We start from the raw sequence: 144,179 nt of genomic DNA, 5'->3' as shown, positions 1-144,179 counted from the left end.
CAATAGAAACTCTTGTTTGCAACTGTTGGACTAATGATTACACCCTAGATCAGCTAGATGCAGGCAAGAGTTGTGCAATGTGATATTGAATGTGTCACTGTCTGCCACCTTGATTACTCACATTTTTCTCTCGACCTGTTTACGTTGTACGTTGTAAACTTTCATTCATCGGCTAAGCTGTAGCAACCTCATGATAGGAATGTGGAGAATTTGAGTATCATGTGGTAGCCTAAACCTATCGATGTTACATTGAACTGGATGAATTAAATATGAATGACAGTCATCCTAACATCCTCCCTCATATTAAACGTCCCTGACCACCACTGGTAGTGGGGGAGTGTTGGAAAGATTTTTCGCATTGAGAGAGGAACTGTTGTCATTCACAATGGATGTAAAAAAAAATAATATTAAAAACGGACTTGGTTGACTTTCTGTGTAATGAAAAGAAAATGTGCATCCTTGCTTATGTAACAGACATATTTGGGAAACTGAACAAACTAAACGCAAGCAGACAGGTGAGTGACCAAATCCAGTGGAGTCAGAAACTATGCCCCCTTCCCTTGGCTGTGCATGTTTCTAGCAGAAAACAGCATCAGTAAGTGTCCCACACTAGTGATGACTGCTCACCTCCAACACTTGGAAGAGCACTTTGGGACCTACTTCCCACTCTGTTTGACAGCTGATCAAGCTGTCATGTGACCGAATACATTAACGTGTCACTACGTTGGAGTTTTAAATAAATACCCTGTCATCTTCCTCTGAGCATTAATGCCACGTTCGAAACAACTGACAACACGGACATCTCAGACTTCCGACCTCAGTGCGTTCAAGACAACTGGGAACTTAGAAAAATACGAGCTTCGACTGGGAAAAATCGTTTTGAACGGTCATCCAACTAGGAATTGAAACTCTGGAACCTCGGACCTCTTTCTAGAGCTCCAACTATTCTATCTGAGGACCCATGACTTCATGATTTGACCTCGTATTTTTGCTCTCGTCTGCATTAAAACCAAATAGTGATCCAGGTTGGATGTGACAGCAGAGATGAGGTGCACACTTTCGACCACACCCCCTGACTTTGAGACGCTTGGATGCATCATGCAGTAAGCACACCCATCTCCCCACATTAAAGGACTGTATGTTATGGTGAGTTGCGACGACTGTCACGCCCTGATCTGTTACACCTGTCCTTGTGCTTGTCTCCACCCCCCTCCAGGTGTCATCCATCTTCCCCACTTATCCCCTGGGTATTTATACCTGTGTTTCCTGTCTGTCTGTGCCAGTTCGTCTTGTTTGTTCAAGTCAACCAGTGGTTTGTCTCAGCTCCTGCTTTTCCTCAGTCTCTCTTTTTCTTGGCCTCCTGGTTTTGACCCTTGCCTGTCCTGGGCCTGCCTGCCATCCTGTACCTTGGCCCCACTACTCTGGATTACCGACCTCTGCCTGACCTGACCCTGCCTGCCATCCTGTACCTTGGCCCCTACTCTGGAGTACCGACCTCTGGCTGACCTGACCCTGGGCCTGGCTGCCATCCTGTACCTTGGCCCCACTACTCTAGATTACCGACCTCTGCCTGACCTGGGCCTGCCTGCCATCCTGTACCTTGGCCCCTACTCTGGAGTACCGACCTCTGGCTGACCTGACCCTGGGCCTGCCTGCCATCCTGTACCTTGGCCCCTACTCTGGATACCGACCTCTGGCTGACCTGACCCTGGGCCTGCCTGCCATCCTGTACTTTGTCCCCACTACTCTGGATTACCGACCTCTGCCTGACCCTGGGCCTGCCTGTCATCCTGTACCTTGGCCCCACTATTCTAGATTATCGGCCCCTGCCTGTCTTGACCTGTCTTTTGCCTGCCCCTGTTGTTACAATAAACATTGTTACTTGACACAGTCTGCACTTGGGTCTTACCTGATAAAGACAATCAGAAATACTGTTAATGTTTTTCAATTGATTGCAGAAAATAAAAAGGTAAACATTGGACACATTTTTTTTCTCCACATGGTTGGGATTGGAAGAATTTTCAGATATCAAAATGCGGTCGTGGGCCAAAAGAGTTTGTGAAGCACGGGTGTAGGTCTACTTGGACACCGGCAATGGCACATGTAAGTGTACTGCCACCTTCTGGTTATAATACTGAACTGCTGAATTTGTGAAGTAAACAAATGGAATGTTCCTCAAATTCAAGCCACAGATTTACAATTGATGAAGTCATTATGACCAACAACGGGCAAAGTAAGCACACTGAAAATAAACTCAATAATTCCTTGTGTGCTGATTCAAGCCTTGAATTGAAGGTTTAACAGATAGGGCTTCAACCTGAAAGTCATTTCCAAGGAAAATACTACTCTTCCCACCGACTATATTTCATCCATTGCTTACCTAATTACAAACTTGAGTCTTACACAGCTGACTAAATTAAGTGACAGTGATAGGAAGAAATGAATGACAAACCAAACCCAGTTATAAAGTCACTTATTAACTGTCTCTTTAAGGCTACGAGTGGGGCAGACAATGACATTTCCTCCAACCTTTAGCACAACAAGTCTCCTTGCAGTCGGCTAAACAAGAGGACAAAAACACCTGCCGAGAAAACATCTCAAAGATATTAAGTCTATCAACGTCATTGTCTCTCAGGTATGTACAAGTCATTTGCCAAAATCAATATGAAGTGCGGACTACAGTATGTTGTTGACTAATGTCAGTTATAGGCATGTGGTGGTCATGTGACAACAGGGTGTTTTTGACATAGAAAAGTACACATTATGGGGGAAGCACGAGAGGTGGTTGAAGTGTCACCACCCTAGTGGTTGAAGTGTCACCACCCTAGTGGTTGAAGTGTCACCACCCTAGTGGTTGAAGTGGCACCACCCTAGTGGTTGAAGTGGCACCGCCCTAGTGGTTGAAGTAGCACCACCCTAGTGGTTGAAGTGGCACCACCCTAGTGGTTGAAGTGGCACCACCCTAGTGGTTGTGTCAACTGTGTTGAATATTACTTTAAATTTGTTTTATCAAGAGGTACAGTTTATCTTTTTTTAAATTATTTTTAATTTTTAATTTTATATATATATTTATTTATTTTTTATATGTTCAGAACTTTTGTGAAATAGCACAGTAACAAATATATGGCAAATAGAAGTAAAACGAGTCCTATATCGACATAACCTGAAAGGCCGCTCAGCAAGGAAGAAGCCACTGCTCCAAAACCGCCATAAAAAAGCCAGACTACGGTTTACAACTGCACATGGGGACAAAGATCGTACTTTTTGGAGAAATGTCCTCTGGTCTGATGAAACAAAAATAGAACTGTTTGGCCATAATGATCATCGTTATGTTTGGAGGAAAAAGGGGGAGGCTTGCAAGCCGAAGAACACCATCCCAACCGTGAAGCACAGGAGTGGCAGCATCATGTTGTGGGAGTGGTTTGCTTCAGGAGGGACTGGTGCACTTCACAAAATAGATGGCATCATGAGGGAGGACAATTAAGTGGATATATTGAAGCAACATCTCAAGACATCAGTCAGGAAGTTAAAGTTTGCTCGCAAATGGGTCTTCCAAATGGACAATGACCCCAAGCATACTTCCAAAGTTGTGGCAAAATGGCTTAAGTATATACATATATATGTGGGAATGTGTTTGTGTGTATATATATATATATAGAAATATATATATTCACCCCAAAAATTAATGGGGTATTGGAAATGATGCAGATAATTACATTGATGGAAGTGACAATCTATTTGCAATATTAAAGCTGACCCCCCCAAAAAAAAAAAAAGCTGGACCCTTTTCAGTTATATTCCAGGAAGGATTAGGAACAGGTAGAATGATTGGATTCTTTCATGCTCATCATATCACCCAAATCTTCCTGTTTCTGCAGGACAGTCATGGAACATCTGGGCTGCAGGGCCATCGTGGCCTTTTGTTTTGTGGGGGCACTTATTGCAGGTGCACATCCTCCTGGATCAGGGGAGACTCAAGCATTTCAAAGAAAACTCCTGATGGAATATGATAATAACCCTGCCTCACCAACCAGTACGTTTTTTTTATTATATATTTTTCGTCATTCACTGTCAACAGAAAAATGCAAACATTTAATTTGTGTCATCATTAAAGCACATTCACTAGTGTACCTAAATTACATTTAAATGTAACACCTTCACAGAGTGCAGTGCCTTCGGAAAAGTGTTCAGACCCATTGACTATTTCCACATTTAGTTACGTTACAGCCTTATTCTAAAATGGTTTAAATAAAACCATTTCCTCATCTATCTACACACAATACCCCATAATGACTGGCCAAATAGGCTGGCAACTCTAACATAAAGGCTTGATTGGTGGAGTGCTGCAGAGATGGTTGTCCTTCTGGAAGGTTCTCCCATCTCTGGAGCTCTGTCAGAGTGACCATCGGGTTCTTGGTCACCTCCCTGACCAAGGCCCTTCTCCCCCGATTGTTCGGTTTGGCCGGGCGACCAACTCTAGGAAGAGTCTTGGCGGTTCCAAACTTCTTCCATTTAAGAATGATGGAGGCCACTGTGTTCTTGGGGACCTTCGATGCTGCAGAAATGTTTTGGTACACTAGCACATATCCACACACACACACATATCCACACTAGCACATATCCACACTAGCACATATCCACACTAGCACATATCCACACACACACATATCCACACTAGCACATATCCACACTAGCACATATCCATACACACACATATCCACACTAGCACATATCCACACTAGCACATATCCACACTAGCACATATCCACACTAGCACATATCCACACCAGCACATATCCACACACACACATATCCACACTAGCACATATCCACACTAGCACATATCCACACTAGCACATATCCACACTAGCACATATCCACACACACACATATCCACACTAGCACATATCCACACTAGCACATATCCACACTAGCACATATCCACACTAGCACATATCCACACTAGCACATATCCACACTAGCACATATCCACACACACACATATCCACACTAGCACATATCCACACTAGCACATATCCACACTAGCACATATCCACACTAGCACATATCCACACTAGCACATATCCACACTAGCACATATCCACACTAGCACATATCCACACACACACATATCCACACTAGCACATATCCACACTAGCACATATCCACACACACACATATCCACACTAGCACATATCCACACACACACATATCCACACTAGCACATATCCACACTAGCACATATCCACACACACACATATCCACATCCACACTAGCACATATCCACACACACACATATCCACACTAGCACATATCCACACTAGCACATATCCACACTAGCACATATCCACACTAGCACATATCCACACTAGCACATATCCACACTAGCACATATCCACACACACACATATCCACACTAGCACATATCCACACTAGCACATATCCACACACACACATATCCACACTAGCACATATCCACACACACACATATCCACACTAGCACATATCCACACTAGCACATATCCACACTAGCACATATCCACACACACACATATCCACACTAGCACATATCCACACACACACATATCCACACTAGCACATATCCACACACACATATCCACACTAGCACATATCCACACACACACACATATCCACACTAGCACATATCCACACACACACACATATCCACACTAGCACATACCCACACTAGCACATATCCGCACTAGCACATATCCACACTAGCACATATCCACACTAGCACATATCCACACACACACACACTGGTGAATTCTCAATACATTGCTTCAATATACAGAGCCTTCAGAAAGTACTCACACCCCTTGACTTTTTCCACATTCTGTTGTGCTACAGCCTGAATTTAAAATGGATTAAATGTAGATTTTGTGTCACTGATCTACACACAATACTCCATAATGTCAAAGTGGAATTATATACAGTGCCTTGCGAAAGTATTCGCCCCCCTTGAACTTTGCGACCTTTTGCCACATTTCAGGCTTCAAACATAAAGATATAAAACTGTATTTTTTTGTGAAGAATCAACAACCAGTGGGACACAATCATGAAGTGGAACGACATTTATTGGATATTTCAAACTTTTTTAACAAATCAAGAACTGAAAAATTGGGCGTGCAAAATTATTCAGCCCCTTTACTTTCAGTGCAGCAAACTCTCTCCAGAAGTTCAGTGAGGATCTCTGAATGATCCAATGTTGACCTAAATGACTAATGATGATAAATACAATCCACCTGTGTGTAATCAAGTCTCCGTATAAATGCACCTGCACTGTGATAGTCTCAGAGGTCCGTTAAAAGCGCAGAGAGCATCATGAAGAACAAGGAACAATTTTTTATTTACCCAGTTTTCTCCCCAATTTTGTGGTATCCAATTGTTTTTAGTAGCTACTGTCTTGTCTCATCGCCACAACTCCCGTACGGGCTCGGGAGAGACGAAGGTTGAAAGTCATGCGTCCTCCGATACACAACCCAACCAAGCCGCACTGCTTCTTAACACAGCCCGCATCCAACCCGGAAGCCAGCCGCATGTGTCGGAGGAAACACCGTGTACCTGGCAACCTTGGCTAGCGCGCACTGCGCCTGGCCCGCCACAGGAGTCGCTGGTGCGCGATGAGGCAAGGATATCCCTACCGGCCAACCCCTCCCTAACCCGGACGACGCTAGGCCAATTGTGCGTCACCCCACACCCTCCCGGTCACGGCCGGTTACGACAGAGCCTAAGCGCGAACCCAGAGTCTCTGGTGGCACAGCTGGCACTGCAGTACAGCGCCCTTAACCACTGCACCACCCGGGAGGCCAAAAGGTGGCTATTTTGAAAAATCGCAAATATACTTTTGATTTGTTTAACACTTTTTTGGTTACTACATGATTCCATATGTGTTATTTCAGAGTTGTGATGTCTTCACTATTATTCTACAATGTAGAAAATAGTAAAAAAATAAAAAATGAGTAGGTTTGTCCAAACTTTTGACTGGTACTGTGTATATATATATATATATTTTTTTTTTCTTCCACATTGACATTACAGCGTATTTTGTATAGATCGTTGACAAAAAATATTCAATTAAATCCATTTTAGTCCCACTTTGTAACACAACAATATGTGGAATAAGTCAAAGGGGTGTGAATACTTCCTGAAGGCTCTGTATGTAGTAGCTTGTGTGGTGGATATTGGAACATTCTCTGGTTGTTCTCTGAATTTACCCCAGTCTCCTGTCCCCTGCACCCCACAGCTGCCCACCCCACCGTGGCTGGTTCCTCCACAGGCTCTACCTACCTGGCTGCAGCACTGGCCTCCGCCTTCACTGTTTCACTGTTCCTCGTGGTGGCCTTCAAGTGCCGCCTATTCCACCGCTACCTGGCCAGCAACCGCCACTCCCTGCTCCCCGAGGGGGACACAGCCAGCCAGTACAGCCCAGACGAGGTGACCTTCCCTGGGCACGGCATGGTAGGCCGAGGGGATGAAGGCAATAGGACCCATCGAGGGTTGGATACAGATGACGACGATGGCTTCATAGAGGATAATTACATCCAGGCTAGTGAGAGGGCGAGAGCGGAGAGTCACGTGGATGACGGGATGGAAGGAAAAGATAGTGATGATGATCTCCTGATTTGAGGTGATTTAGGACTGGTTGAAAGGAATAGTTAACAGTTGACTTGATGACAGTTGTGGGTTCACTTCATAGAGTCCAATGCTGTCCAGACCAGGCCTGGGTTCAAATAATATTGGATTTCTTTCAAATATTTCAGTTGTGCTTAATTGAGCTTGTGTGACACAGCTGAACCAAATGAATCGTCTCAAAAATGAAAAACCCCACCCAACAGGCACTCCAGGCAGGCTCAATAAAACACTCAAAGTATTTTAAAGAAAACAATTACTATTTGAACCCAGGTCAGGTGAGACTATGTTGAAAGATGCCAGAGATACTGAGAAAAGATCATGGTCCCACTTAACGACTTACTGTATAATTACTGTATACTTTAAAGGCTTTATAGAACATTCATCAAAAATACTTAATTAGACTGTTTGAGAAGGTTTGAATCTTAAGCAACCTGCACACACATGATTTGAAGTACAATAGACCAACATAGCTACTGTAGTAGGTCAAAGCTGTGCTAAACCTTGGTATTGCATGGGTGAGGTACGCATCGTGGCGCTCATGTGAATTTCCTTTATTTTTCGTCTGCATACCAATGCCTACTACTCACTCAAAACAGTTTTTTATTTTTAATACTACATATAGTGATTAACAATTCATTTGTAAGCAAATACTGTAAAACCATGATGATATAATAGGTCATACAATCTGATTCTTTGCCAAATGTGGCATAGTAACCCCTTTAAAAAGGGTTTATGAAGGCTTCATTTACAGTTAAATGTGTTTCCTGGGACATTTTTCAAGCTGGGGACTAAATGAGCCTGAGCCACATTGAAGATGAGTTGTTACTGTTTGATACGCAATGATTTTTATTTTCTGAAGGCCGCAATGCAAAATAAATATCCTTGATTCTTTTTGTATGTACAGTACCAGTCAAAAGTTTGGACACACCTACTCATTCAAGGGTTTATCTTTATTATTATTTTTAAAACTATTTTCTACATTGAAAAGCATTCCTCGTGAAGCTGGTTGAGAGAATGCCAAGAGTATGCAAAGCTGTCATCAAGGCAAAGGGTGGCTACTTTGAAGAATCTCAAATATAAAATGTATTTTGATTTATTTAATAGTTTTTTGGTTACTACATGATTCCATATGTGTTATTTCATAGTTTTGATGCCTGCACTATTATTCTTCAATGTAGAAAATAGTCCAAATAAAGAAAAACCCTGGAATGAGTCGGTGTGTCCAGACTTTTGACTGGTACTGTATATAGCCTATTGACACTATCATGTAAAATGTAATAATGTGAAAATGCAAGATCCATTCAACACTATGCTCAACAAGTGATGTTGTTTTGATAGTCCTTAAAAATGATGTATGTTACCATCGATATTGATTTGATAACTTTCTGATAATGCATGTAAATCAATTATTGAAACGTTGCTGTTGTAGATTTTCTTTTTTTTTTTTTTAAATCTTCAGTAATATTCTTAGCCACTTTAACATCACCGATGAAGAATTAAGACAATAAATCCTTCTTTACACCTGGCGCTAACATGCTTCCTTTGCCCTGATCTGGTCCACATTCTCATCATGCCCACATTTTCAGAAATATGTCTACACACATGGTATTGTAATGTGTCTGTTATCCATCCAATGTGTCCGCATTGTGACCAGATGTTCTGGTCCCTCCGTCCCTGATTGTAAATGATTTTATATCTGTTCTTTCAAAATAATCTAAATGTTTTTACTCAGTCATATTGATGCCATGAGTCAATGGTGGCACAACGGTACCAACTCTTAATGGCTTTAGAAAGCGGATAATTATGATTCGCTGAAGTGTTACAGATCGCACACAATGTTTACCGTGAATGCGGTCTCTGCTTATGCGGGAACATTGCCTTTAAATGTTAATCGCGCTGTAATGCTGAATTTCCGCTATACGGATTGAATAGAGCCCTAAACGGTTTCAACTGTCCAGATCCATCTACACTTGTAAGATTTCCAGGCACTAAGCGTGCCTGACTACCTTCCGAGGTGGTCAGGAAGATTCTATCACTATCAGATTACATTGTGTCTACAACTGACTGAATATGTAGGCACAATCAGAATGTGGACCAAGGATGCGTTCTAGAACCAGGTACAAACGGGGCTAAAGCTTCATGGAGAAAATATGAACCGTTGTTCATATTGTTTACAGTTCTCAGGTTTGTGCACATCCTGTCACTTTTTTCCCCTGCATTTAATTTTAAAAAGCAGAATACACAATCTATACAGACACAAATTGTGATATTAATCCAATACATACAAAATAACAAATCCTGTTTTACGGTGTCCATATTAGGACAGCTCAGAACAAGCCCTGCTGAGACTGAGGATGGTGGGGGGGTCCGCTCACCCACCACTCATCATTAACTCTATCCGGCTGCGAACGCAACTCATGTCCTGGATGGCAGAGTTTAGGAGCTGTTTGAGGAGGACAGCCGGCACTAGGAGGCAGAGCATGTTGCCGGGATCGGGGCACCACCAGTACAGAGCTGCTCAGGAAAGGCAGCAGGCAGGTGTGAGTGCATCTGAACGCACAGTGAGGCAAAGACTTTCGTAGGATGGCCTGGTGTCAAGAAGGGCAGCAAAGAAGCCACTTCCCTACAGGAAAAACATCAGGGGCAGACTGATATTCTGCAAAAGGTACAGGGATTGGACTGCTGAGGACTGAGGTAAAGTAATTTTCTCTCACGAATCACCTTTCCGATTGTTTTGGGCATCCGGAAAAAAAGGTCAGCGCTACCATCAGTCCTGTGTCATGCCAACAGTAAAGCATCCTGAGACCATTCATGTGTGGGGTTGCTTCTCAGCCAAGGGAGTGTGCTCACTCACAAGTTTGCCTAAGAACACAGTCATGAATAAAGAATGGTACCAACACATCCTCCGAGAGCAACTTCTCCCAACCATGCAGGAACAGTTTGGTGACGAACAATGCCTTTTCCAGCATGATGGAGCACTTTGAAATAAGGCAAAAGTGATAACTCAGTGGCTCGGGGAACAAAACATCGATGTTTTGGGTCCATGGCCAGGGAACTCCCCAGACCTTAATCCCATTGAGAACTTGTGGTCAATCCTCAAGAAACGGGCGGACAAACAAAAACCCACAAATTCTGACAAACTCCAAGAATTGATTATGCAAGAATGGGCTGCCATCAGTCAGGATGTGGCCCAGAAGTTAATTGCCAGCATGCCAGGGTGGATTGCAGAGGTCTTGAAAAAGAAGGGTCAACACTGCAAATATTGACTCTTTGCATCAACTTCATGTAATTTTCAATAAAAGCCCTTTGACACTTATGAAATGCTTGTAATTATACTACAGTATTCTATAGTAACATCTGACAAAAATATCTAAAGATACTGAAGCAGCAAACTCTGTGGAAATTCATATTCGTGTCATTCTCAAAACTTTTGACCACGACTGTAGAGTCAAATTGCAGGTTAGTCAAGGTAATGTGTACATGTAGGTAGAGTTAAAGTGACAATGAATAGATAATAACTAGAGAGTAGCAGCAGCGTAAAAGAGGGGTGGGGGAGTCTTATGGCTTGGGTGTAGAAGCTGTTAAGACTGTGGACCTAGACTTGGCGCTCCGGTACCGCTTTCTGTGCGGTAGCAGAAAGAACAGTCTATGACTAGGGTGGCTGGATTCTTTGACAATTATTAGGGCCTTCCTCTGACACCGCCTGGTATAGAGGTCCTGGATGGCCCCAGTGATGTACTGGGCCGTATGCACTACACTCTGTAGTGTCTTGCAGTTGGAGGCTGAGCAGTTGCCATACCAGGCAGTGATGCAACCAATGCTTTAATGGTGCAGCTGTATAAATCCTTTTGAGGATCTGAGGACCCATGCTAAATCTGTTCAGTCTCCTGACTGACTAGGCTTTGTTTTGCCCTCTTTACGACTGTCTTGGTGTGTTTTGACCATGATAGTTTATTGATGTGGACATAAAGGAAGTTGAAGCTCTCAATCTGCTCCACTACAGCCCCATCGATGAAGCATTGTGGAGGAGGTGCGATGGTGCTTTGTTGGTGACACTGCCTGTGATTTATGTGGAATTCAAGGCACACTTAACCAGCAGGGCTATCATCATTTTGCAGTGATACTCCATCCCATCTGGTTTACGCTTAGTGGGACTATCATTTGTTTTTCAACAGGACAATGACCCAACACACCTCCAGGTTGTGTAAGGGTTATTTGACCAAGGAGGAGAGTGATGGAGTGCTGCATCAGATGACCTGGCCTCCACAATCACCCGACCTCAACCGAATTGAGATGGTTTGGGATGAGTTGGACCACAGAGTGAAGGAAAAGCAGCCAACACATGCTCAGCATACTTTTTTGGTTACTACATAATTCCATATGTGTTATTTCATATTATTCTACAATGTAGAAAATAGTCAAAATAAAGAAAAACCCTTGAATGAGTAGGTGTGTCCAAACTTTTGACTGGTACTATATATATATATTACATTTATGGCCTTTTTATATATAGAGGCTATTTATATAGAACATTTGAATAAAACCCATCTAAACTCTATTATATTTATAAATATGATAATATTTTAGGTTGATTATAATTCCATTACACACTTTCTGATATAATCAAATGCCATACTTTTATTTTCCTGCATAAGTAAAAGCAGGAAATTCATCACCTCGGCCTACTGCCATTCATTCCAATTAGACTTGGTTGGATTTCTCCCTGACCAAGATGGCTGCCATTTTCAACTCATTCCGGAACTTTGAGGGTATATAGCCACTCTATTAAGTTAATAGGACTTCTATGGTTCTAACTTTGTAAAAATGTATGAATACAATCATATATGTTATTACTGGTAATCATGTTCTCTAGACTCACTTCAGACTGTATACACATACGACTACTACTACTACAAATAATAAGTCACTAATTTGTGTAGCACATTTCATACCCGTCTCATGAATTTACATTGAAGCGTATTTATTTATACTACCGACAAATACCCTTTCCTGATTTATTTGTGTATATTTTAGTGGTTAGAAGAAAAGTTGCAATTTATATTTCTTGAAATTTCAACACTTTTGTTCTTTGGGAAAGAAAGTATCCAAAATAACTAGGTGTTGTAATCATTAGATTATCAGTGGAACACTGAATACGTATTTGAGTTGTATTTGACTCTACAGTCAACTCTTGCTGTGCCCATACTCCACGACACATTTTTTAAAACCTTTATTTAACTAGGCAAGTCAGTTAAGAACAAATTCTTATTTTCAATGACAGCCTAGGAACAGTGGGTTAACTGCCTGTTCAGGGGCAGAACAGATTTTCACTTTGTCAGCTTGGGGATTCAATCTTGCAACCTCGCGTTAACAAATCCAACTCTCTAACCACTAGGCTACCTACCTCTCTAACCACTAGGCTACCTACCTCTCTAACCACTAGGCTACCTACCTCTCTAACCACTAGGCTACCTACCTCTCTAACCACTAGGCTACCTACCTCTCTAACCACTAGGCTACCTACCTCTCTAACCACTAGGCTACCTACCTCTCTAACCACTAGGCTACCTACCTCTCTAACCACTAGGCTACCTACCTCTCTAACCACTAGGCTACCTACCTTTCCACATTACGTGTTATACATCCAAACACATATTTCAGGAACATTTTAAAATCTTTATTTACATCACACATAACACAAATAGCTTCTTGTTGCCCAACTATATAATTTAAATACACTATGCTCATATTTGACTGTTGAAATGGTGTTTTCAATGCTTCACTCAGTGTGACTATGTGATAGATATTGTGGGCAGACACCTGATCAATCCCTGGCCCTGTGTTTCTGCAGGTGGCTTCTAGCTTGGTCCCAGATGTGCTGGTGCTGCATAGCCAACTCCTATGATCGTTGTCATGCAAATCAGCACAAACAGATCTGGGACCAGGCTAGATGCCCTCAGCTCGACTACCTCCATGTATAATCAGTACATGTGTCTCTACATGTATGTAGTTCATTGGGTATATACCAAATCTACTGCTCATGTCCACCAATGTCAGGTTCATTCCATTAAAACTGAGTTCCTTCAGGATCCTAATCAGACCTGGGTTCAAACAGTATTTATTTTCGCTCAGCGTTTGATTGAGCCAACCAGGAATGCTGGATTTGCACGTTTATGGTCTGTTCTACTCACTCCATTGTGCCAGGCAATCTCAATCAAACTCTGCTAAATGATTTCAAAGAAAAACAATAACTTTTAACCAATAACTCTTAACTCGTGTAACCATCACAACCCTCCTCCTCCTCCTCTCCTCCCCCAGGATCAAGTGGTGAGTACAGGCAGCTTGGTGCTGCTAGAGGGGGGTATTAGGGAGTGGCTCTGGCCCTGCATCTGCATCTTCAGCCTCTGGATCTCCACGCGCTGCAGCTGGATGATACGCTCCGCTTCCTCCTCGAAATTCAGCCTCGCCACCAAACCCCTCCCCTCCACAGAGGTCAGCGCTATGGGGATACAGAGGTCAGAGGTCAGTGCTATGGGATACAGAGGTCAGCGCTATAGGGATACAGAGGTCAGTGCTACGGGATACAGAGGTCAGCGCTATGGGCATACAGAGGTCAGAGGTCAGTGCTATGGGATACAGAGGTCAGCGCTATAGGGATACAGAGGTCAGTGCTACGGGATACAGAGGTCAGCGCTATGGGGATACAGAGTTCAGAGGTCAGTGCTATGGGATGCAGAGGTCAGCGCTATAGGGATACAGAGGTCAGTGCTACGGGATACAGAGGTCAGCGCTATGGGGATACAGAGGTCAGAGGTCAGTGCTATGGGATACAGAGGTCAGCGCTATAGGGATACAGAGGTCAGTGCTACGGGATACAGAGGTCAGCGCTATGGGGATACAGAGGTCAGAGGTCAGTGCTATGGGATACAGAGGTCAGCGCTATAGGGATACAGAGGTCAGTGCTACGGGATACAGAGGTCAGCGCTATGGGGATACAGAGGTCAGAGGTCAGTGCTATGGGATACAGAGGTCAGCGCTATAGGGATACAGAGGTCAGTGCTACGGGATACAGAGGTCAGCGCTATGGGGATACAGAGGTCAGAGGTCAGTGCTATGGGATACAGAGGTCAGCGCTATAGGGATACAGAGGTCAGTGCTACGGGATACAGAGGTCAGTGCTATGGGGATACAGAGGTCAGAGGTCAGTGCTATGGGATACAGAAGTCAGCGCTATAGGGATACAGAGGTCAGTGCTACGGGATACAGAGGTCAGCGCTATGGGGATACAGAGGTCAGAGGTCAGTGCTACGGGATACAGAGGTCAGCGCTATAGGGATACAGAGGTCAGTGCTACGGGATACAGAGGTCAGCGCTATGGGGATACAGAGGTCAGTGCTATGGGGATACAGAGGTCAGAGGTCAGTGCTATGGGATAGAGGTCAGCGCTATAGGGATACAGAGGTCAGTGCTACGGGATACAGAGGTCAGTGCTATGGGGATACAGAGGTCAGAGGTCAGTGCTATGGGATACAGAGGTCAGCGCTATGGGGATACAGAGGTCAGCGCTATGGGGATACAGAGGTCAGTGCTATGGGATACAGAGGTCAGCGCTATAGGGATACAGAGGTCAGTGCTACGGGATACAGAGGTCAGTGCTATGGGGATACAGAGGTCAGAGGTCAGTGCTACGGGATACAGAGGTCAGCGCTATGGGGATACAGAGGTCAGCGCTATGGGGATACAGAGGTCAGTGCTATGGGATACAGAGGTCAGCGCTATGGGGATACAGAGGTCAGCGCTATGGGGATACAGAGGTCAGTGCTATGGGATACAGAGGTCAGCGCTATGGGGATACAGAGGTCAGAGGTCAGTGCTACGGGATACAGAGGTCAGCGCTATGGGGATACAAGAGGTCAGAGGTCAGTGCTACGGGATACAGAGGTTAGCGCTATGGGGATACAGAGGTCAGAGCTATGGGATACAGAGGTCAGCGCTATGGGGACACAGATGTCAGAGGTCAGTGCTATGGGATACAGAGGTCAGCGCTATGGGGACACAGAGGTCAGTGCTATGGGGATACAGAGGTCAGCGCTATGGGGATACAGAGGTCAGAGGTCAGTGCTATGGGATACAGAGGTCAGCGCTATGGGGACACAGAGGTCAGTGCTATGGGGATACAGAGGTCAGCGCTATGGGGATACAGAGGTCAGAGGTCAGTGCTATGGGATACAGAGGTCAGCGCTATGGGGATACAGAGGTCAGCGCTATAGCGATACAGAGGTCAGAGGTCAGTGCTATGGGATACAGAGGTCAGCGCTATGGGGATACAGAGGTCAGAGCTATGGGGACACAGAGGTCAGAGGTTTACACTACGGTGATGCAGAGATCAGCACTATGGGGATACAGAGGTCAGAGGTTTACACTACGGTGATGCAGAGGTCAGAGCTATGGGGACACAGAGGTCAGAGGTTTACACTACGGTGATGCAGAGGTCAGCGCTATGGGGATACAGAGGTCAGCGCTATAGCGATACAGAGGTCAGAGGTCAGTGCTATGGGATACAGAGGTCAGCGCTATAGCGATACAGAGGTCAGAGGTCAGTGCTATGGGATACAGAGGTCAGCGCTATGGGGATACAGAGGTCAGAGCTATGGGGACACAGAGGTCAGAGGTTTACACTACGGTGATGCAGAGGTCAGCGCTATGGGGATACAGAGGTCAGAGGTTTACACTACGGTGATGCAGAGGTCAGAGCTATGGGGACACAGAGGTCAGAGGTTTACACTACGGTGATGCAGAGGTCAGCGCTATGGGGATACAGAGGTCAGAGCTATGGGATACAGAGGTCAGCGCTATGGGGACACAGAGTTCAGAGCTATAGGGACACAGACGTCAGAGGTTTACACTACGGTGATGCAGAGTGGTCAAGAGGGTCATATCATGCTTTTTCTTGCATTAATGTTCATTTATTAATTAATCTTTTTCATTTTAGAATGCACAGGAAGTTGTTCCATCACTACATAGAAACAAGAACGAATTCAAAACTATTGAAGATGAACAGGGGACTAATTTACTAGCTAAGTGCTTGCACCAAAGTTTGCAGAATGTTTTTTCCAAAAAGGATTCCATTATTGAAGACAGAACAAAAAAGTCAAATAAAGGTCAGAAGTGTGAACGCAGGATGAACCGATAAAACAAGTAGAAACAGATCAACTCTCAGGTCAAACTGTTATCTGGGTTATAGTGAATATCAGATATCGTTAGTGTGTGAGGGTCCAGTCACCAGTGAGGTCTGAGGAGCTCAGTTTCTTTTTGCTGATGCCTGATTGGCTCTTATTGTCGTGGACCTGAGTCCTCACCAGACGCAGCTCCCGCCTCAGATCATTGATCTCCTTTATCAGAGACACGTTCTCCTGGAAAAGAGACATGACACTGAACATCAGTGCTAAACTGAAATTAGGATTTTGAAATATAATTTAATTAGTGGAATATGGAATGTGAATAAACCACACTATATATCATGGAAGGTAAATTCCCAGCTCTCAAAATTGGGTTGTAGACATCATCATTTTCTGGTTGAAAAGTCATGTTCAGCAGGGGGGAAACGTTTTTAACTGGGTAGGTACAACCTGAATTTATCCAATAAGAACAGATTTTCATTTTCGGTTACAAAATGTTTTGCTACAGTGTGCCCTACTGAACACAACCTTGGTTTTTCACGTTGAAGCATTGTCTTCACAGGCTTTTCTCAACCCATTTTGCCCACGGGGCTTCGGTTGGTGTTAGCGAGCGTCTCTCCCTCCCACCTTCATGATCTTGACGTTTTCTGTCCGGTGGACCTCTGTGTCTTTGGCCAGCTTCCTCTTCAGAGACGCCACATTCCTCTCCAGGTGTTCCCTCTGACGACTGTACTCCCTCTGGATGTCTGCGTCCACACCCACTATGTCCACCTCAACACACACACACACATTATACAGACACATTACACCCACTATGTCCACCTCAACACACATTACACACATTACACACACATATTACACACACACATATTACACACACATTATACAGACACATTACACCCACTATGTCCACCTCAACACACACACACACACATTATACAGACACATTACACCCACTATGTCCACCTCAACACACATTACACACATTACACACACATATTACACACACACATATTACACACACATTACAGACACATACACATTACACACACACATACATTCCACACACACCACACACTCACATTACAGACACATTACAGACACATTACACACACACATTACACACACGTTACACACACACATTAGACACACAATACACACGTTACACACACACATTAGACACAACACACACATTACACACACACACATTAGACACAACACACACACATTACACACAAATTACACACACACACACACACATTACAGACACACACACACACACATATTCATTTTACTAGCATGTGTGTATTTGTGTTTCCTGAATATTTATTCCGGATGCTAACTGGTAATTCATTCCCTTAAAGTGGTACTTTATCAAAAACATTTTAGAAATGCATCCAACTAATCTGTGTTAAGTGTGTGTCTGTGAGCCAGCATGCAGAGCAGTACTTGAGTGTGTGTGTGTGCGCATGCACGCATCATCGTCCTGCCATAACCTTCCACACATAAATACTTTTTAGTGTGTGTGTGTGTGTGTGTGTGTGTGTGTGTGTGCGTTCACTGGCACGTAATCTCACCACATCACTCTGCTGGACGTAGTGCTCATAGAGCTCTCTGATACTATCCTTTAACCTCTTAGGCTCCTGGATGAAGCCTACACAGTTATGGAGGTCTGTCTTGAACCTGCGTACCAGGGCCTCCACGTCCCTCACCTGGGTGAAGAGAGCAAGAGTACACCATGACAGTTTCTGGAATTACCAGACATATATATTCATATACTTTGTTTATGTACAGCATCAAATCAAAAAGTTGATTGTTACATACATGTGTTTAACAGATGTTACTGCAGGGGTGTAGCAAAATGCTTGTGTTTCTAGCTCTGACAGTGGAAGTTCATTTTATCTTTATTTAACAAGGCAAGTCAGTTAAGAACAAATTCTTATTTTCAATGACGGCCTAGGAATAGTGGGTTAACTGCCTGTTCAGGGGCAGAACAACAGATTTGTACCTTGTCAGCTCGGGGATATGAACTTGCAACCTTTCGGTTACTAGCCCAACACTCTAACCACTAGGCTACCCTGCCGCCCCGTATTAAGTAATATCTAACAAATAATATCTAATAATTTCACAACAACACATAAATCTAAGTAAAGGAAGGAATTAAGAATATATAAATATTTGGACGAGCAATGTCAGAGTGGCATTGACTAAAATACAGTAGAATAGAATACAGTATATACATATGAGATGAGTAATGCAAAATATGTAAACATTGGGCTATGTCTTTGAACTAGGCCTATATACTTCAACTCAGCAGTCTCCAACCTTTTCCAGCATGAGAGCAACTTTTTTTTTTAAATTAAACTTTGCGAGCTACAATTTTTTTTAATGCTTTCAAATAGGCACATTATTTCCTTACCTACCCTGCAACTCTTCCCCGGGACCTTGGTGTACAATATACAGTTGAAGTCGGAAGTTTACATACACCTCAGCCAAATACATTTAAACTGAGTTTTTCACAATTCCTGACACTTAATCCTAGTAAAAATTCCCTGTGTTAGGTCAGTTAGGATCACCACTTTATTTTAAGAATGTGAAATGTCAGAATAATAGTAGAGAGAATTATTTATTTCAGCTTTCATCATATTCCCAGTGATGGGAATGGGGCCTGTCATGCCAAACGTTTCGGGTAGCCTTCCACAAGCTTCCCACAATAAGTTGGGTCAATTTTGGCCCATTCCTCCTGACAGAGCTGGTGTAACTGAGTCAGGTTTGTAGGCCTCCTTGCTCGCACACACTTTTTCAGTTCTGCCCACACATTTTCAATAGGATTGAGGTCAGGGCTTAGTGATGGCCACTCCAATACCTTGACTTTGTACTTAAGCCATTTTGCCACAACTTTGGAAGTATGCTTGGGGTCATTATCCATTTGGAAGACCCATTTGCGAGCAAACTTTAACTTCCTGACTGATGTCTTGAGATGTTGCTTCAATATATCCACTTAATTGTCCTCATGATGCCATCTATTTTGTGAAGTGCACCAGTCCCTCCTGCAGCAAAGCACCTACACAACATGATGCTGCCACCCCCGTGCTTCACGGTTGGGATGGTGTTCTTCGGCTTGCAAGTCTCCCCGTTTTTCCTCCAAACATAACGATGGTCATTATGGCCAAACAGTTCTATTTTTGTTTCATCAGACCAGAGGACATTTCTCCAAAAAGTACGATCTGTGTCTCCATGTGCAGTTGCAAACCGTAGTCTGGCTTTTTTATGGGGGTTTTGGAGCAGTGGCTTCTTCCTTGCTGAGCTGCCTTTTAGGTTATGCAGATATAGGACTCATTTGACTGTGGATATAGATACTTTTGTACCTGTTTCCTCCAGCATCTTCACATGCTGTTCACATGCCAGATTCTGTTGTTCTGGGATTGATTTGCACTTTTCGCACCAAAGTACGTTCAAAGTACATCATACCGCTCATACCTGCGTGGTCCCATGGTGTTTTTACTTGAGTACTATTGTTTGTACAGATGAAAGTTGTACCTTCAGGCATTTGGAAATTGCTCCCAAGGATGAACCAGACTTGTGGAGGTCCACAATTTTTTTCTGAGGTCTTGGTTTAATTTCTTTTGATTTTCCCATGATGTCAAGCAAAGAGACACTGAGTTTGAAGGTAGGCCTTGAAATACATCCACAGGTACACCTCCAATTGACTCAAATGGTGTCAATTAGCCTATCAGAAGCTTCTAAAGCCATGACATAATTTTCTAGAATTTTCTAGAAGGCACAGTCAACTTAGTGCATGTATACTTCTGACCAACTGGAATTGTGTTACAGTTAATTATCTTAAGTGAAATAATCTGTCTGTAAACAATTGTTGGAAAAATTACTTGTGTCATGCACAAAGTAGATGTCCTAACAGACTTGCCAAAACTATAGTTTGTTAACAAGAAATTTGTGGAGTGGTTGAAAAACTAGTTTTAATGACTCCAACCTAAGTGTATGTACACTAGTTTTAATGACTCCAACATAAGTGTATGTACACTAGTTTTAATGACTCCAACATAAGTGTATGTACACTAGTTTTAATGACTCCAACATAAGTGTATGTACACTAGTTTTAATGACTCCAACATAAGTGTATGTACACTAGTTTTAATGACTCCAACATAAGTGTATGTACACTAGTTTTAATGACTCCAACATAAGTGTATGTACACTAGTTTTAATGACTCCAACATAAGTGTATGTACACTAGTTTTAATGACTCCAACATAAGTGTATGTACACTAGTTTTAATGACTCCAACCTAAGTGTATGTACACTAGTTTTAATGACTCCAACATAAGTGTATGTACACTAGTTTTAATGACTCCAACATAAGTGTATGTACACTAGTTTTAATGACTCCAACATAAGTGTATGTACACTAGTTTTAATGACTCCAACATAAGTGTATGTACACTAGTTTTAATGACTCCAACATAAGTGTATGTACACTAGTTTTAATGACTCCAACATAAGTGTATGTACACTAGTTTTAATGACTCCAACATAAGTGTATGTACACTAGTTTTAATGACTCCAACCTAAGTGTATGTACACTAGTTTTAATGACTCCAACATAAGTGTATGTAAACTAGTTTTAATGACTCCAACATAAGTGTATGTACACTAGTTTTAATGACTCCAACATAAGTGTATGTACACTAGTTTTAATGACTCCAACATAAGTGTATGTACACTAGTTTTAATGACTCCAACATAAGTGTATGTACACTAGTTTTAATGACTCCAACATAAGTGTATGTACACTAGTTTTAATGACTCCAACATAAGTGTATGTACACTAGTTTTAATGACTCCAACATAAGTGTATGTACACTAGTTTTAATGACTCCAACATAAGTGTATGTACACTAGTTTTAATGACTCCAACATAAGTGTATGTACACTAGTTTTAATGACTCCAACCTAAGTGTATGTACACTAGTTTTAATGACTCCAACCTAAGTGTATGTACACTAGTTTTAATGACTCCAACCTAAGTGTATGTACACTAGTTTTAATGACTCCAACCTAAGTGTATGTAAACTTCCGACTTCAACTGTATGCATTGTCTGTCAATATACCTGGTAATATAATGGTTAATAAACAGTATTTGGCATGACAGGCCCCATAAAACTATCTTTTGTATTTTTCTGAATATCTGTTTTATTTGTCCTGGTTTGGGATGTTTTTACTCTCAATATTAAAAATGTTAATTGAAAACGAAAATGGATGTTCTGAGTCCATGTCAATGCTTAAATCACACCAGAAGACAATTTGTTGGGTCTAAAAAAATATATAGAATTTAGATTTGAGTGTAATTCCCCTTTAATTGCGCATCTAGCAAGAGAGGAACGTGTCGGTCTAGCGATGTTTCTGCTGTTAGGCCTACTGCTGCAACACATGTCATGGCAGAGTCAGCAAATCAATTGCCATCCAAATTATACAAATAATGATGATTTATTTCTGTCAGGTAAGTCTACTTTGCAGTGCACATTTAGCTGAGTAGGAGTTTGTAGCCTTTCTATCGACAAACAAGACACTGGTTATCATTAGCATCACTAACTGGCTACATAAGGCCTGACGCACGCATCAAACACAGACAGACGGGCAATATTGCTGTAAATTAATAGGCAGATATTGTGTTACGTATCTAACCAAGAGTGGGATAATGTCAACGCGGCTTCGATTGGATAGTAGTAGTGGGAGTTTTGTGTTTATGACAGTTTGTAATTGTTCCCGAGTGGCTCAGAGGTCTAAGGCCCTGCATTTCAGTGCAAGAGGTGTCACTAGACCCTGATTCGATCCCGGGCTGTATCACAACCGGCCGTGATTGGGAGTCACATTGGGCGGTGCACAATTGTCCCAACGCTGTCCGGGTTAGGGTTTGCCGGGGGTAGGCTGTCATTGTAAATAACAATGTGTTCTTTAACTGACTTGCCTAGTTAAAGAACATGTTAAATAATTACAGAACACATGAAAAAACTAATGTACTTTGACATTGGCGAGCTGCTCGTCGGTGGGCTGGTAGCTGGCGACCTGTCGGAGACGCCCTGCTCTAACTACATCTTCCATTAAACCTCATGATAGTATACAGTACATAGCAGTTAAAGACATGCATTGTGTATAAGTGCATATGACATAGGGGTCCCTTTCAGAATAGGTATTCCCTTTCCATGTCTTTAAGATTCTCTACTATGTACAGTGTTTTCATGAGGTGAAGTGAAATATTTAGTATGAGCCTTCTCTCGCTCTGCCCATAGTCCCCCCCCCCAAACCCTCTCTGATTCTCATCCATTCTCATGTAAAGCAGACAGGCGTCCTCCAGCCTCTCTCACCCTCTGCGTCTCCTTGTGCATCTCCTTATCGGTGGCTTTCAGTTTGAGTTTCAGCTCAGTGATGTTCAGCTCCAGCTGAGTGTTTCTCTTGTGGACCTGGTCCAGCTCGCCCTCCATCTAACAAAGAGAGCATCCATTGGCCAGTCAGTCAATCTCAATGAGAGCTACAATACATACACTGAGTATATAAAACATGATTTAGGAACACCTCTTTCCATGGCATAGACTGACCAGGTGAATCCAGGTGAAAACTATCTGGCTCTCCCTCCATCTGATCTGGCTCTCCCTCCCTCCATCTACTCTGGCTCTCCCTCCCTCCATCTACTCTGGCTCTCCCTCCAGTAGGGCTCTCCCTCCCTCCATCTGCTCTGGCCCTCCCTCCCTCCCTCCAACTGGACTCTGGCTAGTGGGATCTTCTGGCTCTCCCTCCCTCCATCTGCTCTGGCCCTTTCCCTCCAACTACTCTGGCTCTCCCTTCCCCCTCCCTCCAACTGGCTCTCCCTCCCTCCCTCCCTCCAACTACTCTGGCCCTCCCTCCATCTACTCTGGCCCTCCCTCCCTCCCTCCATCTAGGCCCTCCATCCCTCCAACTCAGTGCAAGAGGCTCTCCCTCCCTCCATCTACTCTGGCCCTCCCTCCCTCCCTCCACTAGGCCCTCCCTTCCATCTACTCTGGCTCCCTCCCTCCCTCCAACTACTCTGGCCCTCCCTCCCTCCATCTACTCTGGCTCTCCCTCCCTCCAGTCACATCTGGCCCTGGGCCCTCCCTCCCTCCATCTACTCTGGCTCTCCCTCCCTCCATCTACTCTGGCCCTCCCTCCTCCCCTCCATCTACTCTGGCCCTCCCTCCCTCCCTCCATCTACTCTGGCCCTCCCTCCCTCCCTCCAACTACTCTGGCCCTCCCTCCCTCCCTCCAACTACTCTGGCCCTCCCTCCCTCCATCTACTCTGGCTGGCTCTCCCTCCCTCCAACTCTACTCTGGCTCTGGGCCCTCCCTCCCTCCAACTACTCTGGCTCTCCCTGTCGGGGTCCAGGGTTTGCCGGGGGTAGGCTCCATCTACTCTGGCCCTCCTCCCTGACTTGCCTAGTTAAAGAACATGTTAAATAATTGGCAGAACCTCCATCCCCCTCCAAAAACTAATGTCTTTGACATCTACTCTGGCTCTCCCTCCCTGGGCTGGTAGCTGGCCCTCCCTCCCTCCAAGACTCTGGCCCTCCCTCCCTCCATCTAACTGGCTTCCCTCCCTCCATCTAAACCTCATGGCTCTCCCTCCCTCCATCTACAGGCCCTCCCCCTCCCAGTTAAAGACATGCTATTGGCTCTCCCTCCATCCATACTCTGGCTCTCCCTCCCTCTCCCTCCCTCCAACTACTCTGGCTCTCCCTCCCTCCATCTCTGGCCCTCCCTCCCCCTCCAACTACTCTGGCTCTCCCTCCCTCCATCTACTCTGGCCCTCCCTCCCTCCCTCCAACTCTGAACTCTGGCTCTCCCTCCCTCCATCTACTCTGGCTCTCCCTCCCTCCATCTGATCCATTACTCTGGCTCTCCCTCCCTCCATCTATCTGGCCTCCCTCCCTCCCTCCAACTACTCTGCCCATCCCTCCCTCCCTCCAAACCCCCTCCCTCTCCCTCCATTCTCATCCATTCCCTCATGGCCCTCCCTCCCTCCAAAGGCCCTCCCTCCCTCCAGACTAGGCGTCCTCCAGCCTCCCTCCCTCACCCTCTCCCTCCCTCCTCCCTCCCTCCCTCCCTCCCTCCCTCCCTCCCTCCCTCCCTCCCTTTGAGTTTCCCTCCCTCCATCTGATGGCTTCCCTCCCTCCAGCTACTCTGGCTGTTCCCTCCATCTTCTGGACCTCCCTCCAGCTCCCTCCCTCCCTCCCTCCCTCCCTCCCTCCCTCCTCCATCCCTCCCTCCCTCCAACTAGGCCCTCCCTCCCTCCAACTACTCTGGCCCTCCCTCCCTCCCTCCCTCCCTCCCTCCCTCCCTCCCTCCCTCCCTCCCTCCCTCCCTCCCTCCCTCCCAATCCCTCCCTCCCTCCATCTACTCTGGCTACATCTACACTGGCTCTCCCTCCCTCCATCTACTCTGGCTCTTATCTACTCTGGCTCACCTCCCTTCCATGGCATAGACTGACCAGGCTGAATCCCTCCAACTATCTGGCTCTCCCTCCATCTGATCTCCCTCCCTCCCTCCCTCCCTCTCCTCCCTCCCTCCCTCCCTCCCCCTCCCTCCCTCCCTCCATCTACTCTGGCTCTCCCTCCCTCCAACTACTCTGGCTCTCCCTCCCTCCATCTACTCTGGCTCTCCCTCCCTCCATCTACTCTGGCTCTCCCTCCCTCCCTCCCTCCCTCCCTCCCTCCCTCCCTCCAACTCTGGCCCTCCCTCCCTCCATCTACTCTGGCTCCCTCCCTCCCTCCCTCCATCCCTCCCTCCCTCCCTCCCTCCCTCCCTCCCTCCCTCCATCTACTCTGGCTCTCCCTCCCTCCATCTACTCTGGCTCTCCCTCCCTCCATCTACTCTGGCTCTCCCTCTCTCCATCTACTCTGGCTCTCCCTCTCTCCAACTACTCTGGCTCTCCCTCCCTCCAACTACTCTGGCCCTCCCTCCCTCCAACTACTCTGGCCCTCCCTCCCTCCCTCCAACTACTCTGGCCCTCCCTCCCTCCCTCCAACTACTCTGGCCCTCCCTCCCTCCCTCCAACTACTCTGGCCCTCCCTCCCTCCAACTACTCTGGCCCTCCCCCTCCAACTACTCTGGCTCTCCCTCCCTCCCTCCCTCCCTCCAACAACTCCTCTCCCTCCCTCCAACTACTCTGGCTCTCCCTCCCTCCAACTACTCTGGCTCTCCCTCCCTCCATCTACCAACGGAGAAGGTAACACTATACTTAAAGCCTACAGGTATGCTGCAATGAAGAGAGCACCGGGTACTCAACCTCAATGAACTCACAGTGTAGGCTATTGCAGTTTGCTGCAGAATCATATTCATGTCCACCTACATCTTACATGCATCCTCATGTGTTGACTGGAGGGCTACAGAGAGGGGTCAATGGAGGGCAGAGAGAGGGGTCAATGGAGGGCAGAGAGAGTGGTCAATGGAGGGCAGAGAGAGTGGTCAATGGAGGGCAGAGAGAGTGGTCAATGGAGGGCAGAGAGAGTATTCAATGGAGGGCAGAGAGAGTGGTCAATGGAGGGCAGAGAGAGGGGTCAATAGAGGGCAGAGAGAGGGGTCAATAGAGGGCAGAGAGAGGGGTCAATGGAGGGCAGAGAGAGGGGTCAATGGAGGGCAGAGAGAGGGGTCAATTGAGGGAAAAGAGAGGGGTCAATTGAGGGCTAGAGAGAGGGGTCAATGCAGGGCTAGAGAGAGGGGTCAATACAGGATGAGAGAGAGGGGTCAATACAGGGCTAGAGAGGGGTCAATACAGGGCGAGAGAGAGGGGTCAATACAGGGTAAGAGAGGGGTCAATACAGGCGATTCTGAGTGCTTTCGTGTGTAAATGCAACATGGCAAATGTACTGTATGTCATGGCATTTTGATCAGTTATATGAAACTGTGGATTTTTTTGTGGGCTTTTTTCCCCACATGTTAGATGTGCAAGTGCAATGAGTGAGAAAATGTAGCGGTCAATGCTGATGATTCAGGTGGGTAAAAACATAATGACATGAATGTCAGTAGTAGCATTTTGATCAGCAATAAGAATGTATTTCAGATTTGTCTGCTGCTCACCTGTATGATCATTTAAGATTATATACCATTTAGCAGACGCTTTTATCCAAAAACACTTAGTCATGCCTGCATACGTTTTACTTACTGCTGGCTCCGGGAATTGAAGCCCCTATCTTGGCATTGCATGCGCCATGCTCTTCCAACTGAGATACAGAGGCGAGAGAGAGGGGTCACTGAGACCATCTAAAAACAGATCTAGCTGTCTCTGACCTCTTGAATCTGCTCCTTCATCTCCTTGATGTCGTTCTCTCTGGGCTCGATCTGTTTCTTCAGTTCTTTGATCTTGTAGTCCAGGACAAACTTGAACTTCTCCAGCTCCTGGTTCTTCTTCTTCAGGTCGTAGATTCTCTTCTCCTGCAAAAAAGAGGAGAGGAGTTTTGTTACCTCTTTTATAACCCAAAACATGTCTCTGTTGAACTAATAGCTACTGTGATAGTTTGTGACCTGTGGTAGTTCTGACATTTTGGTCCAAAATGAGTTCTTCACATAGAGTTGCTCTTCAGGCTATGAGACATGTCAGATGTAAACAAAGGACGTTTACGATGAAAAACATGTCAAATCAGAAAGATCCATCTGCGCAAACACCTTTTAACTTGGTGCTATAAGGTCCTATCTGCAATCCAATCACACAACACTGGGTTGTCAATCAAAACAACTGTTTGTAAGAAAATATACTAATTGAGTCAAAAAGAGGAAGACATCACAAAACAGTTCCCAATACCCATTATCTCAGAACTATACAGTCTGCAAGATAGAACCATATAGTCCCAGGTCCTTGATTATTTATATCATAGGTTCTGGTCCTCTTTTTAAATGACTTAGATTTTTTTTATCACAACTTTTTCAGAAGACTGGCCATAACATAATGTAAGCTCTTTAAGGTAAAAAAACAACAAATAAATACGAGTTCCTTAGATCATGTTTTAGGCCATGTTTTTGTCTTGTTCTTTATCAATAGGAAAACCTCCATGGAAGGAGTATTTCACTAAAATTACAAACTTACCACATTTTATTGATAACTAGCAAGTAGTTTACTGACTTTGGTTGTCAGAGACTTGAAAAATATATCAGTTTAGTCATCCAGAGCTAAGCTTTAGCAATGTTGCTAGTTATCCATAAGATATACACTGAGTTTATCAAACATTAGGAACACATTCCTAATATTGAGTTGCCTTCTCCCCTCTCTGTCTTCTCCCCCCCAGAACAGCCTCAATTAATCGGGGCATGGATTCTACAAGATGTCAAAAGCGCTCCACAGGGATGCTGGCCCATGTTGACTCCAATGCTTCCCACAGTTGTGCCAAGTTGTCTGGATGTCCTTTGGGTGGTGGACCATTCTTGGTACACTGTTGAAACTGTTGAGCGTGAAAAACCCAGCAGCGCTGCAGTTCTTGACACAAACCGGTGCGCCTGGCATCTACCACCATACCCCGTTCAAAGGCACTTACATCTTTTATATTGCCCTTTCCCTCTCAGAATGGCACATACACACAATCCATGCCTCAATTGTCTCAACACTTAAAATCATTATTTAACCTGTCTTCTCTTCATCTACACTGATTGAAGTAGATTTAACAAGTGACATCAATGAGGGATCATAGCTTTCACCCGTTCAGTCTATGTCACGGAAAGAGCAGGTGTCCTTAATGTTTTGTCCACTCACTGTAGTGTATTTGTCATTGAAAGGAACTATTGCTTTAACAAATGTGTGATGAACATGAATTAATATTTTGGATGATGTGTTTAGAAAGAAGGGTATTTATCTTTATTGAATCATTAAATGTCTGTATTTTTCTATTGAAAGTGAAATAATTGTAACATTCTGTGCTAGATAGGTCCTTATGGCTGAACCCAGATAGGTCCTTATGGCTGAACCCAGATAGGACCTTATGGCTGAACCCAGATAGGTCCTTATGGCTGAACCCAGATAGGACCTTATGGCTGAACCCAGATAGGACCCTTATGGCTGAACCCAGAGAGGACCCTTATGGCTGAACCCAGAGAGGACCCTTATGGCTGAACCCAGAGAGGACCTTATGGCTGAACCCAGAGAGGACCTTATGGCTGAACCCAGAGAGGACCTTATGGCTGAACCCAGAGAGGACCTTATGGCTGAACCCAGAGAGGACCTTATGGCTGAACCCAGAGAGGACCTTATGGCTGAACCCAGAGAGGACCTTATGGCTGAACCCAGAGAGGACCTTATGGCTGAACCCAGAGAGGACCTTATGGCTGAACCCAGAGAGGACCTTATGGCTGAACCCAGATAGGAACCTTATGGCTGAACCCAGATAGGAACCTTATGGCTGAACCCAGATAGGAACCTTATGGCTGAACCCAGATAGGAACCTTATGGCTGAACCCAGAAAGGACCTTATGGCTGAACCCAGAAAGGACCTTATGGCTGAACCCAGATTGACATTTCCGAGCCATAAGGTTCTATCTGCGATTGCACCCCCCCCTACTCTGCACTTTAGGTACCTTTAAGGACCTTACTGTGTTATGAAAGAATGATGTACTACATATTCAGTTGTATCTAGGAAAGATGTTCCAGAAGAAGAAGCTAACATAATCAGTGTCTCGTCTCCCTACCAATAACTAGTGCTAGAAGGTGGATCCAATACATATGAGGTCAATAGCCCCCTTATACAGAACGTGTCCTACAGTAGGTCATGTTTCTGTTAAAGAACACAAAACAACATTTCTTGTTACATTTCTTTTTCTCCGTCTCAGTTCCTTTTCCCTTGTTTGATGCCTAATGAACAGGACCCTGTCCATCCCCACTTTGACTTGGATGGTCTCGTCTCTCTCCTGGATCTCCTTCTTCAGGCCCACAATGTGCGTCTCCAACCCTCCCCTAGCCTAGGTTCCTCCAGTACCTGTACCCACCCCATCCCCCTGCAGCCACCCACCACACACCTTATCCTGGATGGTCTCGTCTCTCTCTTGGATCTCTTTCTTCAGGCCCAGGATGTCCTTCTCCAGTGACTTGATGACCCCTCGTAGCTTCTGCTGCTCCACCCTCAGCTTCTCAATCTCCACATTGCGGTCGTCTATATCCTTCTGCAGGCTGCTGAACTGTCACGGGAGAAGACAGAGACGGGAGAAGACAGAGACGGGAGAAGCGAGAAAGGGGAGACAACAGAGAGGGGAGAAGACAGAGAGGGGAGACGACAGAGACGGGAGAAGACAGAGGAGGGGAGAAGACAGAGGAGGGGAGAAGACAGAGACGGGGAGAAGACAGAGACGGGGAGAAGACAGAGAGAAGACAGAGAGGGGAGAAGCCAGAGAGGGGAGAAGACAGAGGAGGGGAGAAGACAGAGGAGGGGAGAAGACAGAGGAGGGGAGAAGACAGAGAGAAGACAGAGAGAAGACAGAGAGAAGACAGAGAGGGGAGAAGCGAGAGAGGGGAGAAGCGAGAGAGGGGAGAAGCGAGAGAGGGGAGAAGACAGAGACGGGAGAAGACAGAGAGGGGGACCGGAGAGAGAATACATGTTTAAAAGGTGTGAATGAGAAGTGGAGATTAAATAGATTGTAGAATAAATATTTCATAGATATAATATATTGTAGCAGCCTATACTGTGTGTGGATGCTATAGCATACTGTATGTGGAAGCTATAGCATACTGTATGTGGAAGCTACAGCATAGTGTATGTGGAAGCTATAGCATAGTGTATGTGGAAGCTATAACATAGTGTATGTGGAAGCTATAACATAGTGTATGTGGAGGCTACAACATAGTGAATGTGGAAGCTATAGCATAGTGAATGTGGAAGCTACAGCATACTGTATGTGGAAGCTATAGCATAGTGAATGTGGAAGCTATAGCATAGTGTATGTGGAAGCTATAGCATACTGTATGTGGAAGCTACAGCATACTGTATGTGGAAGCTACAGCATACTGTATGTGGAAGCTACAGCATACTGTATGTGGAAGCTACAGCATAGTGTATGTGGAAGCTACAGCATAGTGTATGTGGAAGCTATAGCATAGTGTATGCGGAAGAGAAAAAAGCATTGCATCATGGAATAATGAATGTCATTATTAACCCATTGTTTCAAAGACATTTGAGGACTGGATATGAATAAGTCATTGTGTTCTGGTTTTCTGTGGTCTGGTTTTTACATGATCAGTGGATTTGGGTTATTATACGAGTGGGGAACGTAAGAGTGAAGATAACTGTTTATTTTCTATTCACCTTTTTCCTCATGACGCCCGTCTCTCCCTTCAGGCGCAGGTTGATCTCTTTCTCTACCCGTAGCTTCCTCTCGTACTTGATGCGGATGTCCTGGATCTCCCGGTCTCCGTCCTCCTCCATCTGCTTCTTGGACTCCTCAAACTCCCTCATCTGCTGCCTGGACTCGTCCTGACACTGAGAGAGACACACACACACACAATCAGAACTCAGATACACAAATATGATAAGCTTTAAAGAGGGGCTGAACTTGGCTTTTCCAATAAAAATGATGGTGATATCTTAAGTTTTAAAAAATATTAATAAATACAACCTTCCCATACACAGTTAAAAACTATTGACATTTTGCCATTAAGTAACATCATTAACAGACCAATATTTAAATATTTATTTCCTTCATTAAGAAATGTAAGAAGCCACGAGCAAGAGCTGTTTTGCAGGTGTGATTTGACTTTGGTGTGTTATATTCGCTACAGCCTACAGTTGTGTGTTCCTTTTAACCCGCCGTAGTTGAAATATCCAAACAACCACAGCATCAACCACGTGACGCAGCATGACAACGTGAATGTGATAGATCAAGAATTCCAAGCCCCAAGTTTCCTCTTTTCTAGAGTAGTATCTTTGATGACAGTTTGTGATGGAGCTGGGCCTCGTACAAGAGGGTGAGCTCTTCCAGGGTACATCCTAGCCCCATCCGCCCACCCCCAGACCCCCAGTCCCTACCCTGTACCCTTCCCTCACCTGGCCCAGCATGAGCATCTTCTCCTGGAGCTTGGCTTCATAGAAGAGGGTGAGCTCCTCCAGGGCACGACCCTTGCTGTCCTCCATGGCCTGCAGCTGCCGCTCATAGCCCTCCTGCATGAGCTGCGACTTGAGCTGCAGCTCCTGGTACTTCTCGTACTCCAGCATCAGCTTCTGGTTACTGGTCGACTCTGGGGAATGACGAAGATGATGACATGGCGGCAGGTGTTAAGAGCGTTGGGCCAGTAATCAAAAGGTTGCTAGATCGAATCCCCCGAGCTGCCATGGTAAACATCTGTCGTTCTGCCCCCTGAGAACAAGGCAGTTAACCCACTGTTCCTAGGCTGTCGTTGTAAATAAGAACTTTTTCTTAACTGACTTGCCAAGTTAAATAAAAAATATATAAAAAATGTTCCTCTAACAGATTCCTTTACCTTAAACAGTTTACACCGTACGGTGTGGCCCATGCAGGAATCAAACCCATGACTCGTGAAGGGTGTGCGTGTATGAGTGTGCAAATGTGGCAGTAAAATACGAGGCCCAGCAGGGTTATTGAATACAAAACTTGATCTGAATGTTCTGTTGTAAAGTATTAAGAGGTTACATTCAGCTAAGGTCATAAGGTTTCAGAATATTTTATTGATTCTTAAGAAATTGCATTCACGTGTGGTTACGTAGATTTTTAAAAATGTATTTCTCTCTTACCAAAATCCTGCTGCTCTCTGGAGTGTTTCTCCACGACCTCCCTCGTGACCTCCAGGTGGGACATTTCCTGCTTCTCTTTCTCCGTTTTCAGGACCTGCAACACAACAGATCAGCCCTGGGTTCAATTTCCTTCATCAATTAACATTTGCTTTAGCCTGCCTTGTCATTTAAAAAAAACTTTTTCTATTGGTTCTGTTGAAACAGGGGAGCTCAGTCAAGCCCAGATAAGAGTATTCGGAATGATTTCAAATAGTATTTGAAGCCAGGTCCGCATGTATATGTATATAAACATATAGGCTGTGAATATGCATGTCTATATAAGCACAACAGACGGACCACGACCCTGAATGAAGGGTTCTCTCAAAGGAAAATGTACTGAGTGTTGACATACAAACATCTGCACATTTGTCCCATACCAGGTGCTGCATAGAGTAAACAGTAATGATTGTGTGTGAGAAATAAGCAATAGTTGAGTGAATCTGTTTTTAGCAGGCTACTTGAAGAACAAACATCTGCTTTACTATAGGAGATTTAGTCGGCACAAAGCGCTCGTCTAGCTTCTTCACTCATTGGAAAACAGATATATGCTTTCCTATAAGAAAATCATAAATTGGCATTAATACGTGTCACATTTAAGTTTGCAAACATTGTAAAAAAATATATATATATTATATATATACGTATATCATTAGTAAAGCCGCATACAAACATGGTCTCTTTCTTGTTTTCTTGAGTAAGGTAGCTCCAAAATACAGGAGTTTCAGGCTAGCTCAGTGCTTTCTGTAATGGTGGGGTGAGCCAGCAGAAAATACAAAGCGTTGCACTGTGATTGGCTCAGTGTTCTGTCACTCATGGGGACACTACGTCACCGCCAAGTCTAAGGGTAGACTTAAAAAATTCTAGCCTCTTGGGTGCTGCCATAGAGTTACATTAGAAGTTCCAATCCAAGAAGGCTCAAGATGTTTGGCCAAAGATACAATTACGTCAAATCATGTTATATGTACAGTAGTTTTGATTAGACTGATCATGTCAACAACATACTTTCAAAATCTTAGCAAGTAGTCATCATCATGAATCAAGTTGACAATCTACTGGCAAATTTTTTTTAATTCTTGTCATGGAAAATAAATAATGAAGAGAAATTATAGATGAAACATATCGGTGCTCATCGGCCATTGGACATAAACATTAAACAACAAGTTGGAAATTCAACAATGAGTGGTTTGGTAGGAATCAGTGGCTAACTGCAAGCATTGCAAAAAAATCATTAGCCTGCTATTCAGTGGAGTGGCTGTGTGGTCCCAAGTCACAGATTAAGGGTCTCTTTTCCTAGGGTCTCTTTTCCTGCGCTCAAACAACTGTAAACTCGGAACTTCAAAATCTGGCTTTAGTGGGTTCAAGACAACTGGGAACTCAGGTAAAAACGAGCTACGACTGGGAAAATAAGTTTTTAACTTTCATCCGACTCGGAATTGTAAATCGGGAACTCAGGCATCGTTCAAGAGCTATGACCTGAAGATCACTGACGTCATCATGATTCAACATTTTTTTATTTTTCGGAGTTCCCGGTTGTCTTGAATGCACCATAAATCCAGAGAATGCCAGACTTTGATGACAAAATTTGCCCACGAAAGACCACCGCGTCACCTTCCTGTTCAAGTGAGCAGAGCACATCAAGGTGAGTCCAAAAATGTCCTGTATGCTGCTGCATAAATGATGTAATATTGGGGAGATATGTATAGTATAGCTAAGAAAGTAATACTAAGTGGGATGTTGTGTAGTAAGATGTTAGTAGCCCATGTGCCTCACCCTAATAATTTGGTCTATTTATCCCTCTTAATTTCACCTACTGTTCTGACTTGGTGGTGCATATGTAGCCTATAGAGAAATGTAGTCATTGAATATTGTAAGTGCTTTTATTGTTTGCTTATATACCCACTTTATTTATCCTACGGTTCTGACTTGGTGTACAGGGAGAACACTGTAAGAACAGACCATGTTCTGAATTCTGTCGCTGTACATTTCAAAAGTGCTGAACAAAGTTATATTAACTACGTCCGTCCTAACTCGCTCATGAATATCTTAATCGAAATTACGGATTGCCTCTTATCCGCTTGTTGTCCCCTTATGCCATAGTTTGTACATCTCAATTGTCAATAGAAACCACATTTGTTTAAGCAAGTCAGTCATATCAGCTATGTTTTTTTAAAGTCAGTAAATGAGGCTAAATGAACTGTTTCGCTGCCAGACAAGGCTCCGTTGATAGCCATGTGTAGCAGTGGTATAGTGCAATCAATGTATTGTTTAGTGTTATGTTGTGTAGTGGCTTTGCTGGCATGCACCCCACATCAATTTTTTTCCCCACCAAGGGGCATGCTAAAATACATGATAAAATCGCCACTGGTTGTACCTGGTTTTTGGTCTTGAGTGACTCGATCTCTTGGACAAACTTCTCTGAGAGGTCCTTGATTTTCTCGTTGTAGTTCATGTCCTTCAGACGCAGCTGGTACTCATTTTCCATCTTCAGCTCCTCCACACGGGTCTTCAGCTCCATCATGATCTGGTTCTGTCACAATAGAATAAAATACAATAGAGTAGAATAGAACAGAACAGATTAGAATAGAATAGAACAGAACAGAGTAGAGTAGAACAGAGTAGAGTAGAGTAGAGTAGAAGAGAGTAGAACAGAGTAGAATAGAACAGAGTAGAGTAGAACAGAGTAGAGTAGAGGAGAATAGAAGAGAGTAGAACAGAGTAGAGTAGAGTAGAACAGAGTAGAGTAGAACAGAGTAGAGTAGAATAGAGTAGAGGAGAATAGAAGAGAGTAGAATAGAACAGAACAGTAGAATAGAAGAGAGTAGAATAGAACAGTAGAATAGAAGAGAGTAGAATAGAACAGTAGAATAGAACAGTAGAATAGAATAGAAGAGAGTAGAATAGAACAGTAGAATAGAAGAGGGTAGAATAGAACAGTAGAATAGAACAGTAGAATAGAACAGTAGAATAGAAGAGAGTAGAATATAACAATAGAATAGAAGAGAGTATAGTTTTTTGGGGGACAGAGAGGAAGGCAATGCATGATCAAGAACAACAACCTAGACTACGATCCAGTTAACCATTTACATGCACCTACTAGAGGCATGGTACTCAAAGCATTAGTAGCAATGGGCAAACCAGAAGTAAATCAAAAGACATGCTAGTCTCTCATGTTTTAACTCTATTTTCTCTCTCCAGTATGTCGCCCTCTTTTTCTCCGTAGTCCGTCATGGCCAGTACCTTCTCCTCCAGGTCTGACTTGGTGATGAGGATCTCCTCAGCGTAGGTGATGTCCTTGTCTCTCTTCAGGCCGCGGCCCTCCTTGTCTATGATCTTCCAGATGAGCAGGCAGCAGTCCTCAGACACCGTCAGCAGGTACTGGTCGTCAAACGTGATCACCATCTGAGTGGGGACAGGGTAATAATAAGAACACCTTTTATTTAAGTGTTCTAGGTGGTACCTCCTTGTTTCATTCCATTATGAAACACTTTCTCCTTACTGAACAAGACCAACGTGATCATTATTTATATTTGTTCATTCAGTAGACTTTATTGTACAACGTACAAGTAACTACCAAAATAAAGGAAACACCAACATAGTGTCTTAAGGTGTTGGGCCACCAGGAGCCGTCAGAACAGCTTCAATGCACCCTGGCATAGATTCTACAAGTGTCTGGAACTCTATTGGAGGGATGTGACACCTTTGTTCCACAAGAAATTCCATCATTTGGTGTTTTATTGATGGTGGTGGAAGACGCTGTCTCAGACGCTGCTCCAGAATCTCCCATAAGTGTTTCATTGGGTGACTGAGACACACCCTTTAAACCCCCTATGCTCCTTTGAGACTCCTCTTTCAAAGTCACTGAGATCTCTTCTCCTAGCCATGGCATTCAATATAATGGGCATCTGGACATTTTTATACATGACCCTAAGCATGATGGGATGTACGTTGCTTAATTAACTCAGGAACTACACCTGTGTGGAAGCACCTGCTTTCAATATAGTATGTATCCCTCATTTACTGAAGTGTTTCCATTATTTTGGCAGTTACCTGTACATGCTGGGGTAAATCCACTGGAGAAATGGGAGCAGAAATGAGAGAGGGCTAAACGACCACACATGTACGCTCAAAAAAACACTTTACAGTTGTCTTGATTTGATTTGCTTTCACTTGAAATGGCAGAAAAGTCCTAGCCTGGCCCGAGATATCATAGATCAAGCATGAATTGATCTGCAAGATTTGGACATTCCTAGATCTGTTGGTGCTGTATGGTCAAATTTTACTGTAGTCGTTATTTTCATGGCAATGATCAAAAGAGTTGGCATGACAACACAAACAGATCTTTCAGGTACGCCACAATTGAATGTTCTGGGATTGGGCGAAACATCACACACCCACCTTGGTGACAGCCCCTGAGTGGGCCTGGTACTCGATCCAGTCTTTCTGTGTGGATAGAGGGTACTTGATGGCCCTGACAGTCCCGATGGAGGTCCCTGCGAAGAGCACCCGTCCCGACCGGGACATAGCGATGGTGGTGTAAGCCACGTCGTCCGCTGCCACCTCCCTAAGGATCTGAGAACAGTTTGTCACATTGGTACAAAGCACAAGCCCGGTCCCAGATCAGTTTGTGCTGTCTCGCCAACTCCTATGGTCATAGTTGGCAAGGCAGCACAAACAGATCTGGGATCAAGCTAATACACCATGTCATTCCCACTAGGGGCTTCTTCTCCTCACAGTGGCCAGGCAGAGGGAGAAGTGGGAGAAGGGGCTTCCTCTCCTCACAGTGGTGAGGCAGAGGAGGGAGAAGGGGCTTCCTCTCCTTACAGTGGCGAGGCAGAGGGAGAGGAGGGAGAAGGGGCTTCCTCTCCTCACAGTGGCGAGGCAGAGGGAGAGGAGGGAGAAGGGGCTTCCTCTCCTTACAGTGGCGAGGCAGAGGGAGAGGAGGGAGAAGGGGCTTCCTCTCCTCACAGTGGCGAGGCAGAGGGAGAGGAGGGAGAAGGGGCTTCCTCTCCTCACAGTGGCGAGGCAGAGGGAGAGGAGGGAGAAGGGGCTTCCTCTCCTCACAGTGGCGAGGCAGAGGGAGAAGTGGGAGAGGGGCTTCCTCTCCTCACAGTGGCGAGGCAGAGGGAGAAGTGGGAGAAGGGGCTTCCTCTCCTCACAGTGGCGAGGCAGAGGGAGAAGTGGGAGAAGGGGCTTCCTCTCCTCACAGTGGCGAGGCAGAGGGAGAAGTGGGAGAAGGGGCTTCCTCTCCTTACAGTGGCGAGGCAGAGGGAGAGGAGGGAGAAGGGGCTTCCTCTCCTCACAGTGGCGAGGCAGAGGGAGAAGGGACCTCCTCTCCCTACAGTGGCCAGGCAGAGGGAGAAGAGGGAGAGGAGGGAGAAGGGGCTTCCTCTCCTCACAGTGGCGAGGGAGAGGGAGAAGGGGCTTCCTCTCCTTACAGTGGCGAGGCAGAGGGAGAAGTGGGAGAATTGACTTCCTCTCCTCACAGTGGCGAGGCAGAGGGAGAAGTGGGAGAATTGTCTTCCTCTCCTCACAGTGGCGAGGGAGAAGTGGGAGAAAGATGAAACTGGGCCAACATTCTGCACATTTTCTCATTGTTGAAATCATAGAAATGGATCTCTGTGGATGAGACATTTAATCTAAATGCAGTTTTCTACTCCCAAAACTACAATTTGTTACAAACACAATTACCTAAACTAAGTTTTGTAGACTTGTTATCTAGGGAACCATCCTTAGCTGAGGGTATAACCTCCATCCCACCTGACAGTCTTGGATCTCCTTAAGGGTACAGTCTGTCCCCACGGCGAAGATAGTCTTGGCATCGGGCGAGATGGTGACGCCAGTGTAGCTGCATGACTTCAGAACGCTCTCCGACTCGCGCTTGCTGTTCAGCGTGTTCCACTCGTACACGGCCCCGTCCATCCCGCACGACACCAGGCGACTGTCGTCCGTGCTCCACACGATGGCCCGCACCTGACAAACATAATTTATACACAATAACAAGTCAGACAGTAGGGAGATGTAGTAGTGACAGACAGCTGGGTTTCATACATAGTCTCTGAGGGAAATGATGTTTGATGAGTATAGGACCATAGATTTTCCTGTTCTGGGAAAACACACCTTTCCATTGTGGCCCTTCAGATTTAAGAGGTTGTCAAATGTAGTGGAGGAGTAGATGTGGATGAGGTTTCCGTTGACAGCAGCAAACATGTGTCCCCCATGACTGAAAACACACTAGGAATGGAGAAACACAGACAAGCAACAAGACCTGGCTTATTATTCCATTGACCACAATACAATATTAATTCATTTAGTTCAACTGACAGTATCTATAGTGAAGTTTATTTTGACATGGAGTACCTGTAACCCACACATACAGTACCACACACACCCCACCCCCACCCCAACACCAACCCTTCCCCCACCTCTCTGCAGCCCCTGACAGTGAACTCCTTGAAGGTCCTAACATCGTCGATGAGCAGGTTCATGAGGCGCAGCTTGTCGGAGAAGCCCACCAGGATGAAGAGACCAGAGGGGTGCAGGGCCACGCTGAAGGCCTCTTCCTGGAACTCCTTATGCAGCTCCAGCACACTGACACAGACAGGAAGAGAAGACTCTCATGTAGAACACAGAGTTAGTAGAAACCTGTTGCTGATGGGCTATGCTCCAGGAGGAGTAAATTAGTACTTTTTTATATAAATCTATTTGGTGTTAATCATGCTTTGGAGCCAATAGGAGATTTGCACTAACGTTTGAATTGAGTTTAGGTTTCCCAAGAAGGGTGACCACATTTAAAATACTCAAATGAGGGACAACCAGAGTGTAGCCTACAGTAACAGTCAAACGTTTGGACACACCTACTCATTCAGTGGTTTTTCTTTATTTTTTACTATTTTCTACATTGTAGAATAATAGTGAAGATATCAAAACTATGAAATCACACATACGGAATCATGTAGTATCCAAAAAACTATTAAACAAATCTAAATATATTTTAGATTCTTCCAAGTAGCCACCCTTTTCCTTGATGACAGCTTTGCACACTCTTGGCATTCTCTCAACCAGCTTCATGAGGTACTCACCTGAAATCCATTTATATTAACAGGTGTGCCTTGTTAAAAGTTAATTTGTGGAATTTCTTTCCTTCTCAATGCGTTTCAGCCAATCAGTTGTGTTGTGACAAGGTAGGGGTGGTATACAGAAGATAACCCTATTTGGTAAAAGACCAAGTCCATTTTATGGCAAGAACAGCTCAAATAAACAAAGAGAAACGACAGTCCATTACTTTAAGACATGGAGGTCAGTCAATACGGAACATGTGCAGTCTCAAAAACCATCAAGCGCTATGATGAAACTGGCTCTCATGAGGACTGCCACAGGAAAGGAAGACCCAGAGTTACCTCTGCTGCAGAGGATAAATTCATAAGTGTTACCAGTCTCAGAAATTGCAGCCCAAATAAATGCTTCACCGAGTTCAAGTAACAGAGACATCTCAACATCAACTGTTCAGAGGAGACTGTGTGAAACAGGCCTTCCTGGTCGAATTGCTGCAAAGAAAACACTACTAAAGGACACCAATGAGAAGAAGAGACTTGCTTGGGCCAAGAAACATGAGCAATGGACATTAGACCGGTGGAAATCTGTCCTTTGGTCTGATGAGTACAAACTAGAAATTTTAAGGTTCCAACCACCATGTCTTTATGAGACGTAGAGTAGGTGAACGGATGATCTCCGCATGTGTGGTTCCACCGTGAAGCATGTAGGAGGTGTGATTGTGCTTTGCTGTTGACAATGTCAGTGATTTATTTAGAATTCAAGGTATACTTAACCAGCATGTCTACCTAAACATTCTGCAGCGATACGCCATCCCATCTGGTTTGCACTTAGTGGGACTATCATTTGTTTTTCAACATGACAATGACCCAACACACCTCCAGGCTGTGTAAGAGCTATTTGACCAAGGAGAGTGAAAGAGTGCTGCATCAGATGATCTGGCCTCCACAATCACCCAACCTCAACCCAATTGAGATGGTTTGGGATGAGTTGGACCGCAGAGTGAAGGAAAAGCAGCCAACAAGTGCTCAGCATATGTGGGAACTCCTTCAAGACTGTTGGAAAAGCATTCCAGGTTAAGCTGGTTGAGAGAATGCCAAGCTGTCATCAAGGCAAGGGGTGGCTATTTGAAGAATCTAAAATATATTTTGATTTGTTGAACACTTTTTTGTGTTATTCCATAGTTTTGATGTCTTCACTATTATTCTACAATGTAGAAAATAGTAGGAATAAAGAAAAACCTTTGAATGAGTAGGTGTGTCCAAACTTTTGACTGGTACTGTATATCTTTTTTGGTAAATTATTGGTGTTTTAATTTGTTGATAAAATGCGGGACATGACTGTTTGGTTGCGGGACGCAGAACAATGGGCCAAAACACGGGACTGTCACGTAAAATCTGGGACATATGGTCACCCTATTCTCAGGTTTTGTCCTACAGTATGAATAGAATGGAATGAAAACCGCTGAAATATATAATCTAGGGACAAGAGACGTACACTGATGGATAACACAGTCGGGGTCGATTCCATTTCAATTCAGTCAATTCAGGAAGTGAACTGAAAATTCCCATTTAAATTTTTCCCATTGAAAAGCAAAGAGATAATCTCTTACTTGGTCTCAAAGTTCCAGATGCGTACGGAGTGGTCCAGGGAGCATGTGGCGATAAGGGGCTTGCGGATGCAGATGGACAGACCTGTGATGATGTTGGAGTGAAACGAGTGGGACAGGAACTCAAAGTGGGCTTGCTCCCCCTGGTGGACAAGACAGAGAAATTGAGCTTAGTGCAAGAGGCACACAAGCCTTTCAACGTCCCAATTCTCTACTCTTCTGCTCAAAGTGTGCACTTGTTAACTTACTTTCATACACCAATCTAATTATTTGAAATGGAAAGGGGAGGAGTGTACAAGTGCCCATTACGGGTGAAAGGATTGTCTAAAGGGAGACCAATATGGTCAATATACCTCACCTACACATACCCACACTCAATCTCAGGCTCTCAACTATATTCCTCTGGATTGGAAGGAAGGAAGGAATGATAGTAGGTAGGATAGAAGAACAAAATAAAGAAAAGGAGCATTTGGACCTAACCTGGACCTAATCCAACCTGGACCTAATCTAACCTAACCTGGACCTAACCTGGACCTAATCTAACCTGGACCTAACCTAACCTAACCTGGACCTAATCCAACCTGGACCTAATCTAACCTAACCTGGACCTAACCTGGACCTAATCTAACCTGGACCTAACCTAACCTAACCTGGCCCTAACCTAACCTAACCTGGCCCTAACCTAACCTGGATTTAACCTAACCTGGACCTAATCCAACCTGGACCTAATCTAACCTAACCTGGACCTAACCTGGACCTAATCTAACCTGGACCTAACCTGGCCCTAACCTAACCTAACCTGGCCCTAACCTAACCTGGATTTAACCTAACCTGGACCTAATCCAACCTGGACCTAATCTAACCTAACCTGGACCTAACCTGGACCTAATCTAACCTGGACCTAACCTGGCCCCTAACCTAACCTAACCTGGCCCTAACCTAACCTGGATTTAACCTAACCTGGACCTAACCTAACCTGGACCTAATCCAACCTGGACCTAATCTAACCTAACCTGGACCTAACCTGGACCTAATCTAACCTGGACCTAACCTAACCTAACCTGGCCCTAACCTAACCTGGCCCTAACCTAACCTAACCTGGACCTGACCTAACCTGTATTTAACCTAACCTGGACCTAACCTAACCTGGACCTAATCTGGACCTAACCTAACCTGGACCTAATCTAACCTGGACCTAACTTAACCTAACCTGGACCTAACCTAACCTGGACCTGACCTAACCTGGACCTAATCTAACCTGGACCTAACCTAACCTGGACCTAACCTGGACCTGACCTGGACCTAATCTAACCTGGACCTAATCTAACCTGGACCTAACCTAACCTAACCTGGACCTAACATAACCTGGACCTGACCTAACCTGGACCTAATCTAACCTGGGCCTAACCTAACCTGGACCTAACCTGGACCTAACCTAACCTGGACCTAACCTAACCTAACCTGGACCTAACCTGGACCTAACCTGGACCTAACCTAACCTGGACCTAACCTAACCTAACCTGGACCTAACCTAACCTGGACCTAACCTAACCTGGACCTAACCTAACCTGGGGCTAATCCTTCTGACTGCGAGCCCAGCATGATTTAGCATAGAATGTCAAAGCAACTGTTCACCTTGCACACATCCATATGGTCTATATTATATACCAGGGGTTCTCAAAGTGGGGTCTGCATCCAGATCTCAACATAAAACAATAAAAAATAGGTCTGTTTGAGATTCAAGTTGGAGGCAGAGAAGGCTGGGGGGAGGAGCTTTAGGAGGTTGGGCTCATTATAATAGCTGGAATGGAATATTGGAACGGAGTTTCCATATGTTTGATACTGTTGCATTAATTTCCTTCCAGCCATTACTATGAACCTGCCCTCCTATAGCTCCTCCCACCAGCCTCCTTTCCCTCAAACTTGTATCTCAAACAGACCATTTAAAAAATGCTTGCTAGGATTTCATACTGCCTTGGCTGAGCTGGCCAATCAGCAGTCTACTCACATTAATATGTTTTTATGACCGGTATACCCAAACACCATTCTGTTGTTGAAGTACACCCACAACATTCTGTTGTTGAAGTACACCCACACCATTCTGTTGTTGAAGTACACCCACACCATTCTGTTGTTGAAGTACACCCACACCATTCTGTTGTTGAAGTACACCCACACCATTCTGTTGTTGGGGTACACCCACATCATTCTGTTGTTGAAGTACACCCACATCATTCTGTTGTTGAAGTACACCCACACCATTCTGTTGTTGAAGTACACCCACACCATTCTGTTATTGAAGTACACCCACACCATTCTGTTGTTGAAGTACACCCACACCATTCTGTTGTTGAAGTACACCCACACCATTCTGTTGTTGAAGTACACCCACACTATTCTGTTGTTGGGGTACACCCACACATTCTGTTGTTGAAGTACACCCACACCATTCTGTTGTTGAAGTACACCCACACCATTCTGTTGTTGAAGTACACCCACACCATTCTGTTGTTGAACACACCATTCTGTTGTTGGGGTACACCCACACCATTCTGTTGTTGAAGTACACCCACATCATTCTGTTGTTGAACACACCATTCTGTTGTTGGGGTACACCCACATCATTCTGTTGTTGAACACACCATTCTGTTGTTGGGGTACACCCACATCATTCTGTTGTTGAACACACCATTCTGTTGTTGGGGTACACCCACACCATTCTGTTGTTGAAGTACACCCACATCATTCTGTTGTTGAACACACCATTCTGTTGTTGGGGTACACCCACATCATTCTGTTGTTGAACACACCATTCTGTTGTTGGGGTACACCCACATCATTCTGTTGTTGAACACACCATTCTGTTGTTGAAGTACACCCACACCATTCTGTTGTTGAAGTACACCCACATCATTCTGTTGTTGAAGTACACCCACATCATTCTGTTGTTGAAGTACACCCACATCATTCTGTTGTTGAAGCACACCCACATCATTCTGTTGTTGAAGTACACCCACATCATTCCAACACAGAAAAGTAGCTTTTTAAAATACTTAATTACATTTTTTTTTGAAGAAAACTAACACTCATATTGTCATTAATTATAGGTCATATTTCACAGAAATCTGTAAACACTGGACAGTTACTTAAATACTTTTAAAAAATGTAAAACATAAATGCACTGTAATTTAAGCTTTAAAACGGCAGAGTTCTCTCTCTTCCCCATGACAAAATGTGCAGAATTACAGGAAATTATCCTGAAAACTGCTAAATGTTCTCTCTGATCCCAAGAGGAGGTCCTTTAAAATGTTCCTTCCCAGAGACGTGGTTCTTCCGGCGATGCACTGCCAAAGTCATAGTAAAACTCCTTGTATGCTATTTTGACCTCACTCGAGTTATGATTATGAGTTGGGTTCCTGATGAATTGGGTTCCTGATTAATTTTCTAAAACAAAAGGGGTCTCCAGCTCCCCTGTACTATACATTTAGGCCTATATTTTCACTATATCACTGCTCACCTTGCTCATCTCAGCAGAGGACAGGGTGATGCTGTAGAGCTGACCACGGTCTGTACTGGTGACCAGTGTCTCCTCTGACGGGCTGATACACAGTGTGACCATCTCCTGCTGCTCCGCATGGCTCGGCTCGTTGCTGCACGGGTCTGCCGGGATCTGACACACACACACACACACACATTTCAAATGAATGAGACCACCACCTCCTGTTCTGTTCATTATGAAGTCAAGTTATCATGTTCTCCAAACATTGACATTACCCTGATCTCCCTAGTCTTTCTGTAGTTGTCCTTCTCCTCTGTCTTCTCAAACAGACACACGGTCCCTGGGCCGGCAGAGCAGGCAAAGCCCTTAGAGTAGGACGTGATGGCTGTGATTCTGGGCATACGGGCTGGGGCTGCCCCCTCGCACTTGACCTCTGGCTTTCGCCTCTCTAGTTGTCTGTGCCGTGAAAGGACAGTCATTTGTTATCCATTTGAGAATTAAATCTGTTAATGATTAAGATCAGACAGTCCAATTGTCAATGGGGTAAGTGTGGTAGGATTCCCCCTGCAGGAAGCATTCCTACAGACAGGTAGCCTAGCAGTTAAGAGCGTTGCACCAGTAACAGAAAGGTTGCTGGTTCAAATCCCTGATCTGACTAGGTGAAAAAAATCTTGTCGATGTCCCTTTGAGCAAAGCACTTAACCCTAAGTCGTCTGCTAATAAGTGACAAAAAAAAGACATTATTCTAAATAGCTGCTAGTGCTGTAAAAAAAATAACTACGTTGTCATTGCATAACACTTTGATAAATCAGAATAGTCCAACCTTATGAATAGAATGGGCTTGGAAGCAATTTGACTAGTAAACTCATGGGTACACTCTCAATGGCTTCCTCTTATTGTGATGCAATAATTTCCATGGTATTTTGGAATGTTCATTCAACTGATGCTGGATTGCCATGGTAATGTAGAATGTTCATTCAACTGATGCTGGATTGCCATGGTAATGTAGAATGTCAATTCAAAATGATGCTAACTGATGTGGCTCATGTATTTTTTGTAATAGATGTGGTAAAGAGGTCAATGGAATGCAGACTGTGGAGGATAGAAGGACGAAAATGTTTGATTGATTGATCGACTGATTGATCCGTCATCCTGTCTGACCTGTCTGCCTCCTGTGTGGCAGGCTTGGTGGTGACGCTCATCTCCCAGCGCAGGTCACCTGACTCGAACACCAGCAGCCTGCCCGTCTCTGTCCCCGCTATGACACGCTCCTCGGACATCCAGGTGTGCGACAGGAAGTTATGGGACTCCAGCTTAAGGAAGTTGGACTGCTTCAGGGCGCCCTCAGCATAGCGGAAGAGCTTGAAGACCCCATTGCCGCTCACGCAGATCTGGGTGTTGTCCTGCGGGTTAAAGCTGACCTGGGGGTGATGAAGACGATGATGATAGGTCTTTTGTATTTATTTATTGGACCTTTATTTTAGACAAGTCAGTTAAGAACAAATTCTTATTTACAATGGCGGCCTAGGAACAGTGGGTTAACTGCCTTATTCAGCAGCAGAACGACAGATCTTTTACCTTGTCAGCTCGGGGGATTCAATCTAGCAACCTTTCAGTTACTGGCCCAACGCTCTAACCACTAGGCTGCTATATAGTTGTTCAGGGTGTGTGGTTGAGTACTGTATGCTCTGTGCTTGACTTGGACTGAAATAGGTGCCGGTACTGTTTATTTAGGTGGAGGAGCTCCACAACACTTGTGAGCTAATATTCTATGAGAGGAACAGGAGCTCAAGCAGTAGTAAATCGGAGATGCCGATACTCCGGTGAGCTCCTTGCCCATGTCAAGCAAGGTGTGTGTGTCAGTGTGTGTTCGCGTCCACAAGATATATACATCCACAACTCTACCTCAAAATGTCACACTTTTCTTTTGTTTTAATTTCACCAGGATAAAATACCATCATGAAGTAGAGGCCCACTTCTCCCCCCTCTTCTCTCCTCTGGTCTGCCTATATCTGTCACACCCACCTGGTTGATGGGGTTGGTGGACCCTGTCGTCTTCACTGAGGCCATGACCTTCTGCTTCTCCCACATCCAGTAGAACAGGGTCCAGTCGGGGGCTCCTGCCTGCCCTATCAGGTACTTGGAGTCGGGGGAGAAGGCCATGGAGACAAATTCCAGCACGGGGACCTCTCCCCCACTGAGCACCTTCCTCTTCCGGCTCTGCTCGTGCTGCAGGTCGTACACGGTGATGGTGCCCTTCTCACCACGCTCTGACACGGCCAGGTAGCGGCGGTTGGCGCTGATGGCCAGGGCCTGCATGCCCTGGCTTTTCTCTGTGCCTATGAGGAAAACTGGAGGGGTAGTGCACTACATAGGGAATAGGATGCCATTTGGGACAAACACCTAATGTTGTACATGAGGTTTCGGTCTTTGTCATTTTCATTTAATGAAGTATACCTTTACCTAACCCTCCTGCTGTGTTCCACTTTTCTCTCTGAAAAATGTACTTCATTTAATCTGATTGTCATAAGGTTCCATGACTTTGTCCACACTGGACATCTAAACACACAAAATTCATTTGGATGATTTTCATAAAATGTTGGGTGTTTTATTTAACTTTTGTACACCTGTGGTGTTCCCGGTCAAAAATGGCCGGTCTTTAGAAATGAATGGGTGAGACTACAATTAGTGTATAAAATGGATTCCCAGACCCCCACATGGATGTGTGTTTGAACACACACACACATTACTCCCCTTCTTGGCTTCCATGGCAACCCCCACAGGGACCTTTCCCTAATAGAATCTTTCCCCCAGGGGAACCACACCTGTTAGCATTCTCACAAACAATCGCAACATTGTTTCAATAATATATAGAACTTTTCTCTCTGCTCTGGTATATAAAGCTTTTTTGAGGCCTTGGGTGTTAATTTGCTAAATTGTAATTACTTCGCTACTATGGCCTATTTATTCCCTTACCTCCTCACGCCATTTGAACACACTGTATATAGACTTTTTTTTCTATTGTGTTATTGACTGTACGTTTGTTTATGTGTAACTCCGTGTTGTTGTTTGTGTCACACTGCTTTGCTTTATCTTGGCTCAACTGGCCTACCTGGTGAAATAAAAAAAAATAAAACGTGAGGCTCTTGATCATGACACTGGTGAGGAGAGAATCCTTGTTAAACTTTGACACAAAGTAGTCTGTGATAAATAACACAAAATGTTTTATCTGAGTATTTGATAGTCAAAATAATCCATACATTATGACTTTTTTCTTACTCAAAAACGAGTTGTATGAGCTCAGGTCAATTAGGGCTACAGGCCATTGTCACGCCCTGGTCAAAGTATTTTGTGTTTATCTTTATGTATTTGGTCAGGCCAGGGTGTGGCATAGGGTTTTTGTAATTGTGGTGTGTTTGTCTTGGGGTTTTGGTGGTGGTATTGGGATTGTAGCTTAGTGGGTTGTCTAGCAAGGTCTATGGCTGTCTGGAGTGGTTCTCAATCAGAGGCAGGTGCTTATCGTTGTCTCTGATTGGGAACCATATTTAGGCAGCCATATTCTTTGAGTTTGTCGTGGGTGATTGTCCTTAGTGTCCTATGTGTACTCTTTGTTAGTTTGCACCAGATAGGCTGTTTCGGTTTCGTTTATTGTTTTTTGTAAGTTCGTGTTTCTTTGTTATATTAAACATGGATCGCAATCGACACGCTGCAGTTTGGTCCGACTCTCCTTCATCACCACTAGAAAACCGTTACAGAATCACCCACCACCAACGGACCAAGCGGCGTGTCAACAGGCAGGAGCAGCCGAAAAAGGAGATGCTCAACAAGGATTTCTGGTCATGGGAGGAGATCTTCGACGGGAGAGGACCCTGGGCTAAACCAGGGGAGTGTAGCCGCCCAAAGGAGCAACAGGTGAAGAGGCAACAGAGGCAGCAGCAGCAGGAGCAGCATCAGCTACAGTGGGAGAGGTTGCACCACCTGGAGATATGGACATGGGAGGAGGAATTGGACGGTAAAGGACCCTGGAATGAGCCTGGAGATTATTGTCGCCCCAAAGCCGAGCTGGAGGCAGCAAAAGCAGAGAGGCGGCATTATGAGGAGCTAGCACGGCAGAGCGGATGGAAGCCCGAGAGTCAGCCCCAAAAATTTCTTGGGGGCTCACAGGGAGTATGGCTATGCCAGGTAGGAGACCTGCGCAAACTCCCTGTGCTTACCGGGGGCTGGAGAGACCGGGCAGGCACCGTGTTATGCTGTGGAGCGCACGGTGTCTCCAGTGCGGGTGCACAGCCCGGTTCGGTATATTCCAGCTCCTCGTATCGGCCGGGCTAGAGTGGGCATCGAGCCAGGTAAGGTTGGGCAGGCTCGGTGCTCAAGAGCTCCAGTGCGCCTGCACGGTCCGGTCTATCCAGTACCACCTCCACACCCCAGCCCTCCGGTAGCAGCTCCCCGCACCAGGCTTCCTGTGCGTGTCCTCGATCCAGTACCACCAGTTCCAGCACCACGCACCAGGCCTTCAGTGTGCCTCGCCTGTTCAGCGCAGCCAGCGCTTTTCTCCTCTCCTGCGCTGCTGGAGTCTCCCGCCTGTTTAGCGCAGCCAGAGCCTTTCTCCTCTACAGCGCTGCCGGAGCCTCCCGCCTGTTCAGCGCAGCCAGAGCCTTCCTCCTCTACAGCGCTGCCGGAGCCTCCCGCCTGTTTAGCGCAGCCAGAGCCTTTCTCGTCTCCTGCGCTGCCGGAGTCTCCCGCCTATCTAGCGCTGTTAGAGCTTTCCTCATCTCCAGCGCTGCCGGAGTCTCCCGCCTGTTCAGCGCAGCCAGAGCCTTCCTCCGACACAGCGCTGCAGGAGTCTCCCGCCTGTTCAGCGCAGCCAGAGCTGCCAGTCTGCATGAAGCAGCCAGAGCTGTCAGTCTGCATGGAGCAGTCAGAACTGTCAGTCTGCATGGAGCAGCCAGAGCTGTCAGTCTACATGAAGCAGCCCGAGCTGCCAGTCTGCATGAAGCAGCCAGTCTACATGGAGCAGCCAGAGCTGTCAGTCCGCATGGAGCAGCCAGAGCTGTCAGTCTGCATGGAGCAGCCAGAGCTGTCAGTCCGCATGGAGCAGCCAGAGCTGTCAGTCTACATGAAGCAGCCCGAGCTGCCAGTCTGCATGAAGCAGCCAGTCTACATGGAGCAGCCAGAGCTGTCAGTCTGCATGGAGCAGCCAGAGCTGTCAGTCTACATGAAGCAGCCCGAGCTGCCAGTCTGCATGAAGCAGTCAGTCCGCATGGAGCAGCCAGAGCTGTCAGTCCGCATGGAGCAGCGAGAGCTGTCAGTCTACATGAAGCAGCCCGAGCTGCCAGTCTGCATGAAGCAGCCAGTCTACATGGAGCAGCCAGAGCTGTCGGTCTGCATGAAGCAGCCAGAGCTGTCAGTCTGCACAGAGCAGCCAGTCTGCATGGAGCTGCCAGTCTGCATGAAGCAGCCAGTCTACATGGAGCAGCCAGAGCTGTCAGTCTGCATGAAGCAGCCAGAGCTGTCAGTCTGCATGGAGCTGCCAGTCTGCATGGAGCTGCCAGTCTGCAAGGAGCTGTCAGTCTGCACGGAGCTGTCAGTCTGCACGGAGCTGTCAGTCTGCAAGGAGCTGTCAGTCTGCAAGGAGCTGCCAGTCTGCAAGGAGCTGCCAGTCAGCACGGAGCCGCCAGAGCGGTCAGTCTGTAAGAAGCCGCCAGAGCTGTCAGCCTATATGGAGCAGCTAGTGCCGCCAGTCTGCCCAGCGCCGCCAGTGCCCCCAGTCTGCCCAGCGCCGCCAGTCTGCCCAGCGCCGTCAGTCTGCCCAGCATCGCCAGTCTGCCCAGCATCGCCAGTCTGCCCAGCATCGCCAGTCTGCCCAGCACCGCCAGTCTGCCCAGCGTCGTCAGTCTGCCCAGCGTCGTCAGTCTGCCCAGCACCGTCAGTCTGCCCAGCACCGCCAGTCTGCCCAGCGCCGCCAGTCTGCCCAGCGCCGCCAGTCTGCCCAGCATCGCCAGTCTGCCCAGCGCCGCCAGTCTGCCCAGCGCCGCCAGTCTGCCCAGCGCCGCCAGACTCTTCCAGATCTGCCAGTCAGCCAGACTCTTCCAGATCTGCCAGTCAGCCAGACTCTTCCAGATCTGCCAGTCAGCCAGACTCTTCCAGATCTGCCAGTCAGCCAGACTCTTCCAGATCTGCCAGTCAGCCAGACTCTTCCAGATCTGCCAGTCAGCCAGACTCTTCCAGATCTGCCAGTCAGCCAGACTCTTCCAGATCTGCCAGTCAGCCAGACTCTTCCAGATCTGCCAGTCAGCCAGACTCTTCCAGATCTGCCAGTCAACCAGACTCTTCCAGATCTGCCAGTCAGCCAGACTCTTCCAGATCTGCCAGTCAACCAGACGCTTCCAGATCTGCCAGTCAACCAGACTCTTCCAGATCTGCCAGTCAACCAGACTCTTCCAGATCTGCCAGTCAGCCAGGATCTGCCAGTCAGCCAGGATCTGCCAGTCAGCCAGGATCTGCTGAAACCACCAGCCAGCCAGGAGCTGGTAGATCTATCTACCTGCCTGAGCTTCCTCTCACTCCTGAGCTTCCTCTCACTCCTGAGCTTCCTCTCACTCCTGAGCTTCCTCTCACTCCTGAGCTTCCTCTCACTCCTGAGCTTTCTCTCACTCCCGAGCTTCCCCTCAGTCCCGAGCTGCCTCGGTCCCGAGCTGTCCTTCAGTCCCGATCTGCTCCTCAGTCCAGTGGGGTTCTGGGTGAGGACTACTAGGCCATGGTCGGCGGCGAGGGTGGACTATCCAGGGACGAAGGGAGAGGGGACTAAGACATTAAAGGAGTGGGGTCCACGTCCCGCGCCGGAGCCGCCACCATGGACAGACGCCCACCCGGACCCTCCCTATTGTTTTGAGGTGCGTTCGGGAGTCCGCACCTTAGGGGGTTCTGTCACGCCCTGGTCAAAGTATTTTGTGTTTATCTTTATGTATTTGGTCAGGCCAGGGTGTGGCATGGGGTTTTTGTAATTGTGGTGTGTTTGTCTTGGGGTTTTGGTGGTGGTATTGGGATTGTAGCTTAGTGGGTTGTCTAGCAAGGTCTATGGCTGTCTGGAGTGGTTCTCAATCAGAGGCAGGTGCTTATCGTTGTCTCTGATTGGGAACCATATTTAGGCAGCCATATTCTTTGAGTTTGTCGTGGGTGATTGTCCTTAGTGTCCTATGTGTACCCTTTGTTAGTTTGCACCAGATAGGCTGTTTCGGTTTCGTTTATTGTTTTTTGTAAGTTCGTGTTTCTTTGTTATATTAAACATGGATCGCAATCGACACGCTGCAGTTTGGTCCGACTCTCCTTCATCACCACTAGAAAACCGTTACAGCCATAAATAGCGAATAGAAGTTAAAAACGTGTAATGCTCACAAGAACTTAAGCTGATTAAAAAAAAGATCTAACAACATTAGGTGCTAATATATGTATTATTGTGGATTTATAATCAGCTATAATGGGAGCGGTCATTTTGGACCGGGAACACATAATTAATTTACATGAAACGAACACAACAGGAGGGTTAACCAGACAGGTTGATTGAGAACACATCATTTTTCAATAAACTTAGCTAGCTAACGAAACGCATATGTACACTGCAAGAGAAAATAAGTATAACTAGCTAAAAATGTACACTGTTATCATTTGGGAGCAAGTACCTGGAATGAACCTCTGCCATCTCTGGTCAATGTTGTAGCGTACACAGTTGTTTCCGCATGGGAAGATGACCGTCTGCTCATCGAAGTAGCAAATATTATTTATTACTCCTGTCCGCAAACCGAAGATGTAGTGACACTGGGCTACAACCGAAGCCATTGTTCAATCCGGTAACCCGTTATTAAAACCAACTGTTCTAATGTCTGTAAGACAAAGCACACAAATTTAGCTGCTAACCAGTCACGGATTGCAAACATACAGCCATGCTAAATTAGCTTGCTAATGTTAGCAGTTAGCGTTATAGCTGAGCAAGTTCTGTTTGCAATTCAAGTTAACTGTCTAGAAATACAGAGACAACACACTCTCGGGCATTGACACTAACCTGATCCGTAGTTGAAACTGTGCAAAGAAATTAATATTAGTTATCAAGTTTAGATATGTGAATCTGTCTTTCTATAAAAAAAAAGTTTTTGTGCATCATGTTTTGCAGAGCGGACGTGTTCCTCTAGTGTGTTTGGTTACCAAGGATACGTGAAGCCTGAGCGATACCATAGCAACCATGGAGAATGACGCGCAACGCTGGACCATTGGATGGCGCCAAATACTGAACCTTCTCCAGATGCGATTGGCTTTGGCATTTAAATCATATCCAAGTACTACTTATCATTTTAATATCAACATCAAGAGTCATTTTTCATTGCACATTATTGTAACACTGTAAGACAATTTTATGCTCAAAATTAATCCATTGATCTCTGGGGGTTTTTAAACTCCCAACACTCATCTGTGACACAAGACTATTAATATTCATGTATGCATAATGTCTGTTGTAAATTAGCTTATCCACCCACTGGCTGTTTGACGTCTGGAAAAAAATATAATGAATCAATACATTTTTTTGTGACTTCCTTATATTCAATATTCCCCGTGTGAAGGTTGGTGTAATGTAATGCTTGTCTGAATTTGGATCAACATTTAAGAAATACTGAGAGCAATAAGATCAGGCTAAAATTAAATTAACGCAATCTTAAAACTATAAGCTATTCCTTATGTACAAATGTGATATTAGCAATGACACTGTGTTCCTGTTTTTGCCATTCAACATTGAATCCATATAGATGTTCTCCTGGTCCAAGAGTCACTGTAATACAACATAAATTGGGACGTGTTGAGTTTGACTGGTCTGACAGTCAACTGAATCCCACGGAGCACCCAGAGAGGCTTCACAAAGAGAACACTACAGAAAACGGCATCAAATCACACAGGCCTTTTCCATGAAACCAGCTGTTTAGGAACACGTAATGACAACAGCATTGATTATTTTTTGTTATATATATTTTATTTCATGAACAACCGCAACATGGCTGTGAATATAATACAACTGAACTGACTAATTAACTGAATGAGGAAGAAAACATTGTTCCTGATAAAGACAAGAAATGACAAGGCAAATCTGTTTTTTTTTTAAACAAATATGAGATTATATTTGACTATCACAAACTGCTATAAATATGACTGTTAAAAATTATTAATTAAATAATTAAACAAAAATAGCTTCTGTAAAAAGTAAAAAAATGAATCACCCCCAGAAATGATAGCAGATTATTGTTGTGTTGTTGTTCTTTTATCCAATGGTTGTTATTGTGTGTACAATGAGAATTGAAACCCCTGTGCATAATGAACTACAAGGTGTAACAAGGTAAAAAATGTCAACAGTGACTTAGCTAAATCTTTGGTGCTGTATAATTGCACAACAGAAAGGGTAAATATGATTTTTCTCAAGTGGATATATGATGTTAGGATGCTAACCACATGACCTTCGCCCTCACACAGTGTTCTGGGAAGAGGAGGCATTTTCCAGTGAGCTGCTCTCTGACCCTTGGTTGCTATGGGGATGTCCACCTGTAGTAGGAGAAAGGAAACACAGGGCGACATTGTGAGCCAATCGAGTTGTCTACCTCAGTTAACACCAAGTGTGGTCAGAGAATGCATTTATTTAATTTTACTTTTATTTAAAATAGGCCAGGCAGTTTAAGAACACATTCTTATTTACAATGACGGGCTACCCCGTCCAAACCCGGACAACGCTGGGCCAATTGCGCGCTGCCCTATGAGAGCCCCAATCATGGCCGGTTGTAATACAGCCTGGAATTGAACCAATGTCTGTAGTGATGCCTCTAGCACTGAGATGCAGTGCTTTAGAGTGCTGTGCCACTCAGGAGCCGTCAGAGAATGTAGAAGTAGATGGTATGAACTAAGGTTGTGTTTGACTGTATATATATATATATATATATATATATTTATGCCAATAATATCTGTAAGAAAGTGAGAAATATAATACAATTTCGACCGGTCTCTTAATGTCCCACTGTTCTGACATTATCAGTTGTTACATCCTCTGCAGCATTGAGGCCTCAGTGGCAGAGCAAGTGGTCTCTATCAATTATACATTATCCACTAACACAATATGATTGCCGGCAACAGCCACAAAACACACGTACTTGTTCCATGTTCTCTGTCCTTAGGTAGAGAAGGCTGTGGTGACGGATGCGACCTCAGAACCAGCTCGTCCAGGTAACTTCCAGGACGAATTTCACTGCCAGGGGGGTGAGGGGCAAAGAATGGCACTCTGCCACCCTGGGTGCAAACCATACACATTCACATACAAGCAAACAGGCTTCCATCCATTTTGTCAGGGTTCATTTTCACCAAAATAGCTATACACTGTCATGGCATAGTATGGATCGCAAAAAATATATATTAATCTGTCATGTCATAGGTATAATGTAATGTCCTCAAAGTGTAAAGCACATTTACTTCATTATATATTTTTTAAATTCTAATGCTTTTTGGTCTTACGTTTATAGGACCTGCCTCAGGAGGGTAGTGCATCGGGCCAGGTGCTGGAAAGTGAGGGAAACCCATTGGACCATTTCCGACCTTGAAAGGCCCTGGTGGTGGCAGAGGCATGTTCACCAGAATGGCTGGGCAAGCTGCGTAGGCATTCGGGTAGCCTGAGAAGAACTTAAAGGGGAACTGCATGGCCACCATTTCTCCAGAGTACATGTCTCTCTGACCGCCAACCTCCGCTATAACATAGTCGCTGGGGAAATGTGGGCCGCCTTTGTGGATGCGAAGTAAAGAAAGAAAGAAAAAATGTAAATGCGAGTTTGTACATACAGCATTATGTGTAGGCTACATAATCACAAACACTGAAACTCATCCCAACAAGAGAACAAAAAGGCGCGAAATTAGAGCTCTGAAATTCAATAGCAACCTAACCATGTTAGCTACCCAGTTAACAAGGTTTATCAACAATATTAAAATATATATCGTTTTAAAAATTGTTTTTATTTATTATGTTTTTCAAGAATGTAACGTTAGCTAGCGCTACAAAAAAACACATGCATTTATTCAACAAAAGATTGATCCACTTACTTCGACTCATCGCTGAAGACGCATCCTGAATCCCACTCCAAGGCGCCCCGTAACCACCGTCTTCACCGCCATGATCACCACCTCCAGGGCTGGACTTTCTCTGCGGTTCATGGGTGATCCATGGGCCATGGCCATCTTTGGCAGACTTGTCGGGGACCTCCATCTCCGCATAGGTCCTACCGTATGCCTCTTCAACCCGTTGTGGTGGCATCTTGATGACTGTCTCTGTACGTGTTCCGGGGCCAGGAAACATCACTCCAGATGTGTCCGGCTGATGTGCGTTTTCCACCCGGCCGCTCAAAGTGCCATCAACCGGTGTATCACTGGGCCTTGACCAAGTCAAATTAAGTGCTGATTCTTCTTTGTTAGTTTTCTTGATCCGTCTTTGAAATGCCATTATTTTCGTTCTCTCTGCAATCAGAGAACATTTCCAACAATTGCATTTAAGAAATTGACACTGTCCTGAATGTCCCTTGAGTTGAACAATGAATCCATGATTTCTGCATCTGGCACACTTTGGGTTTCGTGGACTTTTTTGCGGTTTGTAAACATTTGACATGATTAATTCTACTTAGCTAGCTAGTTATCCGGCGATCAAGAAGGCCTGCAAGTCAAAACGAAAGTTAAACCCCCCCCCAAAAAATGGTTTAATTTTCCTACTGATTGTGTTGCTAGCTATGCTTGTCACGATCATGAGCTTTCAGTCAAGAGGGGTTTCACTCAGGAACAACACAATTTAATGCGGCGGTGCCACGTGACGTGAAACCTTGTATCTATTTGGGCGTGGGAATAGTTTACCAACGTTGTTCACAGGAGCTTCGTCAATTAATTGTGAAAAAAAAAAAAAATACCAAATGTAATTTAGAGTTTCAGAATGGGCTCATGCATGCTGGTTTTTGCACGCAATGTCTTATCAATGTGGAATTAAATGTACAACACTGTATTTAACACTATACTGTAAATAGCACTACTATTTGTAAGATGTATTCATAATTTATACATGTTTTAATTGTATTTGAAATACCAGCAGAAATGGCTATTTTTCTTCAAATAAATATAAACTATATAACATTTTAAAAATAAATCTGAGCACACAGAGTATAACATTCTTAAACTAAGGATATGAAAAGTTACACCACACATCCCATTTGTCAACCATAAAATAGACTACTAATTGCCTAATAATGAGGCGTCTTCAACATAAAACGTCAATCTTTATAAAGTATGCTTGCTAGTGTCTGGTTGTATGTGTTGCCAAGGTGATGGGGGAGAAGAGGTTGTGATTTATGAGGGTGTCACTCAGCTGCCATTAGGCTGTCTATGCTCGGCTGCACAGTGCACCACTGTGTCACGCTACATCAGTCAGTTCAGATGTACACCAGCCTCCTGGCTCTGAGGTTCTGGGCGGAGACAGCGTGAGACAATCCCAAAACCACTGAATAGTATCCAAGTGTGAGTGATTGAAAAGTACAGAACAGTGCTTGTAAGGTAGCAGCGACTGTGGCACGTACATGCAAACACTATACTTTATACATTACATGAATAGCCAACCGGGGCTCAAGTCTACATGTGGACTTGATGGTAAGATCAAATCAAATGTATTTATATAGCCCTTCGTACATCAGCTGATATCTCAAAGTGCTGTACAGAAACCCAGCCTAAAACCCCAAACAGCAAGCAATGCAGGTGTAGAAGCACGGTGGCTGGGAAAAACTCAATAGAAAGGCCAAAACCTAGATTATACTGCACTGTGTTGCAAGGATGCTGCTGCTACTGAATCATGACAATACAACATGACAATGTTCTGTAAAAACACAGGAGTATAATTACAATACTGCAGTGCATCCAAGCTCAAAACAACAGTTGTGTTAAAGGGGAATGATGAGGTTCAGGATACTTACTGTACACGGGGTCCTGTTCCAATAGTATTCTTTCCGTGACATACAGTAGCTTTCACCAGTTATCCAACGTCAGAACAGTGATCATTTAAAGGAAGGAAGGAAGGATGGATGCATCTCAGAGTATTCTAACAGGGTCCATGGTGTTCTCTGGAAATGACATCATTGACTGGATATAAAGTGACAGATGCAGATCAACCAGTTTTCAACTCAGCCGAGACAGCCCCACAGCATTGGTATAGGCTGTCGGAAGAGAGGCATTGGTATAGGCTGTGGAAAGGGACTGGCATTAGTATAGGCTGTCGGAGGAGAGGCATTAGTATAGGCTGTTGGAAGAGACTAGCATTGGTATAGGCTGTCGGAAGAGACTAGCATTGGTATAGGCTGTTGGAAGAGACTAGCATTGGTATAGGCTGTCGGAAGAGAGGCATTGGTATAGGCTGTCGGAAGAGAGGCATTGGTATAGGCTGTGGAAAGGGACTGGCACTAGTATAGGCTGTTGGAAGAGACTAGCATTGGTATAGGCTGTCGGAAGAGACTAGCATTGGTATAGGCTGTTGGAAGAGACTAGCATTGGTATAGGCTGTTGGAAGAGACTAGCATTGGTATAGGCTGTTGGAAGAGACTAGCATTGGTATAGGCTGTTGGAAGAGACTAGCATTAGTATAGGCTGTTGGAAGAGACTAGCATTGGTATAGGCTGTCGGAAGAGACTAGCATTGGTATAGGCTGTCGGAAGAGACTAGCATTGGTATAGGCTGTCGGAAGAGACTAGCATTGGTATAGGCTGTCGGAAGAGAGGCATTGGTATAGGCTGTCGGAAGAGACTAGCATTGGTATAGAGTGCGGGAAGATACAGGCGTTGGTATAGGCTGTGGGAAGAGACTGGTATTGGAAGAGACTAGCATTGGTATAGGCTGTGGGAAGAGACTAGCATTGGTATAGGCTGTGGGAAGAGACAGGCATTGGTATAGGCTGTGGGAAGAGACTGGTATTGGAAGAGACTAGCATTGGTATAGGCTGTGGGAAGAGACTAGCATTGGTATAGGCTGTGGGAAGAGACAGGCATTGGTATAGGCTGTGGGAAGAGACTGGTATTGGAAGAGACTAGCATTGGTATAGGCTGTCGGAAGAGACTAGCATTGGTATAGGCTGTGGGAAGAGACAGGCGTTGGTATAGGCTGTCGGAAGAGACTAGCATTGGTATAGGCTGTGGAAAGAGACTAGCATTGGTATAGGCTGTGGGAAGAGACAGGCATTGGTATAGGCTGTGGGAAGAGACAGGCATTGGTATAGGCTGTGGAAAGAGACAGGCGTTGGTATAGGCTGTGGGAAGAGACAGGCATTGGTATAGGCTGTGGGAAGAGACAGGCATTGGTATAGGCTGTGGAAAGAGACAGGCGTTGGTATAGGCTGTGGGAAGAGACAGGCATTGGTATAGGCTGTGGGAAGAGACTGGTATTGGAAGAGACTAGTGTTGTTATAGCTCTAGCCTCCCCAGTCATGAAGCTCCCAGAGTGTCTGTATGGCACTAGACAGATGTGTCATTTCAAGCAGTGGTGGAATAAGTACTCAATTGTCATACTTAAGAAAAAGTAAAGATACCTTAATAGAAAATGACTCAAGTAAAAGTCTCCCAGTAAAATACTACTTAAGTAAAAGTCTAAAAGTATTTGGGTTTAAATGTACTTATGTATTAAAGTAAAAATATAAACCATTTCAAATTCCTTATAATAAACAAACCAGACTGCACAACAAAAAAACTGACTTTTTCTTTTTATTGACAGATAGCCTTTGGCACACTCCATCACTCAGACATAATTTACAAACAAAACATGTGTGTTTATTGAGTCGTTTAGATCAGAGGCAGCAGGGATGACCAGGGATATTCTCTTGATAAGTGTGTGAATTGGACCATTTTCCTGTCAAAATGTAACGAGTACTTTTTGGGTATCGGGGAAAATGCATGGAGTTAAAAGTATATTATTTTCTTTAGGAATGTAGTGAAGTAAAACTAAAAGTTGGCAAAAATTTAAAATGTAAAGTACAGATACCCCCAAAAAACGTTTTAAGTAGTACTTTAAAGTATTTTTAGTTTTTAGTACTTTACACCACTGAAGTCTGAAAGGGATTTTTAGCAGGTAAGAGACTGTGCTCATAGGTAGTGGGTTTTAGTGGTATTAACATTACACATTTTACATTTGAGTCTTTAAGCCGATGCTCTTATCCAAAGCGACTTACAGTTAGTGCTTTCATCTTAAGATAGCTAGGTGGCACAACCACATATCACAGGCATAGGAAGTAACTTTTCCTCAAAGCAGCCATCAGCAAAGTCAGAGCTAGAAGGGGGAGGAGTCAAGTGTTGGTTCAGGAAAGTGTTATTATGTATTAACACACACTGCATTATTTTGGTTCATGTCCAGTGATTTGGTTCATGTCCAGTGATTTGGTTCAGGTCCAGTGATTTAGTTCAGGTCCAGGGATTTGGTTCATGTCCAGGGATTTGGTTCAGGTCCAGTGATTTGGTTCATGTCCAGTGATTTGGTTCAGGTCCAGTGATTTAGTTCAGGTCCAGGGATTTGGTTCATGTCCAGGGATTTGGTTCATGTCCAGTGATTTGGTTCATGTCCAGGGATTTGGTTCATGTCCAGGGATTTGGTTCATGTCCAGGGATTTGGTTCATGTCCAGGGATTTGGTTCAGGTCCAGTGATTTGGTTCAGGATCATCCATTTTAGAGATTTGCCTTTGTCACCACAGAAAACCACAGTGATCACATACTGTGTAGCTACAGACATACAGTGCATTCGGAAAGTATTCAGACCCCTTGACTTTTTCCACATTTTGTTAAGTTACAGACTTTTTTTGAAAATGTATTAAATAGTTTTCTTCCTCATCTATCTACACACAATACCCCATAATGACAAAGCAAAAACAGGTTTTTATAAATTTTAGCAAATTTATTTCAAATTAAAAACTGAAATATCACATTTACATAAGTATTCAGACCCTTTCCTCAGTACTTTGTTTAATAAGTACCTTTGGCAGCGATTACAACCTCAAGTCTTCTTGGGTATGACGCTACAAGTTTGGCACACCTGTATTTGGGGAGTTTCTCCCATTCTTCTCTGCAGATCCTCTCAAGCTCTGTCAGGTTAGATGGGGAGCATCGCTGCACAGCTATTTTCAGGTCTCTACAGAGATGTTCGATCGGGTTCAAGTCTGGGCTCTTGCTAGGCCACTCAAGGACATTCTGAGACTTGACCCGAAACCTCTCCTGTGTTGTCTTGGCTGTGTGCTTAGGGTTGTTGTGCTGTTGGAAGGTGAACCTTCACCCCCAGTCTGAGGTCCTGAGCTCTCTGGAGCAGGTTTTCGTCAAGGATCTCTCTGTACTTTGCTCCGTTCATCTTTTCCTCGATCCTGACTGGTCTCCCAGTCCCTGCCTCTGAAAAACATTCCCACAGCATGATGCTACCACCACCACGCTTCACCATAGGGATGGTGCCAGGTTTCCTCCAGACGTGATGCTTGGCATTCAAGCCAAAGAGTTCAATCTTGGTTTCATCAGACCAGAGAATCTTGTTTCTCATTTGCAAGCGGGCTGTCATGTACCTTTTACAAAGGAGTGGCTTCCATCTGGCCACTCTACCATAAAGGCCTCATTGGTGGAGTGCTGCAGAGATTGTTGTCCTTCTGGAAGGTTCTCATATCTCCACAGAGGAACTCTGGACCTCTGTCAGAGTGACCATTAGGTTCTTGGTCACCTCCCTGACCAATGCCCTTCTCTCCTGATTGCTCAGTTTGGCCGGGCGGCCAGCTCTAGGAAGGTTCTTGGTGGTTCCAAACTTCTTCCATTTAAGAATGATGGAGGCCTCTGTAACGGCCGTAGGTGGAAGAAGTTGAGGACCAAAGTGCAGCGTGGTGAGTGTTCATGATTATTTAATAGAACAGAACACTGAATGACAAAAACGCCAAGAGAACGAAATGAAACCAAAACAGTTCTGTCTGGTGCAGACACAAAACAGAAAACAACTACCCACAAAACCCATGTGGGCAAGAGCTACCTAAGTATGGTTCTCAATCACAGACAACGATAGACAGCTGTCCCTGATTTAAAACCCGGCCAAAAACAAAGAAATACAAAAACATAAAAAAAGGAACATAGAATGCCCACCCTAGTTACACCCTGGCCTAACCAAAATGCCACTGTGCTCTTGGGGACCTGCAAAAATGTTTTGGTACCCTTCCCCAGATCTGTGCTTCGACACAATCCTGTCTTGGAGCTCTACAGATAATTCCTTTCACCTCATGGCTTGGTTTTTGCTCTGACATGCACTATAGAGTCTCTTCTGTCAGTATGCAGTTCTGTCTCATTTGATTAACATTTAAATGAATTTTGTAGAACCATTTTGTAAATGTTCCGCCCTGGGATTTATACATTGCTGCAATCGATTGACAAACATCTCTCTCTCTCTCTCTCTCTCTCTCTCTGTCAATCAATCTCTGCCTCTGTCAATCAATCTGTCTCTGTCAATCAATCTCTGTCTCTCTGTCAATCAATCTCTGTCTCTCTGTCAATCAATCTCTGTCTCTCTATCTCCCTGTCAATCAATCTCTGTCAATCTCTCTCTGTCAATCTTTCTCTCTGTCAATCTCTCTCTCTCTCTCTCTCTCTGTCAATCAATCACTGTCTCTCTGTCAATCAATCACTGTCTCTCTGTCAATCAGTCTCTGTCTCTCTGTCAATCAATTCAATTCAAGCGGCTTTATTGGCATGGGAAACATGTGTTAACATTGCCAAAGCAAGTGAGGTAGATAATATACAATCAATCTCTGTCTCTCTCTCTCTCTCTCTCTCTCTCTCTCTCTCTCTCTCTCTCTCGCTCTCTGTCAATCTCTGTCAATCTCTGTCAATCTCTGTCAATCTCTCTCTCTCTCTCTCTCTCTCTCTCTCTCTCTCTTCTCACACAGGATGTTGTAATGAACACGAGGGGAGACAGAGAGCTGGTTTCAAGCGCAGGGCACAGCAGGTGTTTATTGCAAAGGACCACGGGAGGAGGCAGGTAGCTGGGTCCAGGGGCAGGCAGAAGGTCATACACAGGGGGTCCAAAAGGTCAACAGTACAGGCAGGGAAAAGGCTAGTAACACCGTCCGGGAGATCAGGCTATAGGTAGGTAACAGGAAATCCGCTAAAGTACAGGCAGGACATAGGCAAAAGACGTCGTTAGTGAGGCAGGCAGAAACTATCATACACAGGAGGAGTAAATCATTGGAAAAACAGCACCCCGAAAGACGTGTGTCACAAAACAAACAATACCTCACAATGATGGAGTGCAAAGAACTGAACTAAACCGTGTGTGATAATGACCTACAGGTGTGTGAACAGGTGATTAGAATTCAGGTGATTGGGCTCTGGAGAGTGAGCTGCGTTCAGGGGATCTGTGTGTTTGAGGGTGTGAGCTGGAAGCAGACGTTACAGATGTACTGTAGTTTGCCTCTTAATCCTCAGTGTGTCAAATGCATTTTCCTTCAGTCCTCATTCACTCTCTGGCTGCAAACTGGCTGAAAACTAAATTCCTTCTGCGTCATCGTCAACAGGTGAGATTCCAATTTGATCCAATTCATTTCTGCCACTTAAAGATTTCATGTCATTTCAGAACATTGTGCTATCATTCTCGGTTGTGCTGTGGGCTTACTGGGCTTGGGTCTAGTCTGAAATATGACATGTATATTTTAGTATACATATTAGCATATTTTCACATTGTCTGTGGTGTCCCCATATGCTTATTACATAGGCATTCAAATGATACCTATATCTGAGAGATTTTTTGTTGTTCTTTATTTGTACTTTATTTATGGATTTTCAATTATATTTATTTATTTAAGGTTTATTTTGAATTGTACATATTTGCATCTAAAAGCTGAATTGTAGCTTACATAGGCCTATGTAAGTAAATACAACATATATACAGTATATATAGGCTGTAGTATACAATGTTACTGTTAAGCAGCATTAAGCAGTCTCACAAGAGTAAGGCATAGGACTGTTGTTGTACCTGTCAGTCCGAGTAGGGGGAAGGATCAGTTTGTGACTGGATCAGGTAGTAGGGGAAGGATCAGTTTGTGACTGGATCAGGTAGTAGGGGAAGGATCAGTTTGTGACTGGATCAGGTAGTAGGGGGAAGGATCAGTTTGTGACTGGATCGGGTAGTAGGGGAAGGATCAGTTTGTGACTGGATCAGGTAGTAGGGGAAGGATCAGTTTGTGACTGGATCAGATAGTAGGGGGAAGGATCAGTTTGTGACTGGATCGGGTAGAAGGTGGAAGGATCAGTTTGTGACTGGATCGGGTAGTAGGGGAAGGATCAGTTTGTGACTGGATCGGGTAGTAGTGGGAAGGATCAGTTTGTGACTGGATCAGGTAGTAGAGGAAGGATCAGTTTGTGACTGGATCAGGTAGTAGGGGAAGGATCAGTTTGTGACTGGATTGGGTAGTAGGGGGAAGGATCAGTTTGTGAAAGGATCGGGTAGTAGGGGAAGGATCAGTTTGTGACTGGATCGGGTAGTAGGGGAAGGATCAGTTTGTGACTGGATCGGGTAGTAGGAGGAAGGATAAGTTTGTGACTGGATCGGGTAGTAGGGGGAAGGATCAGTTTGTGACTGGATCAGGTAGTAGGAGGAAGGATCAGTTTGTGACTGGATCGGGTAGTAGGGGAAGGATCAGTTTGTGACTGGATCGGGTAGAAGGTGGAAGGATCAGTTTGTGACTGGATCGGGTAGAAGGTGGAAGGATCAGTTTGTGACTGGATCTGGTAGTAGGAGGAAGGATCAGTTTGTGACTGGATCGGGTAGTAGGGGGAAGGATCAGTTTGTGACTGGATCAGGTACAAGGTGGAAGGATCAGTTTGTGACTGGATCGGGTAGTAGGAGGAAGGATCAGTTTGTGACTGGATCGGGTAGTAGGGGGAAGGATCAGTTTGTAACTGGATCAGGTAGTAGGAGGAAGGATCAGTTTGTGACTGGATCGGGTAGTAGGGAAAAGGATCAGTTTGTGACTGGATCAGGTAGATCTGCCGCTGACAGGGCCTCTCGTCTGAGGCAGCCACTTGTTGTAAATCCTGGGAAATTGCAAGCAAAATGAGAACAGAGAGACGGTTACAACAAGTGTAACATCATCTTTGTCTGAGAGTGATTATATCCTTTCACTTATCCTTACATTGAAGATCATGTAACTTTCAAGAGGTGTCTAGTTCAGTTCTTCAGTATTTCTCATCTGGCAAGGGAACAGATGCCTCTTGCCCCCTATCCCTGTGGAGAATGAGACAGCCATAATCAGTGACATTCAGGCCCCCAATTTCTGCTGTTGCTCACTGGGGCAAGAGGAGGTTTCCACAGTGGGCTGAAAGTCAGTTATTGTATTTTTCTTTGCACAGCACTCAAGACATTGACTCATAGACAGTAATGCCTGAAAATGTATTTGATCACGTCAGAGCACAACAATGGCCTCCAAAATGTATTTTTCACTCATCAATGCATCCATGATAACAGGCATAACAACATGTTTCCCTGTTTGGTTCAACGCTCTGATTGGCTAAGGATATTATTGTTGTGTGTGTGTGTGTGTGTGTGTGTGTGTGTGTGTGTGTGTGGGTGTGTGTGTGTTGGAAGAAGGGGGTGGTGGTGGGATTAAGTTCCACTTCAGCTTAAATCTCCATTAAATGACAGATTTTTTTGCTGTCAGCAGTGGACGTGGCCTAGATTTGATTTACGGCACCATTTGTTTTGGCGAGGAGATCGTCGTCACTGTAAATACCCATTGTTGTGCTCCCCCCCCTCACCACAGTGCAGAAACCTCACTATGTTAAGCACAACCAGTTAAACAGTTGTATGGTGGGTAATGAGGGGGAAGTAGTAATGTTGTGCTGCCACCACAGGGAGCTAGCCGGAGACTCTTGCTCACCTTACCATTTGCATATTAGACGAGGGGTGTTTTTGTCTTCATAATTGTTTGGTGTGTTGTCTATTAAGATTAGGGTTGTTAAAAATATATGGCAGTGTCAAGGGGGGAGCTCCTACTGTAACTTTGCGTGCTGGTGCAGATAGAGAAAAGCCACAGAGGGACTCTCAGACCCTTTTTTAAAAGATGCACACGTTGAGCATCTGCTGGCAAACAAGTCCAGACCTGTTTTAAACACCTGCAGGTGCAGAATCGTTTGACCTCCTTAACCCCATTTATATTTGCCTCTGCCCAGTTCCCCACTCTGTCTGTCTGTCTGTCTGTCTGTCTGTCTGTCTGTCTGTCTGTCTGTCTGTCTGTCTGTCTGTCTGTCTGTCTGTCTGTCTGTCTGTCTGTCTGTCTGTCTGTCTGTCTGTCTGTCTGTCTGTCTGTCTGTCTGTCTGTCTGTCTGTGTCTCTGTCTCTGTCTCTGTCTCTGTCTCTGTCTCTGTCTGATTGTAGAGCCAGGTGGGTAGAAGTGTTCTGGCCAGGTTCCCCTCTCTCCACTGGGATTCTCTGCCTCTAACCCTATTACAGAGGCTGAGTCACTGGCTTACTGGTGCTCTTCCATGCCATCCCTAGGAGGGGTGCGTCACTTGAGTGGGTTGAGTCTCTGACGTGATCTTCCTGCCCAGGCTGGCGCACCCCTCGGGTTCGGGCCGTGGGGGAGGTCTTTGTGGGCTATACTCGGCCTTGTCTCAGGATGGTAAGTTGGGGGTTGAAGATATCCTTCTGGTGGTGTGGGGGCTATGCTTTGGCAAAGTGGGTGGGGTTATATCCTGCCTGGTTGGCCCTGTCCGGGGGTATAGTTGAACTTCTTTGCCATGTACTGTTATAATCTCCACCCGGCACAGCCAGAAGAGGACTGGCCACCACTGAGAGCCTGGTTCCTCTCTAGGTTTCTTCCTAGGTTCCTGCCTTTCTAGGGAGTTTTTCCTAGCCACCGTGCTTCTACATCTGCATTGCTTGCTGTTTGGGGTTTTAGGCTGGGTTTCTGTACAGCCCTGTAAAAAGGGATTTACAAATACATTTGATTGATTGATTGTGTATCTCTCTCTTGCTCTGTCTGTCTCTGTGTATGTGTGCGTGTGCGTGTGCGTGTGTGTGTGTGTGTCTGTCTGTGTGTGTGTCTGTGTGTGTCTGTGTCTGTGTCGGTGTCTGTGTGTCGCTCTCTCTTCAATATTTATGTGATACAAACAATTATTTTGCAGAAATTTTTTAATTAGATATTAAATTAATAAAACATGGTTTATTGTGTATTATTGTGGTAGGACAAACCTTCGTTTTGGTCCTTGTTTCCAGTGGACCCTAATTAGTGGGGAACATTATAAAACGAATACAATTAAATCTGTTCAGGTAAGAGCTTTGTCCTGAAGGTCCACTGTAGAGTTGTTATTTTAAACCTTTGTTATATATTGTTTTCATCTATAGACTCGGATACTGTAATAAGTTATTATATGCGTTGTTGGTCTATGCATCCTCATGCATTCCTGCCTATCCATCACGAGTGAAGAACAAAAGTTAATTCTTAGTTTTGGGAATTCCCGACAGTGTTTTGTCCTTTCTGTAGAACATTGTAAAAATTATAGACTACAGTAGACTACACACATTCACGTCATCGGCAGTAAAGAATGGGGGGCGTTAATTAAAAAGACTGCTTTATTTTTTTGGCACAATCCCCGCCCATACACGCCGTCGTCACCGATTCAAATTGCCAGTGAGGCTGAGGCAAGGCAAGGGGGGTTTCGGCCGGTAAAGTAGGCTAACACCGTCGCATCGCTAGAAGAACTGATTTTCGGACAGGCTTTGTTTGTGTATGAGCTCCATCACCTCCTCCAGAAATGTGGACGGATATAAGGAAACTACTGATCTTTCATTTGTTTGTCCTAAAACACTGCTCAAAAGGTTGGTCCTATTTTCCTTGATCACTAAAATGATGGTAATCGGTTAAAATTATACCCGTAATACGCTAAACAGAGAGAGCGGTCCAGATGCGGTCTCCTCCGGATGATAGCGCTACAGCAATGTGGGACAACCCCTCATTGTTTCTGAAAGCTCAATGAAAATAGCACACAATACAAAAATTGGGGGCGTTTAAACTGTATTTTCGATGTAAACATTTATGGACAATTTGTTCGTCTACTTGGCATGTGTTCCTCCTTGGATGTGAGGCAGCATCCATATAATTGCAACATGGGATGTGGGGCAGTAGGCTGGCAACATTAATCTTTGTCTCATTGTAACGATGTGGTTTATTAAATTGTAGCCTATAATGATCAATTAGGTCTACAGAATCGGTCCGTTACAATTGTGTCTCCAGTTGCCTTTAACAAAACAGCCTCTAAGTGACGCTCATAAACAGAATCCTCAGTCAATACTTACTGACTGGATGAATATGCTGAATATCAAGTAGGCATTCATTTGCAAATGACAGTTTGAGTGCGTGCCTTTTGAGGATGCATATTAATGTGTGCCCACCCCAACACACACACACATTGCAGGAACAGAGGCAGAAGAGTGTGAGGAAGGCCAGTTTCAGTGCAATAACAGAAGGTGTATACCGACCATATGGAGGTGCGATGACGATGACGACTGCTCAGACAACAGCGACGAGGAAAACTGTGGTAGGTGGAAAAACAAAAATGTCTTTTAAGTTATCTTTTTAAAGTTTGTCTCCCGTTTTCAATTGCTTTTAGCCTACAAACACACCTGACACTGGATAAACAGACCATGACTAGTGTAACAGTGACTATTTGGCACATTTGGTAGATTATGGTGGTTTGCTGTCTTTGCATCACAGAAACGTTTGTCAGATAATGTTAAAAGAGATTAACTTTTATTTGACTGGCAGAATCTCTTGGTAGTTATTTTGAACCGGGTGACTACTGCCTTGCAAGTAAAGCTTTCCCACTAGTGATTGAAAGACCAAGAGGATAGGAACCAGGAGGATAGGAACCTGGAGGATAGGCACCAGGAGGATAGGCACCAGGAGGATAGGCACCAGGAGGATAGGCACCAGGAGGATAGGCACCAGGAGGATAGGCACCAGGAGGATAGGCACCAGGAGGATAGAGTTAGGGGAATTGACAGGTGTAACCTCACACCTGAGTTGGGAAGCTCTAGGGCAGGGATGGACAACTTTTAACAGGGGTCGGGGCCATCCCTGCTCTAGGGCCCGATGGTGTAGCAGGTGATGTAACTCCTGTTGTCTAGAGTTCCAGGCTATTTTGGGGTCTGGCGTGAGGCGTGAAAGAGGCGTGAAAGATGATTGGACAGCACATCTTTCCCATTTCTTCCCACCCACACAGTGCAATCGGCTGACAGCTAGTATACAGTATAGAAGCCTATGCATAGAGTTTTGATAGGTAGCCAAAATGCTGCCAGACTCATGTCCAGCCCGTGTCCTATGTTTTCAGTGGAGAGGCCCAGCCCGTGTCCTATGTTTTCAGTGGAGAGGCCCAGCCCGTGTTCTATGTTTTCAGTGGAGAGGCCCAGCCCGTGTCCTATGTTTTCAGTGGAGAGGCCCAGCCCGTGTCCTATGTTTTCAGTGGAGAGGCCCAGCCCGTGTCCTATGTTTTCAGTGGAGAGGCCCAGCCCGTGTCCTATGTTTTCAGTGGAGAGGCCCAGCCCGTGTCCTATGTTTTCAGTGGAGAGGCCCAGGCCGTGTCCTATGTTTTCAGTGGAGAGGCCCAGCCCCTATGTTTTCAGTCCTATGTTTTCAGTGGAGAGGCCCAGCCCGTGTCCTATGTTTTCAGGAGCAGCACAAACAAAGACGTTGGTAAAGTGGAGCCAGAAGTGAAAACCGTTGATCTTTTGTCTCTTTGGGTTTATTGTGGCTCAAGAGGAATTCCTGCAACTCCCTCTGTACACACACACATCCCCACACACACACCCCACCCCCCACCCCCCGCACACCCCCACACACACACCCCCACACCCCACCCCCACCCCCACGCACACCCCCACGCACACCCACACACACCCACACACACCTCCACACACACCCCCACGCATCCCCCCCCACACACACACACCCCCCCACACACACCTCCACACACACACCCACACACGCCCACACACACACTTTCTCTCTCTCTCTCTTTCAAATCAAATCAAAGTTAATTTGTCACGTGCACCGAATACAACAGGTGTAGACCTTACAGTGAAATGCTTATTTACAGGCTCTAACTAACAGTGCAAAAAAGGTATTAGGTGAATAATAGGTAAGTAAGGAAATAAAACAACAGTAAAAAGACAGTGAAAACTAACAGTAGAGAGGCTATAAAAGTAGCGAGGGTACATACAGACACCGGTTAGTCAGGCTGATCGAGGTAGTATGTACATGTAGATATGGCCAAAGTGATTATGCATATATGATGAACAGAGAGTAGCAGTAGCGTAAAGGGGGGTTGATGGGTGACGGGACACAATGCAGATAGATCTCTTTCTCTCTCACACCCACAACGACTTCGTACAGCATTTAGATGTATTATGGCGATAAAGCCTGAGCCCCTTGGTATCCTAGCCCCTTGGCATCCTAGCCCCTTGACATCCTAGCCTCTTTGGCATCCTAGTCTCCTTGACATCCTAGCCCCTTGACACCCTAGCCTCTTTGGCATCCTAGCCCCTTGGCATCCTAGCCCCTTGGCATCCTAGCCCCTTGACATCCTAGACTCTTTGACATCCTAGCCTCCTTGGCATCCTAGCCCCTTGGTATCCTAGCCCCTTGGTATCCTAGCCCTTTGTTATCCTAGCCCCTTGGCATGCTATCCTCTGGGCATCCTAGCCCCTTGGCATCCTAGTCTCCTTGACATCCTAGTCTCCTTGACATCCTAGTCCCTTGGCATCCTAGTCCCTTGGCATCCTAGCCCCTTTGCATCCTAAGCCCCTTGGCATCCTAAGCCCCTTGGCATCCTAGCCCCTTGGCATCCTAGCCCCTTGACATCCTAGCCCCTTGGCATCCTAGTCTCCTTGGCATCCTAGTTTCCTTGACATCCTAGCCCCTTTGCATCCTAGCCCCTTTGCATCCTAGCCCCTTTGCATCCTAGCCCCTTGGCATCCTAGTCTCCTTGGCATCCTAGTCTCCATGACATCCTAGCCTCTTTGACATCCTAGCCTCTTGGCATCCTAGTCTCCTTGGCATCTTAGCCCCTTGACATCCTAGACCCTTGGCATCCTAGCCTCTTTGACATCCTTGCCCCTTGACATCCTAGCCCCTTGACATCCTAGCCTCTGGCATCCTAGCCCCTTGGTCCTAGCACCTTGGCATCCTATCCTCTTGGCATCGTAGCCCCTTGGCATCCTAGTCCCCTTGGCATCCTAGCCTCCCTGGCATCCTAGCCCCCTTGGCATCCTAGCCTTCTTGACATCCTAGCCTCCTTGACATCCTAGCCCCCTTAACATCCTAGCCCCCTTGTCTCTGACAGTGACACCAGCAGGATGAGTCGTCATGCCTCACTGTGAAAGCACGTCATTTGGAGCATCGATCTCAGACTCCCTAAAAGATTAATGTGTCACTGTTCCACACCCCAGGATACTGTCTGGGACATTTGTTATGTTGTAGATGTAAGGTATTGGTCTGCTGGACCTGTTTGCTCATTATTAATGTCCAACAGGGTTAGTGGGTCCAATTACATTTCAATCCAGGAAGTAAACCATATTTTTCTCACAGAGAAGAAATGTGGAGAATTTGATTTTTTGTTTACTTTCTGGATTGACTGAATAAAAAGGTAATTGACTCCAAGCAGCCCTGCTGTCCAACCGAATGTTAAGTTTTCAGTAAGTGGGTTGCATGTTGGAAATGTCATCTGTAGAAATGCTTTTGGAATGGCCAAAAATATCAGCAAGCTAAACAGTTACGCTGCTAAAAAATGATTTTAGCAGGAGCCAACTTCTATTTGATGATTGCACTATTTCAACCTGCCATTAGGTTCTGAGCAAACGGACGACTAGAGAAAAGCTCAAACCAAGTTTATTCAACCCACTGGGTGCCTCAGCTGCAAGAACACTCTGCACATGATCAAACAACTATTTATTTGTCAGCATGAGAGTAGGGTTGCAACACTATGGGTGCATTGCCTTATTCTGAACCAGATTGTCGCCAGCCAGCATCCTCCTCTCCTCACACAGTTGACCTGCTGTCAATGGGCCAAGACCCTTGCCATATTGGAGAATTTCCCCCATTTTCATATAGACTAGATTTTAATATATCAGCTGGATAGTTCTTGTACTAGTAGTACTGTATGTTAAAGAGGAATGAGAAAATGTCCACAGGCTATTGTATAATTAACTTAGTTTCCAATCGTGTGACAGAGAAGGCAAGAACACATGTAAAAGGACTATACTGGTTAGATAGTGCACAGTTTATTTTTCTATATTAAAGATTCGAATGTAGAAAGTGTTTTTGAGGCTGAACATAAGCAGAGTTTACTGTATCATGTGATGAAGGACAAGACAGAGGGAGATGTTCTGTGTGACGGTGGAGTGTGATGGAGAAGGACAAGACACAGGGAGATGTACTGTGTGATGGAGAAAGACAAGACACGGAGATGTACTGTGTGGTGGAGAAGGACAAGACACGGAGATGTACTGTGTGATGGAGAAGGACAAGACACAGGGAGATGTACTGTGTGACGGAGTGTGATACAGAAGGACAAGACACAGGGAGATGTACTGTGTGACGGTGGAGTGTGATGCAGAAGGACAAGACACGGAGATGTACTGTGTGACGGTGGAGTGTGATGCAGAAGAACAAGACACAGGGAGATGTACTGTGTGACGGTGGAGTGTGATGGAGAAGGACAAGACACAGGGAGATGTACTGTGTGACGGTGGAGTGTGATGCAGAAGGACAAGACACAGGGAGATGTACTGTGTGACGGTGGAGTGTGATGCAGAAGGACAAGACACAGGGAGATGTACTGTGTGACGGTGGAGTGTGATGCAGAAGGACAAGACACAGGGAGATGTACTGTGTGACGGTGGAGTGTGATGCAGAAGGACAAGACACAGGGAGATGTACTGTGTGACGGTGGAGTGTGATGCAGAAGGACAAGACACAGGGAGATGTACTGTGTGACGGTGGAGTGTGATGCAGAAGGACAAGACACAGGGAGATGTACTGTGTGACAGTGGAGTTTGAACATGTCCAACAGATGTTGTGCAGGAGGAGAGAATGGGGAGGATCTAGATGGTTCAGAAAGCCAGTACAACCCAGTGATTTGGTCTGACGGGTCTGAAGAGATTGTTACTGTGTTTCTCTAGTTAAACAATTACTGTATTGGGTTTCTGAACAATTGCTGTCCTGGTCAGTACACACTTCACAATACCGTGTAGAATAATGGTCGGGAGATGTACTGTGTGATGGAGAAAGACAAGACACGGAGATGTACTGTGTGGTGGAGAAGGACAAGACACGGAGATGTACTGTGTGATGGAGAAGGACAAGACACAGGGAGATGTACTGTGTGACGGAGTGTGATACAGAAGGACAAGACACAGGGAGATGTACTGTGTGACGGTGGAGTGTGATGCAGAAGGACAAGACACGGAGATGTACTGTGTGACGGTGGAGTGTGATGCAGAAGGACAAGACACAGGGAGATGTACTGTGTGACGGTGGAGTGTGATGCAGAAGGACAAGACACACGGAGATGTACTGTGTGACGGTGGAGTGTGATGGAGAAGGACAAGACACAGGGAGATGTACTGTGTGACGGTGGAGTGTGATGGAGAAGGACAAGACACAGGGAGATGTACTGTGTGACGGTGGAGTGTGATGCAGAAGGCCAAGACACAGGGAGATGTACTGTGTGATGGTGGAGTGTGATGCAGAAGGACAAGACACAGGGAGATGTACTGTGTGACGGTGGAGTGTGATGCCGAAGGCCAAGACACAGGGAGATGTACTGTGTGATGGTGGAGTGTGATGCAGAAGGACAAGACACAGGGAGATGTACTGTGTGACGGTGGAGTGTGATGCAGAAGGACAAGGCACAGGGAGATGTACTGTGTGACGGTGGAGTGTGATGCAGAAGGACAAGACACAGGGAGATGTACTGTGTGACGGTGGAGTGTGATGCAGAAGGACAAGACACAGGGAGATGTACTGTGTGACGGTGGAGTGTGATGCAGAAGGACAAGACACAGGGAGATGTACTGTGTGACAGTGGAGTGTGATGCAGAAGGACAAGACACAGGGAGATGTACTGTGTGACGGTGGAGTGTGATGCAGAAGGACAAGACACAGGGAGATGTACTGTGTGACGGTGGAGTGTGATGCAGAAGGACAAGACACAGGGAGATGTACTGTGTGACGGTGGAGTGTGATGCAGAAGGACAAGACACAGGGAGATGATGTGTGACGGTGGAGTGTGATGCAGAAGGACAAGACACAGGGAGATGTACTGTGTGACGGTGGAGTGATGCAGAAGGACAAGACACAGGGAGATGTACTGTGTGACAGTGGAGTTTGAACATGTCCAACAGATGTTGTGCAGGAGGAGAGAATGGGGAGGATCTAGATGGTTCAGAAAGCCAGTACAACCCAGTGATTTGGTCTGACGGGTCTGAAGAGATTGTTACTGTGTTTCTCTAGTTAAACAATTACTGTATTGGGTTTCTGAACAATTGCTGTCCTGGTCAGTACACACTTCACAATACCGTGTAGAATAATGGTCGAAAAATATGTGTGTGTGTGTGTGTGTGTGTGTGTGTAAAGTGTGTGTGTTTGTAGATTGAGTCAAACGGTATGAAGCCTTTGAAGGAATCTTCTGTGTTCCTCTTGCTTGAATATGGCATTGATTGTCTGAATAATATGGCCATTCTCTTGTGTAGTTAGACCGCTCATCTTAAACCACTGTCACACAGTGCATCTCCCTCAGTACATCTCCACATACAACACCCGTTCTGCCAGTCACATTCTGTTAAAAGTTCCCCAAAGCACACACATCCCTGGATCGCTCCTCTTTTCAGTTCGCTGCAGCTAGCGACTGGAACGAGCTGCAACAAACACTCAGACTGGACAGTTTAATCTCAATCTCTTCATTCAAAGACTCAATCATGGACAGTCTTACTAACAGTTGTGGCTGCTTCGCTTGATGTATTGTTGTCTCTACCTTCTTGCCCTTTGTGCTGTTTTCTGTGCCCAATAATGTTTGTACTATGTTTTGTGCTGCTACCATGTTGTGTTGTTGTCATGTTATGTTGCTAATTTGCTATCATGCTGTGTTGTCATGTGTTTCTGCCATGCTATGTTGTTATCTTAGGTCTCTCTTTATGTAGTGTGGTGTTGTGTGTTTTCTCCTATATTTATATATATTTTTTATTTTAATCCCAGCACCCGTCCCTGCAGGAGGCCTTTGCCTTTTGGTAGGCCGTCATTGTAAAGAAGTTAAATAAAAAAACAACACAACCAGTTGATAGTGGTACTGATGCTGGGTGCTGATGCGGGGTGCTGATGCGGGGTACCAATGCGGGGTGCTGATGCTGGGTGCTGATGCTGGGTGCTGATGCTGGGTGCTGATGTTGGGTGCTGATGCTGGGTCCTGATGCTGGGTCCTGATGCTGGGTACTGATGCTGGGTACTGATCATGGGTACTGATGCTGGGTACTGATGCGGGGTACTGATGCGGGGTACTGATGCTAGTCTGTGGCTGTTCTACAGTAGGTCTCCATCCCCCTCCCCTCTGCCCTCCCTAAGCACCCCACTGTCTCTCCAGCCCATCCCTCCAATCATCCCAGCCCTGTAGTCCCCATTGACCGACCCCCTCACACACCTTCACACACGGACGAAGACGCTAGCACACAGACACGCATGCATAATCTAACACATTCAGGCATATGTACACACACACACACACACACACACACACACACACACACACACACACACACAGTGGCATATTTTACACTCAGCTTATTTTTCTGCTTATGAATTATGCATATTATGTATTGTATTAAATATGAAAACATTAATCAATTGAGTTCCTATGCAACACAGAATACCATAACACCATTGTGACACTCTCCTTGTTGTTACGTAGCTTTTAGAATGCGGAGACACTCTTCTTCTCTTGTCTACAAGTTGACCACACTGTGGATCCTACACAGGAATCCTCCCTAGTGGTCCGGAGTCAGATTGGTACCAACCCTGACATGGTGCTTTGGCATAATCCTCTAATATCCTCTAATAGCAATATCTCACAAATGATACCCTCTGTATCCCAAATGATACCCTGTTCCCTTTATATAGTGTACAACGTTTGCCCAAGGCCCACTATAAAGGACATAGGGTGCCATTAGGTATGCGGAGTGTATCTCTCCCATTTCATCTTTTGAAGAGTTCCATTTAAAATCTCACTGGCCATTCCTCCTTTTATTTGGTTGTCATTCAGATATCTTATTTTATAGATCTAGGCCTATTCTTGCAGCTTCAGTGTAGTGGGTTCGATTCCCGGGACTACCCCTACGTAAAAATGAATGCATGCATGACTCTCTCTAAGTGGCTTTGGTTAAAAGCGTCTGCTAAATTAAATCCATTATTAATACTCCTTCAACAATAGTCTACTCCTTTAAAATAAAGATGTGTTTTGATAGCTATACCAGGAGAGAACGTCTGTCCATGTCAGGTTCAAAGAGTTCTGTTCTTTGTCTCTGAACAGACATTTTACATTTTAGTTCTTTAACAGACGGTCTTATCCAGAGTGACTTACAACTCAGTACATTCATCTATGCTCGATAAATCAACCACAGCACAATTATTACGGTCAGTGCTAGCATAAATAAGAAAATACAAGTGTGAATGAAGGATGGACAAGAACAACAGTTTGTCTAATGTTCTGTTAGGTTCTAATTTTCAGAGTAAAAACTCAAGGACACTATGAAAGCTTAAACCAAGTCTATTCTTCCCAGAGGGTCAATACATTAGACAAAGACATTTCACACAAGCGCTGATATTTAACACTTTCTCCTAGGCCGAGTCTCCTCCTACACATCTGAACAGCCAACACATCTCTGTTGATAGACAGAACCTTAGTGATATCTGTTCTTCCTCACTTCATCTGACCTGACCTCTACACCAAAGTGCTCACTCCTCCCCAACTCACGGCTGTCATGGTGACTGATACCAGACTGTGTCTCTTCTCCTCCCAGAGGATCCATGATGACTAACAATCACATATCCTGACATAATGTAAACGTTATACATTACCCTCTCTCCCTCAGTGACATGAATATTTCATTATTCTCAGAACCCAACAGTACATTCTAGTCTATTTTCTCTATTTCTATATTGTAGCTAAAATGAATCCAGACATGGGCTTAAAACACTCTCTCTCTCTTTCCACTTACCCCCCCCTCCCCCCATTACTCCCGAGTGGCGCAGCGGTCTAAGGCACTACATCTCAGTGCTAGAGGCGTCACTACAGACCCTGGTTCGATCTTGGGATGGATCACAACCCGGCTGTGATCGGGAGTCTCATAGGGCGGCGCACAATAGGCCCAGCGTCGTTAGGGGGTGGGTTTAGCCGGTGTAGGCCGTCATTGTAAATAAAAATATGTACTTAACTGACTTGCCTAGTTAAATAAAGGTTAAATATATTTGTATTTTATTTAGTTTATTCCTTCATACGAAGTGTGTATTCCAAATTACACTTTATATCCTACATAGGGTGCACTACTAGGGTGCCACTCGGGACCAAATCTCTGATTGGATGTGGTGTCGTCTTCTTCTGTGTCAAAACACTTCCTCCAATCCCCAACACAGTCCGCTTGTATATCAGGATGTTATTTTGGGTGGGGGGAACCAGTTTGATTGGCGTCCTCCCCTCAGCAGCCTCTACTGATCATGACAGACCAGAAGGCAATACAGTCATGACTTTGGCGCAGCAGTGTTGCTGTGTCCCAGTGCAGCGCTCGCTCCCCGTTGTGTTCTGGGGACGAAGAGAAAGAATGTATTTATTTTTCCACGATAGCACTGCAGCACTGTGTTGCCTTCTGATCTGTCATGATCAGTGGAGGCTGCTGAGGGGAGGACGGCTCATAACAATGGCTGGAACGGAGCGAATGGAATGGCATCAAACACATGGAAACCATGGAAACCATTTGTTTGATGTATTTGATACAATTCCACTTGTTCCCACTCCAGCCATTACCACAAGCCCATCCTCCCCAATTAAGGTGCCACCTGGTCATGATCGACTACAACAGACATTGATGTGATTGGTTCCACGTTGGTTCCAAAATGGCATTTCCTCCTCTACCCATTGGTTCTCCTGAGTCCTGATACAGACAACAGATGTGAATGTGTTCGGTTCAGTGGTTCAGGTTAACCCACGTTGGGAGTGTTGTCTTCTGAAAGCGAAAAAGTAAAGCTTTCAAGAGTCATGATGGGCGACAGGTGTTGATGTGGGTTGGTTCAATGGTTCAGGTGGCGTATCCAATTATCTGGCGCTATAGAAAAACAACAATATACCGCTAATATTCAACTGTGTTACGCTCCCCAGTGACTTGTTCAGACACATATCAGACAACATGTTCAATCCCTGTCTTTGTCAGGTGACAGAGTTGCAGAATAATATTTGTTATTTTTCAGGTAACCTTGTGGTTATAGAGTATTCTTCTCTCTGTGGTGTGGTACGATTGGCTGTGAGTGTGGTGTGTTGGTGTGAGTGGTTCACGGTTTCCGTTAGGAAGGTTTAAATGTATCGGAAATTTTAAGAAACGTACCTGTCTTCCATATGCATTGGGTGGATAACCCATAAGGCCACCAACCCACACAGCCAGCGCCATCAATAAACCAGGGATGTTTGCCAAATGAGTATTATTGGCCACATGTACACTACCGTTCAAACGTTTGGGGTCACTTAGAAATGTCCTTGTTTTTTAAAGAAAATCAATTTTTTGGTCTATGAAACTAACATCAAATTGATCAGAAATACAGTGTAGACATTGTTAATGTTGTAAATGACCCGCGGTCTTCCACCTCTTTCTATTCTGGTTAGAGACAGTTTGCGCTGTTCTGTGAAGGGAGTAGTACACAGCGTTGTACGAGATCTTCAGTTTTTAGAATGACGAGTTTCAGAAGAAAGGTCTTTGTTTCTGTCCATTTTGAGCCTGTAATCGAACCCACAAATGCTGACGCTCCAGATACTCAACTAGTCTAAAGAAGGCCCGTTTTATTGCTTCTTTATCAGAACAACAGTTTTCAGCTGTGCTAACATAATTGCAAAAGGGTTTTCTAATGATCAATTAGCCTTTTAAAACTATAAACTTGGATTAGCTAACACAACGTGCCATTGGAACACAAGGCTGATGGCTGCTGATAATGGGTCTCTGTACTCCTGTGTAGATATTCCATTAAACAAATCAGCCATTTCCAGCTACAATAGTCATTTACAGCATTAACAATAGCTACACTGTATTTCTGATCAATTTGATGTTATTTTAATGGACAAGTTTCCTGTTCTTTCAAAAACAAGGACATTTCTAAGTGACCCCAAACTTTTGAATGTGTGTGTGTATTTTAGGTTGGCCAATAGGGGGCAGTACCATGGTATATGACAATGTTTTATGAGTACATAATCACAATAAGACAATGGTTGACATCGCCCAACCCTCGTTTGTAGGCTACATTCTCGTGTATGTGTGTGTTTGTGCGTGCATACATGAGTGTGTATGTGTTTTCACTCCTGGCCTACACACAGCACTGTGTCTGTCTGTCCTTCCAGTCCGAGAGAGTCAACGGGATCATTAAGGAGTCCACTGTGTCCTCCCACTAAGAGTCAGTCAGTCCCCTAACGGGATCATTAAGGAGTCCACTGTGTCCTCCCACTAAGAGTCAGTCAGTCAGTCCCCTAACAGGATCATTAGTTAAGGAGTCCACAGCTCAAATCCAGTTTTTAACTCAGATCATTTGGTGAGACAGTGAAGGCAGATTAGTGAATGCTCAGAGAGAGGAGAGACGGGATTAATAGGGGTGTTGGGGGCAGGCATCACTCACAACAACAACACACACACACTAGCACAGTGTGGCTTTCTCGATGTCCTTTTCACTGTTCATCCACTTAAAAAAAAATCAAATCCAACTTTATTCAAACACAGTTTAGCAGATGTTATGGCAGCCAACTGTTTGTATTACTAGCTAACAATGCAGTAAAAAAAAGTACACAAATACTCATCAAAAATTTTAAAACAAGCGATTGATGGTAGGAATGGGAGTTTTTTTTGCATCATTTGCCTTTTTTTTTTATTGTGACGTCTATTAGGCTTTTTTTCGCCTGAAAATCGCTGTTGAAGGTTCCGTAGCTGACAGAGGCTGTTTCTCGGTTTGTATCAGACCACAACTCATTTTCTACGTGTTGGTAATGCCCTCCTAAAGCCTTGTTTTATTGTGTTCCTATTGCAGCGTGTCACGTCAGCTCGGCGTTGACAGAAGGTTGTGGAAATGATATTATTCCACTATCCAGTCAATGGGGAAACAGTAGCAGATGTACCTTGGTGATTCCTATTCCCATAAGTGCTGCTGGAATTTATCCCCCTCGGAGGCACAGCTAGAAAGTAGACACATTTACCAAACGACAAGTCGAGAGAGACAGAGAGAGAGAGAGAGAGAGATCTCTATCTAAGTCATTCAGCAGACGTTCTTATCCAGAGCGACTTAAAATGGTGGGTCCACTGTGGGAATCAAACCCACAACTCTGGCATTGCAAGTCTAATGCTGTACCAACTGAGCCACACGGGACATGACTATATAAAATATTTGGGAACAGAGTCTGGGGAAAAGGCCCAGTAGACAAGTCAACTCCATTACACTCTGGTCTACAGCTAGAGTCGTTAAGAGATGTTTTCCCAACTGTTGTGTGCCTCTAGACTATAGCGTACAGTGCTGTAGCCTATAATGTTTAAGAAATCAAAATCCGGTTAGTTTTCCCCATAGAGATACTGTAGACAGTCCTTTTTTATTTCTATAGTTTTTCCAATGTTGTATGTGATATCTCAAGGTTTTTCCAACGATAACTGGGTGAAGAAGTCTGCTGGGTGAGCAGCAAGGTTAAGGCTAGAGACTGGGATCGATAAGACAGACGGACCTGGGTGAGTCGCTGTAGAGAGCGACTGCCTGTTGGACTCCCGAGTCTAAACCACAGGGATACAGGCTGCTCCTGTCAGCCAGAATGGATGTCAGATTGGGCCTACACACACGGGGGATGTTTGCACACATACCAAATACTCTGCTTGCCATTCCTCACTCAGAGCTCACTGCTAGTGACTCACGTTGATGCTCCACTGCAGAGGAAATGACCGTTTCTTTTGACTCAACTGACATTCTTATTAATCCACAGCAACAACCTCAGGGATGGATGTTCTGACTGGCTGCACTGTACTGTCTTTGTTTTGCGATTGGTTGATTTAGATTTTTTTAAACTGTCTTCTACAAATATAACTGCTTTTGGAATCAGAAGCACTCCCTTATCGCTATGAAAGCCTCCCTGCGTTGGTGTAAGACTTCATTCATCTGACCACACAGCTCGTGTCATATGAGCAAAATACATTTACACATGCATGTTATTCAGTCATTTCACCCACACTGCTAGCACGCGTCAACGAGCGTCTGCGTGGCCAGGTGCTAAAATAGAGCTTGGTTCTATTTGTGACGCTTGACGTGCTGCAAATCCTGCCTCTCCCATCTCCTCATTGTTTTTTTAGGAGCATATACTCACGTGGGTGAATGAAAGATGACCTGAGCTCCACACTCCAAAGTGCCATGGTCTGAAGGACTTTTCCCATTCAAGTAATAACATTTCTAAATGGCAACCTATTCCCTACATAGCCCTTATTGGCCTTGGTCAAAAGCAGTGCACTATGTAGGGACTAGTGTGCCATTTGGAACGCTGGCTAAGTGGCGCCGACTCCCACAGAGGGCTGGATTAGAATGCTTAAAGGCTGTATGGATCTGTTACTCAGCTCAATCGCTCTGCTGGGATGGAAATCAGTCGGGGCCTGAAATCACACCGTTCACCCACACGTCTCCTCGCCCCATCACCAACCACGGCACGGAGGCGTCTCGCCTTGCCTGTCCCCGGACTTAAACGCTAAAGCTAATGCATTCCTCAAAAGGGCGACGGGGGCCTCGACAGAGGAAAAGCGATAAGGGGCCCCAACGTTGGCTAGCTGTGACTATATTAATTGCATAATGGTATTCTCACGTGCTACACTGTCAAGATGGAGATAATGTCCATGGCTAAGTAGTGATTAACATAGGCCTTTTCTTCAGAGTTAGTTCTGACAAAATGTTTAATAACAACCACACCCCTTGTACAGTAGTTTGGGGAGTTAATAGCCTATTTTCTAGTGGCTATTGAAGCAAAAATAGTAGTAGCAGCAGTTTTAGCTGGAGTGGTGGTGGTGGTGGTGGTGGTGGTAGTAGTAGTCGTCGTAGTAGTAACCTAACAACTAGCTAGCAGCAGTATAGTAGTAGTGGTGGTGGTAGTAGTAGTCGTCGTACTAGTAACCTAACAACTAGCTAGCAGCAGTATAGTAGTGGTGATGGTGGTGGTGGTATTCATCGTCGTAGTAGCCTAGCAACTAGCTAGCAACAGTATAGTGGTGGTGGTGGTGGTGGTATTAGTAGTAGTCGTCGTCGTCTTAGTAGCCTAGCAACTAGCTAGCAGCAGTATAGTAGTGGTGATGGTGGTGGTAGTCGTCGTCGTAGTAGCCTAGCAACTAGCTAGCAGCAGTATAATGGTGGTGGTGGTGGTGGTGGTAGTAGTAGTCGACGTCGTAATAGCCTAGCAACAGGCTAGCAGCAGTATAGTAGTGGTGGTGGTGGTGGTAGTGTTAGTAGTAGTCGTAGTAGCCTAGCAACAGGCTAGCAGCAGTATAGTAGTGGTGGTAGAAGTAGTCGTTGTCGTAGTAGCCTAGCAACTAGCTAGCAGCAGTATAGTAGTGGTGATGGTGGTGATGGTAGTAGTCGTCGTCGTAGTAGCCTAGCAACAGGTTGGCAGCAGTATAGTAGTAATGATGGTGGTAGTTGTCGTCGTAGCCTAGCAACAGGCTAGCAGCAGTATAGTAGTGGTGGTGGTGGTGGTATTCGTTGTCGTAGTAGCCTAGCAACAGGCTAGCAGCAGTATAGTAGTGGTGGTGGTGATGGTGGTATTAGTAGTAGTCGTCGTAGTAGCCTAGCAACAGGCTAGCAGCAGTATAGTAGTAGTGGTGGTAATCGTCGTCGTAGTAGTAACCTAACAACTAGCTAGCAGCAGTATAGTAGTAGTGGTGGTGGTGGTGGTAGTAGTAGCCTAGCAACTAGCTAGCAGCAGTATAGTATTGGTGATGGTGGTGGTGGTAGTATTAGTAGTAGTCGTCGTAGTAGTAGCCTATCAACTAGCTAGCAGCAGTATAGTGGTGGTGGTGGTGGTCGTCGTCGTAGTAGCCTAGCAACAGGCTAGCAGCAGTATAGTGGTGGTAGTAGTAGTAGCCTAGCAACTAGCTAGCAGCAGTATAGTATTGGTGATGGTGGTGGTGGTAGTATTAGTAGTAGTCGTTCTAGTAGTAGCCTAGCAGCTAGCTAGTAGCAGTATAGTAGTGGTGATGGTAGTATTAGTAGTAGTCGTTGTCGTAGTAGCCTAGCAACTAGCTAGCAGCAGTATAGTAGTGGTGGTGGTGGTGGTGGTGGTGGTGGTAGTATTAGTAGTAGTCGTTCTAGTAGTAGCCTAGCAGCTAGCTAGTAGCAGTATAGTAGTGGTGATGGTAGTATTAGTAGTAGTCGTTGTCGTAGTAGCCTAGCAACTAGCTAGCAGCAGTATAGTAGTGGTGGTGGTGGTGGTGGTGGTGGTGGTCGTCGTAGTAGCCTAGCAACAGGCTAGCAGCAGTATAGTAGTGATGGTGGTGGTGGTGGTCGTCGTAGTAGCCTAGCAACAGTATAGTAGTGGTGGTGGTAGTCGTCGTCGTAGTAGCCTAGCAGCAGTATAGTAGTGGTGGTGGTAGTCGTCGTCGTAGTAGCCTAGCAACAGGCTAGCAGCAGTATAGTAGTGGTGGTCGTCGTCGTAGTAGCCTAGCAACAGGCTAGCAGCAGTATAGTAGTAGTGGTGGTGGTAGTAGTAGTCGACGTCGTAGTAGCCAAGAAACAGGCTAGCAGCAGTATAGTAGTAGTGGTGGTGGTAGTAGTAGTCGACGTCGTAGTGGCCAAGAAACAGGCTAGCAGCAGTATAGTAGTGGTGGTAGTATTAGTAGTAGTCGTAGTAGCCTAGCAACAGGCTAGCAGCAGTATAGTGGTGGTGGTGGTCGTCGTAGTAGCCAAGAAACAGGCTAGCAGCAGTATAGTAGTGGTGGTCGTCGTCGTAGTAGCCTAGCAACAGGCTAGCAGCAGTATAGTAGTAGTGGTGGTGGTAGTAGTAGTCGACGTCGTAGTAGCCAAGAAACAGGCTAGCAGCAGTATAGTAGTGGTGGTAGTATTAGTAGTAGTCGTAGTAGCCTAGCAACAGGCTAGCAGCAGTATAGTAGTGGTGGTGGTGGTGGTCGTCGTTGTAGCCTAGCAACAGGCTAGCAGCAGTATAGTAGTGGTGGTGGTGGTGGTCGTCGTTGTAGCCTAGTAACAGGCTAGCAGCAGTATGGTAGGGGTAGTACAAATATTGATACACATAGAGTTTTAGTGTAAGTGTCAGTAGTAGTAGCTTTAGTAACCGTGTTAGTGGAAGTAGTAGTCTAATAACATTAGACAGAGTAGTGTCAGATCTTAGGACTCTCTCCTGATGTGTTGTATCTGACCCCCAATGCCTTTAGGGGGTTTTTTGATCAAAGCTTAGCTGAGACAAACCCAGAGCCACTGTACACTGGCAGGCAGGCACCCAAACGGAAACACACACACACACACACACACACACAAGGTGTGGGCTCGTTCTCTTGTTCGCTGCCTGCACCTCCAGTACCCTTCCTACAGAATAGGTTCGGACATGTTCGGCCCCGCTTTCAATCTGATGCTGATCACAACAGAAAGATGGAAGAAGAAAAGACAAGGAGGTGGAAGAGGTGGTGGAGGAAACAGAGGAGGAGGAGGAGGAGGAGACGGACAGAGGAGAAAGGAGCCAAGAGGGGAGATGAGAACTAAATCTGGGTGGGGGTGGGCAACAGAGCACAGGACTGCTGCAGTGTCATTGATTTTAGAGGGAATGTTAACTGTGTTTTTGACGTGGATGCAGATGTGGTTGAATGGACAAGATTGGCACGTTCCAAAGGAAGCACAGGTTCAGTTAAGGTTATGCTGTATTAAAGATGTAGGTTGCAGACGGCTGCCATCTTGAACAAATCAAATCTAATTTATTTATATAGCTCTTCGTAGCTCTGATATCTCAAAGTGCTGTACAGAAACCCAGCCTAAAACTCCAAACAGCAAGCAATGCAGGTGTAGAAGCACGGTGGCTAGGAAAAACTCCCTAGAAAGGCCAAAACCTAGGAAGAAACCTAGAGAGGAACCAGGCTATGAGGGGTGGCCAGTCTTCTTCTGGCTGTGCCGGGTGGAGATTATAACAGAACATGGCCAAGATGTTCAAATGTTCATAAATGACCTGCATGGTCAAATAATAATAATAATCACAGTAGTTGCCGAGGGTGCAGCAAGTCAGCACCTCAGGAGTACATGTCAGCTGGCTTTTCATAGCCGTCATCAAGAGTATCTCTACCACTCCTGCTGTCTCTAGAGAGTTGAAAACAGCATGTCTGGGACAGGTAGCACATCTGGTGAACAGGTCAGGATTCCATAGCCTCAGGCAGAACAGTTGAAACTGGAGCAGAGGCACGGCCAGGTGGACTAGGGACAGCAAGGAGTCCTCATGCCAGGTAGTCCTGAGGCATGGTCCTAGGGCTCAGGTCCTCAGAGAGAAAGAGAGAAAGAGAGAATTAGAGAGAGCATACTTAAATTCACACAGGACACCGGATAAGACAGGAGAAGTACTCCAGATTTAACAAACTGACCCTAGTCCCCCGACAAAAACTACTGCAGCATAAATAGGGGTCAGGAGACACTGTGGCCCCATCCGATGATACCCCCCCGGACAGGGCAAAACAGGAAGGATATAACCCCACCCACTTTGCCAAAGCACAGCCCCCACACCACGAGATGGATATCTTCAACCACCAACTTACCATCCTGAGACAAGGCTGAGTATAGCCCACAAAGATCTCCGCCACGGCACAACCCAAGGGGGGCGCCAACCCAGACAGGAAGATCACATCAGTGACTCAACCCACTCAAGTGACGCACCCCTCCTAGGGACAGCATGAAAGAGCACCAGTAAGCCAGTGACTCAGCCCCTGTAATAGGGTTAGAGGCAGAGAATCCCAGAGAATCCCAGAACAGATCTCTCTTGGGGAAAAAACAAAACAGGATTTTATATCTGAGACTCGCTACACACACCTCGCTACACACACCTCGCTACACACACTTCGGTACACACACCCTCAGTACACACACCTTAGTACACACCACAAATCTGGATGTAGGCCTATTTTATGACCACCTCTATAGTACAAAACCCTTGACTGTGCATTATAGTCTTAACACTGTCATCATTGATGGTGAGCATAAAAAACTATGGAAGTGGGGCTGCAGTGTTTCTGCTACCTACATTATTTTCCAGGTGGGGTGCCGAAGGCCCCCAAATTAACATCCAGCTCCAATTGAATCAAACATGTGAACTGGAGCCAATTGAAGCTACATGGGGAGGGGAAAAACTATCTAATCAGTGTCCTCTCAGAAACAAATGATGGGTTTAGCATCAAAATCCCATGTGGGCAATCTCTGCGCTTTGGAGTAGTCTGTCTTCTGATTGGTTGAAAGTGATCCAATCTAAGGCTGTCCCTGACTGACTAAAAATCTTGGTCGAATACAAGTCGTCTGTTCTTTTGACAATTGATTGGCCAAAATGTTTAAATGTGTATTTTATTATATAGACACACCCTATGTGTTTTAATAAAATCAAATATATATATGCATTGAGCTTGTCTGATGCTTTAAGCACACTGTTAGATGAAATATGACACAAATGACTCGAGGGAGCCAGAGATCAAGAAACAGAAGGAGAAAAAAAACTTAACCTGTCCCGACCATCCTCCTCCCGCTCCTATTGGCTTTCGCAGATTATGGCGTTACTCTCCCGAAGTTGCCGGTGATAGGCTACACGAGGAGTTGGTAACCTTTCTGATGTGGAATGCCAATTTATCTTACCATTTCTACCGATCTGTGTGCCAGTTATGGTTTTCATATGCACATTTTCATGGAACAGTTTCATTTAATTTATAATAACGTCTTTGTATTTCAACATCATTGTCATGTGGTTAATAGAAATTGTATCCAAATCTGAATGAAAATGATACAAACCTAAAAAGTTACTTCTATTTCCATTGCAAAGTATGTACAAATAGCCTATAAAGCCTACAAATAAAACAGTGCAGCCCGCAGGGAGAAAATATCCTTATTAAAAATGTATATTCTATAAATCATTTTGGCTACGCATGGCCTGTCTGCAACGAACTTGAAACATTGTATCAACTATTACCTTGGGTCTGGCCAAAGCTTGCACTAGAAAACTTGCAACAAGTTTTAAAATATTCTAAAATATTCTGGCCCCTCAAAGTTTCCGGTACCAGTGAGCTCGGGACAGACACGGCTGTAGGCTATTTGATCAAGGAATAAGATTTCATCAGGTAGGTCTATTTTATGACGTTTCCCCTGGAAAGGGAGAGAGCTGGAAAGATTTTTCAAATACATTGAGGAACTATTGTAATTCTCAATGGATGTGAAAACAGACTTCCTTTCCTTGCTGTTTTGAGGTGAAGAAAACATTACTTTGAGAAGCTCCACAGCTCATTAGTGGTGGTGTGTTAAGCCAATCTGAAAAACGACCTGATCCCCAAATGGGCACATTTCTATGCTTACATTTGCGTGCAGGCCAGCTAGCCTATAGGTCTACTTCTATGTGTGCAGAGCAGGCCAGCTAGCCTATAGGTCTACTTCTATGTGTGCAGAGCAGGCCAGCTAGCCTATAGGTCTACTTCTATGTGTGCAGAGCAGGCCAGCTAGCCTATAGGTCTACTTCTATGTGTGCAGAGCAGGCCAGCTAGCCTATAGGTCTACTTCTATGTGTGCAGAGCAGGCCAGCTAGCCTATAGGTCTACTTCTATGTGTGCAGAGCAGGCCAGCTAGCCTATAGGTCTACTTCTATGTGTGCAGAAGCAGGCCAGCTAGCCTATAGGTCTACTTCTATGTGTGCAGAGCAGGCCAGCTAGCCTATAGGTCTACTTCTATGTGTGCAGAGCAGGCCAGCTAGCCTATAGGTCTACTTCTATGTGTGCAGAGCAGGCCAGCTAGCCTATAGGTCTACTTCTATGTGTGCAGAGCAGGCCAGCTAGCCCGTAGGTCTACTTCTATGTGTGCAGAAGCAGGCCAGCTAGCCTATAGGTCTACTTCTATGTGTGCAGAGCAGGCCAGCTAGCCTATAGGTCTACTTCTATGTGTGCAGAGCAGGCCAGCTAGCCCGTAGGTCTACTTCTATGTGTGCAGAGCAGGCCAGCTAGCCTATAGGTCTACTTCTATGTGTGCAGAGCAGGCCAGCTAGCCCGTAGGTCTACTTCTATGTGTGCAGAGCAGGCCAGCTAGCCTATAGGTCTACTTCTATGTGTGCAGAGCAGGCCAGCTAGCCTATAGGTCTACTTCTATGTGTGCAGAGCAGGCCAGCTAGCCTATAGGTCTACTTCTATGTGTGCAGAGCAGGCCAGCTAGCCTATAGGTCTACTTCTATGTGTGCAGAGCAGGCCAGCTAGCCTATAGGTCTACTTCTATGTGTGCAGAGCAGGCCAGCTAGCCTATAGGTCTACTTCTATGTGTGCAGAGCAGGCCAGCTAGCCTATAGGTCTACTTCTATGTGTGCAGAAGCAGGCCAGCTAGCCTATAGGTCTACTTCTGTGTGCATCCTTAATCAACATTGACAGACGCACTCCAAACAAAAGACAATGACTAAATCGACAAAACTCGTCAATGGAATGAAATTAAACAAAACTGTGCCAACAACGTGTCCATTCCAACAACGTGTCCATTCCAACAACGTGTCCATTCCAACAACGTGTCCACCATTCCAACAACGTGTCCACCATTCCAACAACGTGTCCACCATTCCAACAACGTGTCCACCATTCCAACAACGTGTCCACTCCTACAACGTGTCCATTCCAACAACGTGTCCACCATTCCAACAACGTGTCCACCATTCCAACAACGTGTCCACTCCTACAACGTGTCCATTCCAACAACGTGTCCACCACTCCTACAACGTGTCCATTCCTACAACGTGTCCACCATTCCAACAACGTGTCCACCATTCCAACAACGTGTCCATTCCTACAACGTGTCCATTCCAACAACGTGTCCACCATTCCTACAACGTGTCCATTCCAACAACGTGTCCACCATTCCAACAACGTGTCCATTCCAACAACGTGTCCATTCCTACAACGTGTCCACCATTCCAACAACGTGTCCATTCCTACAACGTGTCCACTCCAACAACGTGTCCACCATTCCTACAACGTGTCCACCATTCCAACAACGTGTCCACTCCAACAACGTGTCCATTCCTACAACGTGTCCATTCCTACAACGTGTCCACCATTCCTACAACGTGTCCACTCCAACAACGTGTCCACCATTCCTACAACGTGTCCACCATTCCAACAACGGGTCCACCATTCCTACAACGTGTCCATTCCAACAACGTGTCCATTCCAACAACGTGTCCACCATTCCTACAACGAGAACGGGAAGACTGGAATAATAATATATTGAATGTGTTAACAGAAATGGCTGTAACCAAACAAACATTGTAGATGAGAAATTGTAGCAATTAGTGGTAAATGTACTACAGGTGATATTTGTAATGGGGAATAGACAGTAACAATAAAATGCCAAGCAATTCACACAATGAAATGATGAAACAATGAATGTGCACAAATTGGCGGGAGAAGCTCATTCTGGAGAGAGACGTGCATCTTAGCCACACTCCTCTTCATGAACATCCGTGTGGCCTCTGCAATGGGAACGGATAGCAGAGCATCTTTAGGGGATGGTCTGATACCATGGGAACAGATAGCAGAGCCTCTTTAGAGAACAGATAGCAGAGCATCTTTAGGGAACAGATAGCAGAGCATCTTTAGGGAACAGATAGCAGAGCATCTTTAGGGAACAGATAGCAGAGCATCTTTAGGGAACAGATAGCAGAGCATCTTTAGGGAACAGATAGCAGAGCATCTTTAGGGAACAGATAGCAGAGCATCTTTAGGGAACAGATAGCAGAGCATCTTTAGGGGATGGTCTGATACTATGGGATAGATAGCAGAGCATCTTTAGATGGGAACAGGTGTTTTCTACCTTCATGTCTAGTACTTACGTACTACTATACTATACGTACTGCTACGTATACTGCTATACGTATCTGGGACACATGATGTACCTCTCGTCTACTTCTCTAATCCAGGCTATTTGAAGTGTCTGTCTGTCTGTCTGTCAGTCACGTTTTGGCGTCTCTCCTGTCGACGGAGAGTGATGCCATTGCCAAGTCAACCTCCTTGCTGGCTTACCGGTGTAGATGCCAAAACATAATGTAGGCTCGATGCCTGATGCTGGTCTTAGTCCAATGTTCACATGTGCTGACGGCCCTTCCAGAGGGCATACAGGATGCTTGGGGGTTGGCTTTGGCAGATTACCCCTTTTTTTATTGGCAGATGCATTCCACCCAGAATGTAGATGGATACTAGTCAACCAATGAGAATCATCTCTCCAGATATCAGAAAATTGTTGTTTTGTTCCTATTTTTTAAATCCTGTAAAGTGTAGTGAGCCTTGTTTTAATGCGCTTGAAACCGTGACTTGAAGCTTTGTATCAACTGCCACATACCAAGTACATACCTAGACCTATACGTTTGGCCATCTATTCAGATACTGTTTAGCTGCTTTACCTGGTCAGTAATTATCTCCGGCTACCAGACCAGGGTTAAAATAGTATGTGTTTTCTTTCAAATACTTTGAGCATTTTGACGGAGTGCCAGATGGTCAAGTTTTGCACCTTTGGGACTATTCCATTTGTCCCGTTGTAACCATTCAAGCGCAGCTAAAGAATTTGAAATTAAACAAATACTATTGAACCCAGGTCAGTTTATGGCCAATATAGGCCTACTTTCTATTGCAGTCCCATGAAGGACCGACTGAGAATCAGCTCTCCAGATGCTGCCTCACGAAACACTGACTGAGAATCAGCTCTCCAGATGATGCCTCACGAAGGACTGACTGAGAATCAGCTCTCCAGATGATGCCTCACGAAGGACTGACTGAGAATCAGCTCTCCAGATGCTGCCTCACGAAGGACTGACTGAGAATCAGCTCTCCAGATGCTGCCTCATGAAGGACTGACTGAGAATCAGCTTTCCAGATGCTGCGTCATGAAGGACTGGCTGAGAATCAGCTCTCCAGATGCTGCCTCACGAAGGACTGACTGAGTGACTGTTTAGTGTTTATGGAAAAGTTTATTAACCAGTGTCCTAACACTTTGATGTGATACTAATGTGCTTGGATTTTAACGAAACACCTCTGCATAAATACAATCATACTGTAGATACGCTTCAGGAAACCACCGAAGCTGTGACCAAAGAGCCTCATATGCAGCGTACTGGCTCCGAATTATAACACCGAAACATACACATTTGCATCCTGTACATTTACGCACACACACACACACACACACACACACACACACACACACACACACACACACACACACACACACACACACACACACACACACACACACACACCGGTGTGCTGTACAATGTTGGAGTATGCTGTTTTTACAGTGTGACAGAGTTGTGAAAAGGCATGTACGGTTCCATCACTGATCATGGAGTAGCCTAGTACTCTGTCACAACAATAATAACAACAACAGTAATAACAACAGTAAAGACAATGACAATAACAACCCCAAACTGTACAGTATAGGCACCCTAGACCAGAGCTTCTCAAAGTGAGGGCTGCTGTGCCCTTGTGGCAGTGGAGGCTGCTGAGGGGAGAACTACTCATAATAATGGCCAGAATGGAGTGAATGGTGTCAATCACATGAAGGAATGGTGTCAGACACATGAAGGAATGGTGTCAAACACATGAAGGAGGAATGGTGTCAGACACATGAAGGAATGGTGTCAAACACATGAAGGAATGGTGTCAGACACATGAAGGAGTGGTATCATGCACATGGTTTTCATATGTTTGACACCATTCCATTATACTCCATTCTAGCCATTATTATTGGCCGTCCTCCCCTCAGCAGCCTCCACTGAATTATTAAAAATAATGAATGAATGTTACGAACAAGCGATGAAATTACTTGCTAAGGGATCTGGGTAATACATGTAGAGGTTGAAATACTAAGAATCTATAATGTCTGTTCTTACCTCTGGGCAACATGGGCCTGGGATGCTCAGGGGGATATTGGTATCCCAATACTCTGCCAATTATATTTATTTTTAACTCAATACTATTCCCCCCAATTTTTTCAAACATAAATGCATTGTAATTTATGCTTTAAAAAAACAGCAAGGTTCTCTCTCTGCCTCATGGCAAAATGTGCAGAATTACAGGAAATTTGCTTGAAAACTGCTAAATGTTCTCCAATGCCAAGAGTGCCAGAGACTTGGTTCATCCGGGCATGTACTGCAGACATCATAGTAAAACTCCTTGAATGCTATTTAAAAAAAAATCTCGCTCGAGTTGTGTTCTGATTATGAGGTGGTTCCTGATTAATTTGCTAACACAATAGAGCTGTGTTCTGATTAGGAGGTGGTTCCTGATGAATTTGCTAACACAATAGAGCTGTGTTCTGATTAGGAGGTGGTTCCTGATGAATTTGCTAACACAATAGAGTTGTGTTCTGATTAGGAGGTGGTTCCTGATGAATTTGCTAACACAATAGAGCTGTGTTCTGATTAGGAGGTGGTTCCTGATGAATTTGCTAACACAATAGAGCTGTGTTCTGATTATGAGGTGGTTCCTGATGAATTTGCTAACACAATAGAGCTGTGTTCTGATTAGGAGGTGGTTCCTGATGAATTTGCTAACACAATAGAGCTGTGTTCTGATTAGGAGGCGGTTCCTGATGAATTTGCTAACACAATAGAGCTGTGTTCTGATTAGGAGGCGGTTCCTGATGAATTTGCTAACACAATAGAGCTGTGTTCTGATTAGGAGGCGGTTCCTGGTGAATTTGCTAACACAATAGAGCTGTGTTCTGATTAGGAGGTGGTTCCTGATGAATTTGCTAACACAATAGAGCTGTGTTCTGATTAGGAGGCGGTTCCTGATGAATTTGCTAACACAATAGAGCTGTGTTCTGATTAGGAGGTGGTTCCTGATGAATTTGCTAACACAATAGAGCTGTGTTCTGATTAGGAGGTGGTTCCTGATGAATTTGCTAACACAATAGAGCTGTGTTCTGATTAGGAGGTGGTTCCTGATGAATTTGCTAACACAATAGAGCTGTGTTCTGATTATGAGGTGGTTCCTGATGAATTTGCTAACACAATAGAGCTGTGTTCTGATTAGGAGGTGGTTCCTGATGAATTTGCTAACACAATAGAGCTGTGTTCTGATTATGAGGTGGTTCCTGATGAATTTGCTAACACAATAGAGCTGTGTTCTGATTAGGAGGTGGTTCCTGATGAATTTGCTAACACAATAGAGCTGTGTTCTGATTAGGAGGTGGTTCCTGATGAATTTGCTAACACAATAGAGCTGTGTTCTGATTATGAGGTGGTTCCTGATGAATTTGCTAACACAATAGAGCTGTGTTCTGATTAGGAGGTGGTTCCTGATGAATTTGCTAACACAATAGAGCTGTGTTCTGATTATGAGGTGGTTCCTGATGAATTTGCTAACACAATAGAGCTGTGTTCTGATTATGAGGTGGTTCCTGATGAATTTGCTAACACAATAGAGTTGTGTTTTGATTAGGAGGCGGTTCCTGATGAATTTGCTAACACAATAGAGCTGTGTTCTGATTAGGAGGCGGTTCCTGATGAATTTGCTAACACAATAGAGCTGTGTTCTGATTAGGAGGCGGTTCCTGATGAATTTGCTAACACAATAGAGTTGTGTTTTGATTAGGAGGCGGTTCCTGATGAATTTGCTAACACAATAGAGCTGTGTTCTGATTAGGAGGTGGTTCCTGATGAATTTGCTAACACAATAGAGTTGTGTTTTGATTAGGAGGCGGTTCCTGATGAATTTGCTAACACAATAGAGCTGTGTTCTGATTAGGAGGTGGTTCCTGATGAATTTGCTAACACAATAGAGCTGTGTTCTGATTAGGAGGCGGTTCCTGATGAATTTGCTAACACAATAGAGTTGTGTTCTGATTAGGAGGCGGTTCCTGATGAATTTGCTAACACAATAGAGCTGTGTTCTGATTATGAGGTGGTTCCTGATGAATTTGCTAACACAATAGAGCTGTGTTCTGATTAGAGGCGGAAGGCATTTTGTCCTGTTCACTGTGCTCACTGTTAATCAAATCAAATCAAATTTGCCACATGCGCAGAATACAACAAGTGTGGACTTTACAGTGAAAATGCTGACTTACAATCCCGTAACCAACAGTGCAGTTCAAGAAGAAGAAACTATTTACCAAGTAGACTAATGTAATCTCTGTCTCTGTGCGAGTGTGAAGCACCCTGACAGCCCAGCCGTGATCTTTTCAGTGCAGGTCTCTGGTGTATTCAAACAAAGGTCATGGCTCTATTCACACAGAGAGTCCATCACTGAGAGATGGTTATTCTATCAATGTCTCCGGGGTGTATTGGGTGTCTGCATTGTTTGCTCTTGGGGTGTGTGTGTGTCAATATGTGGCATGCGCGTGTGTGTTTTGTATGTGTGTGAATTCCTTTTGCCACAGTGCCTGCGTGTGTTGGTGTGTGTGTTTTACGATCATGTGCCTATGAGTAGCTAGCTTAAGTTCAAAGGAAACAGCAGCTGGCTTCTAAAGTGAGGGTCTTAATTAAGCTGCTGCACGGTTGCTAGGGGCAGATTTGCAGTGAAATGGAGAATTTAACCGCGGGCAGTATCAGTGTTATGGTAATTCACATCTGGACTAGGGAACGTGGGAAAGCCAGAACAACTACAGTCAACGTTCACTGTTCCAGTTATCTGATTCTTGTTCCGTCTTCAGGGTCCCTTCTGTAGATTGGTGATTCAGCTACTGACTGTTTGGATTAGGGCTGTCCCCTCATTAAAAAGTTATCTTGGTTGTCTGTTCTTTCGACTAATCGATTGGTCAACATTTTTAAAACATGTATTTTTCCAATGCCAAGAGTGTGCAAAGCTGTCATCAAGGCAAAGGGTGACTACTTAGAAGAATCTGAAACACTTTTAGTTTTACACTTCTTTGGTTACTACATGATACCATATGTGTTATTCCATAGTTTTGATGTCTTCACTATTATTCTACAATGTAGAAAATAGTAAAAATAAAGAAATAACTTTATATGAGTAGGTGTGTCCAAACTTTTGACTCGTACTGTATATATTTGTGACTGCTCTACTAGTTGACCAAATGGGGTTAGCCCTAGTTTGGAGTGTGTGTAACAATGTGTCTCTGTCTGTGTCTCTGTCTAACTGTGTGTGTGTCTATTTCTGTGTGTGTGTGTGTGTGTGTGTGTGTGTGTGTGTGTGTGTGTGTGTGTGTGTGTGTGTGTGTGTGTGTGTGCATGAATGTGTGTGTACATTATTGCAGTCACTCTGTGAACATAGTGGGTGATCTCTCTCTGAGACCACAGTGGATGATCTCTCTCTCTGAGAACACAGTGGATAATCTCTCTCTCTCTCTCTCTGAGAACACAGTGGATGATCTCTCTCTCTCTCTCTCTGAGAACACAGTGGATGATCTCTCTCTCTGAGAACACAGTGGATGATCTCTCTCTCTCTCTCTCTGAGAACACAGTGGATGATCTCTCTCTCTGAGAACACAGTGGATAATCTCTCTCTCTCTGAGAGCACAGTGGATAATCTCTCTCTCTCTGAGAGCACAGTGGATGATCTCTTTCTCTGAGAACACATTGGATGATCTCTCTATATTAGTGCATATTAGTACATAATGCATCAGCTGTTGTTGTTGTCCTGCTGTAGGTACAATAGAGTGGATTTGACTTCAACCACTTGCATGAACTCCCTCTGGAATGAATGGGTATACTGTACATCGGTGATGCACGATGATGTACTTATAATGCAATGTGAGACTAGTCACAGGCATGAGTGACATCCTTCACCCTCGGGAGGATTTTTTTCTTTAAGGGATGGTTGGGGGGGGTCCCGGTAACATAATTATCAATCATCTGTAAAAAAGAAGCCCGTCAGATATTCACAAAATCATCATTATTTCTAACCTTCATTACATCGGTACAGGATCACGTGTCTCTCTTGTATTTCTGAGTGGAAATACTCTACTCCTGTATCAAGAACTGCATCATGAATCCTGATAACGGGCTCCCGAGTGGCTCAGCGGTCTAAGGCACTGCATCTCAGTGAGAGGCGTCGCTACAGACACCCTGGTTCGATTCCAGGCTGTATCACAACCGGCCGTGATTGGGAGTCCCAGAGGGCGGCGCACAATTTGCCCAGTGTCGTCTGGGTTAGGGATTGGCCGGTGTAGGCCGTCATTGTAAATAAAAATTTGTTCTTAACTGACTTGCCTAGTTAAATAAAGGTAAAATATAAATAAAATAATTATAATAAAATGGCTGTAGTCCACTGTCTGATTCACCATGACTCCTCTGTCAGTCCACTGTCTGATCCACCATGACTCCTCTGTCAGACTCTGCTCTCTGATTCACCATGACTCCTCTGTCAGACTGCTGTCTGATTCACCATGACTCCTCTGTCAGACTCTGCTGTCTGATTCACCATGACTCCTCTGTCAGTCCACTGTCTGATTCACCATGACTCCTTTGTCAGACTGCTGTCTGATTCACCATGACTCCTCTGTCAAACTCTGCTGTCTGATTCACCATGACTCCTCTGTCAGACTCTGCTGTCTGATTCACCATGACTCCTCTGTCAGACTCTGCTGTCTGATTCACCATGAGTCCTCTGTCAAACTCTGCTGTCTGATTCACCATGACTCCTCTGTCAGACTCTGCTGTCTGATTCACCATGACTCCTCTGTCAGACTCTGCTGTCTGATTCACCATGACTCCTCTGTCAAACTCTGCTGTCTGATTCACCATGACTCCTCTGTCAGACTCTGCTGTCTGATTCACCATGACTCCTCTGTATCAGTAGATGTGATTAGAGGTCGACCCATTCGGATTTTTCTACGCCGATACCGATTATTGGAGGACCAAAAAAAGCTGATACCGATTAATCGACCGATTTTTATATATATATTTGCAATAATGACAATTACAACAATACTGAATGAACAATGAACACTTTTGTTTTCATTTAATATAATACATCAATAAAATCAATTTAGTCTCAAATAAATAATGAAACATGTTTAATTTGGTTTAAATAATGCAAAAGTGTTGGAGAAGAAAGTAAAAGTGCAATATGTGCTATGTAAGAAAGCTAACGTTTTAGTTCCTTGCTCAGAACATGAGAACATATAAAAGCTGGTGGTTCCTTTTAACATGAGTCTTCAATATTCCCAGGTAAGAAGTTTTAGTGTCACGCCCTGGTCAAAGTATTTTGTGTTTATTTTTATGTATTTGGTCAGGCCAGGGTGTGGCATGGGGTTTTTGTAATTGTGGTGTGTTTGTCTTGGGGTTTTGGTGGTGGTATTGGGATTGTAGCTTAGTGGGTTGTCTAGCAAGGTCTATGGCTGTCTGGAGTGGTTCTCAATCAGAGCCAGGTGCTTATCGTTGTCTCTGATTGGGAACCATATTTAGGCAGCCATATTCTTTGAGTTTGTCGTGGGTGATTGTCCTTAGTGTCCTATGTGTACTCGTTGTTAGTTTGCACCAGATAGGCTGTTTCGGTTTCGTTTATTGTTTTTTTGTAAGTTCGTGTTTCTTTGGTATATTAAACATGGATCGCAATCGACACGCTGCAGTTTGGTCCGACTCTCTTTCATCACCACTAGAAAACCGTTACAGAATCACCCACCACCAACGGACCAAGCGGCGTGTCAACAGGCAGGAGCAGCCGAAAAAGGAGATGCTCACCAAGGATTTCTGGTCATGGGAGGAGATCTTCGACGGGAGAGGACCCTGGGCTAAACCAGGGGAGTGTAGCCGCCCAAAGGAGCAACAGGAGAAGAGGCAACAGAGGCAGCAGCAGCAGGAGCAGCAGCAGCTACAGTGGGAGAGGTTGCACCACCTGGAGTTATGGACATGGGAGGAGGAATTGGACGGTAAAGGACCCTGGAATGAGCCTGGAGATTATTGTCGCCCCAAAGCCGAGCTGGAGGCAGCAAAAGCAGAGAGGCGGCATTATGAGGAGCTAGCACGGCAGAGCGGATGGAAGCCCGAGAGTCAGCCCCAAAAATTTCTTGGGGGGCTTACAGGGAGTATGGCTATGCCAGGTAGGAGACCTGCGCAAACTCCCTGTGCTTACCGGGGGCTGGAGAGACCGGGCAGGCACCGTGTTATGCTGTGGAGCGCACGGTGTCTCCAGTGCGGTGCACAGCCCGGTTCGGTATATTCCAGCTCCGCGTATCGGCCGGGCTAGATTGAGCGTCGAGCCAAATGCCATGAAGCCGGCTCTACGCATCTGGTCCCCAGTGCGTCTCCTTGGGCCGGCTTACATGGTACCAGCCTTGCGCTCGGTGTCTCCGGTTCGCCTGCATAGCCCAGTGCAGGCTATTCCACCTCGCCGCACTGGCAGGGCAACCGGGAGCATTCAACCAGGTAAGGTTGGGCAGGCTCGGTGCTCAAGAGCCCCAGTGCGCCTGCACGGTCCGGTCTATCCAGTACCACCTCCACACCCCAGCCCTCCGGTAGCAGCTCCCGCACCAGGCTTCCTGTGCGTGTCCTCGATCCAGTACCACCAGTTCCAGCACCACGCACCAGGCCTTCAGTGTGCCTCGCCTGTTCAGCGCAGCCAGCGCTTTTCTCCTCTCCTGCGCTGCTGGAGTCTCCCGCCTGTTTAGCGCAGCCAGAGCCTTCCTCCTCTACAGCGCTGCCGGAGCCTCCCGCCTGTTTAGCGCAGCCAGAGCCTTTCTCCTCTCCTGCGCTGCCGGAGTCTCCCGCCTGTTTAGCGCAGCCAGAGCCTTCCTCCGACACAGCGCTGCAGGAGTCTCCCGCCTGTTCAGCGCAGCCAGAGCTGCCAGTCTGCATGAAGCAGCCAGAGCTGTCAGTCTGCATGGAGCAGTCAGAGCTGTCAGTCTGCATGGAGCAGCCAGAGCTGTCAGTCTGCATGAAGCAGCCAGTCTACATGGAGCAGCCAGAGCTGTCAGTCTACATGAAGCAGCCCGAGCTGCCAGTCTGCATGAAGCAGCCAGTCTACATGGAGCAGCCAGAGCTGTCAGTCCGCATAGAACAGTCAGAGCTGTCAGTCTGCATGAAGCAGCCAGAGCTGTCAGTCTGCATGGAGCAGTCAGAGCTGTCAGTCCGCATGGAGCAGCCAGAGCTGTCAGTCCGCATGGAGCAGCCAGAGCTGTCAGTCTACATGAAGCAGCCCGAGCTGCCAGTCTGCATGAAGCAGCCAGTCTACATGGAGCAGCCAGAGATGTCAGTCTGCATGAAGCAGCCAGAGCTGTCAGTCTGCATGGAGCAGCCAGTCTGCATGGAGCAGCCAGTCTGCACGGAGCTGTCAGTCTGCACGGAGCTGTCAGTCTGCACGGAGCTGTCAGTCTGTAAGGAGCTGCCAGTCTGTAAGGAGCTGTCAGTCTGCATGAAGCAGCCAGAGCTGTCAGTCTGCATGGAGCAGCCAGTCTGCATGGAGCAGCCAGTCTGCACGGAGCTGTCAGTCTGCACGGAGCTGTCAGTCTGCACGGAGCTGTCAGTCTGCACGGAGCTGTCAGTCTGTAAGGAGCTGCCAGTCTGCAAGGAGCTGCCAGTCAGCACGGAGCCGCCAGAGCGGTCAGTCTGTAAGAAGCCGCCAGAGCTGTCAGCCTATATGGAGCAGCTAGTGCCGCCAGTCTGCCCAGCGCCGCCAGTGCCCCCAGTCTGCCCAGCATCGCCAGTCTGCCCAGCATCGTCATCAGTCTGCCCAGCATCGCCAGTCTGCCCAGCATCGCCAGTCTGCCCAGCATCGCCAGTCTGCCCAGCATCGCCAGTCTGCCCAGCACGCCAGTCTGCCCAGCACCGCCAGTCTGCCCAGCGTCGTCAGTCTGCCCAGCGTCGTCAGTCTGCCCAGCACCGCCAGTCTGCCCAGCACCGCCAGTCTGCCCAGCGTCGCCAGTCTGCCCGGCGCCGCCAGTCTGCCCGGCGCCGCCAGTCTGCCCGGCGCCGCCGGTCTGCCCAGCATCGCCAGTCTGCCAGACTCTTCCAGATCTGCCAGTCAGCCAGACTCTTCCAGATCTGCCAGTCAGCCAGACTCTTCCAGATCTGCCAGTCAACCAGACTCTTCCAGATCTGCCAGTCAACCAGACTCTTCCAGATCTGCCAGTCAACCAGACTCTTCCAGATCTGCCAGTCAACCAGACTCTTCCAGATCTGCCAGTCAGCCAGGATCTGCCAGTCAGCCAGGATCTGCTGAAACCACCAGCCAGCCAGGAGCTGGTAGATCTATCTACCTGCCTGAGCTTCCTCTCACTCCTGAGCTTCCTCTCACTCCTGAGCTTCCTCTCACTCCTGAGCTTCCTCTCACTCCTGAGCTTCCTCTCACTCCTGAGCTTCCTCTCACTCCTGAGCTTTCTCTCACTCCTGAGCTTTCTCTCACTCCTGAGCTCCCCCGAGCTTCCCCTCAGTCCCGAGCTGCCTCGGTCCCGAGCTGTCCTTCAGTCCCGATCTGTTCCTCAGTCCAGTGGGGTTCTGGGTGAGGACTACTAGGCCATGGTCGGCGGCGAGGGTGGACTATCCAGGGACGAAGGGAGAGGGGACTAAGACATTAAAGGAGTGGGGTCCACGTCCCGCCGGAGCCGCCACCATGGACAGACGCCCACCCGGACCCTCCCTATTGTTTTGAGGTGCGTTCGGGAGTCCGCACCTTAGGGGGGTTCTGTCACGCCCTGGTCAAAGTATTTTGTGTTTATTTTTATGTATTTGGTCAGGCCAGGGTGTGGCATGGGGTTTTTGTAATTGTGGTGTGTTTGTCTTGGGGTTTTGGTGGTGGTATTGGGATTGTAGCTTAGTGGGTTGTCTAGCAAGGTCTATGGCTGTCTGGAGTGGTTCTCAATCAGAGCCAGGTGCTTATCGTTGTCTCTGATTGGGAACCATATTTAGGCAGCCATATTCTTTGAGTTTGTCGTGGGTGATTGTCCTTAGTGTCCTATGTGTACTCGTTGTTAGTTTGCACCAGATAGGCTGTTTCGGTTTCGTTTATTGTTTTTTTGTAAGTTCGTGTTTCTTTGGTATATTAAACATGGATCGCAATCGACACGCTGCAGTTTGGTCCGACTCTCTTTCATCACCACTAGAAAACCGTTACATTTAGGTTGTAGTTATTATATGAATTATAGGACTATTTCTCTCTATACCATTTATATTTCATTTACCTTTGACTATTGGATGTTCTAATAGGTACTTTAGTATTGCCAGCCTAATCTTGAGAGTTGATAGGCTTGAAGTCATAAACAGCGCAATGCTTGAAGCACAGCGAAGAGCTGCTGGCAAATGCAGGAAAGTGCTGTTTGAATTAATGCTTACGAGCCTGCTGCTGCCTACCATCGCTCAGTCAGACTGCTCTATCAAATCATAGACTTAATTATAATATAATAACACACAGAAATACGAGCCTTAGGTCATTAATATGGTCGAATCCGGTAAGTATCATTTCAAAAACAAAACGTTTATTCCTTCAGTGAAATACGGAACCGTTCTGTATTTTATCTAACGGGTGGCATCCCGAAGTCTAAATATTGCTGTTACATTGCACAACCTTCAATGTAATAATTATGTAATATTTTGGCAAATCAGTTTGCAACGAGACAGGCGGCCCAAACTGTTGCATATACCCTGACTCTGCTTGCACTGAACGCAAGAGAAGTGACACAATTTCCCTAGTTAATATTACCTGCTAACATTAATTTATTTTAACTAAATATGTAGGTTTAAAAATATATTTTAAGAAAGGCATTGATGTTTATGGTTAGGTATATTCGTGGAACGATTGTGCTTTTTTCGCAAATGCGCTTTTGTTAAATCATCCCCCGTTTGGCGAAGTTGGCTGACTCTGTTGCAAGGGAAGTGACACAATTTCCCTACTTAAAAGAAAATAATGTTAGCAGGCAATATTAACTAAATATGCAGGTTTAAATATATATACCTGTGTATTGATTTTAAGAAAGGCGTTGATGTTTATGGTTAGGTACACATTGGGGCAATGACAGTACTTTTTTCGCGAATGCGCTTGTTAAATCACCCATTTGGCGAAGTAGGCTGTGATTCAATGTTAAATTAACAGGCACCGCATCGATTATATGCAACGCAGGACAAGCTAGATAAACTAGTAATATCATCAACCATGTGTAGTTAACTAGTGATTATGTGAAGATTGATTGTTTTTTTATAAGATATGTTTATTGCTAGCTAGCACCTTACCTTGGCTTCTTGCTGCACTCGCATGACAGGTAGTCAGCCTGCCACGCAGGCTCCTCGTGGAGTGCAATGTAATCGGCCATGATCTGTGTCCTAGAATGCCAATTACCGATATTTATGAAAACTTGAAATCGGCCCTAATTAATCGGCCGACCTCTAGATGTGATGCAGCTACCAATCACAGCCCAGACTCTTTGTATCTTCATGGCTCACTTGCCTCTTGCCAACATGGGTTTCAATGACGGAGTATCTCGATACAGTATCCATAGCCGAACATTGTTTGAATGTCTATGGATTGGAGGTAGGTCTCTAGAGAAGGGACTTATGATGGATTACTGCTGCGAGAGAAATGCAGGTGGGTGAGATGAGACACACACAATATAAAGAACATTCGCAGTGCTGGAATGATTGACAGGTAGATCAGGATCAGCAGTATAACAAAGCCCCTGTGTTGGCTTGCTGACTGGCTGGCTGGCTGGCTGACTGACTGACTGGCTGCCTGGCTAGCTGGCTGACTGGCTGGCTGGCTGACTGGTTAGCTGACTGGTTGGCTGATTGGCTGACTGACTTGCTGGCTGGCTGGCTGACTGACTGTCTGGCTGGCTGACTGGTTAGCTTACTGGTTGGCTGGCTGGCTGACTGACTGGCTGGCTGGCTGGCTGACTGGTTAGCTGACTGGTTGGCTGGCTGGCTGACTGGTTAGCTGACTGGTTGGCTGGCTGGCTGGCTGACTGGTTAGCTGACTGGTTGGCTGGCTGGCTGGCTGGCTGGCTGGCTGACTGGCTGAATGGATGATGAAGCCAACCGAGACAGCTAGTCAACAGTGTGATGAGAGCTGGGGGAATTTGTCCTCGTTAATGTCATACTGAAACACTAGAGACACAGGGTTACATCCCAAATGGCACCCTATTCCCTACATAGTGCACAGCTTTTGACGAGAGCCCTATGGGTCCTAGTCGAAAGTAGTCCACAGTTTAGGGAATAGGGTGCCATTTGGGATGCAGACTGTCTGAGTCATACCTGTTATTTTCAGTTTTCTCCCTTTGAAATGCAGTTGGAGCTGTGGATGAATAGAGTGTGTGTGTGTGTGTGTGTGTGTGTGTGTGTGTGTGTGTGTGTGTGTGTGTGTGAAAGCGTTTACTGTGTGTGGTTATGATTCTCTTAAGTCTAAGTTGCTGTACAGTTTATCTCACATAATACAGGTTAGATAATGGTGTTTAATTCATTGGCCTGTTTTGTGTTACTGTAACTCTGATTCTCTTTAGGGACTTTATTGGAAAACATCTTATCTCTCTGTCTCTCTGTCTCGCTCTCTCTCACTCTGTCTCTCTGTCTCTGTCTCGCTCTGTCTCTCTGTCTCTCTGTCTCGCTCTCTGTCTCTCTGTCTCTGTCTCGCTCTGTCTCTCTGTCTCTCTGTCTCGCTCTCTGTCTCTCTGTCTCGCTCTCTCTCACTCTCTCGCTCTCTGTCTCTCTGTCTCTCTCTCTGTCTCTCTCTCGCTCTCTCTCTGTCTCTCTGTCTCTGTCTCTGTCTATCGCTCTCGCTCTCTGTCTCTCGCTCTCTGTCTCTCGCTCTCTGTCTCTCTGTCTCTCTGTCTCTGTCTCTGTCTATCGCTCTCTGTCTATCGCTCTCTGTCTATCGCTCTGTCTCTCGCTCTCTGTCTCTCGCTCTCTGTCTCTCGCTCTCTGTCTCTCGCTCTCTGTCTCTGTCTGTCTCTGTCTGTCTGTCTCTCTCTCTGTCTGTCTCCCTCTCTCTCTGTCTCTCGCTCTCTGTCTGTCTGTCTGTCTGTCTGTCTGTCTGTCTGTCTGTCTGTCTGTCTGTCTGTTTCTCTCTCTCAATTCAATTCAAGGAGCTTTATTGGCATGGAAAACATCTGTTATCATTGCCAAAGCAAGTGAAGTAGATAATATACAAAAGTGAAATAAACAATAAAAGGAACAGTAAACTTTACACTCACAGAAGTTCCAAAACAATAAAGACATTTCAAATGTCATATTATGGGGTCTATATACAGTGTTGTAACAACAATAAAGACATTACAAATATCATATTATGGGGTCTATATACAGTGTTGTAACAACAATAAAGACATTACAAATGTCATATTATGGGGTCTATATACAGTGTTGTAACAACAATAAAGACATTTCAAATGTCATATTATGGGGTCTATATACAGTGTTGTAACAACAATAAAGACATTTCAAATGTCATATTATGGGGTCTATATACAGTGTTGTAACAACAATAAAGACATTTCAAATGTCATATTATGGGGTCTATATACAGTGTTGTAACAACAATAAAGACATTACAAATATCATATTATGGGGTCTATATACAGTGTTGTAACAACAATAAAGACATTTCAAATGTCATATTATGGGGTCTATATACAGTGTTGTAACAACAATAAAGACATTTCAAATGTCATATTATGGGGTCTATATACAGTGTTGTAACAACAATAAAGACATTTCAAATATCATATTATGGGGTCTATATACAGTGTTGTAACAACAATAAAGACATTACAAATGTCATATTATATATATATATATATACAGTGTTTTAACAATGTACAAATGGTTAAAGGACAAAGGGGAAATAAATAAGCATAAATATGGGTTGTGTTTACAATGGTGTGTGTTCTTCACTGGTTGCCCTTTTCTTGTGGCAACAGGTCACAAATCTTGCTGCTGTGATGGCACACTGTGGTATTTCACCCAGTAGATATGGGAGTTTATCAAAATTGGGTTTGTTTTCAAATTCTTTGTGGATCTGTGTAATCTGAGGGAAATATGTGTCTCTAATATGGTCATACATTGGGCAGGAGGTTAGGAAGTGCAGCTCAGTTTCCACCTCATTTTGTGGGCAGTGGGCACATAGCCTGTCTTCTCTTGAGAGCCAGGTCTGCCTACGGCGGCCTTTCACAATAGCAAGGCTATGCTCACTGAGTCTGTACATAGTCAAAGCTTTCCTTAAAACCTCTTTGGGATAGAGGGCAGTATTTTCACTTCCGGATGAAAAGCGTGCCCAAAGTAAACTGCCTGCTACTCAGGCCTAAAGCTAGGAAATGCATATTATTAGTAGATTTGGATAGAAAACACTCCGAAGTTTCTAAAACTGTTTGAATAATGTCTGTGAGTATAACAGAACTGATTTCCTTAAGTTTGGGTCAGTCACAGTGGTCAGGTATTCTGCCACTGTGTACTCTCTGTTTAGGGACAAATAGCATTCTGGTTTGCTCTGTTTTTTTTGTTAATTCTTTACAATGTGTCAAGTAATTCTCTTTTTGTTTTCTCAAGATTTGGTCTAATTGTGTTGCTTTCCTGAGCTCTGTGGGGTGTGTTTGTGTTTGTGAACAGAGCCCCGGGACCAGCTTGCTTAGGGGACTCTTCTCCAGGTTCATCTCTCTGTAGGTGATGGCTTTGTTATGGAAGGTTTGGGAACCACTTCCTTTTAGGTGGTTGTACAATTTATCTGTTCTTTTCTGGATATTGATAATTAGTAGGTATCTGCGTAATTCTACTCTGCGTGCCTTATTTGGTGTTTTACGTTGTACACAGAGGATATTTGGGGCAACGGTGTCTAGATGGAATTTGTATTTGTGGTCCTGGGACCTGGACCTTTTTTGGAACACCATTATTTTTGATCTTCTCTCTCTCTCTCTCTCTGTACTCTACCCTCATAGACTGTCTCTCTCTTTACTCTACCCTCATGGCCTGTCTCTCTCTTTACTCTACCCTCATGGCCTGTCTCTCTCTGTACTCTACCCTCATGGCCTGTCTCTCTCTGCGCTCTCCTCCATAGTCTGTCTCTCTCTGTACTCTACCCTCATGGCCTGTCTCTCTCTGTACTCTCCTCCATAGTCTGTCTCTCTCTGTACTCTCCTCCATAGTCTGTCTCTCTCGGTGCTCTCCTCCATAGCCTGTTTCTCTCTGTACTCTCCTCCATAGCCTGTCTCTCTCTGTACTCTACCCTCATGGCCTGTCTCTCTCTGTGCTCTCCTCCATAGTCTGTCTCTCTCTGTACTCTCCTCCATAGTCTGTCTCTCTCTGCGCTCTCCTCCATAGTCTGTCTCTCTCTGTGCTCTCCTCCATAGCTTGTCTCTCTCTGTGCTCTCCTCCATAGCCTGTCTCTCTCTGTGCTCTCCTCCATAGCCTGTCTCTCTCTGCACTCTCCTCCATAGCCTGTCTCTCTCTGTGCTCTCCTCCATAGCCTGTCTCTCTCTGTGCTCTCCTCCATAGCCTGTCTCTCTCTGCGCTCTCCTCCATAGCCTGTCTCTCTCTGTGCTCTCCTCCATAGCCTGTCTCTCTCTGCACTCTCCTCCATAGCCTGTCTCTCTCTGCGCTCTCCTCCATAGCCTGTCTCTTTCTGTACTCTACCCTCATGGCCTGTCTCTCTCTGCGCTCTCCTCCATAGCCTGTCTCTCTCTGCGCTCTCCTCCATAGCCTGTCTCTCTCTGCGCTCTCCTCCATAGCCTGTCTCTCTCTGCGCTCTCCTCCATAGCCTGTCTCTCTCTGCACTCTCCTCCATAGCCTGTCTCTCTGCGCTCTCCTCCATGGCCTGTCTCTCTCCGCGCTGTCCTCCATGGCCTGTCTCTCTCTGCGCTCTCCTCCATAGCCTGTCTCTCTCTGCACTCTCCTCCATAGCCTGTCTCTCTCTACGCTCTCCTCCATGGCCTGTCTCTCTCTGCGCTCTCCTCCATAGCCTGTCTCTCTCTGCACTCTCCTCCATAGCCTGTCTCTCTCTGCGCTCTCCTCCATAGCCTGTCTCTCTCTGCGCTCTCCTCCATGGCCTGTCTCTCTCTGCGCTCTCCTCCATAGCCTGTCTCTCTCTGCACTCTCCTCCATAGCCTGTCTCTCTCTGCGCTCTCCTCCATGGCCTGTCTCTCTCTGCGCTCTCCTCCATAGCCTGTCTCTCTCTGCACTCTCCTCCATAGCCTGTCTCTCTCTGCGCTCTCCTCCATAGCCTGTCTCTCTCTGTGTTCTCCTCCATAGCCTGTCTCTCTCTGCACTCTCCTCCATAGCCTGTCTCTCTGCGCTCTCCTCCATGGCCTGTCTCTCTCCGCGCTCTCCTCCATGGCCTGTCTCTCTCTGCGCTCTCCTCCATAGCCTGTCTCTCTCTGCACTCTCCTCCATAGCCTGTCTCTCTCTGCGCTCTCCTCCATAGCCTGTCTCTCTCTGTGTTCTGCACCATAGCCTGTCCCTCTCTTTACTCTGCTCCATGGCCTCGCTCTCTGTACTCTGCTCCATGGCCTCGCTCTCTCTCTCTGTGCTCTGCTCTGCTCCATGGCCTGTAAACTCACATTACAATTAGTTCTCTCATCATCTTCTTTATCTGGGTAGTTGATGATTAAAGATACCGTCCTACTGTGCATCTTCTTATAACCCTGAGGGACTACATCCTGGTTGGATTGAAGGGCATTTACAACTGTCAGCATCTCACTCACTATAGAAAGTAAACTGTAAAAATAGGCTATAGGTATTTTTCAGTAAACCAACGCCATCGATCGTTTTGTTGCAAAATAATCCATTTAAGGCATGTAGTTGAGACCTGATCACAATCCAAAGCCTCCGTGCTCTGACTAATACACGCCCACGACACAAACTGCTGCTTGTATGAACTAAATGGATTATTCTTTAACAAAACCGTCAATAGCCTCACTGAAATAGACAGTGTCACGATTTACAACAAGGTAGGACACGTATGGATGGATGAGATCGGGGTTGATTTAAGAGCTCATTAAAATACGGTGGGTAGGAAACCTACTGCTTTTTCTATAGGGACTTGTTGAGCTGGTAGAGTTCTGTTTTTAGTCCATTGGGTTATGATTACTGTAGTTTTGTGTTTGGCACCAGCTGAAAATGGGTGTATTTGAATAGTGTGGAGACTAGAACATAGTTCAGTGGAATGGGATCCTGACCAGACCAGATAACAGCTGTTCGGGAGAGCGGCCATATTCAGCCTAAATGTTTACCCAGACTGGGGACAGGGGAAAGGGAGAGGGGGATACCTAGTCAGTTGCATAACTGAATGTGTTTTCTGCTTCGAACCCAACCCCTCTGAATCAGAGAGGGGGGGTCCATGCCTTCGTTGCCTGGGAAACAGTTGTTAGTGTGGGTTAACTGACTTGCTCAAGGGATTTTTTCCACCTTGCCGGCTCTGGGATTCAAACCAGTGCCTAGTTCATTCCATGGAGGGACTAGTGTCTGCTGTTTTTTTTTTAGTTTTTCCCTTCAATTAAGACCTAGACAACCAGGTGAGGGGAGTTCCTTACTGAGACCTAGTCAACCAGGTGAGGGGAGTTCCTTACTGAGACCTAGTCAACCAGGTGAGGGGAGTTCCTTACTGAGACATAGACAACCAGGTGAGGGGAGTTCCTTACTGAGACCTAGTCAACCAGGTGAGTTCCTTACTGAGACCTAGACAACCAGGTGAGGGGAGTTCCTTTCTGAGGCCTAGACAACCAGGTGAGGGGAGTTCCTTACTGAGACCTAGACAACCAGGTGAGGGGAGTTCCTTACTGAGACCTAGACAACCAGGTGAGGGGAGTTCCTTACTGAAACCTAGACAACCAGGTGAGGGGAGTTCCTTACTGAGACAACCAGGTGAGGGGAGTTCCTTACTGAGGCCTAGACAACCAGGTGAGGGGAGTTCCTTACTGAGACCTAGACAACCAGGTGAGGGGAGTTCCTTACGAAGACCTAGAAAACCAGGTGAGGGGCATTCCTTACGAAGACCTAGAAAACCAGGTGAGGGGAGTTCCTTACTGAGACCTAGTCAACCAGGTGAGTTCCTTACTGAGACCTAGACAACCAGGTGAGGGGAGTTCCTTACTGAAACCTAGACAACCAGGTGAGGGGAGTTCCTTACTGAGACAACCAGGTGAGGGGAGTTCCTTACTGAGGCCTAGACAACCAGGTGAGGGGAGTTCCTTACTGAGACCTAGACAACCAGGTGAGGGGAGTTCCTTACTGAAACCTAGACAACCAGGTGAGGGGAGTTCCTTACTGAGACATAGACAACCAGGTGAGGGGAGTTCCTTACTGAGACCTAGAAAACCAGGTGAGGGGCGTTCCTTACTGAGACCTAGACAACCAGGTGAGGGGCGTTCCTTACGAAGACCTAGAAAACCAGGTGAGGGGCGTTCCTTACGAAGACCTAGAAAACCAGGTGAGGGGAGTTCCTTACTGAGACCTAGTCAACCAGGTGAGTTCCTTACTGAGACCTAGACAACCAGGTGAGGGGAGTTCCTTACTGAGACCTAGAAAACCAGGTGAGGGGCGTTCCTTACTAATCAGTGACCTTAATTCATCAATCAAGTACAAGGGAGGAGCGAAAACCCATCAGAAACTCGGCCTTCTGTGGAATGAGTCTGACACCTGTGGACTACTGTAGCTGACCCAAGGGCCAGGTTAGACCGTAGTGGCAGCCCATGTTCCCTTTATTTAATCATATTTAACCCATTCCACCCTCTTCGGAGTACAAATATCTTCGTTTTTTTTACAGCTTTTTTTTGCTATATATTCATTTTCCATACATGGTACTTTTATATAAAGCAGTCACATCCTTTTAGTTGGGAGGAATGTAGTGCTGTGCTGCAAGCCAAAGATTTGTTTTAGTTATTCAGGTGACAAGAGTTCCATTTATTTAAAGGGCCAGTACACCCAAATGACAACCTTAGTTAATATAGTTTGTTCCTACTTGAAAGTAGTATTTAAGGCTGGAGAGACTGAGTATGTTTACATGCACACTAATAATTCGATATCAAACTGATTTATGACAGTAGACAGATTATACAATAGTCATGTAACCACCTTACTCTGCTTATCTTAATCGGTGTAAGGTCAAAATAAAAGTAAGCATATGCCGATTAAAAACACCTGGTTTTTCTGAGCTTTTTTCGATTTATTAGAACACGTAAGCATCTTAAACGGTGTTCCAGCGGTGCATTTTGAAACACGCGGTTCCCCCTCTCATTCCTTTGGTTTTGTTTGAACGGTTGCCATTCAAGAGTTTTGGGCTCAATCTGCAAAAAGATGATTCTGAGATAATTGGCTTTAAAGTTAATTGGTTTGAATGGTGTCAGCAATTTGTGTCTTGTATTATTAACAACATGAATTGGGGTATTTCTTTACCTTTATTTAATTAGGCAAGTTAGTTAACAACAAATTCTTATTCATAATGACGGCCTACCGGGGAACAGTGGGTTAACTGCCTTGTTCAGGGGCACAACGACGGATTTTTACCTTGTCAGTTCAGGGATTCAATCCAGCAACCTTTCGGTTACTAGCCCAACGCTCGAACCACTATGCTACCTGCCGTCCCTCCACTCTAACCACTAGGCTACCTGTCGTCCCTCCACTCTAACCACTAGACTACCTGCCAACCCTCCACTCTAACCACTAGACTACCTGCCGTCCCTCCACTCTAACCACTAGACTACCTGCCAACCCTCCACTCTAACCACTAGACTACCTGCCGTCCCTCCACTCTAACCACTAGACTACCTGCCGCCCCTCCACTCTAACCACTAGACTACCTGCCGCCCCTCCACTCTAACCACTAGACTACCTGCCGTCCCTCCACTCTAACCACTAGGCTACCTGCCGTCCCTCCACTCTAACCACTAGGCTACCTGCCGTCCCTCCACTCTAACCACTAGACTACCTGCCGCCCCTCCACTCTAACCACTAGACTACCTGCCGCCCCTCCACTCTAACCACTAGACTACCTGCCGTCCCTCCACTCTAACCACTAGACTACCTGCCGCCCCTCCACTCTAACCACTAGACTACCTGCCGTCCCTCCACTCTAACCACTAGACTACCTGCCGTCCCTCCACTCTAACCACTAGGCTACCTGCCGTCCCTCCACTCTAACCACTAGGCTACCTGCCGTCCCTCCACTCTAACCACTAGGCTACCTGCCGCTCCTCCACTCTAACCACTAGGCTACCTGCCGCTCCTCCACTCTAACCACTAGGCTACCTGCCGCTCCTACACTCTAACCACTAGGCTACCTGCCGTCCCTACACACTAACCACTAGGCTACCTTATAGGTTGAGTACATTGAACAGAACAAAGCCATGTCAAACACTCCATGTTGACCAGAATGTAGATAGAACCCTATAGAACCTCTGGAGTGGGTGTTGGTGAACATATTGGAACTATGGATTACAGTCTCCTGGTCCCTTGACTGCTTTCAGAGTAAGGAACTATCTTAAGTTTGGTAAAAAAACATCTAATGTTGCAATTTGGGTGGACTATCCCTTTAACGTGAAAAGATATAGTGATTAGTTATGAAGAAATGACTAGAGGGCAAGTGTATCTGCTTCTGTGTGAATTTCACACGTATATTTCGGAGAAATAAATCCTTTAACACATTTCCAAACCACAAAAACACCATGCTGCCCAACAGGCTTAGACATGTTGAATGTATTACTCCTTCTCACTATTTAATGAAAGTGGGATTTAGGCGCGGCTGAGGAAACGAGCATCATGTGATCCTTGCTAGGGATTTTCAAACAGCAGTGAGAGAAGGCTTGACTGCTACCTCACTGCAGCCGAAGACCAGACTCTCCCTCCATAATAAGATCTCACTGCAGCCGAAGACCAGACTCTCCCTCCAAAATAAGACCTCACTGCAGCCGAAGACCAGACTCTCCCTCCAAAATAAGACCTCACTGCAGCCGAAGACCAGACTCTCCCTCCATAATAAGATCTCACTGCAGCCGAAGACCAGACTCTCCCTCCATAATAAGATCTCACTGCATCCGAAGACCAGACTCTCCCTCCATAATAAGATCTCACTGCAGCCGAAGACCAGACTCTCCCTCCATAATAAGATCTCACTGCATCCGAAGACCAGACTCTCCCTCCATAATAAGATCTCACTGCAGCCAAAGACCAGACTCTCCCTCCATAATAAGATCTAACTGCAGCCGAAGACCAGACTCTCCCTCCATAATAAGATCTAACTGCAGCCGAAGACAAGACTCTCCACAATAAGATCTCACTGCAGCCGAAGACCAGACTCTCCCTCTATAATAAGACCTCACTGCAGCTGAAGACCAGACTCTCCCTTCATAATAAGATCTCACTGCAGCTGAAGACCAGACTCTCCCTCTATAATAAGGTCTCACTGCAGCCGAAGACCAGACTCTCCCTCCATAATAAGATCTCACTGCATCCGAAGACCAGACTCTCCCTCCATAATAAGATCTATCTGCATCCGAAGACCAGACTCTCCCTCTATAATAAGACCTCACTGCAGCCGAAGACCAGACTCTCCCTTCATAATAAGATCTCACTGCAGCCGAAGACCAGACTCTCCCTCCATAATAAGGTCTCACTGCAGCCGAAGACCAGACTCTACCTCCATAATAAGATCTCACTGCAGCCGAAGACCAGACTCTCCCTCCATAATAAGGTCTCACTGCAGCCGAAGACCAGACTCTACCTCCATAATAAGATCTCACTGCAGCCGAAGACCAGACTCTCCCTCCATAATAAGACCTCACTGCAGCCGAAGACCAGACTCTCCCTTCATAATAAGATCTCACTGCAGCCGAAGACCAGACTCCCTCCATAATAAGATCTCACTGCATCCGAAGACCAGACTCTCCCTCCATAATAAGATCTCACTGCATCCGAAGACCAGACTCTCCCTCTATAATAAGACCTCACTGCACCCGAAGACCAGACTCTCCCTTCATAATAAGATCTCACTGCAGCCGAAGACAAGACTCTCCCTCCATAATAAGGTCTCACTTCAGCCGAAGACCAGACACTCCCTCCATAATAAGATCTCACTGCATCCGAAGACCAGACTCTCCCTCCATAATAAGATCTCACTGCATCCGAAGACCAGACTCTCCCTCCATAATAAGATCTCACTGCAGCCGAAGACCAGACTCTCCCTCCATAATAAGATCTCACTGGAGCCAAAGACCAGACTCTCCATAATAAGATCTCACTGCAGCCGAAGACCAGACTCTCCCTCCATAATAAGACCTCACTGCAGCCGAAGACCAGACTCTCCCTTCATAATAAGATCTCACTGCATCCGAACACCAGACTCTCCCTCTATAATAAGACCTCACTGCAGCCGAAGACCAGACTCTCCCTCCATAATAAGATCTCACTGCAGCCGAAGACCAGACTCTCCATAATAAGATCTCACTGCAGCCGAAGACCAGACTCTCCATAATAAGATCTCACTGCAGCCGAAGACCAGACTCTCCCTCCATAATAAGACCTCACTGCAGCCGAAGACCAGACTCTCCCTTCATAATAAGATCTCACTGCATCCGAAGACCAGACTCTCCCTCTATAATAAGACCTCACTGCAGCCGACGACCAGACTCTCCCTTCATAATAAGATCTGACTGCAGCCGAAGACCAGACTCTCCCTCCATAATAAGATCTCACTGCAGCCGAAGACCAGACTCTCCATAATAAGATCTCACTGCAGCCGAAGACCAGACTCTCCATAATAAGATCTCACTGCAGCCGAAGACCAGACTCTCCCTCCATAATAAGACCTCACTGCAGCCGACGACCAGACTCTCCCTTCATAATAAGATCTGACTGCAGCCGAAGACCAGACTCTCCCTCCATAATAAGATCTCACTGCATCCGAAGACCAGACTCTCCCTCCATAATAAGATCTCACTGCAGCCGAAGACCAGACTCTCCCTCCATAATAAGACCTCACTGCAGCCGAAGACCAGACTCTCCCTCCATAATAAGATCTCACTGCATCCGAAGACCAGACTTTCCCTCCATATTAAGATCTCACTGCAGCCGAAGACCAGACTCTCCCTCCATAATAAGACCTCACTGCAGCCGAAGACCAGACTCTCCCTCCATAATAAGATCTCACTGCAGCCAAAGACCAGACTCTCCCTCCATAATAAGATCTCACTGCATCTGAAGACCAGACTCACCATAATAAGATCTCACTGCAGCTGAAGACCAGACCCTCCCTCCATAATTAGATCTCACTGCCAAAATAATGTATTTCATTTCAAGTATGCGGCCTAATTCTCAATGATATTCTAGGCTCCTATATTGTGACCCACCCCCCCTAAGCTCCTATATATCCCCCCCCTCCCACACACACTGCTGTATTTAAAGAATAGGTTCTTTAAGGAGAATCTGTTTGAATTAGACAGTTGTATTTTAACTGGATTTGTTTCAGCAGTGTTGCATTCATTTGTCATCAGTTGTAATGCTGTCGTTCTGGGGTTGAAGAGCAGAGATGGGTAACGTTGATGGGGGTGGGAACTCATCATGTTTGACCGCAGTGGCTCCTGGGTCTGCGTACCATCATCCATGCACCTTGTGTGTTCTATTATTTTAACTCTCAACAGTAAGACTGACTGAGTACCAAAAAACAAAACTTTTTTTTGTGAAATTGCCAAACCCGGTTGAAGAGGGTGTTGGTGGTGGGTTGAAGAGGTTGTTGGTGGTGGGTTGAAGAGGGTGGTGGTAGTGGGTTGAAGAGGGTGGTGATAGTGGGTTGAAGAGGGTGGTGATAGTGGGTTGAAGAGGGTGGTGATAGTGGGTTGAAGAGGGTGGTGATAGTGGGTTGAAGAGGGTGTTGGTGGTGGGTTGAAGAGGGTGGTGATAGTGGGTTGAAGAGGGTGGTGATAGTGGGTTGAAGAGGGTGGTGGTAGTGGGTTGAAGAGGGTGGTGGTAGTGGGTTGAAGAGGGTGGTGATAGTGGGTTGAAGAGGGTGGTGATAGTGGGTTGAAGAGGGTGGTAGTGGTGGGTTGAAGAGGGTGGTGATAGTGGGTTGAAGAGGGTGGTGATAGTGGGTTGAAGAGGGTGGTAGTGGTGGGTTGAAGAGGGTGGTGATAGTGGTTTGAAGAGGGTGGTGGTGGTGGGTTGAAGAGGGTGGTGGTGGTGGGTTGAAGAGGGTGGTGGTGGTGGGTTGAAGAGGGTGGTGGTGGTGGGTTGAAGAGGGTGGTGGTAGTGGGTTGAAGAGGGTGGTGGTAGTGGGTTGAAGAGGGTGGTGGTAGTGGGTTGAAGAGGGTGGTGATAGTGGGTTGAAGAGGGTGGTGATAGTGGGTTGAAGAGGGTGGTGATGGTGGGTTGAAGAGGGTGGTGATAGTGGGTTGAAGAGGGTGGTGATAGTGGGTTGAAGAGGGTGGTAGTGGTGGGTTGAAGAGGGTGGTGATAGTGGTTTGAAGAGGGTGGTGGTGGTGGGTTGAAGAGGGTGGTGGTGGTGGGTTGAAGAGGGTGGTGGTGGTGGGTTGAAGAGGGTGGTAGTGGTGGGTTGAAGAGGGTGGTGGTAGTGGTGGGTTGAGGAGGGTGGTGGTAGTGGTGGGTTGAAGAGGGTGGTGGTGGTGGGTTGAAGAGGGTGGTGTAGTGAGTTGAAGAGGGTGGTGTAGTGGGTTGAAGAGGGTGGAGGTGGTGGGTTGAAGAGGGTGGTGATGGTGGGTTGAAGAGGGTGGTTGTAGTGGGTTGAAGAGGGTGGTGGTAGTGGGTTGAAGAGGGTGGTGGTAGTGGTGGGTTGAAGAGGGTGGTGGTAGTGGTGGGTTGAAGAGGGGGTGGTAGTGGTGGGTTGAAGAGGGGGTGGTAGTGGTGGGTTGAAGATGGGGGTGGTAGTGGTGGGTTGAAGAGGGGGTGGTAGTGGTGGGTTGAAGAGGGTGGTGGTCGTGGGTTGAAGAGGGTGGTGGTAGTGGGTTGAAGAGGGTTGTGAAAGTGGGTTGAAGAGGGTGGTGATAGTGGGTTGAAGAGGGTGGTGATAGTGGGTTGAAGAGGGTGTTGGTAGTGGGTTGAAGAGGGTGGTGATGGTGGGTTGAAGAGGGTGGCGGTGGCGGTGGGTGGAAGAGGGTGGTGGTGGTGGGTTGACGAGGGTGGATGTGGGTTGAAGAGGGTGGAGGTGGTGGGTTGAAGAGGGTGGTGATGGTGGGTTGAAGAGGGTGGTTGTAGTGGGTTGAAGAGGGTGGTGGTAGTGGGTTGAAGAGGGTGGTGGTAGTGGTGGGTTGAAGAGGGTGGTGGTAGTGGTGGGTTGAAGAGGGTGGTGGTGGTGGTGGGTTGAAGAGGGGGTGGTAGTGGTGGGTTGAAGAGGGGGTGGTTGTGGTGGGTTGAAGAGGGGGTGGTAGTGGTGGGTTGAAGAGGGTGGTGGTGGTGGGTTGAAGAGGGTGTTGGTGGTGGGTTGAAGAGGGTGGTGGTAGTGGGTTGAAGAGGGTGGTGGTAGTGGGTTGAAGAGGGTGGTGGTAGTGGGTTGAAGAGGGTGGAGGTGGTGGGTTGAAGAGGGTGGTGGGGGTGGTGGGTTGAAGAGGGTGGTGGGTTGAAGAGGGTGGTGGTGGTGGGTTGAAGAGGGTGGTGGTGGGTTGAAGAGGGTGGTGGTAGTGGTGGGTTGAAGAGGGTGGTGGTGGTGGTGGGTTGAAGAGGGTGGTGGTGGTAGGTTGAAGAGGGTGGTGGTAGTGGGTTGAAGAGGATGGTGATAGTGGGTTGAAGAGGGTGTTGATAGTGGGTTGAAGAGGGTGGTGGTAGTGGGTTGAAGAGGGTGGTGATGGTGGGTTGAAGAGGGTGGCGGTGGTGGTGGGTTGAAGAGGGTGGTGGTGGTGGGTTGACGAGGGTGGATGTGGGTTGAAGAGAGTGGTGGTGGTGGGTTGAAGAGGGTACTGGTAGTGGGTTGAAGAGGGTGGTGGTGGTGGGTTGAAGATGTTGACACATACCTTTTCTGTCTCCTCTACTCTTTCTGTCTCCTCTTCTCTTTCTCCTCTCCTCTTTCATACTCTTACTTTGTATCTTATAGAGGATGAGTTAGACAGTAGAATGAACAGTAAACACAGTAAGATAGCAGTATAGAAGCAGAAGTTAAGGGAAGCCACATGGAGTGGGTGATCTGGGCTAAGGGGCGGGGGGGGGGTGAAACTACCCGAACTGTAGTGTGTGTGTGTGCGCGCTTTGCATTTGTTTTTTTCTGAGTCTGTGGAGGAGGTAACCTAAGTTGAGCATGAATAGAAAATGCGCAGTGAAACCTGAAAGGAGCTGGATAAATCAAAAGGTAGTTCTGAATGTCAGCGTGGCTCTGAGGGAGTTGTGTGCTTTCTGCCCACTCACATATCCTCTAATCACATCAGTCCAGGGAGCTACAACCACAATCTGGTCTGGCCTGCCGCCAAGATGGCTCCCTAGTTAGTACCGCACACTGGTCAAAAGTAGTGCACTATATAGGGACTAGTGTTCCACTTGGGAAGCATTCCTGATCTCTGTAGTGTAGGCCATTCTCTACAGGGGTCAGAGGTCGTACATCAGGTTCGGCTGCTAGATTCATAAGGGTTATAGGCTACTGATGGTACATACCTAGGGCCGGGAATATTTCTTGACGACATGACCAGGACTTGACCATGACCTCATAGCTAGGTTCAGAGTTCTGCTTAGTCAGGCCACGTGGTCTGGAAGAACTGGCCCTAGCATGGCTTGGCCTTGTTTACCAGAGAGACATCAGTAAACAAGTGCTGAAACCCCTGTTCAGCTAATGTTGTGATTTGTTATGACAGATAGTGACTTCCTGAGTCGGCCTATGTTGTGATTTGTTATGACGGATAGTGACTTCCTGAGTAGGCCTATGTTGTGATTTGTTATGACGGATAGGGACTTCCTGAGTTGGCCTGTGTTGTGTTATCATTGTGAGCATCCTATTCAATCTTGGTGTAGACTGGGGTGTATTCATTAGACGAAGACCGTAGCAAAACGTTTTGCAATGAAAGCAATGGTTTCTATTAGACAAATGAAGGTGGGTCCCTTCCCATTTCATTCCGCCTGGTACTGTTTATTCTTCTTAGTGATGTCATGGTGTCCGGAACTCCAGCGAACAAATGTTAAAATGAACAGCAGTAGCAGAAAAGATCAAAATCACTGTGTCTCTTCATGCCGGTGTTCTGATCAATAAATCATCAACCACTAGTCTGTCTATGTGTCTGTGTCTGTCTCGGGCCTCTGTCTCGGCCTCTTGTTTGTCTGTCTGTCTCCTTTCTGTCTCTCTGTCCCTGTCTCTGTCTGTCTGGTCTACTTGGGCCATTTTCTTCCCTAAACCAGTACAATAAGGACAGATCAACATGGAACCTCTGTGGACATTTTGTCGTAGTCTGTTCAATTAGCTGAATAATGACTGTACTGTGTTCCATTGCCGTTCAATTGGAATCACCTATTGGGTCATTCAGTCAAATCAATCAAATGTATTTATAAAGCCTTTTATAAAGGCCTTCAAATCAGAGGTTGTCACAACAAAGCCACATAAAGTAAACAATCAATCCATTTCCGCCAACTACTTTACAACAATTGTGATTCAAACCAAAAAATATTTCAAGGATTGGAGGAGCTTCGCCTCAATATCCAACAACAATATCCGCAAGATGTCTGTGTTTCATGTACGAGGCCACGGAAATTACACTCTCGTCTTGATAAGGGTTTTATTCACTGCCGGGACAGGAAGGGACTACCGGGACAGGAAGGGACTACCGGAACAGGAAGGGACTACCGGAACAGGAAGGGACTACCGGAACAGGAAGGGACTACCGGGACAGGAAGGGACTACCGGAACAGGAAGGGACTACCGAACAGGAAGGGACTGCCGGAACAGGAAGGGACTGCCGGGACAGGAAGGGACTGCCGGGACAGGAAGGGACTGCCGGGACAGGAAGGGACTACCGAACAGGAAGGGACTGCCGGGACAGGAAGGGACTGCCGGGACAGGAAGGGACTGCCGGGACAGGAAGGGACTACCGGGACAGGAAGGGACTACCGGGACAGGAAGGGACTGCCGGGACAGGAAGGGACTGCCGGGACAGGAAGGGACTGCCGGGACAGGAAGGGACTACCGGGACAGGAAGGGACTGCCGGGACAGGAAGGGACTGCCGGGACAGGAAGGGACTGCCGGGACAGGAAGGGACTACCGGAACAGGAAGGGACTGCCGGGACAGGAAGGGACTACCGGGACAGGAAGGGACTGCCGGGACAGGAAGGGACTGCCGGGACAGGAAGGGACTACCGGAACAGGAAGGGACTGCCGGGACAGGAAGGGACTACCGGAACAGGAAGGGACTGCCGGGAACCTGTCCAATAATAAACACTAGTTTTAGTTTTATAGTTACAAAACGTTTGGCAATGTTTTAGTACGGTATGCACTGAAGAATACATTCCTAATTTGCAAGTTATTCATTCAACTGTACCAGTACCGCTGTAGCCATCAAGTCATTTCCAGTCCCTATGTAACCCAACAGGAGATGTTATGTTTCCTGCCTGGACAACAGTTACCCACTTCACTCTGGGCTAATGAGGCCATTTGTCTTCTGATGACTAAGAGAATGTGCTTCTCACTGCATTACCTGTTAGGTTTCCCGTGTTCTCTAATGGAAGACGTTGTCATTCATATTCTTCAAGGCAACAACGTTTTCTTTTAAATCCTTGGCTCGGTTTGGTGTGCGTGTGCGTGCATGCGTGCGTTTGTGGTTTTCTCTGTGATGATGCAACCGTCTGCACTTGACAGAATGTTGGTGGGGCGCAGCAGCGATAACCTAAAAAGACCATATGCCACAAGGTGAGAGAAAATGTCATTGTTTTTGTGAGGTGTTCTGTGTTGTTGGATGTGCTTCTTGGTCAATTTAGCTGAGAAAATTCAGACTTTGTCAATCTACAGCCCCAGGTGGCTAATCCTGCCTACTGGGCAGGCCGGCCCTGACACACACACACACACACACTACCACACACACACTACCAAATGCACTACCACACACACACTACCACACACACACTACCAAATGCACTACCACACACACACTACCACACACACACTACCAAATGCACTACCAGACACACACTACCACACACACACTACCACACACACACTACCATACACACACTACCAATTGCACTACCAGACACACACTACCACACACACACTGCTACACACTACCACACACACACACTGCTACTAGACACTACAACGCACAATACGACACACACTATTAGACACTACAACATACACTACTAGACACTACAACACACTACTAGACACTACTACACACTACTAGACACTACTAGACACTACTACACACTACTAGACACTACTACACACTACTAGACACTACTACACCCTGCTAGACACTGCTAGACACTACTAGACACTACTAGACACTACTAGACACTACTACACACTACTAGACACTACTAGACACTACTACACACTACAACACACTACTTTACACAACACACTACTAGACACTACTGCATACTACCACACACTACTAGACACTATTACACACTACTAGACACTACTACATACTACCACACACTACTAGACACTACAACACAATACTAGACACTACAACACACTGATAGACACTACTATACACTACCACACACTACTAGACACTACAACACACTACTAGACACTACAACACACTACTTGACACAACACACTACTATACACTACAACACACTACTAAACACTACTATACACTACTACACACTGCTAGACACTACAACATGGCTATGGAACCCTGACCTTGCTACCTGTCCCAGACCTGCTGTTTTCAACTCTCTAGAGACAGCAGGAGCAGGAGATACTCTGAATGATCGGCTATGAAAAGCCAACTGACATTTACTCTTGAGGTGCTGACTTGTTGCACCCTCGACAACTACTGTGATTATTATTATTTTACCATGCTGGTCATTTATGAACATTTGAACATCTTGGCCATGTTCTGTTATAATCTCCACCCGGCACAGCCAGAAGAGGACTGGCCACCCCTCATAGCCTGGTTCCTCTCTAGGTTTCTTCCGAGGTTTTGGCCTTGGTTTCTTCCTAGGTTTTGGAAGCTTTTCCTAGCCACCGTGCTTCTACACCTGCATTGCTTGCTGTTTGGGGTTTTAGTCTGGGTTTCTGTACAACACTTTGATAAATCAGCTGATGTAAGAAGGGCTTTATAAATCAATTTGATTTGAACACACTACTAGACACAACTAAACACTACTAGACACTACAACACACTGCTAGACACGACAACACACTACTAGACACTACACCACACTGCTAGACACTACTAGACACTACAACACACTACCAAACACTACTAGACACTACAACACACTACTAGACACTACACCACACTACTAGACACTACAACACACTACTAGACACTACACCACACTACTAGACACTACACCACACTACTAGACACTACAACACACTACTAGACACTACAACACACTACTAGACACTACACATACACCACACTACTAGACACTACACATACACTACTAGACACTAATACACACTACTAGATACTACAACACTCTCCTAGACACTACAATACATTCCTAGACACTACAACACGCTACTAGACACTACTAGATACTACAACACGCTACTAGACACTACAATGCATTCCTAGACACTACAACACACCACTAGACACCACTAGACACTACAACCGCTACTAGATACTACAACACCACTAGACACTATTAGACACCACTAGATACTACAACACACTACTAGACACTACTAGACACTACAACACGCTACTAGACACTACTAGACACTACTAGACACCACTAGACACTACAACACGCTACTAGACACTACTAGACACCACTAGACACTACTAGACACTACTAGACACTACAACACACTACTAGACACCACTAGACACCACTAGACACCACTAGACACTACTAGACACTACTAGACACTACAACACACTACTAGACACCACTAGACACCACTAGACACTACAACACGCTACTAGACACTACTATACACTACAAGACACTACAACACACTACCACACAGTTCTCAACACTACCACCCACTACCAGACACTACTAGATACTACAACACACTACTAGATACTACAACACACTACTAGACAGTACAACACACTACCACACACTACTAGACACTGCCACACACTACCACACACTACAACACACACTACCACACACTACACACACTACCACATGTTACCACACACTACTACATGCTATTACACACTACTACATACACTACTACCACACCACACTACCAAACAATACTGCCACACACACTACTACAAACATTACCACACACTACCACACACAATACTACACACACTACCACACACACTACCACACCACACTACCACACCACACTACCAAACACTACTACCACACACACTACTACACCACACTACCAAACACTACTACCGCACACTACTACCACACACACTACCACACCACACTACCAAACAATACTACCACGCACACTACTACACCACATTACCACACACTACACTACTACCACACACACTACTACACGCTACTACCACACACTACTACACACTACCACACACAACTACACCACACTACCACACACACTACTACACGCTACCACCACACACTACTACACACTACCACACACTACTACACCACACTACCAAACACTACTACCACACATACTACTACACACGACTACTACACACTACTACCACACACACCACTACAAAACACTAATACCACACACACTACTACACGCTACTATCACATGACTACTACACTTTACCACACACGACTACTACACAGTACCACACACACTACTACACCACACACCACTACACCACACAACCAAACACACTACCACACACTACTTCTACACACTACCACACACTACTACTACACACTACTACACACTAACACACACACACTACTATGCCACACTACCACACACTACTACCACACACACTACTACACCACATTACCAAACACTTCTACCACACGCACTACTACACCACACTACCACACACACTGCACTACTACGACACGCACTACTACCACACACACTACTACCACACACTACTACCACACACACTACTACACCACACTACCAAACACTACTGCCGCACGCACTACTACACCACACTACTACCACACACACTACCAAACACTACTACCACACGCACTACTACACCACACTACCAAACACTACTACCACACGCACTACTACACCACACTACTACCACACGCACTACTACACCACACTACTACCACACACACTACCAAACACTACTACCACACGCACTACTACACCACACTACCAAACACTACTACCACACGCACTACCAAACACTACTGCCACACACTACTACCACACACTGCCACACACTACTACACGCAGTACCACACACTACTACACACTACCACACACTACTATTACACACTACTACCTCACACAACCAAACACACTCCCACACACTACTTCTACACACTACCACACACTACTACTACACACTACTACACACTAACACACACACTACTATGCCACACTACCACACACTACTACCACACACACTACTACACCACATTACCAAACACTTCTACCACACGCACTACTACACCACACTACCACACACCGCACTACTACACCACACTACTACCACACGCACTACTACACCACACTACTACCACACACACTACCAAACACTACTACCACACGCACTACTACACCACACTACCAAACACTACTACCACACGCACTACTACACCACACTACTACCACACGCACTACCAAACACTACTACCACACGCACTACTACACCACACTACCAAACACTACTACCACACGCACTACTACAACACACTACCAAACACTACTACCACACACTACTACCACACACTGCCACACACTACTACACGCAGTACCACACACTACTACACACTACCACACACTACTATTACACACTACTACACCACACACCACTACACCACACAACCAAACACACTACCACACACTACTTCTACACACTACCACACACTACTACTACACACTACTACACACTAACACCACACTACTATGCCACACTACCACACACTACTACACCACATTACCAAACACTTCTACCACACGCACTACTACACCACACTACCACACACCGCACTACTACACCACACTACTACCACACGCACTACTACACCACACTACTACCACCCACACTACCAAACACTACTACCACACGCACTACCAAACACACTACTACCACACACACTACCAAACACTACTACCACACGCACTACTACACCACACTACTACCACACACACTACCAAACACTACTACCACACACACTACCAAACACTACTACCACACGCACTACTACACCACACTACCAAACACTACTACCACACACTGCCACACACTACTACACGCAGTACCACACACTACTACACACTACCACACACTACTATTACACACTACTACACCACACTATCACACACACTACTATACACACTACCACACACTACTACAACACACTACCACACACTGCCACATAGTACCACACACTCCTTTACAGAAGGATGGAGTGATATAGGTTCAACACAGTGGAACGATGTTGACAACCTTCCCCCAGACACAATAGAGATTGTTATCCACCTGGAGCTTCTCAAGTATCGTGTGCCCCTCCTCCAGGAGTCTTAATTAACATGGGTGGGTGGGCTCTGACGGGATGCTCATTTTGGAGCTGTCATTTCCCATTTGTGATTATTTTAGCCCGCGCTAACTGACGTGGCTCTTTCGTCTACTCTTGGATGGGTTTGTCTCACGGCACGTTGTCGTCACTGTTCAATTTCAGTTCTCTTGTCAACTGAAGTGTATTGGAACCTTAGACAGCCTGTGAAGGTTTGGATAATGGTGGAATGTGTGTATAGAATATCTTCGTGGCTAAGTTAAAGGGAGGTCATTGTAATCCTCAACATCTAGAGTTTAGATGATCACTTATTTTTTTCCCAACGTCACGTTTTTATAATTTGCATAAAGCGATAGGCTGATGATGTCATACTGTCCTTCGGTCCGGAGTGATGAAACGCACATCATTTGGTGGGGTGCAGGGCAGAGAAAGGTCGCTATGAAAGAGATCGCTCTCTCTCTCTCTCTCTCCCCCCGTCTGTCCTTCGGTCCAGGGTGATCAAACACACATCATTTGGTGGGGTGCAGGGCAGAGAAAGGTCATCTAAAAGAGATTGAGCCCCTACACTCATAACCACCACGTACCTTTATTAATAAACACAACGTTTCCATCTTCCTCGGGTCATATTGTCCTTCCCCAGCTCTGTGTTGAATAGTAGAGTAACTGTCTAAACCTTCCCCAGCTCTGTGTTGAATAGTAGAGTAACTGTCTAAACCTTCCCCAGCTCTGTGTTGAATAGTAGAGTAACTGTCTAAACCTTCCCCAGCTCTGTGTTGAATAGTAGAGTAACGGTCTAAACCTTCCCCAGCTCTGTGTTGAATAGTAGAGTAACTGTCTAAACCTTCCCCAGCTCTGTGTTGAATAGTAGAGTAACAGTCTAAACCTTCCCCAGCTCTGTGTTGAATAGTAGAGTAACTGTCTAAACCTTCCCCAGCTCTGTGTTGAATAGTAGAGTAACTGTCTAAACCTTCCCCAGCTCTGTGTTGAATAGTAGAGTAACTGTCTAAACCTTCCCCAGCTCTGTGTTGAATAGTAGAGTAACTGTCTAAACCTTCCCCAGCTCTGTGTTGAATAGTAGAGTAACTGTCTAAACCTTCCCCAGCTCTGTGTTGAATAGTAGAGTAACTGTCTAAACCTTCCCCAGCTCTGTGTTGAATAGTAGAGTAACTGTCTAAACCTTCCCCAGCTCTGTGTTGAATAGTAGAGTAACTGTCTAAACCTTCCCCAGCTCTGTGTTGAATAGTAGAGTAACTGTCTAAACCTTCCCCAGCTCTGTGTTGAATAGTAGAGTAACTGTCTAAACCTCCCCCAGCTCTGTGTTGAATAGTAGAGTAACTGTCTAAACCTTCCCCAGCTCTGTGTTGAATAGTAGAGTAACTGTCTGTCTCTATCTCTGAGTGTCTATATCTCTGTTTTGTCTGTCTAAATCTCTCTCTTTTTCTCTCTCTACCCATCCCTCCCTCTCTCTACACATCCCTCCCTCTCTCTACACATCCCTCCCTCCCTCCCAAACAGATGGCACCAGCTGCCGTTAGTAACTATCGCAGAGTGAACCACCGTGGTCCCCATAGAATTTAACTGGGAAAGACCCCAGTAGAACTTGACTGGGGAAGACCCCCACAGAATTTGACTGGGGAAGACCCCCACAGAATTTGACTGGGGAAGACCCCCACAGAATTTGACTGGGGAAGACCTCCACAGAATTTGACTGGGGAAGACCCCCACAGAATTTGACTGGGGAAGACCCCCACAGAATTTGACTGTGAAGGACCCCCACAGAATTTGACTGGGGGAAGACCCCCACAGAACTTGACTGGGGAAGACCCCCACAGAATTTGACTGGGGAAGACCCCCACAGAATTTGACTGGGGAGGACCCCCACAGAATTTGACTGGGGGAGACCTCCACAGAATTTGACTGGGGGAAGATCCTCACAGAATTTGACTGGGGGAAAACCCTCATTGAACCGAGACTCAACAAGCCATTATTGTCCTTGAAGGGGCAATATATAAGTTAAGTTGAATTAAATTCAATTAAATTTACTGTAGTAGTGTGTCTTCTCTCTCTCTCTCTCTCTTTCTCTCTCTCTCTACCCCTTTCTCTCTCCCTCTCTCTCTCTACCCCTTTCTCTCTCTCTCTACCCCTTTCTCTCTCCCTCTCTCTCTCTACCCCTTTCTCTCTCTCTCTACCCCTTTCTCTCTAACCATCTCTTCTCGCTGTTCTTTCTGTCTTTTCTCTCTCTCTCTCTCTCTCTCTCTCTCTCTCTCTCTCTCTCCCCTTTCTCTCTCTCTCTCTCTCTCTCTCTCTCTCTCTCTACCCCTTTCTCTCTCTCTCTACCCCTTTCTCTCTCTCTCTACCCCTTTCTCTCTAACCATCTCTTCTCGCTGTTCTTTCTGTCTTTTCTCTCTCTCTCTCTCTCTACCCCTTTCTCTCTCTCTCTCTCTCTCTCTCTCTCTCTACCCCTTTCTCTCTCTCTCTCTCTCTCTCTCTCTCTCTCTCTCTCTCTCTCTCTCTCTCTCTCTCTCTACCCCTTTCTCTCTACTCATCTCTTCTCGCTGTTCTTTCTCCATCTTTTCTCTCTCTCCCCTTCACTTTCTAATATGAATCATCCCTAAGTGTTTTTGTGTATCTTTTGAGAATACTCTAGCGGTGTCGGCTGTGAACACTAATGAGTTGACAAGGCTTTTAAGGAGGTGTTAGTTCAAGTCAGTCACACGCGATCATCTGTCCTCAACCAAACACTGCTTCCTGTGGCTCCTAATGAGAATATAATGGAATGTTCTGGAAAACCAACATGTTCTTAATGGCAGATAAAGAGATTGTTCAGGAAAACCCACATTTTCTATACTGAGCAAGAATAATAATGACAATATTTATGGCCCTGGCTGTGACACTTCTGGGCAAAGGCCTTGCAACTAACAGAGAGAGAGAGAGAGAGAGAAAGAGAGAGAGTTATTTTTGGTCCTAACACTAGGGCTGTGACGATTATGGAATCTTTGGGTAACGATTCATTGTCATGCAGATAAACACTGTTATTGTCATAATTGTCATTTTTGTCGTTAAATGGTTTGTGCTTGTCAGGCATGTTTGAAAATGAGCTACAACATACCTGATGAACACAACATAGCTTTGGTTACATCCCTGTCTTTAAAAAATGTGACGACCGCTTGGAACTTTTGGAAATGATGTGTCTCCTCCTGACCGCGCTGTTCCGATGGTAAAACGATTACCAACTACCCTCTCCATGTGAACATGTACAACTGCCAGAGGTCTGTCAGTGTTTCAGTAGATGTTCTACTTCTTTGTTATTCTAACACTGTGTGAGAGACTTGGGTTCAAACTCCGGTTTCCTGTGTAGCACTCGATTGTGTTACCCTGTTGAGCTAAAAACCTACGCATTTGCTCCGGGGAGACGACCCGTATTCAGGTCTCAGGCAAGGTTACTCAACTACCTCCATTTACCACCAGCCGTAAATACATACAGCAGGCCATCCACCCCTCTCTGTTTTACTTGGATATGAAGATGACAGGGTCTTGTTTGTATTGTGTGCTGAAGCGAGAAGGCCCACCTGAACGCCTTGTTCGTATTGTTGTGTCTCTGCCATTTTGAACATCTTAAGCACCTGTGTTGGGCTGTACTATCAGACAGAGACGGACAGCGAGAGAGCAAGAGTCACCTATCTCTGTACACACCAGGTCCTCTCAGCTCCAACTTTACCACTTTGGAGAGAGAAATCAACAACCTCACCATCCGTTGTAACCAGAAAGCCAAACTGAAAGCCTCTGAGTGGTTGATTGTATTAGACTAACTGCACTGCCAGTCCCATGGTTGTTGGGGTAATGGACCAGGGAAATGGAATGGCTCTGTGTTGGGGTAATGGACCAGGGAAATGGAATGGCTCTGTGTTGGAGTAATGGCCCAGGGAAATGGAATGGCTCTGTGTTGTGGTAATGGCCCAGGGAAACGGAATGGCTCTGTGTTGGGGTAATGGCCCAGGGAAACGGAATGGCTCTGTGTTGGGGTAATGGTCCAGGGAAACGGAATGTCTCTGTCCTCTGTGTTGAGGTAATGGCCCAGGGAAACGGAAAGGCTCTGTGTTGGGGTAATGGCCCAGGGAAACAGAAAGGCTCTGTGTTGGGGTAATGGTCCAGGGAAACGGAATGGCTCTGTCCTCTGTGTTGTGGTAATGACCCAGGGAACTGGAATGGCTCTGTGTTGGGGTAATGGTCCAGGGAACTGGAATGGCTCTGTGTTGGGGTAATGGTCCAGGGAAACTGAATGGCCCTGTCCTCTGTGTTGGGGTAATGGTCCAGGGAACTGGAATGGCTCTGTCCTCTGTGTTGGGGTAATGGTCCAGGGAACTGGAATGGCTCTGTGTTGGGGTAATGGTCCAGGGAAATGGAATGGCTCTGTCCTCTGTGTTGGGGTAATGACCCAGGGAACTGGAATGGCTCTGCCTCTGTGTTGGCTGTGTTTGTGTTTTTAATGTTTGTGCCATGGGGAAAGCTGGGTCAGCTCCAGACCTGGATTCAAATACTACTTGAAAGCCTTTGAAATACTTAAACCAGTGGTGGCTGGTGGCACTTTAAATGGGAAGGACACACAGTAATTGCCGGAATGGAATTAACGGAATGGTCTCAAAATCAAACACCTGGTTTCCATGTATTTCATAACATTGTGTTCATTCCATTCATTATTATTATGAGCCGTCCTCAGGATAGTCCTGAATGAATCATACATAATGATGAGTGAGAAGGTTACAGACGCACAAATATCATACCAAATCAAATCAAATCAAATCTTATTTGTCACATACACATGGTTAGCAGATGTTAATGCGAGTGTAGCGAAATGCTTGTGCTTCTGGTTCCGACAATGCAGTAATAACCAACAAGTAATCTAACTAACAATTCCAAAACTACTGTCTTATACGCAGTGTAAGGGGATAAAGAATATGTACATAAGGATATATGAATGAGTGATTGTACAGAGCAGTGCTGACAAGGTCAAAATCTGTTGTTCTGTCCCTGAGCAATTCAATTAATTAACCCACCTTTCCTCGGGTGCCAAAGACGTGGATGTCGATTAAGGCAGCACCCCGCAGCTACCTGATTCAGAGGGGTTGGGTTAAATGCGGAAGACACATTTCAGTTGTACAACTGACTAAGTATCCCCGTTTCCTTTCCCAAGACATGCTAACCTCTCATTATAATAACATTTTTAGGGGGGTATGATATTTATGCCTCTAACTTTCTCACTCATCATTATTCATGATTCATTCAGGATTATCCGTAATCATGGTAGCATTCACATTAATGTAGAAGTGTTTAGAAATATATTCTTATTTACAATAAAAGTTACTCCAAAATGACATAATATATTATTTAACATTCGCACTGAGCTAAAGCCTAGAGCTGCCGCTGTTAAGGAGCGGGACACAGAAACTTATAAGAAACCCCGCTATGCCCTCCGACGAACCATCAAACAGGCAAAGCGTAAATACAGGACTAAGATCGAATTGTAATACACCGGCCCTGACGCTCATGGCAGGGCTTGCAAACTATTACAGACTTACAAAGGGAAGCACAGCCGAGAGCTGCCCAGTGACACCAGCCTACCAGAAGAGCTAAATAACTTCTATGCTCGCTTCAAGGCAAGTAACACTAAAACATGCATGAGAGCATCAGCTGTTCCGGACGACTGTGTGATCACGCTCTCTTCTGCCGATGTGAGTAAGACCTTTAAACAGGTCATCTGTAGTCTGTAATACCAACTTGTTTCAAGCAGACCATCATAGTCCCTGTGCCCAAGAACACTAAGGTAACCTGCCTAAATGACTACAGATCCGTAGCACTCACGTCTGTAGCCATGAAATGCTTTGAAAGGCTGGTCATGGCTCACATCAACACCATTATCCCAGAAACCCTAGACCCACTCCGATTTGCGTACCACACCAACAGAGCCACAGATGATGCAATCTCTATTGCACTCCACACTGCCCTTTCCCACCTTGACAAAAGGAGCACCTATGTGAGAATGCTTCACAATGATTACAGCTCAGAGTTCAACACCGACCCTGGTAATAAACACCTCCCTCTGCAACTGGATCCTGGACTTCCTGACGGGCCGCCCCAAGGTGGTAAGGTTAGGTAACAACACATCCGCCATGCTGATCCTCAACACAGGGGCCCCTCAGGGGTGCGTACTCAGCCCCCTCCTGTACTCCCTGTTCACTCATGACATTCACGGCCAGGCACGACTCCAACATCATCATTAAGTTTGCTGACGACACAACAGTGGTAGGCCTGATCACCGACAACGATGAGACTGAAAGAGCTGCTTCCTGTGCTTGGCCCTCCTATGTTGAACATAATAAACGGCTCTCTATCCACCGGATGTGTACCAAACTCACTAAAAGTGGCAGTAATAAAGCCTCTCTTGAAAAAGCCAAACCTTGACCCAGAAAATATAAAAAACTATAGGCCTATATCGAATCTTCCATTCCTCTCAAAAATTTTAGAAAAGGCTGTTGCGCAGCAACTTACTGCCTTCCTGAAGACAAACAATGTATACGAAATGCTTCAGTCTGGTTTTAGACCCCATCATAGCACTGAGACGGCACTTGTGAAGGTGGTAAATGACATTTTAATGGCATCGGACCGAGGCTCTGCATCTGTCCTTGTGCTCCTAGACCTTAGTGCTGCTTTTGATACCATCGATCACCACATTCTTTTGGAGAGATTGGAAACCCAAATTGGTCTACACGGACAAGTTCTGGCCTGGTTTAGATCTTATCTGTCGGAAAGATATCAGTTTGTCTCTGTGAATGGTTTGTCCTCTGACAAATCAACTGTAAATATCGGTGTTCCTCAAGGTTCCGTTTTGGGATAACTATTGTTTTCACTATATATTTTACCTCTTGGGGATGTTATTCGAAAACATAATGTTAACTTTCACTGCTATGCGGATGACACACAGCTGTACATTTCAATGAAACATGGTGAAGCCCCAAAATTGCCCTTGCTAGAAGCATGTGTTTCAGACATAAGGAAGTGGATGGCTGCAAACTTTCTCATTTTAAACTCGGACAAAACAGAGATGCTTGTTCTAGGTCTCAAGAAACAAAGAGATCTTCTGTTGAATCTGACAATTAATCTTAATGGTTGTACAGTCGTCTCAAATAAAACTGTGAAGGACCTCGGCGTTACTCTGGACCCTGATCTCTCTTTTGAAGAACATATCAAGACCATTTCAAGGACAGCTTTTTTCCATCTACGTAACATTGCAAAAATCAGAAACTTTCTGTCCAAAAATGATGCAGAAAAATTAATCCATGCTTTTGTCACTTCTAGGTTAGACTACTGCAATGCTCTACTTTCCGGCTACCCGGATAAAGCACTTAATAAACTTCAGTTAGTACTAAATACGGCTGCTCGAATTCTGACTAGAACCAAAAAATTTGATCATATTACTCCAGTGCTAGCCTCTCTACACTGGCTTCCTGTCAAAGCAAGGGCTGATTTCAAGGTTTTACTGCTAACCTACAAAGCATTACATGGGCTTGCTCCTACCTATCTCTCTGATTTGGTCCTGCCGTACATACCTACACGTACGCTACGGTCACAAGACGCAGGCCTCCTAATTGTCCCTAGAATTTCTAAGCAAACAGCTGGAGGCAGGGCTTTCTCCTATAGAGCTCCATTTTTATGGAACGGTCTGCCTACCCATGTCAGAGACGCAAACTCGGTCTCAACCTTTAAGTCCTTACTGAAGACTTATCTCTTCAGTGGGTCATATGATTGAGTGTAGTCTGGCCCAGGAGTAGGAAGGTGAACGGAAAGGCTCTGGAGCAACGAACCGCCCTTTTTGTCTCTTGGCCATGTTCTGTTATAATCTCCACCCGGCACAGCCAGAAGAGGACTGGCCACCCCACAGCCTGGTTCCTCTCTAGGTTTCTTCCTAGGTTTTGGCCTTTCTAGGGAGTTTTTCCTAGCCACCGTGCTTCTACACCTGCATTGCTTGCTGTTTGGGGTTTTAGGCTGGGTTTCTGTACAGCACTTTGAGATATCAGCTGATGTACGAAGGGCTATATAAATAAATTTAATTTGATTTGATTTGAGACAGCCTATAGGGAGGAGGTCAGAGACCTGGCAGTGTAGTGCCAGGACAACAACCTCTCCCTCAAAGTGATCAAGACAAAGGAGATTATTGTGGACAACAGGAAAAGGAGGACCGATGCACACCCCTTTCTCATCGATGGGGCTGTAGTGGAGCAGGTTGAGAGCTTCACGTTCCTAAACATCTTCTACCCCCAAGCCATAAGACTCCTTAACAGCTAATCAAATAGCTACCCAGACTATTTGCATTGCCCCCCCCCCCTCCACCCTCTGGAACTCTGCTGCTACTCTGTTATTATCTATGCATAGTCACTTTAATAACTCTACCTACATGTACCTATTTTCTCATTAACCTCGACACCGGTTCCCCAGCACATTGACTCTGTACCGGTACACCCTGCGCCGCTATTGATATTTACTGCTGCTCTTTAATTATTTGTTATTCTTATCTCTTACTTATTTTAGGTATTTTCTTCAAACTCCGTTGTTGGTTAAGGGCTTGTAAGTAAGCATTTCACTAAGGTTGTATTCGGCGCATTTGACGCTTTGATTTGAGTCTTACGAATGCCTGGCTGTCCCATCTTCAGTTCGTATCACATAATACAATGTCTTTATCCATAACTGTCGCTCACATGGTTATATGATAATTTTACCAGCCCTAGCTTTGATTACTGCATAGCATGTGACTAATTAATGAGGTGAATTGTAGATGAAACTCCTGTTTTTATCTCTTTCTCCTGTTCTCTTGTTTTTTCTCTACCTCTTTAACTCTTTCGTTCTCTCTCCTTTTCACCATCTCTCTCCGTCCTTCTCACCATCTCTCTCTCTCTCTGTCCTTCTCACCATCTCTCTCTCTCTCCGTCCTTCTCACCATCTCTCTCTCTCTGTCCTTCTCACCATCTCTCTCTCTCCATCCTTCTCACCATCTCTCTCTCTCCATCCTTCTCACCATCTCTCTCTCCATCCTTCTCACCATCTCTCTCTCTCTCTCCATCTCTCTCTCTATCTCTTCTTCTCACCATCTCTCTCTCCGTCCTTCTCACCATCTCTCTCTCTCTCTCCGTCCTTCTCACCATCTCTATCTCTCCTTCTCACCATCTCTCTCTCTCTCCGTCCTTCTCACCATCTCTCTCTCTGTCCTTCTCACCATCTCTCTCTCTCTCCGTCCTTCTCACCATCTCTCTCTCCTTCTCACCATCTCTCTCCGTCCTTCTCACCATCTCTCTCTCTCTCTCTCCCTCCTTCTCACCATCTCTATCTCTCCTTCTCACCATCTCTCTCTCTCCTCCCTTCTCACCATCTCTCTCTCTCCTCCCTTCTCACCATCTCTCTCTCTCTCTGTCCTTCTCACCATCTCTCTCTCTCTCCGTCCTTCTCACCATCTCTCTCGCTCTCCGTCCTTCTCACCATCTCTCTCTCTCTCTCCGTCCTTCTCACCATCTCTCTCTCTCTCTCCGTCCTTCTCACCATCTCTCTCTCTCCGTCCTTCTCACTATCTCTCTCTCTCCGTCCTTCTCACCATCTCTCTCTCTCTCCGTCCTTCTCACCATCTCTCTCTCTCTCTCCATCCTTCTCACCATCCATATCTCTCTCTGAGTAGCCAGGAAGACGTGTGCCCCGGCAGAGTTTGCCTGTGCTAACGGCCAGTGTGTACCAGGCCGCTGGCGCTGTGATGGGGAACCAGAGTGTCCCGACGGCTCGGATGAGGCAGACGCCACCTGCAGTAAGTCAGAGCTCCAGTGGTTTCCCCATTCATAGTCACCTAACCACACTCACCCAACTCAAACACCCATCAACGCTTCCCCAATCTGTCAACCACTCCACGAGCACACAGCCGTCCATGGTCGCTCACTCACTCAACCAACCACCCTTACATGGTCGCTCACTCACTTAACCAACCACCCTTACATGGTCGCTCACTCACTCAACCAACCACCCTTACATGGTCGCTCACTCAATCAACCAACCACCCTTACATGGTCTCTCACTCACTCAACCAACCACCCTTACATGGTCGCTCACTCAACCAACCACCCTTACATGGTCGCTCACTCACTCAAATCAAATCAAATCAAATCAAATTTATTTATATAGCCCTTCGTACATCAGCTGATATCTCAAAGTGCTGTACAGAAACCCAGCCTAAAACCCCAAACAGCAAGCAATGCAGGTGTAGAAGCACGGTGGCTAGGAAAAACTCCATAGAAAGGCCAAAACCTAGGAAGAAACCTAGAGAGGAACCAGGCTATGTGGGGTGGCCAGTCCTCTTCTGGCTGTGCCGGGTGGAGATTATAACAGAACATGGCCAAGATGTTCAAATGTTCATAAATGACCAGCATGGTCGAATAATAATAAGGCAGAACAGTTGAACTGGAGCAGCAGCACAGTCAGGTGGAAGTTGAAACTGGAGCAGCAGCATGGCCAGGTGGACTGGGGACAGCAAGGAGTCATCATGTCAGGTAGTCCTGGGGCATGGTCCTAGGGCTCAGGTCAGTTGAAACTGGAACAGCAGCATGGCCAGGTGGACTGGGGACAGCAAGGAGTCATCATGTCAGGTAGTCCTGGAGCTCAGGTCCTAGGGCTCAGGTCCTCCGAGAGAGAGAAAGAAAGAGAGAAGGAGAGAATTAGAGAACGCACACTTAGATTCACACAGGACACCGAATAGGACAGGAGAAGTACTCCAGATATAACAAACTGACCCCAGCCCCCGACACATAAACTACTGCAGCATAAATACTGGAGGCTGAGACAGGAGGGGTCAGGAGACACTGTGGCCCCATCCGAGGTCACCCCGGACAGGGCCAAACAGGAAGGATATAACCCCACCCACTTTGCCAAAGCACAGCCCCCACACCACTAGAGGGATATCTTCAACCACCAACTTACCATCCTGAGACAACCAACCACCCTTACATGGTCACCTGACCATCTATGTTCAATTGAAGTGGGAAGTTTACATACACCTTAGCCAAATACATTTAAACTCAGTTTTTCACAATTCCTGACATATAAAGTAAAAATTCCCTGTCAGGATCACCACTTTATTGTAAGAATGTGAAATGTCAGAATAATAGTAGAGATAATGATTTATTTCAGCTTTTATTTCTTTCATCACACTCCCAGTGGATCAGAAGTTTACATACACTCAATTAGTATTTGGTAGCATTGCCTTTAAATTGTTTAACTTGGGTCAAACGTTTTGGGTAGCCTTCCACAAGCTTTCCACAATAAGTTGAGTGAATTGTGGCCCATTCCTCCTGACAGAGCTGGTGTAACTGAGTCAGGTGGAAGTTGAAACTGGAGCAGCAGCATGGCCAGGTGGACTGGGGACAGCAAGGAGTCATCATGTCAGGTAGTCCTGGGGCATGGTCCTAGGGCTCAGGTCAGTTGAAACTGGAACAGCAGCATGGCCAGGTGGACTGGGGACAGCAAGGAGTCATCATGTCAGGTAGTCCTGGAGCTCAGGTCCTAGGGCTCAGGTCCTCCGAGAGAGAGAAAGAAAGAGAGAAGGAGAGAATTAGAGAACGCACACTTAGATTCACACAGGACACCGAATAGGACAGGAGAAGTACTCCAGATATAACAAACTGACCCCAGCCCCCGACACATAAACTACTGCAGCATAAATACTGGAGGCTGAGACAGGAGGGGTCAGGAGACACTGTGGCCCCATCCGAGGTCACCCCGGACAGGGCCAAACAGGAAGGATATAACCCCACCCACTTTGCCAAAGCACAGCCCCCACACCACTAGAGGGATATCTTCAACCACCAACTTACCATCCTGAGACAACCAACCACCCTTACATGGTCACCTGACCATCTATGTTCAATTGAAGTGGGAAGTTTACATACACCTTAGCCAAATACATTTAAACTCAGTTTTTCACAATTCCTGACATATAAAGTAAAAATTCCCTGTCAGGATCACCACTTTATTGTAAGAATGTGAAATGTCAGAATAATAGTAGAGATAATGATTTATTTCAGCTTTTATTTCTTTCATCACACTCCCAGTGGATCAGAAGTTTACATACACTCAATTAGTATTTGGTAGCATTGCCTTTAAATTGTTTAACTTGGGTCAAACGTTTTGGGTAGCCTTCCACAAGCTTTCCACAATAAGTTGAGTGAATTGTGGCCCATTCCTCCTGACAGAGCTGGTGTAACTGAGTCAGGTGGAAGTTGAAACTGGAGCAGCAGCATGGCCAGGTGGACTGGGGACAGCAAGGAGTCATCATGTCAGGTAGTCCTGGGGCATGGTCCTAGGGCTCAGGTCAGTTGAAACTGGAACAGCAGCATGGCCAGGTGGACTGGGGACAGCAAGGAGTCATCATGTCAGGTAGTCCTGGAGCTCAGGTCCTAGGGCTCAGGTCCTCCGAGAGAGAGAAAGAAAGAGAGAAGGAGAGAATTAGAGAACGCACACTTAGATTCACACAGGACACCGAATAGGACAGGAGAAGTACTCCAGATATAACAAACTGACCCCAGCCCCCGACACATAAACTACTGCAGCATAAATACTGGAGGCTGAGACAGGAGGGGTCAGGAGACACTGTGGCCCCATCCGAGGTCACCCCGGACAGGGCCAAACAGGAAGGATATAACCCCACCCACTTTGCCAAAGCACAGCCCCCACACCACTAGAGGGATATCTTCAACCACCAACTTACCATCCTGAGACAACCAACCACCCTTACATGGTCACCTGACCATCTATGTTCAATTGAAGTGGGAAGTTTACATACACCTTAGCCAAATACATTTAAACTCAGTTTTTCACAATTCCTGACATATAAAGTAAAAATTCCCTGTCAGGATCACCACTTTATTGTAAGAATGTGAAATGTCAGAATAATAGTAGAGATAATGATTTATTTCAGCTTTTATTTCTTTCATCACACTCCCAGTGGATCAGAAGTTTACATACACTCAATTAGTATTTGGTAGCATTGCCTTTAAATTGTTTAACTTGGGTCAAACGTTTTGGGTAGCCTTCCACAAGCTTTCCACAATAAGTTGAGTGAATTGTGGCCCATTCCTCCTGACAGAGCTGGTGTAACTGAGTCAGGTTTGTAGGCCTCCTTGCTCACACACACTTTTTCAGTTCTGCCCACAAATTGTCTATAGGATTGAGGTCAGGGCTTTGTGATGGCCACTCCAATAGCTTGACTTTGTTGTCCTTAAGCCATTTTGCCACAACTTTGGAAGTATGCTTGGGGTCATTGTCCATTTGGAAGACCCATTTGCGACTAAGCTTCAACTGATGTCTTGAAATGTTGCTTCAATATATCCACTTAATTTTCCTGCCTCATGATGCCATCTATTTTGTGAAGTGCACCAGTCCCTCCAGCAGCAAAACACCCCCACAACATGATGCTGCCACCCCCGTGCTTCACGGTTGGGATGGTGTTCTTCGGCTTGCAAGTCTCCCCCTTTTTCCTCCGAACATAACGATGGTCATTATGGCTAAACCGTTCTATCAGACCAGAAGACATTTCTCCAAAAAGTACGATCTGTGTCTCCATGTGCAGTTGCAAACCGTAGTCTGGCTTTTTTATGGGGGTTTTGGAGCAGTGGCTTCTTCCTTGCTGAGCGGCCTTTTAGGTTATGCAGATATAGGACTCGTTTTGCTGTGGATATAGATCATTTTGTACCTGTTTCCTCCAGCATCTTCACAAGGTCATTTGCTGTTGTTCTATGATTGATTTGCACTTTTCGCACCAAAGTACGTTAATCTCTAGGAGACAGAACGCGACTCCTTCCTGAGCGGTATGACGGCTGCGTGGTCCCATGGTGTTTATACTTGCGTATTATTGTTTGTACAGATGAACGTGGCACCTTCAGGTGTTTGGAAATTGCTCCCAAGGATGAACCAGACTTGTGGAGGTCTACAAATGTTTTTCTGAGGACTTGGCTGATTTCTTTTGATTTTCCCATGATGTCAAGCCAAGAGGCACTGAGTTGGAAGGTAGGCCTTGAAATACATCCACAGGTACACCTCCAATTGACTCAAATTATGTCAATTAGCCTATCAGAAGATTCTAAAGCCATGACATAATTTTCTGGAATTTTCCAAGCTGTTTAAAGGCACAGTCAACTTAGTGTATGTAAACTTCTGACCCACTGGAATTGTGATACAGTGAAATATAAGTGAAATAATCTGTCTGTAAACAATTGTTGTAAAAATTACTTGTGTCATGCACAAAGTAGATGTCCTAACAGACTTGCCAAAACTATAGTTTGTTAACAAGAAATGTGTGTAGTGGTTGAAAAACAAGTTTTAATGACTCCATCCTAAGTGTATGTAAACTTCCGACTTCATCTGTACCTATTCAGTGACGCTGCGATTACCCTGACTTCTTCTTCTGTCTGCTCTATCCCTCTACCTCTTTCTGCTCTATCCTTCTACCTCTGTCTGCTCTATCCCTCTACCTCTGTCTGCTCTATCCCTCTACCTCTCTCTGCTCTATCCTTCTACCTCTGTCTGCTCTATCCCTCTACCTCTGTCTGCTCTATCCTTCTACCTCTGTCTGCTCTATCCCTCTACCTCTGTCTGCTCTATCCCTCTACCTGTCTCTGCTCTATCCCTCTACCTCTGTCTGCTCTATCCTTCTACCTCTGTCTGCTCTATCCCTCTACCTGTCTCTGCTCTATCCCTCTACCTCTGTCTGCTCTATCCCTCTACCTCTGTCTGCTCTATCCCTCTACCTCTGTCTGCTCTATCCCTCTACCTCTGTCTGCTCTATCCTTCTACCTCTGTCTGCTCTATCCTTCTACCTCTGTCTGCTCTATCCCTCTACCTGTCTCTGCTCTATCCCTCTACCTCTGTCTGCTCTATCCTTCTACCTCTGTCTGCTCTATCCCTCTACCTGTCTCTGCTCTATCCCTCTACCTGTCTCTGCTCTATCCCTCTACCTCTGTCTGCTCTATCCTTCTACCTCTGTCTGCTCTATCCCTCTACCTCTTTCTGCTCTATCCTTCTACCTCTGTCTGCTCTATCCCTCTACCTGTCTCTGCTCTATCCCTCTACCTGTCTCTGCTCTATCCCTCTACCTCTCTCTGCTCTATCCTTCTACCTCTGTCTGCTCTATCCCTCTACCTCTGTCTGCTCTATCCCTCCACCTCTGTCTGCTCTATCCCTCTACCTCTGTCTGCTCTATCCCTCTACCTCTGTCTGCTCTATCCCTCTACCTCTGTCTGCTCTATCCTTCTACCTCTGTCTGCTCTATCCTTCTACCTCTGTCTGCTCTATCCCTCTACCTCTGTCTGCTCTATCCCTCTACCTCTGTCTGCTCTATCCCTCTACCTCTGTCTGCTCTATCCTTCTACCTCTGTCTGCTCTATCCCTCTACCTCTGTCTGCTCTATCCCTCTACCTCTCTCTGCTCTATCCTTCTACCTCTTTCTGCTCTATCCTTCTACCTCTGTCTGCTCTATCCCTCTACCTCTGTCTGCTCTATCCCTCTACCTCTCTCTGCTCTATCCTTCTACCTCTCTCTGCTCTATCCCTCTACCTCTGTCTGCTCTATCCCTCTACCTCTCTCTGCTCTATCCTTCTACCTCTTTCTGCTCTATCCTTCTACCTCTGTCTGCTCTATCCCTCTACCTCTGTCTGCTCTATCCCTCTACCTCTCTCTGCTCTATCCTTCTACCTCTTTCTGCTCTATCCTTCTACCTCTGTCTGCTCTATCCCTCTACCTCTCTCTGCTCTATCCTTCTACCTCTGTCTGCTCTATCCCTCTACCTCTGTCTGCTCTATCCCTCTACCTCTGTCTGCTCTATCCCTCTACCTCTCTCTGCTCTATCCTTCTACCTCTGTCTGCTCTATCCCTCTACCTCTCTCTGCTCTATCCTTCTACCTCTGTCTGCTCTATCCCTCTACCTCTGTCTGCTCTATCCCTCTACCTCTCTCTGCTCTATCCTTCTACCTCTGTCTGCTCTATCCCTCTACCTCTGTCTGCTCTATCCCTCTACCTCTGTCTGCTCTATCCCTCTACCTCTGTCTGCTCTATCCCTCTACCTCTGTCTGCTCTATCCCTCCACCTCTGTCTGCTCTATCCCTCTACCTCTGTCTGCTCTATCCCTCTACCTCTGTCTGCTCTATCCCTCCACCTCTGTCTGCTCTATCCCTCTGCCTGTCTCTGCTCTTTCTCTCTGCTCTATCCCTCTACCTGTCTCTGCTCTTTCTCTCTGCTCTATCCCTCTACCTGTCTCTGCTCTTTCTCTCTGCTCTATCCCTCTACCTGTCTCTGCTCTATCCCTCTACCTGTCTCTGCTCTATCCCTCTACCTGTCTCTGCTCTATCCCTCTACCTCTGTCTGCTCTATCCCTCTACCTGTCTCTGCTCTATCCCTCTACCTGTCTCTGCTCTATCCCTCTACCTGTCTCTGCTCTTTCTCTCTGCTCTATCCCTCTACCTCTGTCTGCTCTATCCCTCTACCTCTGTCTGCTCTATCCCTCTACCTGTCTCTGCTCTTTCTCTCTGCTCTATCCCTCTACCTCTGTCTGCTCTATCCCTCTACCTGTCTCTGCTCTATCCCTCTACCTGTCTCTGCTATATCCCTCTACCTCTGTCTGCTCTATCCCTCTACCTCTGTCTGCTCTATCCCTCTACCTGTCTCTGCTCTTTCTCTCTGCTCTATCCCTCTACCTGTCTCTGCTCTTTCTCTCTGCTCTATCCCTCTACCTGTCTCTGCTCTTTCTCTCTGCTCTATCCCTCTACCTGTCTCTGCTCTATCCCTCTACCTGTCTCTGCTCTATCCCTCTACCTGTCTCTGCTCTATCCCTCTACCTCTGTCTGCTCTATCCCTCTACCTGTCTCTGCTCTATCCCTCTACCTGTCTCTGCTCTATCCCTCTACCTGTCTCTGCTCTTTCTCTCTGCTCTATCCCTCTACCTCTGTCTGCTCTATCCCTCTACCTCTGTCTGCTCTATCCCTCTACCTGTCTCTGCTCTTTCTCTCTGCTCTATCCCTCTACCTCTGTCTGCTCTATCCCTCTACCTGTCTCTGCTCTATCCCTCTACCTGTCTCTGCTATATCCCTCTACCTCTGTCTGCTCTATCCCTCTACCTCTGTCTGCTCTATCCCTCTACCTGTCTCTGCTCTTTCTCTCTGCTCTATCCCTCCACCTGTCTCTGCTCTTTCTCTCTGCTCTATCCCTCTACCTGTCTCTGCTCTATCGCTCTGCTCTATCCCTCTACCTGTCTCTGCTCTTTCTCTCTGCTCTATCCCTCTACCTCTGTCTGCTCTATCCCTCCACCTCTGTCTGCTCTATCCCTCTACCTGTCTCTGCTCTTTCTCGCTGCTCTATCCCTCTACCTGTCTCTGCTCTTTCTCTCTGCTCTATCCCTCTACCTGTCTCTGCTCTTTCTCTCTGCTCTATCCCTCTACCTGTCTCTGCTCTTTCTCTCTGCTCTATCCCTCTACCTGTCTCTGCTCTTTCTCTCTGCTCTATCCCTCTACCTCTGTCTGCTCTATCCCTCTACCTCTCTCTGCTCTATCCCTCTACCTCTCTCTGCTCTATCCTTCTACCTCTCTCTGCTCTAACTCTCTACCTCTCTCTGCTCTTTCTCTCTGCTCTATCCCTCTACCTCTGTCTGCTCTATCCTTCTACCTCTGTCTGCTCTATCCCTCTACCTCTCTCTGCTCTATCCTTCTACCTCTGTCTGCTCTATCCCTCTACCTCTGTCTGCTCTATCCCTCTACCTCTCTCTGCTCTATCCTTCTACCTCTGTCTGCTCTATCCCTCTCTCTCTGTCTGCTCTTTCTCTCTGCTCTATCCTTCTACCTCTGTCTGCTCTATCCCTCTACCTCTGTCTGCTCTATCCCTCTACCTCTGTCTGCTCTTTCTCTCTTTCTCTCTGCTCTATCCCTCTACCTCTCTCTGCTCTATCCCTATAACTCTGTCTGCTCTATCCCTCTACCTCTGTCTGCTCTATCCCTCTACCTCTCTCTGCTCTATCCCTCTCTCTCTGTCTGCTCTTTCTCTCTGCTCTATCCCTCTACCTCTCTCTGCTCTAACTCTCTACCTCTGTCTGCTCTGTCTCTCTGCTCTATCTCTCTACCTCTATCTGCTCTATCCCTCTGCTCTATCCCTCTACCTCTCTCTGCTCTAACTCTCTACCTCTGTCTGCTCTTATTGTCTGCTTTGTCTCTCTGCTCTATCTCTGCTCTATCTCTCTATCTCTGTCTGCTCTATCTCTCTACCTCTCTGCTCTATCCCTCTACCTCTCTCTGCTCTATCCCTCTCTCTCTGTCTGCTCTTTCTCTCTGCTCTATCCCTCTACCTCTCTCTGCTCTTTCTGTCTGCTCTATCTCTCTACCTCTATCTGCTCTATCCCTCTGCTCTATCCCTCTACCTCTGTCTGCTCTATCCCTCTACCTCTCTCTGCTCTATCCCTCTACCTCTCTCTGCTCTCTCTCTCTCTGCTCTATCCCTCTACCTCACTCTGCTCTATCCCTCTACCTCACCCTGCTCTATCTCTTAATCTCTTTGCTCCTACTTGTCTGTTTCTTGGAAGCTCGTCAAATTGATGCTCTCCAAAACATTCCCAGAGATATTGGTACCAAAGTTGATTCATAGTCCTAGCATCAATAGGGCCAGAGAGCATATTAAGATCCTAACCAACTACTGTTCAGATCATCGGACCTCTGCACTAGAAAGGCTAAAAGGCTGAATAATTACAGCTCGATACTTCACACTCACACCCTATCTGAAAATTATGTAGCTCCGTTTCTCTCCGCTCCGATGCGCCAGCCAGCCAGACAGCATCTAATTTGGCTTTTGAAGCCGAGACTCAGTGTTTGTAATTTTCCCTGCTACTCCACTTGGGCACCGGTTCAGCCGCCTCTCACTCACGCCACCAGCAAGGGCCCTCGCCTCGGCTCGCCCACACACTTCCCCACTAGACCAGCATCTAATGTTGGAGAGAGGCAGGAGGTGTAGCCTGATTACTGCCAAGCACTTAGAGGTGTAGCCTGATCACTGCCAAGCTCTTAGAGGTGTAGCCTGATCACTGCCAAGCTTTTAGAGGTGTAGCCTGATCACTGCCAAGCTCTTAGAGGTATAGCCTGATCACTGCCAAGCTCTTAGA

General features: G+C 45.9%; 2 protein-coding genes and 1 long non-coding RNA gene across 4 annotated transcripts; 1 reads left to right on the top strand and 2 right to left on the bottom strand.

Annotated features, from left to right (window-relative positions):
• Positions 1-13,318: 13,318 nt before the first annotated feature.
• Positions 13,319-52,971, bottom strand: cfap57 (cilia and flagella associated protein 57). 2 transcript variants are annotated; one of them, XM_042308273.1, is made up of 23 exons: positions 52,841-52,971; positions 52,461-52,661; positions 46,807-47,120; positions 45,943-46,202; positions 45,057-45,237; positions 44,800-44,952; positions 41,286-41,425; positions 39,046-39,211; positions 38,741-38,854; positions 38,381-38,593; positions 37,019-37,192; positions 35,861-36,022; positions 34,995-35,150; positions 32,585-32,678; positions 31,880-32,070; positions 31,142-31,315; positions 29,862-30,020; positions 27,153-27,296; positions 23,219-23,335; positions 18,413-18,547; positions 17,463-17,606; positions 16,940-17,069; positions 13,319-14,155 (listed from the first exon to the last, which is right to left on the bottom strand). In XM_042308273.1, the coding sequence occupies exons 2-23, from the start codon at positions 52,615-52,617 to the stop codon at positions 13,977-13,979; spliced, it is 3,657 nt and encodes a 1,218-aa protein (XP_042164207.1). In that variant the 5' UTR covers positions 52,618-52,661; positions 52,841-52,971; the 3' UTR covers positions 13,319-13,976. The 2 variants fall into 2 exon arrangements, 1 of the variants encoding a protein (XP_042164207.1); XR_006080239.1 differs by lacking the exon at positions 13,319-14,155 and having other exon boundaries at positions 17,364-17,606.
• An 814-nt stretch (positions 52,972-53,785) lies between these two features.
• LOC121841209 (doublesex- and mab-3-related transcription factor 1-like) lies at positions 53,786-56,678 on the bottom strand. The gene is made up of 4 exons (XM_042308227.1): positions 55,897-56,678; positions 55,318-55,580; positions 54,960-55,095; positions 53,786-54,360 (listed from the first exon to the last, which is right to left on the bottom strand). Exons 1-4 carry the CDS (start codon positions 56,453-56,455, stop codon positions 54,284-54,286), a joined length of 1,035 nt encoding a protein of 344 aa, XP_042164161.1. The 5' UTR covers positions 56,456-56,678; the 3' UTR covers positions 53,786-54,283.
• Positions 56,679-67,518: 10,840 nt separating this feature from the next.
• LOC112227184 lies at positions 67,519-134,806 on the top strand. The gene is made up of 3 exons (XR_002949830.2): positions 67,519-67,690; positions 68,287-68,409; positions 134,685-134,806. It is a non-coding gene; the product is annotated as an uncharacterized LOC112227184 (long non-coding RNA).
• The last annotated feature ends 9,373 nt before the right edge of the window (positions 134,807-144,179 follow it).

This window comes from Oncorhynchus tshawytscha, linkage group LG28, assembly GCF_018296145.1.
Source record: "Oncorhynchus tshawytscha isolate Ot180627B linkage group LG28, Otsh_v2.0, whole genome shotgun sequence".
NCBI classification, from domain to species: Eukaryota; Metazoa; Chordata; class Actinopteri; order Salmoniformes; family Salmonidae; genus Oncorhynchus; species Oncorhynchus tshawytscha.
This window is presented reverse-complemented; position numbering and strand designations above follow the sequence as displayed.

What these genes read in the sequence shown, in the direction of transcription:
- cfap57 (XM_042308273.1), bottom strand. Translation starts at nt 52,617, where the DNA reads ATGGCTTCGGTTGTAGCCCAGTGTCACTACATCTTCGGTTTGCGGACA. An exon ending in CCACCAACCCCATCAACCAG is followed by an intron (nt 46,203 to 46,806) that starts GTGGGTGTGACA and finishes CATCACCCCCAG; the next exon opens with GTCAGCTTTAACCCGCAGGA. An exon ending in AAAACGTCAAGATCATGAAG is followed by an intron (nt 17,070 to 17,462) that starts GTGGGAGGGAGA and finishes TCTCTTTTCCAG; the next exon opens with GAGAACGTGTCTCTGATAAA.
- LOC121841209 (XM_042308227.1), bottom strand. Translation starts at nt 56,455, where the DNA reads ATGTCAAATGTTTACAAACCGCAAAAAAGTCCACGAAACCCAAAGTGT. An exon ending in CTGAGGCAGGTCCTATAAAC is followed by an intron (nt 55,096 to 55,317) that starts GTAAGACCAAAA and finishes GTTTGCACCCAG; the next exon opens with GGTGGCAGAGTGCCATTCTT. An exon ending in GGACAGAGAACATGGAACAA is followed by an intron (nt 54,361 to 54,959) that starts GTACGTGTGTTT and finishes CTCCTACTACAG; the next exon opens with GTGGACATCCCCATAGCAAC.